This window comes from Cydia splendana, chromosome 25 (genome assembly GCF_910591565.1).
Source record: "Cydia splendana chromosome 25, ilCydSple1.2, whole genome shotgun sequence".
NCBI lineage: Eukaryota > Metazoa > Arthropoda > Insecta > Lepidoptera > Tortricidae > Cydia > Cydia splendana.
The window spans coordinates 4,937,012-5,081,190 of record NC_085984.1 but is presented as its reverse complement, the minus strand read 5'-3'; the positions used below and the strand labels follow the sequence as shown (position 1 = coordinate 5,081,190).

Genomic DNA, 144,179 nt, shown 5'->3' with positions numbered 1-144,179 from the left:
ATATTAAGGCTAGATTTTAGGAAATAAATTCGCATATCAAATAAGTTAAAAAAAAAATTTGGCACCGAAGTCAGGCACCGAAGGTCATCCCTGAGAAACGCCCATAAAACAACTTATACAGTTCTTCGAAACCAACTTTAGATTCATATCATATCAATCGTTATAATAATTATCAAAGCAATAATAAAACGCAATTATAAAACAACACCGTATTAAGTCGAACTGTTTTTCTATCTCATTCTTATTTGGAATTTTCTGTAGAATAAAACGGGTAGGATATAGTTCGCGCTATTTAAAAATGGCTGACTGGCCGCTGTTCCATAGATAAAGTTTTTTTTTAATGAATTAATAAGTGTGATGGCAAAGGCAACTCAGTTAATGTCACAGTGACACTTCAATGACATATTTGGAAGTAATTTATGTACTTATTAGTGCGGTGTCACATTCTTGTGTTAATTTTGCGTTTTTGCGCTATTTATTATTTCTTAGTATTATTCTGTGTAACTGTTAAGTGCAAAATGGACACTTAACGAGAATATCGAGCTAAATACCTATAGGTAGACTGAACTGTCACTCTATACAGGAGAATAACATCGCCCTCTTGACAATGATCATATATCATATATTACTGGTCACATAGTCTAATAAAACATGGTCTTCCATTCCCAGAGTGACACGGGGCTACGTCACAACAACATGGCCGCTATATATAGCGCTATCGCATATTATCATATAGCGCTGTCGCATGATGACGTAAGCCCGTGTCAGTTAGGTGACCTAGAAAAGACGGGAATGGAGTACCAGGCGGAGTATATTATTATACCATGACTGGTCAGGCTTTATGTATAGGTATTTTTATATGTATCAGGAACTCATTAAAATAAATACAGTACGAAATGACCATAGCTTGAAATCGCATGTAGGTACTTATCTTTAGATGTATAGTAGGTGCTATCGAAGGTAGAGGTAAGGAAAACAATCTCCATGTATCAAAAAGTGTCCGTCAAAAAACCTTAAACCTTCGAGCAACACCGGCTTCCGACACATCGGAAGGGAGGGGCCCAAGCGATATCTCACTGTACAAATCTTTCTGCCATTTTTCGCGGGGGGAAAGGTGCACACAGTCGCACTTCTCACACACTCACATACAAAATCCAATCTGTAATGACGACACAAATACATAGAAAATGACACACGTCAAAGACAAATCTTGCAAACCTCGATCTCTTTTTGTGTACGGACGAGTGACAAGTGTCACAACACGCACACTAACACATTTTCGTTGAAGTATGTTATTGTATTCTGAGAGATGAGAAGTCGGATTTATCGCTCGACCGATCCGCAATTTGTACTGAGCGAGCAAAATCGATAAATCCAACAATTACATGAGACTAAAATATAATAATTGTGTTTGAATGTAATTAAACGTATGATATGTAAAAAAAATATTACATGTGAAATGTAACACTTTCTTTTTGTAAATTTGATGTCCCCGACCTCTTTTTATAACAAAAAACCGAGCAAACAGGCATTTTTGTGTAGCAGTGTTCACGCGCGCGTCTGGACTCGGTCTAGTGAAAAATCCAAGTGCAACTAGTTTTATTACCCGCGCTAGATTAGATTGACGCGCTAATCTTGTACCTCGGCAGAGGGGAAATAGTGCGAATGCCGCCTCCCTTCCGTGTTGCTCGAAGCCTTAAACAAACCCTAAATAGGTGGCGCCACAATACCTAGAGTATTTGATAAAAAAAAATCAAATCATTGACAGCGCACTTCACTCCGTCAATAACGCCTACGTCCTTAGATACCCTAGCGCTACTCTGGAGAGATTTGGAACTGTTATTTATAGCTGACAGCTGGACACATGCAAATATTCTCCCATAAAAGAGTTTTCTCCTTACCTCTACCCTCCGTAGTACCTACTATATAAGGTGCTAACAAATTAGTCACGGATATTTTTACAGCTGATAGTACTCGGTTCTCGGAGTACATTTAAGTATGAAACATCATTGCTTTTGTTATCTTGTTTTGGAGAAAACTACGAAACAAATTTGCTACGTTAAAACCTCCTGCCTCCTGAGTGCTGTTATTGAAAAGTGTGAGTGCCCTGTTATGAGGCATTGGAACTATTTGCATACAGGCGACAGACCTCTCATTTTTAATGTAAAATAATTAGGAATTTAATTGTTTAATTTTGATTTTAATTTTAATTTTGATATATTATTATTACATGTTTATTAGTTTTGTGTCGTGGATATTATAATAATTATTAATTATTTTAATGTATGTTTAGTATGTAGGCACTAACTCTTAAATGTAAGTACTTGTAATACTAACAATTTTATGGACCTATGCAGTCTGAAATAAATATATTGAATTGAAAACATCCTGTTAATAAGATAATTAAATGAGACCACTTTAGACGTTCTAAAACCTCTTTAAACTATCATTTCCCACCGAATCATAACGACATTTAAGAAAAACAACTTTTGACGTGACATGACAGACAGTGTTAAACATGACATGTACATAATAGGGGTGATTATTTTAAAAAATAATTATAATTTTTTTTTTGTTCGGTAAATGAAAACAAAAAAATGATATACAAAGGTTCCTTAATTACAGTTAAAAGTTAATTGTTTTAATGTAATGTATCATCTCTTAAAATATCCGTGACTAATTTGTTAGCACCTTATATATCTAAAGATGGCCTCGTCGGCGATGGCGGGATAACTTGGACTCCTTCTTGAGAGGCTGGCCAGATATTGCACTAAATAGAGACGAGTGGAGGAAGAGGGGGGAGGCCTTTGCCCAGCAGTGGGACACAGTGGGCTCTGAATATAATATAATAATATATATCTAAAGATAAGGGTAGAGGGTGCGATTTCAAGCTAATATGGTCATTTCATACTGTATTTATATTTTAATGAGTTCCACCATCACATCACCATTTTGTACTTATTATTTAAGTGCAATAAAGTATAAATAATTAATTACAAAAGAAAAGGACGAGTATAGTTTTTCTATTCTTACTGACCAACAAGTTGTCCTTGCCAGAATATAATATACTATGGCAAGCCAGCTTTGCTAGTAGAAAAAGGCGCAAAATTTAAATTTTCTATGAGAAGTCAACTCTTCGCGACAATTTTTTTTGTAAATTTGCCGCCTTTCTCTGCTGACAACTACAGAGAATAAAAGCTAAACAAAACGCAACATATAGTTATAATTAGGTTCTTTACAAGGCACCGGGCGGTTATCGCCGATCGGGCTGTAAATCGTGCCGCCACAATAAACAACCTGCGCGCGCCATCTAGCGCTGCCGCGGGGAAACAGGAATCTGTGGTTGCGTTTTGTTTTTTACAGTACATTATGGTGCTACTTTACCGCACTAGTGCGATAATAAGCACATTACGTGTAACTATGTCGAAAATTTAAAGGGCCATATGTACTGTAAAACGTTGTACGATACATGTGCGAATAGGTAATTCCATCTAGAAAGAAAAAAGAGAATTTGTATAAAAAGGCGATTTCGCCCGGGTCCTCCAATTTTCGTCTTAACTTTCAGGAACACAAAAGATAAATCATTGTATGGATCAAAAGCAGGTTATTATTAATATACTCGTACAATCAGCAGCAGAAGTTGCTAAGCGGACGAGGTGTTCAAATTACCTTGACACGCTCTTATTCTCTTAATAATAAAGTCGCGTCAAGATAATTTTGAACACCACGCCCGCTTCCAATGTAAGTACCTACATAAGATTGTAAAATTGCGGCATGCGTTGCTACTACATCAAAACTGCCCTCCTAAGCTAAAAAGCGGTATTTGCATTTAGTTTTCAATGAAAATACGTCCTTTTAGCTTAGGAGGGCAGAAAATGAATGATGGTTTCCGTAACAAATACGTATATTATGTATCAATCATGTTACAAGTCATTACCCCATCCTATCATGTTATTACAGTTTAATTTAAACGCAAAATTGAGCGTAGCGAATGCCACAACGGGCATTCTGTACATTGGTCATTTTATTTTAAGTTTAAGTTTGCCACTTTTGTTGGATTTGTTTTTTTTATGTTGATTCTACTCAGAATCACGAGCTCTTTCGATCCTAACTTCGTAAGACCCAGGGCAATTTTGGCGCTTTTGAATTTGGAACTTTTTTTATTTCTATATGAGTAAAACTCGAATTTAATTTGTACATGTACAAGTAGGTACACGGGGACTTACTAGGTTAATAGGAGAAAATATTTCCATACATTTTTCGTTCCTTCCATTCCGTTACCGCCATACAAAATCTACGAACAATGGTAACGGAATGGAAATTAAAACTTTGGCAAACTATTTTTCTAAGGATAGAAAGAGCTCATGATTCTTATTAGAAATACTCGTAACATAAAAAAATCCAAATAAAAAAAAGTGCAGAGTATAGTCTGTCATGCCATTTCCGTCAGTAGAAAAAATAGCAAATTTAAAATTTGTACATATAGTTGGTCAAACCAGTTTGTCAGTCAGTAAGAACCAGGAAAACTATAGGTACTCATCCTTTTCTTTTGGGTGCTAGTACTAGTGTAAGACAAAGATAGTATGATTCTCTCTATGATTGAAATGAGACAGTCCTTTGACAAACTATAGGTGCGAAGGGTTATCGTCCCATAGAAAATTTGAATTTCGCGCCATTTTCTACTGATAAAGTTGTTTGGCTGGCTATACAATTTAAAATAAAATGACACTAAGTATTACAGTTTAATTTAAGCACAAAATTAAGCGTAGCGAATGCCACAACAGGCATTTTATACATTTCCACAGACAATATGTTTTGTTTTACATATTTGTCACTGTCAGTATCGATTGTTAATAATTAAATTATCACAGGTGTGGAATTGCGTGCAAATATTTGTTTAGTGTTAATAAATTCAATGTGTCAATGTGAGAAAACTGACACATTACTACTGTGTATAATGACTTGACGTAAATGCGTACCGTTCGAAAACAATATTCAATACGAAACCAATAATAGCTGTCTATTATAACAATTAATAATTATAATACAATAATGAAATACAAAACTCCGTGTAACTCCCAACAATGAGGTAGCAACTGAGTAAACGGAATTATGAACGTAAGTTAAATATTAATTATTTCTGAGTGAATAACTCATATTCAGTAAATATGCCAATCTTTTGTTTTTGAACGTACGTCACTTATTTCGTTTCAATGTCTGTCATCGCCTATACTCTGTATCTTTAGGAATTTACATTAAACAATTTTTACATTTTCGGGTAGTTATAACATTATTGGTTAACCAACCAAATACCTACAAAACCGCCTGGATCAGTCACTGAACGAGCTGACTTTAACCTACATTATTTGATCATGTAATGTTTTCATCTACCCTCAACTGGCTTAAGGAGCCATTTGAGGGTAGATTATGTTTACTTTTATTTGAATACCTAAAGATACAGAGTATAGTTTGTCACCTGATTTGGAGTTCCCTGGGCAAAAGGAAGTTTTGGCCTTAAGCTAAGGAAATAAGAAGGGGACAGAAGATATAGCGCGCCGCGCGAGACTTGCGTCGTCGGCATAAATGGCCATCGCTCGAGTTTTTAATGTTTTTATCCTTTATCTGAATTTCTCTGAAAATATGTTTGTATTAAAATTGTAATATGTTCAAATGTCACGGGAGTTTTATAGTTAAATATATAAGGTGTGGCCTGCAACATGAGCAAAAAATTAAACTGTAGGCTGTACTCCTCATACTGACCAACATTTGTTCAGCGTCTTTTAAAAATAACTTGTGGTTTGATTTTTATTACACTTTAAACTTTATTCTAAGACGCAATGTATTGCGTATTTTGTTATGTTTAAGGCGTGACAAGCAACGTCAATCACAATGATATGGCGTGGCGATGGCGTCCATTGAAGATAATATTTATTTTGTATGAAAAATAGGGAGTCTAAATACTTTATAATTTTTAAAAGTTGTTGAACAAAAGTGTCACCGTTTGAGGAGTACAATCTATGTTTTAATTCTTTGCTCGTGTTACAGGCCACACCCGGTATGTAACTAACTAACTAACTAATAATATTGCTCAGTGACCTAAAGGGGGTCGTGGCGTCCGAAACAAGAGCACACCACTTTTCCCGATCCTGCAAAGCTTCCTGTCGGCTATAGGTACATATGCCTAAATACATACATGTATGTGCCTAAATATATCTACATCTATTTATTAATATATAATATTGTAGTTTTCCTTCTCAAATATTAAATATTGTACGTTCTGTAAGTTTGTCTATCTAATTCGAATTCTCAACTCATTAACTGTAAGGTTAGCTGGAAGAGATCCCGTATAGGGATAAGTTCACCTTTGTACCTTAATTTATGTGATTTCATGTGAACCTATTTTTGTACAATAAAGTGATTTACTACTATTACTAGTTACTACTAAAAGTATAAAAAATATTTCCATTGTCATTTTAGAATCATAAAAGTATCAAAAATATATTCATTTTGGTTTTTCGTATTAATTGTTCAATCAGAACTTTTTGATACTCATATTTCTCAATAGCCCTAGCGGTGCTAAATGCCTGACGATATCACATAATGTCTGACTACGAATCAAAGCTCAATAGAGTAAGCAATCTAGGCGAGATTCTGTCTAGATTTTATTAGGAAACCTGACTCCGGCTTGAATTCCATATTTTATGACTGTTTAGACTTCAGTTAAGCGCAGATAAAATATAGAATTAATGGCAAAAGCTCACCCGACCTCTATTTGACAAGCAAAGCAATAATTGCCTCTCTGTCGCACTTGTAGATTCGTACGTAAGTGTGACAGGGAGGCATCACGTCGAACGTGATTCGCGGTAGGCCCTTAGATCATTTTATATTTACGTATTTGTTTGTGACCCGTTATGCCTTTTATCGGTTCATGTAGAACTAGAGAATAAATCAAAATATTATCTTTAATATTTTGGTTTGTGTTATTTTAAATAGTATCACTATTATATCAATTAGAAACTGAAATATAATTAAAATATATTTCATAAAAAATATTACATTTTATCTCAAATTCAAGCATATATGTAGGTATGTATGTATACATACTAGTTTCTGTCCGCAACTTCGTCTCCGTAGAATTATGATGATGATTGATAAAAAATATCCTAATAATGTCCTTCTCCGGGACTTAAACTATCTCCAAACCAAATTTCATTTAAACCGGTTCAGTGGTTTAAGCGTGAAGAGGTAACAGACAGATATTAATTATTAATAGATATGATGGTTAGAAAAACCTTTACTTCTATTTCTTTCTATATCCAAATTTTAATCCAGCATACAATGTTTGATAAAATTGATTTTAAAATTGGCGTTTTGATGTTTTTGCTCATCAAGCTTATTCAAAAGTAATTTAAAAAAAATCGATTGAGGTCAAAATGCAAAATACGTACATGTAAACTAATGCATTTTAATTTATCATAATACGACCCGTAGACAACAACTCATTAAATATGGTTATTTTAATTATATTTTCTTGACTTTTGGCACTTTGTGACATTGTTGACAAGAAGAAAATAAATACTTAATAATTAAAAACCTATTATTAAATTTCAAAGAAAATAATTTAGAAACGAGTGGAATATTTTTTGTACCTTTATTGTTTGTGTTGTTTCAATATTATATAATTTGGAAAAGCGTTTTAATTTAATTTAATATAAAAATTTATATTATAGTCAAAATTCTAATAATAAAGTTAAACATTTAAACAGTAAAAAAGGTTGCATTGTATATGGATTATTTATTTCTCCCTTCAAATAGTAAATCAATTAATTAAACTAAAAAGATGAATAAAATATTAATGTATGATGTTTGGAGGAAAGTGGAAATAAAATAAAAAGCCATCGAAATGGTCTCTTCAAACGTCACGTCACCGATAATCGCATGCGATTTGCAATACATTGAGGTATTTTATCGATCTCAATACTAGTTATCTAAGTTACGCTAGCGCCATCTGTTGACCTACTTGGGAGTCTTCCCACTTCCTCCCTGTGGCAAGTCCTAATACTTTAATCCCTGTTAATGCGGAATTATCGTGTTTTTTAATTGATTTTATGTTTCATATTTGAATTTTGGACTCAATCTCAATATAGTCTCAATCTCAGTACTCTACATACATTGTTTCAAGATGACATAGGTCACTAGTTTGAATCCGGTTCGAAGGACCAGTTTATTTAAAGAATTTATTGATATTTTGTCAGCAACATCTGATGTGAGAACTTTTAAATAACAAACTAATACAAAAATAGATGAAATGAGCTATTTAAGTTTTTATCTATTGTAGATCATCGTAATTCTATTCTAATTTATTTCTCATTCTGATTATCAGTACGCAACGTACTTTGCGTTCACGGGCCTATTTTTAGTTTATTTGTGATTTTTTCCGTCAGATTTTGATAAAATTTGGTACGTTTGAAGAGCACCTCTTTCACTAAAATCAAGGGACACGAGATCCCAATTTGGAATTTTAAAATGTATATAATTTTCTGTTGTGTGTTACGAAATTTTCGTATCTCTGAAGAAGACTTTTAGGCCATACGGTAAAATTGCGCTTAGGTACTTTGTACACAATACGAAATTCTACCTATCTACAAAATTTTACCGAAACCTGAAAAAAAGAAGACAGCAAAATAAATATTTGCCCATAATATTTTTTCAATTCCATTTAATTCTTTATTCGTTAAATAAATACAATAGGTGGTAACTTTGCCCAGCAGTGGGACACAACATGCTCTCAATAATAATAATAATTTAGTATTCTAAGGAACATCTATTATGTGCCTTTTGGCGTACGAAATAAAGTCTTATAGCGTTATTCTTAAACGCGTTACATGCCTAAAGTAGCTATGAATCGTTTATCTTTATCTGCCATTTTGACTTATGTATTTGTAAGAAAGGGATAAAACTATTTAACTAAATCAGGCCCGTAAAGTTTTATGAATAAGGGGGTTATTATCCAACTTTACTATTTCAAATAGTTCATTGTTGAGCTTTCATTGTCGACTCCACGTTTCTTTGCTTAGTCACGAATTACTTAAAGGAACGGTTCTAACGAGCTTAAATAGGCTTTAACAACCATTTAACGTAGTTGCTAGTGATCCTGCTTGTGAAGGGTTCTTGGTTCGAATCTTATTAAGGACTATTTTTAATGATACATATGTTTGATGATTATACATACTTAACATTTGTTTTTATTTGCAGAAATATAGTCCGACAAAAAATGTAGAATATTATTGAAGGCGCCACTTCCTACGTAACTGTCTCATTTTTGACGTAAAATGCTTAAACATGATAACAATTTAGTATAGATTTTTATTAGTTCAATTTTATTTAATTTCTACTATTTTATGTCGCACTATATAATAGAGCTAGTTACATTTATTAGCATTAAGTTAAGTGACAGTAACACCTTAATTTCATAGGCAGGTATGCTTCTGTTTATTTAACTAAGTATTTGTGATACATACCTATATGCATTATGTTACGTATGTGTCTCAAGCCTAATTAAGCATACTATGAGCCTAAGTTAAATAAATAAATAATAATAAACAAATTATCTGTAAACTAAATTATTTATTTATTTGACAATTAGGTAAAGAATCTAGTAATTATTTATACTGTTTCCTGGAAAGTGGACAATAAAAACATATTTAGGAATGCAACTTAATTTCTAGTTCCTAAAAGGATAAATGCAGGTACATACATAATTATATTTGCAAGGCAACTCAAGTTCAAAAATTTATTTTAGATGACTACCAAAAAATATAAAAATAAAATAAACTAAAATTGAATGCCTCAGGGGCCTATTTTAGATTTAAGCTAGTTATTAATTTCGTCTAGCAGTTCCACTGTATATAATTATGTATCTTGTATGTAAATAAATGATTTTTACCGAAATTGAATGCCCGTACACGAACATCATAAATTATTATCCAAACATACAATATGATTCTAATATGATATTAACCTTTAGTTGTTTTTTTTTTTATTTTAATAATAATATATATCAGTCTCTAAGAATGTATTTAGAAAAAAATACTACTTTCGAAAATCCAATTCCTATTACCTATAATTTGACATGATTTTGAATTTCAACTAAATTTAATCGTTGATTTTTTTTAAATATATTTTTTAATATTTTTTTATATTTTGTTACATGTTAATTAGTTTTGGTCTCTGGTTATTATTTATTTATTATTTTAATGTATGTTTAGCATGTAGACACTAACTTCTAAATGTAAGTACTTGTAATACTAACAATTTTATGGACCTATGCAGTCTGAAATAAAATAAATTAATATATAATATAATAAAGTCAAAAAAGGTAGAATATGATACATGTCTATGATTTTATAAACAATTATAAATATATGGAGATGATGACCAACGTATACTGATCCTGTTAAAATAAGTTCGATAAAATCATATAATAAGCCTATTAATAAGTAATTTTATGATAATTGATTTTTCTATTTATTACTTTTACAGCGTACGTGGTAACGGTTTAGATACCATTTAAATAATTGTTAATGACGGGCTTAATAAGAAACAAACACTAAATAGCCTTGTTAAAATAATTAGGAGTATCGATTTAATAATTTCGAATTATTAAATTGTATGATCATTATTACACCTTATCATGTAAACGGTGACTAGTTTTGTTTCAAATTGTACAGGCATAATTAATAATTACAGGATGTTTTCAGACGCGTACTTAGAATTAAATTACACACGCCAAATCAACTTACGAGTATTAAAATCTGACAAGCAAATATGGTTAACAAGAAGGGTTAGATTAATACAGATAATCATAAATAATAATGACATGACATAAATTTATTAATTTCCGCTACCTAAAGGTTGTCTGGTAGAGATCGCTTTTTAGCGATAAGACCGCCTGTTGTTTTACCGCCTCTTCTTCCTGTATTATTTGTATTGTTTTCTGTAATGAGGTGTGCAATAAAAAGTATTTGTATAAAGTTTCATAGGAATCACCGTTCTTAAATCCTTAGGTATATTTTTTACAAGGAGCCTACTGATTTAGCTTTTCCCTTTTATCTTACTAATGTGCGCAAAATTTAAGCACCTACCCTGAAAAAACTTCTGAAACTTACCATATGAAATCCTTCCTATACTAGCTTCCAAAATGATCCGCCAAAAAACACACTCACTCACAGCACTACAAACATTAAAAACCTAATCTGTCAGAAAGCGCGCCAATTGGCGCTGGAAATTGACAGGTTTTCTTTTTAATTATTATTTTTTTAAACTCGAACGTACGCGGGTCGCGAATGCGGGTACCGACTGGCAAATACGATCCGACCCCCCACCAGCGAAGGCGTGGCCCGGACGGGCCTGTGCGAGGCGTGGTCTGCCCCAATAGCTTTTTCTCCATAGCCCCATACTTACAGACGTCGAAATTTCACCCGCTTTATTTTTTTACTTTATTACAATGTAATGTATATTTGTTTGTTGTATTTAAATAACAGTGAAGTTGTCATTTCGTCAGTGTCCGTATGATTTCGTATCTCAATTTTATTCTTTAATATTCGATCGCGGGTGAATGTTGTTTGTTATTAATTTTATTCTATTTTGTGTGCGTTTTAATATTAATAAGGGATTGTGTCTGAAGATCTTGTTTACATGTCTGTATTTAGAGATGTAGTTTAAGTAGGTGTCTACTTTTTTTTAATAAGGTTAGCTTTAGTTGTTTTTTGTTACCAGCTAATATTTTTTTTATTGATGACGTTATATATAAATTAAATTAAACTTAGATACCAGTTCAAAATTAATTAATTACCTATTGTTTAGATATATGTAGTTATTATGTAGTTTATTTTAACTACTTGTGCAATAAATTTACTATAAAAACTGCCATGAAAATTATGTTATTATAGCATTAATTGGTGTGTAGATTAGATACATACTGTACTTAATATAATATCGTACCTGTCGAGTGTGAATTTTACGTTCTTAAAAATTAATCGAATGCCGTAGGTGTTAGATATCTCATAATTGTTGTATCTAATGATAATAATATTACGTTTCATTAATATGGGTATTACTATGTCAAAATTAACATTAGGTTTTATAAGGTTAAATTTAAATGTTTATATATGTATAGTACCTAATTATTTTTTAAGTAGTTTAGTTTTTAAATCTTTAATTCATAGTTAGTTTTAATGTTTTTTTTTTATTACTTAAGACTTCATTTAAGCAGTATTATTTTATGGTAGAGTTTTTAACATTTATATAAGAAGGTTAAATAAACATTCAGTTGAAAAATTATATTTTCTAATACAACAAATAAATGATAATGAGTATGAGACATTTAATTGGAGTATTTTTGATAATTCACTGATACTTAACTTGTGAGCGTAATTAAACATTTTTGGCATTATTTTTATAAGTATGTAGTACTTGTTTTTGAGATTTGGCTTACCTATGACTAAGCCTACCTTTTTATAATTGGTTTGGTTTTTTGTAGGTAAGTATATTTTATAGTTTGTATTTTTATTTTATTTCTAGTTTTAACTTTAGTTTTAATATTGTATATTGTATCTTTAGTTTTAGTAGATTTATGTGTACTTATTGTAATAATCTATATGTGTTAAAGCTACATTATTTGATAAAAAAAAAAAAAAAAAATGACTATTTAATCTTATAATATATGTAGCTTTATTTGACGTTCACAAGCGCATTGTAATATGCCTACGTGAATATTTTTTTTTTTTTATAATAACAATATAAACTATCTTTATATAAGCTTTTGCGATTTGGCGTAAAATTAACACATCAAAAAAAATTTCTTTTTGATAAACCAAATATTTATTTACATACAAGGTATATACAGTGGTACTACAAAACTAAATTAATAACTAGCTTAAATCTAAAATCAATTAAGATATTGACAACACCTTTATTTTTTTAAAGCTACTTGGTATTGGTAACAGAATCTCTTCCCCCTTCGACTAGACGTTACTCACCCCAGCGGGGGGAGAGAGGGGTGATGAAATAAAAGAAACACTCCAAAAGAGGGCACTTTTTAATTAGTGCCCGTTTTTTAAGTGTTCTTTAAGACTGCGCGCGTTTAGATGGACAAGTTGGTGGTGCTCTCCTTAAATGCCACCCCACACTAATAGCGTCTTGCGAGCGTCGGTGTCTATAGTTCGTTTTTTTTTAGCATTAGAAATAAGGTAAACAATCTTGATGTGTCTTTTAATTGAAAAACACATTTTAAAAATAAGTTACGGCAAATATGTAACAATTATGAATCTAATACGATCATTCATATTCTTCTGCTTTCATAAGTAATAGTTACTGATTAAAAAAAAGCGTTTTTCAATTAAAAGACATGTCAAGATCGCTTACCTTCTTTCAAGTTCTTTCTAATGCTAAAAAAAAAGAACTATAGTCAGCTCTACGGCTGCTGCTCGACGCAACGTTGGCGCATCTGCGCAGCGACACCATTTTCTATCAGTATAGACAGCCTAGTCAGTACTAGGCGCCGACGCTCAAAAGACGCTAGTGTGGGGTGGTCCTAAAAATTAGCTAATAGCAAAGAGAATAGAGTGTATAGAGAGTTACTGTCATAGTCAATTTTGTAGTCACAGCAAATTTACTACCATCTATCGACACAGACCATGCCATTGACTTTGATCCATGTTCTTTCACTGATATGTGTTAAAGTTGTTAAATATTAAACGGTGTCGCCAACGCCATCTACCCGAGCATAGGCCAAAGTTGCGGCGCCATCTATTCGAGAATAACTTTTTGTTTTGCGACAGCGCCACGCGCGACTTATGGCTAGCCACCAAAATTGGTGTGGAACGGATGTACTTTTAGCTACCTGTTGCAAAGCGACGAAATCGCGGAGTGACCCACGCCTGCTGTTGATTGAACTGCGGACCGATACGATCTTCAAACTTTCAAGAAAAGAGCGTACTTACTCACATCTTAACCTCCTAAGTCCCTGCGTACCATTTTTTGTACGTATACTTATTCCAAAATCTATTTTGAACTTTTATTGTGTAACTAAGAGTTCCAATTTCAAAAACAATACAATTGCTTCTGGGTCTCAGGAGGATAAAGGTCGGCAACACACTTGCAACCCCTCTGGTATTGCAGATGTCCATGGGCACGGTAATTGCTTACGTGGCGATTTCGTCATAAGTTATTATATTATTCATGTTATTATTCGCCAAAGAAGGTTCATTATTATCAAAGAGAATTTGAAAAAGAGAGCTACTGTCATGGTAAATTAATATGTAGCTTCAGTAGGGAGACCAAGGTGAGTTGTGACAGAGGAGAGTTGTGACATCGTTGATTTTTTGGAATCTATTAACTAAAAACAAGGTCGCAATTGCGCGCGTTTGTTAGTTCAAGTTACGAGCTAACAAACGCACACTGTTGCGACCTAGCTAACAGTCATTAGATTCCAAAAAATCGACAATGTCACAACTCTCCTCTGTCAAAACTCACCTCGGTCTCACCTACATTTACTGCCATCTTTCAACAGAAGTTTAAAACTGTTAGAACGCCATTTGACTTTGATCATTATTCTGTCACTGATATGTGTTAACTTGTTAAATATTAATATTAACGCCATCTACTAAAGCGTAGAACAAAGGTGCATTTGTAGAAAATTTATTAGTACCTTGTATGTAAAATATAATACCAAATGTTCCTGTAGAATGTACCTAATATTTAAATCTTTGATTATACCAAATTACAGAATTCTCTTAATATTTTATTATAATGCAAATATTACCTACTTACAACATAAAATCGAAATCGACAAGTAAGATCCTGTGTTTCAACATGCACATGGAAAGTGGCTTAAGGCCCGATTCGAACTTTAAGATAAGTCAATTAATAGATCTACAAACGATATGGATTAGATATGTCAGTGTCAAATGTGACGTTTCTTCAAACAAAATCGTCACCCTTGACACTGACACACCTAATCCATATCGTTTCTAGATCTATTAATTGACGTATCTTAAAGTTCGAATCGGGCAGTTAGCTACTTTACACTGTAAGTACTTGTATAATTAATATGCTAAAACTCTAGAATTTAAGTACAATATTATAGTTTCTAATATCGTAAACGTTAAGTACCAGAAGTTATTACTTAGTGTTATCTGCTAATGGGTCAATTAATGGCAAATGTTGTTAACATTGCAGGAGCATCTTGTTTCTGAAATTGCCTTGTTTATGTGTAGTACACTCAGCATCACTGGTATCAGGTGAACCAACGCGCCAAAAGTATATGCCACCTTGGAATACTTTTCCAAATAGAGATAAATCAGTTTGGGTTCAAAATGCTAGACAATGATGCTCATAGTCATAGTAGTCAAAATCTATTATTCCAATGCAAGATGTTATGATACCATATTCGCGAGCGCGGACTTCAGCCCGAAGGGTGTGGTATTAGGCGGTTCCGTGGATCTCTGCCGAATCCAGCACCGCAACAGAAAACTGTGTTACAACATGAGTTTCAGCTTATAATATTTTCTATTGTATGTATTTTCGTTTGTAAGGTATGTATCTTCGGGTCTTAGTTGCCTGAAAATATATGATAATTATTTCGTTTTTGATTTTAGACATTTACCACCTAAAGTTTATGATGGCAATTCCACACTGTTCTTTGCCAAGCCCTTGCAGAGTTCGCTTGTATGTACTAGATGAAGGGGGTTAGTTACTAGTCCTACTCGACAGCCCCATCTAAACGAGGCACGGCGTAGCTCAACAGAAAAGGGAAAAAAATACGCCCGAAACTTGCGAGATATTCTTAATTAAAGTTTTTTACAAGTCACTTTACACTCCTAGCTCCTCTTTTAAGGATCTTCTTGTTTATGAGACACTCGCCCGCTTTCGCTTTAATTTTTACGTTTTAAACAAGTTGGGAATATTTGAACAAATAATTTTGGATAAATTAATTGATGAAAACTATAGTCTGGGTCTATATTATTATAATTCGCATAACGTAATACTCCTAATTCAAATTGGCATAACGTATATTACGCATAACTTCTAAATCGCATAACATTATTCCGCATAACTGAGTACGCATAGTGTTAATTCGCATAACGTAAATGGTCATAACGATGACTTGGAATAAATATAATAATTAATAAGCATAAAGTTACTGTGCATAATTATTAAATGGTATAAATATAAAAGGCAAATTAATAAAAATGTAGACAGAGCGGCTCGAATTAATATTCAGTAGGTTCAGAGAGTGAAGTTTTAAGTAAAAGTAGCGCTTTTTTAGATCACAAATGTCACAATACGGTTGCCAAAAAATTAATTAGCAATCTTGCGGCCTTTCTCTAGGGACTTCAGTAGGGCTTCCAATACCGGGATCCCGGGATCCCGAAATACCGGGATCCCGTCTGTTTAAACGCATTTTTAAACACCGGTATTTTTTAATGCAATACCGGGATCCCGGTATTTTCAAAAATAAGGAAAATGTGCCGATTATAACGTTTAAAATCCATTAAAATGATCAAATTCGGCTGTATCAAGAAGATTACTTGCCCATTTAATTAAAGAAGATCATTTTTATTGAAACAAGATCTGTGCATATGCGTTAGATAAGTATTTGGTGATAAATTCTGATGTTCAGGATATGATATTAATATAATTAGTTCTTAAAATTATATCAAAAAGTAGAAAGAAATTAATTGTAGTATGACAAACGAATTTTTGGTGGCAAAGTTGAATATATGTTGGCTGGTTTATTATGTTGAACTAAAAATGTGACTGGCGAAGTCAACAAGGCGGATAAAATGATTGTCAACCGGGGGGGTGAAATGATAATTATTACAGATGGCGATTATTGTTTAATATCCTAAGCTAAGGACATACATATCTGGTGTAACAGTGAGCGTTTTTTTAATAAAACTCAAAAATTTTGGGCGATTCATAGTCAATACCGGGATCCCGGGATCCCGGTATTGATGAAGACAGTTTCGGTATTAATACCGGTATTGAAAGAAGTCCGGTATTTGGAAGCCCTAGACTTCAGTGATTCGAAACCTGAGTTTTTGACTTTTGCTCGATAAAAAAAATCACTGAAATAGGTAATGGACTTAAAAAAATTTGCACAAAAAAATCAAAATATGAAAATTATTTCTAAAACCTAAATATATATTTAAAAAAAATAAGAATTCGAACTTATTACGCCTTAACAATGTTTTACAGAAAAATGATTATTATTTGTTACTAGAGCTTCGCTGCCTTCGCTTCGTTTCGCTCGATCCTGCCTTAGCCTTGTGAACCTGACCTAACCTTATATAATATAATAATATAATAATAATTTAGCCTGTATACGTCCCACTGCTGGGCACAGGCCTCCTGTCATACGCAAGAGGGCTTGGGCTATAGTCCCCACGCTGGCCCAATGCGGGTTGGGGACTTTACACCTTTGAATTTCTTCGCAGATGTATGCAGGTAAAGCTAGTGGTAAATATCAAATATAATATTTCGTACATAAGTTCCGAAAAACTCATTGGTACGAGCCAGGATTTGAACCCGCGACCTCGGAGAAAACTACATAAATAATCTTACAAATATTTATTTGACTCAAAATAATTCAATAATTTAAATGCATATCCGTAAGTAGGTATTAAAAGAAGGTAAAATGTTTTGTCAAATTATAATTTTCTTGTTGGTATTTATATTAGTAATAAGTATTCATATTATAAATGATAAAGTAACTGTGTATGTCTGTCTGTTACCTCTTCACGCTTAAACCGCTGAACCAATTTAAATCAAATTTGCTATGAAGATACATAGTTAATATATATAATTATGACGTATAAATAACAATTGCACAGTCTGTGCTGTCAAAATCCGAAAATCGTTGCAGAGTTAGCTTGGTCTAACTCTAGTTATTTACTTTACCGATTCTAATTTAAAATCTCTATTAAAATTGAACATGAACTTATAATAACGTAATACATATATAAATATCTGGGAGACCGAGCTTCGCTTGGAAAACATATATTATAAAAACTCAAAAACGCGCGTTTTCCCAGAGATAAGACTTAGCTAGATCGATTTATCGCCCCCTAAAACCCCCAGATAGCAAATTTCATCGAAATCGTTAGCTGTTTTCGAGATCCCCGGAATATACAAATATATATACAAGAATTGCTCGTTTAGAGGTATAAGATATGCTATGCGCTGTAATAGGTTGAGGTAGATTAACACCTAACACAGGTAGGTATATGTCAAACTAGTTTTTTAAACACCTCCTTCGGTGTTTATGTTAAAATAACGCCATTTTGGATAGTCGGGTGACGCCTATATACCTACATTATGATTATATAGGTACCTATACTTAGTCATAATTAATTATGCAGTAGGCATATTTCCTACTCACGAGCTTAACTACTTGCTTTATATAAGTACCTTACCAGGTACTTATATAAAATTCCCGTGGATTGATCTGCTCTTATGTAACTCTAACGCTAAATAAATAAAAATTGTTTAATGTAATACTATGAAAAATATTAATTAAATAAATAAATCTAAAAATGCCCATTGATTGTGTTTTTCCCGCTTTATTTCAATAATATTTTATATCTAAATTTAATAGTAATTAATACCTAAAGTAAGACTACAAAACATTGTAAATATGCAATTGATTTGCAATGAAAGTTTATTTACCAAAATAAATAAATATTAAAAATCGTTTGTTTTTGATAATTATGGTATGTAATTCGAGAAAGATTTTTCTTGAGACCGCTTATTTGAACATATTAATATGTAAATATCTACATTTCAAATCAGGCATGTTTTGTTTTCTATGGATTTAATATTTTTCATTAATAGGTACATATTATATACTTCTGCCTGGTAGGTTATACCGGTTACCTAAGCAATGGAAACTAGGTACAAGTGTAACAAACCTCATAACCTAATTATAATCATAAATGTGTTTAGATACGGCACGTATTTAACCGGTCAACTAATTAATCGAAATTGGGTACTTCAAAAAAATAGAAATGGGTACTAAATTAATAGTTTGGCAACAAAAACGGAGCCTTAAATATGTCAATATGAGTTGTATTTTAATGCCGTTACAGCTTTTGATTATTTTTAGGCAGGTATCAAGTATTTATTTGGCAACTGAATTATTATATTGCAGACCATTTATGAAGCACATTTTAAAAAGAAAACGGCTATCTATTAATTCAAAAATGAAGTTCTTTTAAAATATTTTGTTTGGTCATTACACGGTCAACCTAACACGCTCCTCCTCGCTTTGCTCGTCGTCGCACCTATCTGTTGACTCTAGCAGAACACAGTGGTAACTATTGAAATTAGTAATTAAAAATTAAAAGATCTAATGGTACCTATAATGGCCATTAGGCTTTTCATGATTAGTAATTTCGACTATAAGTATACTGACCATTACGTATTGGTAAATTAATTTGAGGTGTTGTGTAAAAAGCGACCAATATTCATAAATTTAACTGCTTTTGTGTTAAAATACTACCTAGCTGAAACGACATGCTCAGTTATGACTATAGTTGATTACTTAGGTGTGAACAATTAGATGACAACTAAATTTTATGATCGCTTTACAATATTAGTTGCCAATTTATTATTTTAGTCGCCAACCTATCACTTTAAGTTCCCTATAATTTTTTTGGGTGGCTTGATTTTGCTGCCAGTTTTTTTAATAATATGATGCTTATATTTGAGGCTAATATATTTTTTTTGGCGCTAAAATATTAATGCACAGCCATATTATATTATTATATGCCCAATGAAAGTTCCTGTTTAATATTTTAGTTGCCCGGTTAATAATAATCCTTTAGATACTACCATATACTACGTAAATGCCTATTCGGTTTGTAATGTTTGTTTAATACTTTTTGACCGACTTGACAGACCACACTTGGCTCTTCGACTATAACTTATCATAAATCCTTTTTTTTATTGTACAATTAACGATCAAAGTAATCACAATCGGTAGTAACGAACCTGCATTAAAAACCTCAATTATTTGTTGTATTTTAGTTGCAGAACATACAGCTGTTATTTATATTCCGTGTTGTTTACGCACCCGCTGAAAGCCATTTTGTAACCCACCGAAAACCTAAGTAGGTACAGTCACCTGCAATAATATGTTACCTACTCTTCGAAGGCCGCAAGAATATCTGATCTTACTTGTAGAGTCATAAGAGCGTGTCATATATTTTTGCGGCCTTCGAAGCAGTGGCGTATCTTGAACTAATCTACTGGTAGCCGTGGGCGACGCCGCATCTGCGAGGCCCTTTTCTTTCACTGTGCCCTAAGGGGCCTCGCGCGAGGCCCCCTTTGGGGCGCGGTGCCGTGGGCGAGGGCCCACTTCGCCCACGACTAGCTACGCCACTGCCTCCGAAGAGTAACATATTATTGCAGGTGACTGTACCCGCATAATAACATATCACTAATGAGCCGATACAGTTTATTATAACCATCAATCACAAGATCACGCGATACTAACACGCGTCTAAAACAATTACTACGCTAACTCTATTAAAACTAGATAAAAAGTACTGAAAAACACATAATGCCAACCTAGCGGCTGTAATGAAGACCGTACGTCAAAGTTAATGATACGTATCGATCTTATTTGCAACAGAACATCGTTTTGCTGAACGCTCTGATATGGATCTAGAATACAAATACAATTTTCACGATAAAATCTTTACGTTTCATGTTGATTATGCCATCTAGTGGGTAATAGATACAACCACATACAACAGGATATTTTTAGTTTTATTTGAACGCCATCTAGAGGCAAATAGCGGTACTACAACGATATCTAGCTTGTCTTGGTGTGTTTGAAATGATTGTCGACGTGTAGTGAACGTAGTTTTAAGTATAATGTAGAGATGGCGCTTTAATTAGTCGGTTCAACATTGTGCAATGTTGCCGCTAGATGGCACTGTTCATGTAATTTGTACTTTCATAATTATGTTATTCCATAAATATATTAATATATATATGTTGATAAAGTCAAACCTGGATAAGGGTGGTATTCCACCTATACAATTTCTTTGTCCAAGCGTCTCACATTTTGCTTTAATGAGAGAGAGACACAACAACATTGGACAGGTGGAATACCACCCTCAGCATAGAGAAATATAGTAAGTATAGAGTGCTCACTCCATACATCAGTTTTGATACCAATACGACTATTATTTTCGCAGTCGACGTCTAGCATCGAGTAGCGGAATTATCAGTACCGCTACTTAATATAGAATTCTCTAGTGTCACGACTCACGAAAATCGTATTGAACAACAATTTAGAACTAATATTAAAAGCAGAAGGAGTTTAAAATAGAGTTCCGATTAATCCGGTTATAACATTAGCTCAAAATTGTTGAACATTAGACTTTTCCATCGTCGGAACATCTATTGTAGGGAATGCAAATCGGTTATTTTTTGTATGGGAATAACCGCGGTTTCGGTTAATAACCGATAATTTCCATACAAAAAATAACCGAAAATAACCGATTTGCATTCCCTAATCTATTGTCAAGTAGCAGTACTGATAATTCCGCTACTCGATGCTAGATGTCGACTACGAAAACAATAGTCGTATTGGTACTAAAACTGATGTATGGAGTGAGCATTCTATGTATTTTTTTTCTCTATGCCCTAAGGAAGAACTGGATTTTAAACGAGAAACCTCTATTAGCGAGAGTAATTATTTGGTAATTATAAGGTCCCGTCATTTTTGTCCTAGATTACCTCTATTTGCGAAAGATAGATACAAACCTCTTTAAGAGAGAGTCGTTTGTCCCGTTCGAACCTCTGTATCAGAGAGTGTAGAGTGTCTCTCTCTTGGCCTCTATACAGCCGACCACTGACTAACAGTCCGCCGGACGATATCGGCCGGTCAGTTGTTCGGAACTGTCCAATTTTTGTTCTAACTGACAGGCCGATATCGTCCGGCGGCCTGACAAGTCAGTGGTCGGCTTAAGGGAAAATCCTGAGAGTAATTATAGGTATGTATAGGTAATTACTCTAAGAACAAATTAAATTGCTTTCAATGAAAATATTTTAATTTATGTTATTTCAAGTAGACACACTACCTACTATTATATATAATAAATTATGTAATACGATTGCAATAATTGCTTTGACTTTTGACATTTGACTTTAATCAACTTATCATTTTTCACAAACATCTCCCTTGTTACATAATAACTACCTATACGCATGGTACGATTCACCAACCAAACATTGAATGACGCCCGCATACTTAGAGGATATAACCAAACGGAGTAGCCATTAACAGGCGTTCCCCTCTGTCGAAAATAGGCGGCCAATGGTCAGTGGCATCATATTGACTACATTTTGAGTCATTTCTTGTTATCTTCAGCGATTTTTTGTCACATTTTGCCGCAGCTCAAATTTTGCCGCCCTAGGCCCGGGCCTACTGGTCTTAGGGCAAATCCACCACTGCCAATTAGGGTGGTTCAAAAATTATTATTTTTTATTTTCCGACAGGGCGCCCCCTTATTTTGTTACATTTATTATGCTGATAAAAATAAATACACCAAGTTTCGTAACTTTATCTCAACTACAAGTGGGTGCTCAACCACTTTGAAATTTTGTATGTTGTATGAAACCCAAAAAAAAGTATTTATTAATTTATTATTCAGAATTTAATGTGCCTAAGTATCTGTTTTCACACTATTTGCACATGTGATGTATAAGTTTTAAAGTAGAAAAACATTTTTATTACTATTTTTTATAATTTTTCAAAAGTAAGATTTTTTGAATTTCACCTAAAAAAACCGGCCAAGTGCGAGTCGGACTCGCGTTCCAAGGGTTCCGTACATTACCCAACTTTTAACATTGTTTTTTATTGACGTCCAAATTTTTTTAGATTCACGTCACTCACGTCGTGGGCTATCAGAATATACCCCATGTACGTCAGCCGATTTTTAGTGTCCGACCGAAGGTTCGGTTTCGGTTTCGGTTTCGGCCAGTTTCGGCCAAAAAATCATGTTTCGGCTTTAGTTTCGGTTTCGGCCAAAAAACGGCCGAACCTTTCGGCCGGGCCGAAACTTACGAAATGGTACTTCGGACAAAGACCAAAAGTTCGGGAGTAAGTAGGACAACAATATTAATACATATCTACATATTTATACTGATTCATGTATAGGTACAGAAATTAATTGGTTTATTATAAAACACAATTCCACTAATAAGAGCGCCACTGGACGGTCGAGGCAGTCTTAAGAGGCTGTCAATACCTATAACGCGCGCACTGTCTAATTGTATCGGAGTGAATGAGATAGCACTGTCGCACGTAGCCGTTGGCCGAGTATCAGCTCGGCCCGAGTCGAACGATGTCTTTTTCGCTCTTATTCAGTCATTTTTCTATCTACCTCTAATGGCAAATTTTATGCGAGGCTAAAGGCTACGCTCAACTAGGACCGCAAAGTTGATTTTATCAATAGTTAATATTTTGCGAAGCTGAACAGCTGACTATTGATTAAAACGAAGAAAAAACCCTTAAAAGTGTCCCCAGTACAGTTTTTCATACGAATGCTCGACCTTCGCCTCACTTTTTACCTCAATTTACCATTGGTTTGAGTTCCACATGTCCTCTACTTCAGCTTAGCCTTTGGCCTCGCTGCGCCATGCTTGGCCTGCGGTCTCGCTTTTTAATACAATGGACATTGGTTGGAGTCTGTGCTTAACTACTTATCCTGAAGCCTGAAGCACGGCTTTGACTTCGCATGAAAGTGCGCCTCACTGGGGCACTTCGGACCTTTAAGCCCAGGTGTAGATCGGTACCCGGCCTTGCGATATTGTTAACAAAAAAATTCGCGCTCGCTGCGCTCGCGTTTTTGGTTGACCCTGTATCTACATGTTAGCTTGACTGGTGAATGAATAGAGTTAGACCAAGAAAATTCTGCAATGATTTTGATAGCATACGCAATGCTACTAGTGCAAATATTATTTACACGTCATAATTTCATAGAAGTTTTGACGTTTAAAGTAACACTTGCACTGCATGTGTTATCAAAATCGTTGCAAAATTACCTTGGTCTAACTATAGTAATTTTCTTAAAAAACTGCTAGTAACATCAATTTCAAGGACATTGGGTGTTGACAGCCCCATAATATGTGTGTAAAAGCGGTTTTATGACATTTTTTCAACGATATTAACAAGTCTACAAAAGTTTCGGTTTCGGTTTCGGTTTCGGCCGAAACTAGAGCCAAAGCCGAACATTCGGTTTCGGTTTCGGTTTCGGCAAAAAAACATGTTTCGGTCGGACACTACCGATTTTTCATAGTTTTCGAGTTATGATTTTTTAAAGTTTTAACTTTTGTTAAGAAATTCCGGGATGAAGCAATTAATTTATTAAAAAAAAAACTTGAAGTTTTTTGAATGTTTCTTTTTGTAACATAATCCTTGACAAACGGCGCAGTTGCTAAAAAAATCAGCAACTTCACTTGGCTGTTGTGAGTTGGAAAAAAAAGGAAACGACAAAATTTTACGTTCAAGCATGTCAAGCTTAGACTTTGCGCTTACCTAAATAAATAAAAAATACAAGCAATTTCAAGGACTTATGGTTATTGTAGAAACTGCTAGACCCTAAGTTTTTAAAAAGGTAAAATAGTGATACTTAATAGTCTAATTTGACAGAGTCGCCGGTCAAAGGAACTGAGGTGGAAAGTTTCCAAATTAGTAATTCATTAAATAAAATCCTCTTGTTATTCCTAACGTTAATCAAACAGAAATTACCACGAGAAATTAATATTGTGCCATGTGATTGACCAAGCATCATTTTGCTTAACTTATTCATTATCTTAACTGGACCCGCGTCGCGACGGGTTGTTATCTACAAAGGGTTAATTTTTACCTGCTCCAATACCTACTGTTATTTTATGGGGTCACTTCCCCATCGCTATTTCGTGTTATCAGTGCAAATACCACCAACAATAATTACCTAGTAGGCATAAAAGCAAAGCAAAGCTTCACCCCGGAATTTCTTAACAAAAGTTAAAAAATTCATAACTCGAAAACTGCTAAATATCGGCTAACATACATGGGGTATATTCTGATAGCCCACGACGTGACGAATCTAAAAAAAATTTTGTACGTCAAGGTTTGGACCACCTTGTATGTGAAACGCGATTGAATTGCCTTTAATAAACCCGTAGGGGTCGGATCAAAAACTAAGTAATTAGTCCGACTCACGCTTGACTGCATATTTCTAATAGGTTTTCCTGTCATCTATAGGTAAAGAAGTATTTTGTATATTTTTTTCAAATTTTTAAACCCAGTAGATTCGGAGATAAAGGGGGGGGAATGGTCATTTTTTGGCTATTTCTTAAATAATTTCTAAACTATTAGTTTAAAATTACAAAAAATATATATTTGAGCTTCTCAAAATGAGCTCTTTCATTTGATATGTAACACGATATAGTTTAAAAAACATTATTTTTTAATTTTCTCATTTACCCCCCAAAAGTGGCCTCCGTCTTTAAAATTCATTTGTTTACGTAAGATGTCCGTCTTTGGGTCACGAATTTACATGTGTGTACCAAATTTCAACTTAATTGGTCCAGTACTTTTGGAGAAAATGGGCTGTGACAGACGGACAGACAGACAGACAGACGCACGAGTGATCCTATAAGGGTTCCGTTTTTTCCTTTTGAGGTACGGAACCCTAAAAACCATAAAAAATAGAAAGAAAAATGTTTTTTTACTTAATAACTTTTAAATCACACTTTCAAATAATGTGAAAACTATTACTTAGGTAAGTAGGGTCAGTTGTTCTACATTGAAACAATCGGACACAGTGTAACTTTGCGATATCTCGGAAACTAGGTGTTACCAGCTAGTGCCGTCTGTTAAGCAAGGGCAGGCTCAGGGACCCCCAGCACCTCCCCAAAACGCGAGCGCACCTCGGAGAAGGAGCACGTTGCTACGAGCGTTATTGTGAATTCGTGCAACAAAAGTAAATTTTTTCATTTAAGTTTCGCAATTTTTTACCAAGATATAGACTCAAGTTTCGCGTTTTTTCAGTTTTTGTTATGTTCTATGTGTATTAAAGCTTATTTGGAGGTAAATATTTTTAAATTTCTTTCACTCTTTGGTGCAGTTTTATTTAATTGATTCAAAAAACACCCCCCCGTCTCACAATGAAACATTTTTATGTAGTATACAATGAAACATGATGTTCACTGAACACCAGTACCAGCACACAATGAAACAAACTCATTATTTTTTTTAATAATTAAAGACTATGTGCAAAATTTGTGAAACTAAAATACCATGAAAATTGGTAATAATTTGTCTATCATATGACAATATATAAGATACTTAACTTTAGGAATGGCTGAGATAGGATGGTTTATATGTTGAATGTTTCATTGATGGCAAGGTATCGGTCACATGTCTAACATTGAAACAGTCGTTTATAAACACTATGTTGCAAGAACGTGTATGAAATCAAGCATGGAGATGCTCAAAACCCTCCCGCGTCTATCTAGTTGGCAATCATGCTCCGTGGACATAAAAGGCGCCTTCTTCGCAGTATGCCGTACGTGCCGACCAGATTTTCGATTCACAATGAAACTCAGGTGTGTGTACAATGAAACAAGTATTTCGCTTTTAGATATTTCAGCAATCTTATAATGATTCCATATGTCGGAAACCTTTTAAATAACCAATTTCAGCCTACCACTATTTTCTCCTTTCCTTTCTCATTAATTGAGTGAAAGCATATATGTATTAATGTCACTTATTTAATACACCGGTTCAATGTTTATTAACGGTGTTTCATGGTAGACTATAATTATTAGATTTGTTTCACTGTAAAAATTAGAGTGTTTCATTGAAAACATGCACAAGTACACAATGAAACAAAACTCATTTTTCAAAAAAAGGCTTATAACACAGGAACTGTTACAGATAAGTAGAAACCAAGAATGCCATACGATAGCCAATGAAATTGTTTATCTTCATACGAAATGTCACACTTATAACTTTAAAAACACCAGAGATAGAAATGTGCTGTTCGCGATAACACACTAGTTTTCTCTCCTGTGGGCAATAGTTAACAGCTTGTGGGCATGTAAGCAATGATTTTATCATAGTTTTCTAAATAAAAGGAGGACCTTTTTACATGGATAAGGGTTAAATAAGAAAATTAACCTTTATAGCCCTTAACTCTTGTGTATGTCTACAGGAAAGACATAACACACTGATCTGTTTGACCCTTTTACGTTACGTATACATTTGACGTGCCCCTCCCCCGCAAAAATCAAGAGACTGTTTTGTACCGAAAATTACAGACAAGGCGTCTCCGTTTGGTTATATCCTCTAAGCCCGCATATTTAGAATTCGTATTTGATATCACTGCTAGCTGCTATCGGTAGTTTGAAGCCGGCTGCCGGAGACTGCGGACGCACCATGGGCACCATGGCCAAGGTAACTCACATTTATTTACTTACTTACACCTATAGTTCGTTTTTTTTTTAGCATTAGAATGAACTTGAAAGAAGGTAAGCGATCTTGACATGTCTTTTAATTGAAAAACGCTTTTTAAAAATCAGTAACTATTACTTATGAAAGCAGAAGAATATAAATGATGGTATTAGATTCATAATTGTTAAATATTTGCCGTAACTTATTTTTAAAATGTGTTTTTCAATTAAAAGACACATCAAGATTGTTTACCTTATTTCTAATGCTAAAAAAAACGAACTATAACACAATACTTTGCAAGTATAAAACGATCCTTTACCACATATTTAAGTAATGTGATTAACGTTTCTAACGCGATTAAATAACATTAATTTTATTATAATATTAATCGCATTAATTTGTCCCGTTAATGACATTAATTATGTGTAGGCTACAAATCGCGAAAGTTTAAAGTGTTATCCTTTACCAATTTTAATATCATGCGTGGTGGTTAAAATCGTTAGTTCAAGGCTTTGCCGTCATTGCCGTATAAAGCAGAAGAAATCGTTTTTGATGAAACAGAAAAACTGAGACTTAAAATTACATAAAAAATCTGTCAGGATCCTTATCATAACAGACCGGAGATTAAATTTGTACTAATATTTACAGAATCTACATAAGTAGGTAATATCAAAACTGTTTCTGGCCAATTCGCTCTTGCAGGTAGGTACGAGTACAGTCAGCAGCAGAAGTTCAAAATTGAAGCGAGGTGTTCAAAATTACCTTGACACGCTCTGATTCTCTTAACAATAAAGTCGCGTCAAGATAATTTTGAACACCTCGCCCGCTTAGCAAATAGCAACTATTGCTGCTGACTGTCATGATTATCATTGATTTTTAAACGATATATATGTATTTATTTCCTTGTTTTGATTTACCGTAAAGGCCTAACTATTTGTATAGGCACTTAATTTTGGAAGTAACTAAATATACAACGTAATTTTTCTGTAACTAAGTACTTAGGTATATAATTAACTAACTTTTTAATTGGTCGTATCAATTCGCAAACAAAATCGCCGGATAGGTTAAATACCATCGTCCACACTGTTAACTGTACATCGGTGGACCTTATGCCATTTGTAATAAGGTCCACCGATGTACAGAAAGGAGTGTTGCTGTTTGTAGAATATTCCGCGGCGTGTTTATGTGAATGAGTCGCCGGCGCCGGTTCCGTATTTTATAAATAGACACTCATGTTCTACCGTTTGTATTATTATTTATTTTGTGCTATGGCGTTTGCGAGGCGACGCTAACGCTATTTGTCTCTACAATACAATAGGTACAATAGTATATAGTATGAATTTTCTCAAATGATTTTTAGGCCTTAGACCCTAATCTGTTAAACAAAAGCCATTGTTTCTTTTATGCGGCAAAGCAACAATCTCCTTTAAAAAGCAACGGTATCGTGATAGTGTTAAGATTATTAATAATATGAGCGCTCGCCTAAACTGAGATGGTCGATCGTCCAACATTACCAAAACATTTTACATGTACTTACTTAGATTTGAACCTTAAAAGAACTACGATACAGCAGGTTTTTAAACGACATTGTTGCTTTGCCACGCGCCCAACCAGAAAAAAGTCAGGAGCTGTTAAATCAGGCGATCTTGGGGGCCAATCAATGTCACCGTTCCTTGAAATTAATCGACCGGGAAACGTTCTTTTTGATGTTTCTAAGAACGTTTTAATAATTAAAACACGTTGTTCAGTCGTAAAACGCTTCATAACAAGTTTGCGGTATCTACACAATGTAATTTTGATGCAACTGTCATATTTGCCGCCAAAAGAAAATGGCGGAAAAAGAAGTTGTATACGTACCTCCAAGTTGGCCACCCTGTAGTGGTACTATCACACCTGGGGCCTATTGCATAACAAACTATAACTAATATTACAAGCGGAACTCCTTTTCTAATTTCACTTATTAAATAAGGAGTTCCGCTTGTAATATTAGTTGTAGTTTGTTATGCAATAGGCCCCTGCGGGCTCAGCACGGTTCCAGTTTTATCGACTATCACTATGCGCGTCCCTTTCGCACTTACATACTTGTTAGAACGTGACAGGCATGGTGACAAGGGATAAAAACGCGACCGTGCTAAGCCGCCTGGTCATGGTTAATTCAGTTTCGTATTGGTCAAGCAAATCTTGTCAGTAGAAAAAGGCGCGAAATTCAAATTTTCTATGGGAAGATAACCCTTCGCGCCTACATTTTCTGAAAGTTGCCGCCTTTTTACAAGCTTTTATTTAGTTTCACCTGACCGTTGTCTGTCTGTCTGTCGGTCTGTAATCAAATCTTGCAAGTTAAATTTGATCCACTTCCCGGTTTCCGATTGAGCTGAAATTTTGCATGCATGTATAAATCGGATGACAATGCAATATTATGGTACCATCGAGCTGATCTGATGATGGAGACAGGAGGTGGCCATAGGAACTCTGTGATGAAACAACGCAACCTAATTGTGTTAGGGGTTTTTAGAATTGTCTCGATGAGTATTAGTTGTCTGTCGTAAGAAAAGTACAGTCAGCGATAAAAGCTTGTACCAAAAATGAAACTTTTGACAAAAACTTATTCTGCTGACAAGATTTGCTTGGACAACATGTACCGTATGTACCTATGTGTATATAATTCATATTAGTAGGAAATATAAGTAGGAAAGGTTATCAATGTTATCTATCATGATATCATGTCTCTTGAAAGCTTACATAATAAAATTATCTATAGGTAAGTATGTCTAAATATTGAAATACAAATATTTACAATTATTTACACTACTATAATCTGTAAATGTAAACCAACCAATCGTAAAATATGTAGTATCAAATTCCTTAACGGTATGTGGTACAAGTAGGTATATATATTTATAACATAGAAGTAATTTTGAAATAAATGAGTCTTATAGGCAGATGGTGGTAAATGAAACTTAATATGTAGTTTATTTTGCTCGGAACAAGAGAAACAGTATGAGGATTCCATACAAGTGTTCTTCTTGGCCGATGTTTTTCTAACCCCACCTGACCTTATATCTAAATCTATTAAGGCCACTATGGAAAAATACCATTTATTTACATAATTAAATATACAGATGTACGGTAATGTGTAAAAATATTGGTGCATATAACTTACTCAAAAATATGTCCCATAGTTCTTAATTCGGTGACATAAGAACTGTGGGACATATTTTTGAGTGTGATGTGTGCACCCATATTTTTACACTCGACTGTACTACAATACAAATAGGTACTAAAGCAAATTAGGACGTTAGATGTCGACTACGAAATAACTCGCGTTTTGGTAAGAAAACTGATGTACCTATGGAGTTACCACTCATTCTTTACTTATATTGCTATATGCTATTATATATATATATTATATACTAGCTGTGCCCGCGGCTCCGCCCGCGTGTAATTCGGTCTGTGTCAGTAAGCGGCTAATTTATAATCCTAATTTCTCTCCCTCTCCCCTGGAGGCGGAACTTGAAGTAAAGTTGACATATGGATATGCTAGAGCAGCGGTCGGCAACCTTTTAGCAGCCAAGGGCCACATAGTAGTTAACGATGTTGACGCGGGCCACACTTTGTTAATATTTATAAGGTATACGCGCGCGAGCGAAAGCGAAGCGGCCTGCCTGGCTAGAGCGCCACTTACCGTGGTCTTCTTCAGACTCCTGAGGAAGACCACGTGCCCCCTGTAACCTCAATGCGTTGCGAAACTTTCGCGAATGATTCGATTTTTTTCGGGAAGGCATGGTAATGCGTATATAAAGTGCGAGTCCCAAATCGTTTGACTCCGCAAACGACCAGTCGGCCGGATTAAGATATTTTGATGCCCTAAGTATTTCTAGACCATGGTGCCCCCTCTCCCTAGGGTCATCAAGATTACATTGAATTTTTTTGGTAAATTGAGTGACGTTCATTGCTGCATTTCAGCTGAGAATGGAAATCAGTCACATCATTTTATCACGAAAATTGACAGTGCCGCAGCAGTAATGTTGCAACAGAGTACTTAATGCTGCTGCAGGCGCCACCCAAATGCCACCTTTATCATAAACATGTTAGAATGTTATTGACAACGCGAGCGAAGCGAGCGCGAAAAATTTTCGATATATAAACGCAATTTCATAGACAGTTGTACATTTTTACTTTTAGTATGGAAATCAGTCACATCAATTTATCACGAAAATTGACAGTGCTGCAGCAGTAACGTTGCAACAGAGTAATGTTGCTGCAGTCCCCACCCGAATGTCACCTTTATCATATCATAGAAAGTTATTGAAAACGCGAGCGAAGCGAGCGCGAAAATTTTTCGATATAAAAAAACGCAATTTGATAGACAGTTGTACATTTTTACTTTTAGTACGGAAATCAGTCACATCATTTTATCACGAAAATTGACAGTGCCGCAGCAGTAACGTTGCAACAGAGTACTTAATGCTGCTGCAGTCGCCATCAGAATGTCACCTTTATCATATCTTAGAAAGTTATTGAAAACGCGAGCGAAGCGAGCGCGACAATTTTTCGATATAAAAAAACACAATTTGATAGACAGTTGTACATTTTTACTTTTAGTATGGAAATCAGTCACATCATTATATCACGAAAATTGAATGTCACCTTTATCATATGTTAGAAAGTTATTGAAAACGCGAGCGAAGCGACCGCGAAAATTTTTCGATATAAAAAAACGCATTTTGATAGACAGTTGTACATTTTTACTTTTAGTATGGAAATCAGTCACATCATTTTATCACGAAAATTGACAGTGCCGCAGCAGTAACGTTGCAACAGAGTACCTAATGCTGCTGCAATCGCCACCCGAATGTCACCTTTTTCATATCTTAGAAAGTTATTGAAAACGCGAGCGAAGCGAGCGCGACAATTTTTCGATATAAAAAAACGCAATTTGATAGACAGTTGTACATTTTTACTTTTAGTGTGGAAATCAGTCACATCATTTTATCACGAAAATTGACAGTGCTGCAGCAGTAACGTTGCAACTGAGTACCTAATGCTGCTGCAGGCGCCACCCGAATGTCACCTTTATCATAAACATATTAGAATGTTATTGAAAACGCGAGCGAAGCGAGCGCGAAAATTTTTCGATAATTTTTGGTGCCCCCTAGACATGGTGCCCTAAGCAAGTGCTTATTTTGTTTAAAAGGGTTAATCCGGCACTGCAAATGACAGAGGTCAATGTTTTTTTTTCAAAGTACCCACCTTCGTGGCCATTATTAAGTGCTTACGCTACGTATGAATATGGATTTGATATGGATGCGATATAATTACGATTAGGTATAATGCATGACGGAGAAAATAAATAATTTTATCCAATTATACGCGTGTTGATATGTGTGTTTATCTGTTTATTTTACCACTACGTAGGTAACTATGTAAACCCATTTTTAGTTTTCTTGGTTACTTAATGTTTACTCAGCTCCCCTAAAGATGGCACTGTGCAATGAGGGGCAATTAATTTACTGTCGTTTAATTTTGTTGTATTATTAAATCAACACAATTATTCAATTTTTGTTGATATCCGTACGATTGATTGAAATTTTAGAAGACCCCTCTTCTAAACTTAGAGTTAATTTAGCAAAATCCTTCCTCGGTGCTTATTTATGTCACATCGTATTAAATTCAGCGCCATCTGTTAGTTTACCAGGGTACTCTATAGTGTTAGCACATATTTGAAAAAAGTTTGCCCCTCCTTCCTAAGTAGCGCCATACGATTCAGGGGCAAACTTAAGTCAATCGAGTGTTGTGGCTACCCCCCCTTTTAGGGGTTGAATTTTTATAGCCTATAACCTGGCCGGGGATTTTCTCGACAGATTAGTAAAGTTTTGATCAAAATCCGTTCAGCCGTTTTCACGTGATGCGCGTTCAAATAAACAGATAAACAGACAAACAGACAAAAATTCTAAAAACTGTTGGAACGTGTTCTGTTATCAATTCTAAGTATCTCCAGCCAACTTTTTTTCAAATATCTTCCATGTACAGACTTTCGACCCTCTTCAGCTTTATTATATGTATAGATAGACGGGTCTATCGCGAATTTATTTTATTACTTTCTTTACCGACGACGGGCGATAGACCCGTCTATAAATGTGAGTTAATATGTGTTCTTTTATTTTGTTTTTCAGGTCAACATCCCCTCGTTCACTCTCAATAATGGCATCCAAATGCCAGCTCTGGGTTACGGGACGTGGCTCGGTCTCCGCCCGGTAAGCACATGATGATGATGGTGAGGTGATGATCTCTCAGCCATGGGACTACAGTTCGGTAGGCGGCGCTATGAGGACATCATTATGCCATGGATGATGAATCATTGATGATGATTATGGTGTGATATCCCGTGACAAGTCACCAGAATATTTTAATGTCTAAGGTTGTTAAACTTTTTGAAGAGTCTTCCGGCTTGGCCACGACATTGCGCGACCGGCAGCACTGGCGGCGGCAAGTATAGGTGGGAACGAAAGGTCCGATCGCTGTGTCTCGCTCCAACCTAATCGCACAATGTCGTGACCGAGCCGTTAGGTGAAGATACCGCCACGAACCTGAAAATTAGAGAAACTTTCTTTTTAAATCAACATAATAATACTTAGGAAACTTACTTTGAGGAAAGTAGATATTTATTCTGAGGCCTGAACCATAGGCCTCAGAATAAATATCTACTTTCCTCAAAATACTTATTCAGAATACACTGGCATTGGGTTTGCCCAAGGTTTACCATCGAAAACATGGCATGGTTATATGTTTACCATCCATATGATCCAAACTGATCCACAATCTTTACCTCTCCAGGACGGAGAGTTCGACTACTCCGGTTGGGACAAGATGGTGGACTGTATCTCGTACGCCATCGACGTGGGATACCGACACATCGACACGGCGCATCTGTATAGGATTGAGCCCGAGATCGGACAGATTATAAAGAAGAAGATCCAAGATGGCGTCGTGAAGAGAGAAGACCTTTTTATCACCACTAAGGTACAAAAGATTTTGGCAAAAATTTCATTTTTGGTACAAGTTTTTATCGCTGACTGTACCTACTTTTTTCCACAGGCAACTAATACTCGAGACAATTCTAAAAACCCCAAACATAAATAATTATGTTTCGTTGTTGTTTCGAGTTCCTATGGCCACCTCCTGTCCCCATCATCAGATCAGCTCGGTGTTATCATAATATTGCATTGTCACCCTACTTTCATATTATGTACCTATGCAAATTTTCGGCTTCATTGGAAGTCGGGAAGTGGATCAAATTTAACTTGCAAGATTTGACCCGTACAAACATACATAGATACATAAATTTCAAGTTAATAAAAAGCTTGTATGTAATAATATAACGGAGGTAAGTTTCTCATACACATGATACAGACCAAGCTTAAAGGTCTACCTTTAGTTTCCCTTTTGTTCAGGCTTGGTAGGAAGTCTCGTTGACAAAAACTAGCAACAAACCAGGGTTAAGGTTATTGATAAAGTTGATCCCTTGATCATTTATGATACAAAAGGTCAAGCTTAACATGTTATCGTATAGGACATCATACAAGTCATACAACATGATATAACAGAAGGTAAAGAACGGCGGAACGGAAAACTTGTTAATAGTAATAATTACGCAAAACTCTGAGTAGAGGGCGTCACCATCAGGCCAATCACATGGCCTACCGTGAAACACGACAATCGAAAGTTCGGTTTCTGCTTCTCTATCACTCTTGCCTATTCGCTCGATAGAAATTTCGATTTTCACGTTTCGCGGTAGGCCACCTGCAAACAAACCGCCTTGATGCATCAATGTCATAGTGAAAACTTGTCATAAAACTGTATGTATAAGTTACTCTATGGTTTACTAAACAATAAAGTGCTGCACTCTGGCGGCAGAAAGGCCTGCGCAAGCCGGCGGAGCGCAGCGCAGATCACTTTAAAATTATCAATGTATTTTCTTCCCTATTTCAATTACCTTCAGGTTTAAATTTAAATGCTTTGAGACCGACCTCGGAGCATCTCGGAGGATTGTTACTCCGCGGCATCGAGGAGCACGCTAGAGGATACCGCGGCGGTAGGCGCCGGCATGCCGCGGCATCCCCCGGCATGCGCCGAGGCCTCCCGAGTACGCCGGAGTAGCGCCGTGACAGAACTCGTGCACACTAGTCACTAATCCCTTGTGATAGAGTACGCGCGGCGGCATGCCGCGGCATCCCCCAGCCTGAAGCCGAATGCTGCCAGCGCTCGGGCTGGCGGGGCTCGCGGTATCGCGGGGGATTTTACCTCGCCCGTGTGCGCTGCGCGGCGTAAATCCTCCTCGGTGATCTGCGCTGCGCTCCGCCGGTTTGCGCTGGCCTGAACATTGCAGTAATACTCCCTATTGCCACAATGTCCCCACAAACACACCAACATACCCTCTTTGATTACCAGAACTCCCTGGGTCTCTTTCAAGCTGTTCCATCAAAATTGGGTCAAACTCAAACCATGTTCAGGTCTTTCCTGTAGACATACCCATAAGTTAAGAGCCCCCATCAACGTGCACACTAGCGCCACAGCTATTTAGCGATTATTTAAATTTAACGAAAGATATTGAAAAAAGGGGGCCGCTACGTACTGTATTGTGTATTTAAGTACCTTTTGAATACATCAAACTAGTTTTTATGTTGCTGGATTCGTCAATCTATGCGTCCTAAGTTAAAACGGCCGTTATTGTTTTGACTTCCTAGATCGACGAAACTCTCCTTTTATTTGGATAAGTATGTTAAAATCATTACGTACATGCCCACAAGCTGTTAACTATTGGTCACAGGAGAAAAACATTACAGTTCGGATGAGCACACAAGTTTTTTTCTTCCTACCAGATGGTAGTCCTGTGGACATACCCAAAACTTAGATAAGTTTTGGGTATAAGTATGTCCACAGGAAAGACCTGAACATGGTTTTGAGTTTGACCCCATGATCATATTCTTCCAGGTGTGGCCGACGTACGCCACGGAGGCCGACGTGGAGGTCTCGTTGCGCGGCTCCCTGCGCCGTCTAGGCCTCGACTACGTGGACCAGGTGCTCGTACACTGGCCAATGTCCTACACTGTGAGTATAGTTCCCAGGTGACGCCGACGTACAGCCGTGAGGCCGACGTGGAGGTCTCGTTGCGCGGCTCCCTGCGCCGTCTAGGCCTCGACCACGTGGACCAGGTGTTCGTTCACTGGCCGATGTCCTACACTGTGAGTATATTCCCAGGTGTGGCAGACGTACAGCCGTGAGGCCGACGTGGAGGTCTCGTTGCGCGGCTCCCTGTGCCGTCTAGGCCTCGACTACGTGGACCAGGTTCTCGTACACTGGCCGATGTCCTACACTGTGAGTATAGTTCCCAGGTGTGGCCGACGTACAGCCGTGAGGCCGACGTGGAGGTCTTGTTGCGCGGCTCCCTGCGCCGTCTAGGCCTCGACTACGTGGACCAGGTGCTCGCGCACTGGCCGATGTCCTACACTGTGAGTATAGTTCCCTGGTGTTGCAGATACATCCGTAAATGCAGGTCATCAAGGCCACACTGACTCAGTCAGCTCTTCATGTGATTCCATCCAAAATATTAGAGTGTTTTCACATTGCCCGATCCGATATCGGATGTCAGATGGAAGTAAAATGTAAGACATTGCGCCCCCGCGGCCTAACTACGCGGATGTAGGATCCTACATCCGATATCAGATCGGACAATGTGAAAGGCTCTTGTAATTGGCTGTTACAACCAAGGGGGGTGTTGTGTGTTGTGTATTGGTTGTTGTGTGTTGTATTCGGAAATTGCGGCCGACTAATCAAAAAACCATATCATTAGCCTTTATCACACAAAAGTACCTACTACTAATTTATTATTATTATTCAGAGACCACTGCGTCCCACTGCTGAGCAAAGGCCTCCCCCTCTTACACTTGTCTATGTTTAGTGCTATATCTGGCCAGCCACTCAAAAAGGAGTCCAAGTTATCCCGCCATCGCCAACGAGGTCTTCCGGATCCCCGGTTACACTCGTGGGGCTCCCACTCCGTGGTTAACTTGGCCCACAAGTCGTCCGGCATTCGGCAGACATGACCAGCCCAGTCCCATTTCAACATCATAAATCATAGTGAACTTAATCTTTTGACCGATACCATGTAATGTATTTTATTCCAGGAAGAAGGGGTAGACCGAAAGATCGACTACCTAGACACCTGGCAGGCCTTCGAGACGGTCCTTAAGAAGGGTCTGACGCGCTCCATCGGCGTGTCAAACTTTAACGTTGAACAGCTGAAGCGCCTCGTAGCCAATAGCAACGTCAAGCCAGTCACCAACCAAGTCGAAGTAGGTTTTCTTCTTCTTATGGTGCCGTCTCCTGCCGGAGGTTGGCTATCATTAGGGCTATGTTCACTTTTGACGCTGCAGCTCGAAACAGAGATTTGGTGCTCATCTTGAACCAGCACCTGAGGTTTTTGAGCCACGAGGTACGTCTTCTTCCACATTTTCGTTTTCCCTGGATTTTCCCCTGTATTATCAGCTGGTTGGTAGGTATTACCACAGAATAAATAATAAGTAAGTACCTAGTACTAGGTACAGAAGGTTCACTCTCTAACAAAACGCGTCTATTACGAGAAATATACAAGCGCAAGCCCGAGCTGGCACGTGGTGCTTCCCATAGGAAACGAAACGAAGCGGTGCATTATAATGTATTCCGCTTTCATTTGATCATAAATTTACGGACACATCAAATCAGGTACCATTGGGTTAATAGCTGAGTCATTAAAAACCCAACAATATATTGACCCACTTTACCTACTCTTTTTAGTCAAAATTCTGAGTTTATTCTTTTTCTCCTCAGCTCAACCTCGCTTTCGGTCAAAAGGAGCTCGTCGACTACTGCACCTCTCAGAACATCAGGGTAGTCGCCTGGGCGCCCTTCGGAGCCATGATCCCCAGCCGTGCGGCCCCTGACGCTAAGGGACCTAAGATGGACGACCCCACCCTCGTCGCTATTGCCAAGAAATACAACAAGTCTGTCACACAAATCGTGCTCAGATACTTGGTAAGATCGTCAATAATTTCATGTATTTAGCCTGAGTAGACGTCTAACCAATGTCACTCAAATAGCTTCGTGGAATTGAGTCGCTTAACTTCAAACTCGGGTAAATCCATCCGTCAGATTATTCGATTTTGGTATTATGAAAAGGTAATAGGGTAGATATTTGCTGAGAGGGTCGAATGGATTTACCCGAGTTTGAAGTTAAGCGACACAATTGGTGTATAGCCTTGTTATATAATCTATCTAATATTTTACCTTTAAACGAGCAATTCTTGTTATTTATTTATGTATATATTTCGGGGATCTCGGAAACGGGGCTCTAACGACTTCGATGAAATTTGCTGTATGGGGATCTCCGGGGGCGAAAAATCGATCTAGCTAGGTCTTATCCCTGGGAAAACGCGCATTCTTGAGTTTTTATATATTTTCCGAGTAAGGTCGGTCTCCCAGATATTAGCGGGATAAATTTCGTTTATTTGAATTCATGAGTTAACAAATTATTTCGCTTTCTTTCCAGTACCAACGAGGCATCATCACCCTCCCAAAAACGGTCACACCGAGCCGCGTCATCGAAAACGCCTCCATCTTCGACTTCGAACTGTCGCAGTCGGAGTTCGACATATTAGCGAAGTTCGACATCAAGTACCGCTCGAACAGACCGACATATTGGCAGAACTTATCCAACTACCCCTTTGAAAAGTACGACGTTCCCCCCAGTACCACCCCGAAGTCGATGCTTTCGTGGAAGAACGGGAAAAATCAAGATATCGATTAGAAACGTTACCATCATTTCATTTTCAATAAATAAATAAATATATTTTTCTAATTTATTATTTATTTATATAACAAATATAAAAAGTAATATTATAGAAAACAGACTACCCGGGTAAATGTGCCTAGCACGCTGCTGGCGTTGCCTCTTTGAACAGCCAGCGAAATATGCTGGACTAAATATGCGCCGGACCCGGGGTCTTCGCTTTTTTCTAGGAGGCGTTGACCTAACTTTCTTTATTTATTTATATGAGCCTAGAGCAGTGGTGGGCAAAGTACGGCCCGCGGGCCTGCTCCGGCCCGCGAATGGATTTTATCCGGCCCGCCGCCGGTCCTATGAAATAATTATAGTTCGTTTTTTTAGCATTAGAAAGAACTTGAAAGAAGGTAAGCGATCTTGACATGTCTTTTAATTGAAAAACGCGTTTTAAAAATCAGTAACTATTACTTATGAAAGCAGAAGAATATAAATGATCGTAAGTATTCGATTCATAATTGTTACATATATGCCGTAACTTATTTTTAAAATGTGTTTTTCAATTAAAAGACACATCAAGATTGTTTACCTTATTTCTAATGCTAAAAAAAACGAACTATAGTATATGGCATTGGCCCACGAGTATCACAAATCAAAATAAATTTTGGCCTGCACTAATGGTTCAAATTTCAGCGGCAAATTCTGGATCTTTCAGTTGTATGGCTGGGCCTTAGATTAGATTAGATTAGATTAGATTTCTTTATTTCAAGATGAAAATTACACTATAAATTTGCTACATTCGTCAAAATTATGTTTATCTTTTCATCTTAGGAGGATATGTTTGAGTGTGCACGTAATATTTGATTGTTACGAAATATAGTAGGTACAAAACCATTACAATATCATCATCGAATAGGGAATATTACGCAAAACCACAGATTAATAAATAGTTACTACGTAAGCAAAACTCTGTGTATGGCTCATAGAGGCCGTCACTAGCATACTCACAGGGCCTACCGCGAAACACGTAAATCGAAGATTCGGTTTCTGCCTCTCTATCACTCTTGCTTATTCGATCGATAGAGAGGCAGATAACACCTGTAAACAAACCGCCTTGATGCATCAATGTCATAGTGAAAACTTGTCAGGCCTAGTATGTATAAGTTACTCTATGGTTTACTGGGTGCACTAGTGCTGCACTCAACATTGCAGTCCCTATAGATAGATAGAATAAACGTCGGAATAAACTACATACTTACTTATAATGTGGTTTTGCCCTTAATAGCTTAATCTTAAGAAAAACTTGAGCATAATTTATACCTATAGCCTTCAAAACTGCCTAAACTCAAAACGACAGGTTTCAATACAACACGTCAGGCGCTTACGTCTTTTTATAATTAGGAAGACATATCATATATCTTTATTAAGTAACTAGTGACCAAACCGGTAACTTATCTAACGGAGCAATGATAAATCTGCATTGTACTTGGACTTTAACTAGATGTAATACAGTTCTAATTTGTTTAAATAAGTCAATGTTTTATTTGTTTCTGGAGATCGTACTGAGGAATTTTATTATATACGTTCGGATATATACCACAATACTTTTTTAAATTATTAAAATAACAATACAAAGGCGAACTTATTGCCTTAAGGGATCTCTTCCAGCTAACCTTTAAGTAACTGAGAGAGATACATACGAAACTAAGGTAATAGGTACCTATGTACATGACGGCAAGCTATAAAGAAGTAGCTAACCCTAGGAACTTAACTAAATACGATACGATGCATTACGCAGCGTACTACGTAGGCGAACAACACGCGAACGCGAAGCGAAGCGATGCGGCGCGGGGTGAATCAATCCTTTGATTACCTATACTGTCCTACGTGGGCGATCTCGTTGCGAACGCGAACGCCTTGGACCCGAATTATTCGCGAGTTGTTCGCTTACGTAAGACGCAGCGGTAGGTGCAAAGGCATATACCTATACCTATAGGTAACAAGTTATATACAAAATAACTACATATCCATAAGAATATTAATACATACTTATAAACCTACCTACCTCCTTAGTAATAGTCATATGTATAATTAAATCCAGTAGGTAAGTTTTATTTATTTATTTATTTATGTTATTAGTCTTAATTTATTTAGTTTATAATAAATTTTAATAGTAGGCATCTATTTGATTTAATTATATTACGTATCCGAACCTCACCGCACTACAACAGCAAAAACTAAACTAAACATAATTGCCTAGTGGGACACAGAGACTGAGAATGATGCTGTAAGCATTTGTGCTTCTGTACTCGAGTCACCATGTTGTTATTAACGCTGGCCGGCTTGTTCGCTGTGGCGGTAAGTTTTACAATAACCATAATAGTACCTACTTAAAATAAAGTAAAAAAATATTAAACACAGGTTATACAGTTAAGGTTATCCACCGTACCTACCCCTCACATTTTATTAAATGGTCGAAACGGCCTCTACGGCCTTGGCTCTGAACCCGAACATTATTGTCCCGAGCACGAAAAAGACAGATAATATAGTTATTTGTTTTACAAGGGGGCGGCAAAGTAGTTGTTCAACCGCTCGTGCTAATATTGATACCCGAGCAAGCGAAAGATTCCAAAATTGAACCACGAGCGTAGCGATTGGTTCGAAAAATGGAATCTTGAGCGTTGCGAGGGTTTCAAAGCACGAGGGTTAAACAAAATTTGCCCCGAGTGAAACACAAAATTTTTCACCACACCAACCCGAAGCAAATACATATTTAAATTAAAAATCATATAAAATCAAATCCAAATGAATGTTATCAAATATTTATCATCCAAAGTCATCATTTAAAAATCAATTCTACCAGCAAACATTGTCACTGCGCTCACTAGTATAAGTCTATACTTAAGTTTATATTTATAAGTGCATGTTTCTCATTTAAGTGAATGACTGTTATTCTTTTTGAGAAATAAAATATCTTTAAACCGAACATAAGAAAACAACTCAAAAAGTTTTTGAAGTGCAAAGTAAGCCTTCCGAGCTGGTGTGGTGAAAATATAATTTTGGCGAAACTGTGTATTTTTCCAAAACATATTTAGTTTAAATTGCTATATATAAATAGGTAATAATGTAGGTACACATTCATATAATCGCATTAATAATCACATATTTAACATTTTTTTTGTTTAGGTACTTAAAAATGTACGGAATAGTCGTGAAGGGAATCGTTGGTTACTTCGTCTTCATTTTCATTTATTTAAGAGCGCTATTACATTTCGGCGTTGAGCGAGTTTAGGTATTTTACGCGCTGCGGCAGGCCGTGCGAGCTCAGTACGCCGATCCCTTCTACCACACTCGCACTACAATGATGGATTAAACATTCTTGATCCTTCGCGAAGCATATTGAAATCAACCATAACAACACTAACTGTACTTAACTTTTAAAGTTCTAAAACTGTTATTTGGTAAGTACGAAAATACTAAATGCAGTGCAAATGTACATAGGGGCTGTTCATAAATTACGTCATCTATTTTTGACGATTTTTGACCCCCCCCCCCCCTCAAATCATCCAAAAATCAAGCTTCGGATGAATCTGTTTCCTCCTATATCATGTTACCATCATCCATGTCCAGACCCCCCCCCCCCCCACTCCTCCCATTTGAAACGACGTAATTTATGAATAGCCCCATACTTGTACTTATGAAGGTATATTACTCGAAAGAAATTATAGGTACCTACTCGCTTATTTACATGTTTCGTCATTGCATTTGGTACCTATAGGTAATAAAGTTTGTATCAACGAGGGTTTAAAAACGAACTGGTACTGAGGATCTGATGATGATTAAGGTGGTCACGGATACCAATCAACCATGTAGTAACATGATTAGGCTCGTTTGATTCGTCTCAACAAGATCTTTGACACTGAAGATACACAGGGTCTGATGATGGAGCTGGAAGGTGGCCACGGGTACCAGTCTATCATGTAACTAAACAACTTCGTGTTTGGGCTCGTTTGATTCGTCTCAACAAGATCTTTGACACAAGACAGTACTCAGGGTCTGATGATGGAGCTGGAAGGTACCATTACCAATCAACCATGCAACTAAACCACATCGTGTTTAGGATCGTTTGATTCGTCTCAACAAGATCTTTGACACTAGGTGATACTCAGAGTCTGATGATGGAGCTGGAAGGTGGTCACCGGTACCAATCAACCATGCAACTAAACCACTTCGTGTTTAGGCTCGTTTTATTCGTTTCAACAAGATCTTTGACACAAGATAGTACTCAAGGTCTGATGTTGGAGTCGGAAGGTGGTCACCGGTACCAATCAACCATGCAACTACACCATTTCGTGTTTAGGCACGTTTTATTCATCTCAACAAGATCTTTGACACAAGGTAGTACTCAGGGTCTGATGATGGAGCGCGAAGGTGGCGACGGGTACCTGTCTATCATCATCAGCTCCATCATCAGACCCTGAGTAGTATCTTGTGTCAAACATCTTATTGCGACGAATCAAACGAGCCCAAACACGAAGTGGTTCAGTTACATGGTAGACTGGTACCCGTGGCCACAGTCCAGCTCCATCATCAGACCCTGAGTACTAACTTGTGTCAAAGATCTTGTTGAGACGAATCAAACGAGCCTAAACACGAAGTAGTTTAGTTGCATGGTTGATTGGTACCGGTGACCACCTTCCGGCTCCAACATCAGACCCTGCCCTAGTAGCATTTTCGTTGGGGCCCACGGTGCCAACGGTAGGGAAAACGTTGGGATGAGGTTCGTTCCGTAGCCAACATTAATTTTGTATTGGCCCACCATCGCATTTACCAACATTCGCTGTGGCACAGATGCCCAACAATGGGCCTTTGTGTATTTTGGTACCGTTGGCTAAACAACGATAATATTCGTTGGCCCAATGATGACATATATCGCATTTACCAACATTGGCAGTGGTAGTGATGCCCAACAATGGGCCTTTGTGTATTTTGCTACCGTTCGCTAAACAACGATAACATTCGTTGGCCCAATGGTGACGAATACCGCATTTACCAACATTGGCTGTGGCACGGATGCCCAACAATGGGCCTTTGTGTATTTTGGTAACGTTGGCTAGTCAAGGATATCATCCGATGGCCCAATGATGACAAATATCGCATTTACCAACATTGGCTGTGGCACTGATACCCAACAATGGGCCTTTGTGTATTTTGGTAACGTTGGCTAATCAACGATATCATCCGATGGCCCAATGATGACAAAAATCGCATTTACCAACATTGGCTGTGGCACTGATGCCCAACAATGGGCCTTTGTTTATTTTGGTAACGTTGGCCAATCAACGATATCATCCGATGGCCCAATGACGACAAATATCGCATTTACCAACATTGGCTGTAGCATTGATGCCCAACAACGGGCCTTTGTTTATTTTGGTAACGTTGGCTAGTCAACGATATCATCCGATGGCCCAATGACGACAAATATCGCATTTACCAACATTGATTGTAGCATTGATGCCCAACAATGGGCCTTTGTGTATTTTGGTAACGTTGGCTAATCAACGATATCATCCGATGGCCCAATGATGACAAATATCGCATTTACCAACATTGACTGTGGCACTGATGCCCAACAATGGGCCTTTGTTTATTTTGGTAACGTTGGCTAATCAACGATATCATCCGATGGCCCAATGATGACAAAAATCGCATTTACCAACATTGGCTGTGGCACTGATGCCCAACAATGGGCCTTTGTTTATTTTGGTAACGTTGGCCAATCAACGATATCATCCGATGGCCCAATGACGACAAATATCACATTTACCAACATTGGCTGTAGCATTGATGCCCAACAACGGGCCTTTGTTTATTTTGGTAACGTTGGCTAGTCAACGATATCATCCGATGGCCCAATGACGACAAATATCGCATTTACCAACATTGATTGTAGCATTGATGCCCAACAATGGGCCTTTGTGTATTTTGGTAACGTTGGCTAGTCAAGGATATCATCCGATGGCCCAATGATGACAAATATCGCATTTACCAACATTGGCTGTGGCACTGATACCCAACAATGGGCCTTTGTGTATTTTGGTAACGTTGGCTAATCAACGATATCATCCGATGGCCCAATGATGACAAAAATCGCATTTACCAACATTGGCTGTGGCACTGATGCCCAACAATGGGCCTTTGTTTATTTTGGTAACGTTGGCCAATCAACGATATCATCCGATGGCCCAATGACGACAAATATCACATTTACCAACATTGGCTGTAGCATTGATGCCCAACAACGGGCCTTTGTTTATTTTGGTAACGTTGGCCAATCAACGATATCATCCGATGGCCCAATGACGACAAATATCACATTTACCAACATTGGCTGTAGCATTGATGCCCAACAACGGGCCTTTGTTTATTTTGGTAACGTTGGCTAGTCAACGATATCATCCGATGGCCCAATGACGACAAATATCGCATTTACCAACATTGATTGTAGCATTGATGCCCAACAATGGGCCTTTGTGTATTTTGGTAACGTTGGCTAATCAACGATATCATCCGATGGCCCAATGATGACAAATATCGCATTTACCAACATTGACTGTGGCACTGATGCCCAACAATGGGCCTTTGTTTATTTTGGTAACGTTGGCTAATCAACGATATCATCCGATGGCCCAATGATGACAAAAATCGCATTTACCAACATTGGCTGTGGCACTGATGCCCAACAATGGGCCTTTGTTTATTTTGGTAACGTTGGCCAATCAACGATATCATCCGATGGCCCAATGACGACAAATATCACATTTACCAACATTGGCTGTAGCATTGATGCCCAACAACGGGCCTTTGTTTATTTTGGTAACGTTGGCTAGTCAACGATATCATCCGATGGCCCAATGACGACAAATATCGCATTTACCAACATTGATTGTAGCATTGATGCCCAACAATGGGCCTTTGTGTATTTTGGTAACGTTGGCTAGTCAAGGATATCATCCGATGGCCCAATGATGACAAATATCGCATTTACCAACATTGGCTGTGGCACTGATACCCAACAATGGGCCTTTGTGTATTTTGGTAACGTTGGCTAATCAACGATATCATCCGATGGCCCAATGATGACAAAAATCGCATTTACCAACATTGGCTGTGGCACTGATGCCCAACAATGGGCCTTTGTTTATTTTGGTAACGTTGGCCAATCAACGATATCATCCGATGGCCCAATGACGACAAATATCACATTTACCAACATTGGCTGTAGCATTGATGCCCAACAACGGGCCTTTGTTTATTTTGGTAACGTTGGCTAGTCAACGATATCATCCGATGGCCCAATGACGACAAATATCGCATTTACCAACATTGATTGTAGCATTGATGCCCAACAATGGGCCTTTGTGTATTTTGGTAACGTTGGCTAATCAACGATATCATCCGATGGCCCAATGATGACAAATATCGCATTTACCAACATTGACTGTGGCACTGATGCCCAACAATGGGCCTTTGTTTATTTTGGTAACGTTGGCTAATCAACGATATCATACGATGGCCCAATGACGACAAATATCGCATTTACCAACATTGGCTGTAGCATTGAGGCCCAACAATGGGCCTTTGTGTATTTTGCTACCGTTCGCTAAACAACGATAACATTCGTTGGCCCAATTGTGACGAATACCGCATTTACCAACATTGGCTGTGGCACGGATGCCCAACAATGGGCCTTTGTGTATTTTGGTAACGTTGGCTAGTCAAAGATATCATCCGATGGCCCAATGATGACAAATATCGTATTTACCAACATTGGCTGTGGCACTGACGCCTAACAATGGGCCTTTGTGTATTTTGGTACCGGTGGCTAAACAACGATAACATTCGTTGGCCCAGTGAGCACAAATATCGCATTTACCAACATTGGCTGTGGTACTGATACCCAACAATACCAGTTGAGTTTGCTTGTGGCGTCACTAGATGGCGTTACTGTCTCCAAACATCGAAGTTATAGTTATTTTCTCGATTATTCCGGATATAGTCATAATATTTTTTAAAAGTAACTTATAAATCTAATAGCTATAACTATAAAATTTATACATAAATTTAAAAAATTGTATTTTACCAACATTTTCTCAATTAAAATCTCAAAAAACATAAATCTCGCTTACGAAGTTTCGAAGTGCGGTTAGTATATATACAAATTAGAGTGTATAGTAAGTGTACTTGCTTCGGCAGTACATATACTAAAATTGGAACGATACAGAGAAGATTAACAACAACTGCTGCCTAGGACCTTCATGTGGGTATACAACCATTGCCTACCGTAGTGTAATTGTAATATTTATCAGCAAAGGCCCAACGTCGTATTACACAACCACTTACTTAACGTAGGGTAACTGTAGGACTCGTAAACAAAAGCCCATTACATAATTAGACTGTAGGCACACTATAAATTACACAACTATTTACCTACGGTAGTATTGTAAGAATCCTACACAAGGCCCAACGTTAAAGTTACAATGTTGGCCCTTTGTGGGACAAGCTGTGTTGGGCCTTCAACCTGGTGCACGACTACCTACCGACCTACCTGACTTGCCGTTGGGTAATTGTTGAATTTGCCAACAGAAGCACAACGAAAAAATTGCCCTTTTTTATTTTTTTGCAGTTGGCCCTACAGCAAGCCATACGGCCAAATGTAACAATTAACCAACCATCAAACAAATGTGTATAGGCCCAACCACGGCCCAACCAAAACCACCACCGTTGAATAATTGTATGATTTATTTAAATAGGCCCAACGAAAAAATTACTCTAATGGCCCTCTGTTGGGAATCTTCGGGAGGGCCTTTGTCGAGGGCCCTCCAGCAAATCGTACGGCCAAATGTAACAATTAACCAACCATCAAACAAATGTGTATAGGCCCAACCACGGCCCAACCAAAACCACCACCGTTGAATAATTGTATGATTTATTTAAATAGGCCCAACGAAAAAATTACTCTTATGGCCCTCTGTTGGGAATCTTCGGGAGGGCCTTTGTCGAGGGCCCTCCAGCAAATCGTACGGCCAAATATAACGGTTGCCCAACTAATACGTAAACAAAGGCCCAACGAAATCCCTACAAGAAAATGCTATTAGGGTGAGTACTATCTTGTGTCAAAGATCCTATAGAAACGAATAAAACGAGCCTAAACACGAAGTGGTTTAGTGGCATGGTTGACTGGTACCGGTGACCACCTGCCGGCTCCATCATCAGACCCTGAGTACTATCTTGTGTCAAAGATCTTGTTGAGACGAATCAAACGAGCCTAAACACGAAGTGGCTTAGTTGCATGGTTGATTGGTACCGGTGACCACCTTCTGGCTCCATCATCAGACCCTGAGTATTATCTTGTGCCAAAGATCTTGTTGAGACGAATCAAACGAGCCCAAACACGAAGTGGTTTAGTTGCATGGTTGATTGGTACCGGTGACCACCTTCCGGCTCCATCATCAGACCCTGAGTACTATCTTAAGTCAAAGATCTTGTTGAGACGAATAAAACGAGCCTAAACACGAAGTGGTTTAGTTGCATTGTTGATTGGTACTGGTGACCACCTTCCGGCTCCATCATCAGACCCTGAGTACTATCTTAAGTCAAAGATCTTGTTGAGCCGAATCAAACGAGCCCAAACACGAAGTGGTTTAGTTGCATGGTTGATTGGTACCGGTGACCACCTTCCGGCTCCATCATCAGACCCTGAGTACTATCTTGTGTCAAAGATCTTGTTGAGATGAATAAAACGAGCCTAAACACGAAGTGGTTTAGTTGCATGGTTGATTGATACCGGTGACCACCTTCCGGCTCCATCATCAGACCCTGAGTCAAACTATCTTGAGTCAAATAAATACATATAGAATGTCAGGTCGTTTCAAATATTTTTAATCCTGTCCGGTAGTTTATTAAACTGTACCATTATAAATTATTAGGGCGAGCGAAGCGAGCCCTATCACTATTCGACAATCTATGCATTCTTGTGGTACACTTTACGGAAAAACTATCGCACTGTTAGGTTTGAGATTTAACATAGTAATTTATATTCATGTCTAGATGTGTTATCAAGCATAAAAATATCATTATATAAACATAAAAAATAAATAAAAGGGTAAATAATGTGTATTACTACTAACGCCATCTGTTGGACTAATGTTAGTTATTTCTTTTTCTAACAGATGGCGTTAGTAGTGACAAGGTTAAAGGTTGTTCCGTTAAAATGCGCTGGGTTTTTGTGGCTCAATATAATTGGGTATTTGACTACCTATACTAGTCAAATGAGTTTCTTTTTTCGAACTGTCAAAACGAATTGCTACTATGGAATTTATATGAAACACTAGCATGTGACGTCACAAGCAAATTACCTACTCTTTAATCTTTATAGTTATGTTATCGGGGTTTAAAATAGAAATTGTGACTAAAAATAACTGCTATCTACCTTTATCTATTAATCTTCTGGTGCTTTATTTCTTGCATGGTGTAAAATAATTTATCTTAAGTACAGTCAAATACCCTATTCGTAGGTAATCATAATTAATTATGGGTGAAATTTAATACGTGACTATATATTTTTTGATTGAATCGATAATCGTTTTTACTGCTATGGCGGTTAAAATCACACGTGATTGATTTCGAAATTGCGGCAGTAATGCAGTTGGCAGTAATATCAGCGCGATATTACTGTCTTACTGTTTCAAATGCCAAAATCGATTTCGCTGCCAGGGTTTTTGACATTCGAGGCAATAATGTAGTCGGCAATAATATTGCAGTCAGCAGCAGCAGTATTGTAGCGCGCAAATGTCGAAATCGATATCGCTGCCAGGATTTTTGATATTTGCGGTAGCAAAGACATATGTAACTTCGTATAAGACGAATAAAGTCTAAGGAAAAAACGTGCCTCGGAATTCAAGTAAAAGTCATTCTCGAATAGATGCCGCACACACCTTTAGCCTATCCTCGGCTAGATGGCGCGACGACACCGTTTCATATTTAACAATTTTAACACATAGATATCAGTGAATGAACATGGATCAAAATGATATAAAAAGAATAAAATCATTTATCCATATATATACATTTTTTGATAACTTTATACGTTTTCATATTGAGTTTTAGTCGTGTGTCGATAGATGGCAGTAAATTTACAGTGACTACAAAATTTACAATGACAGGACCCCTCTATACTATCTATTCTTTTTGGCGGTAGTAATGCAGTCGGCAGTAATATTGCTGTTAGCAGCAGTATTGCAGCGCGATAGTACTGCCTTATATAATGTTTCAAATGCCAAAATTGATGTCGCTGCCAGGGTTTTTGACATTTGCGGTAGTAATGCAGTCGACAGTAATATCGCAGTCGGCAGCAGTATTGCAGCGCGATATTACTGCCTTACTGTTTCAAAAGACAAAATCGATGTCACTGCCAGGGTTTATGACATTTGCGACAGTAATGTAGTCTGCAGTAATATTGCAATCCGCAGCAGTATTGCAGCGCGACATTACTACCTTACTGTTGCAAATGTCAAAATTGATGTCGCTGCCAGTATTATTGACATTTGTAGTAATATAGTCGGCATTAATATCGCAGTCGGCAGCAGTATTGCAGCGCGATATTACTGCCTTATCGTTTCAAATGTCAAAATCGATGTCGCTTTCCACTCTGGACGACCGGCTAAAGCAAGACAGAGGCAGAGGGCCCTTTTTATCCACCCTTCTATCGGGTGGCAGAACTTCACACTTCCCAGGAGCCGTGGGAATGTTTCTTCCCAACAGCTCTCCACAAGCTGCCCTGCGTTGACTGATTCTACTGGTCCATCAGCACGCGATGGGGTTGTCACATCGCTACGCCCATATTCATGTCTACCGGTCAAGAAGCTATAGGTGCTCCGGACATTTGTAAGGCTTGCTCGGAGTTAAACTATTAAATATAAGTACCTATTGATATAATATAATACAAACACTCTTGATATAATATTTATTTATAGAAGCCCTTATATCATATCATATCATTTTTAGAGTTCCGTACCTCAAAAGGAAAAATACGGAACCCTTATAGGATCACTTTTGTTGTCCGTCCGTCTGTCTACTAAGACCTTTTATCTCGGGAAGGCGTGGATGTATCGAGTTGAAATTAAAAGCATAACTTAGGTCCTAAAAGCTGTGAAAAATTTAAACTTCTAAGAGTTGTAAGTCATCGGAAAAAAAGATACGGCCGTTTACGCCGCAAAAAAATTATATTTCGAAACTCTCAAAGGAATCAAAATGTACTTATAAAGGGGCCCACTGACGGACTTCGCCGGACGATATCAGCCGGTCAGTTAAACGCAAAATTTGACAGCTCCGAACAACTGACAGGTTGATATCGTCCGGCGAACTGGTAATCTGTGGGCCCTCTTAAGTATGGTAATTCCCGTTGATCTAGAATTTCTAGAACTATGAAATTTGGCAAGTAGGTAATATCGTCACTACAAGTACTGGGAAAATATTTGAAAACTATTTTTTTTGTAAATAAATTAATAAATACGTTAAATTTGTACGGGACCCTCGGCGGGCGAGTCCGACTCGCACTTGTCCGGTTTTTTAAGATGAATTATTCTCTTATTAAAAACTACCTTAGTAATTATAACTATATAGGTAGAAAAATTCCGCGAGCCCTTACAAAGCTCTGCTTTTTGCTAGTAATACTATAAAAACGGTGCTAGGATCAAAGTCTCTCGTTGCGGTTTACACGCACACAGTATAGCGTTTTACACGGCGCCCGCCGCACACAATGATAAAAAACCTCGTCGTCGCCGTTGAAAATGTGCGGAGCCGACCGACACACGTCCTGCCTCTACAAGCTCTGCCGCGGCACTGAGCTGGCGCAGCGCGCGTCATCGGTAATATAGAGTAGTTTTCAAAAAATTGCCAAAAAATTATAGTAGAATTTCATAAACACTAATGTATACCAACAGTATAAGCAAACGTTGCAGATTGCTTGAGTATGAAAATGACTTCGATATTAAGTAGATTTTCGTAGGAATTGACACTTGTTTCGGAGAGAAAATCGAGTTCGTTTTACTTTGATTTTCTCTTTCTCAAAGGTATGTAGGAAAAATATAGTTTGATATGCCTAAAGTACAGGGTATTAGTAATACAAAATAGCCAGGTTTAGCAGAGTAAAATTCTCAACATTTCCAAATAAGAGCTCGCCATTCAGTGCTTCACGGGGTTTTTCGGAAACGACCATCAGAAAAAAAATCATTACTAATTTAATAAGTCCATTTTCTAATATTTACAACGATATTTATAAAGATAAGAAGACGCTTTTACTGGAACACGTACTCATTGTTTCTAATAATGAGCGCAAAGTCCTGAATTTCGTCGACTAGTATCATCAATTTTGCATTATTTCGACTTTTCTTGTAAGAGCGCTTTTTAGTGATTCACGGCTTGCTTCACCATGTTCATGTACATATTTGACTTATATCGACGCAGTTACATGCATCTTACCCCGTGAACAAGATGCTTGTAACTACGTCGAAATATCGGGAGCTCGAAAACAATACAAAATCACGGTCCATATCCCGGTCGATATAAAGTCATTACGAAATATCCAAAAACTACCATAGTGATTAATCCTTCTTTACTTACACACAAAATCACTAGTAGATTTATCAATATCCATGTATAGTAACTTGGGAACAATTTCATCTAACAAACTGTCCCTTAAGGGGCCCACTGATTACCAGTTCGCCGGACGATATCAGCCTCTCAGGTAAACGCAAAATTTGACAGCTCCGAACAACTGACAGCCTGATATCGTCCGGCGAACTGGTAATCTGTGGGTCCCTTAACACCTCCACCTGCCGCTACTTAAAAATGATTAAGCATAAATATATGTAAATGTAATTAATGCATGATATCTACTTCGACTCAACTCAATTAAAATGTAAATAATAATAGATAAAGAGTTTTGTATGTAAACTTTCTGATAATGTGTACACATAAACAGTTTTAATTTTTTTTTATCAGACAAGAGTTTATTTCAGGTACAAACGGGAGTAGCACCCATCCCGAAATCAGTGAACAAGCCCAGGATCGAACAAAACATTGATATCTTCGACTTTACCCTGACTCCGGAAGAAATGCAGATCCTGAGTAAGTTTACCACTTTCTTAGGCTTCCACCCTTTTACTGGATTGTGGATGTTTTTTCCTTAATACCACGACTGTGGCACACAGGTGCCTATTTTGTAGTAATAGAATTTTTAGAAACAGTCAGAGTGATAGAGTTAGACCAAGAAAAGTCTGCAACGATTTTGATAGCACACGCAGTGCAAGTGTCATTTATAAGTCATAATTTGATAAAAAGTTTGACGTTAAAAATAACACTTGCACTGCGTGTGCTATCAAAATCGTTGCAGACTTCTCTTGGTGCAACTCTACCTATCTAAAAATTTCATCTACCTACCATTAAAATTTCAGGTGGCTTCAACAAAAACTACCGGACAGTGTGGCCGAGTTTCTGGCAGGACCACCCCTACTACCCCTTCGAGCAGAAAGCGATCCCCGACCCGGACTTGTTCAAACCCAAGACAGAGTAAGAAATACCCCAAGATAGAACAAGAAGAGTGTATCTCTGGATGAGAAAACATGGCTTGAATATTTCAATTCAAAAATGAACACGGTAGAGTTTCAGATCTTGTTAGAGGATTCAAAAGTTTGTACTTTAATAGATAAAAAAAATAACTACCCTTTTCTCCTCTATTTTTAAGAAAGTATAAATAGTAAATGAAAACAGTGTATTGTTTTTTGTATTTTTTTATTTTTGAGACATAAAATTATTCGTAATAACGCCTATTTTTATTGACACCCGGCTGATGATGGCCAATCACAAAACTGAAAAAAAGAAAAATGGGTTATTTAAGTAAGTAAAAGCCTCTTAAAATAGAGCATGGAGATGAGAGCAGTCTTTGTAAGTGGACAAATTTATAATATGGCAAAGGTATACTAAACATATAAATGCTATAGGTACATATAATATTTGTACGTTACCTACATACGTGACAACAGAAATCAGCCATATAGAAATGAGTTCAGACTTCAATTAAAACTACCAAAAATATGCTTACCGAGAGTTCAGAGTTCCATTGCAAACCCGCCGGGCAGTCCATGGCTACTTGAACCCCACCATTACAAACGTTATATTTGCTGCAATCTTCATGCTTTGACAGATCTCCTTGTTGACAGCCTCCTACTTGTGATCCGCCATCTTGTTGGTCGCCATTTTCTTCGGCGCTATCCTGAGACGACTCCGTTTGAGGTTTTTCTGTTGAAGCTTGTGAAACATTGCAGTTAGATTCAGCGGGCCACACGCATTCCTGACAAGAATATTATTAATTAGCACCTAGCCATGCCGTTAATTGTCGTGCTTAATATTTCGCAGTATAATTTCAAAGATGATATCGAGGGCCTGGCGGCGTCTGTACGATCCTGGTCTAACAAATTTACTCAAATGGAAAATACAGTTAAAGACATGCAATCGGACCTGGATGCAGTGAAACGTGAAAATGCGGCGCTCCGTATTCAAATAAATACACAGCATGCAACTCCATCGGACCTTGAAGCAGTGAAAGAGGAGAATGCTGCTCTTCGTACTGAACTAAGTGCATTACGTGACGTGCAGAATGACCTTGACCAGAAATCGCGCCAGTGTAACTTGGAAATTCAAAATTTGCCGGAACGAAAATCGGAAAACCTGCTACACATTGTTACTGCAATTGGACAAGTACTCGCTGTGCCCATACCAAGCGAGACCATAAGGACGGTACATAGAGTGGCCCACAACGCCTCGAGCGAACGTCCCAAGAACATTGTAGTGGAACTGTGCTCTCGCCGCTTGAGAGACGACGTGATAGCGGCGATGCGTGCGCGCCGCAGCCTCACCGCGGGCCAGCTGATGGACGCGGCGGCAGGCGCGGGCGGCGCGGGCCTTGACGACGCTATTGCCAGTAGACGTATTTATATAAATGAACATCTCACCTTAAAAAATAAGATTTTATATGCTCGGACTAGACTGGAAGCAAAGAATAAAAACTATAAATATGTTTGGATTAAGAATGCTACGATTCTCGTCCGTAAAGATGATAATTCACGGGTGCTCGTTATTCGTAGTGAGACCGACTTATCAAAGCTATGACGGTTCGGTCAAAGTTCTCTAGTACCATTTGAATTTTTAACTGCCTATACTTTGCCAAATACTACAATAGTAACACATAATGCTTATTTTATTTATATTGTCTGTTGTTTAAATCGAAGCCAATGTCCTATTATCTACACACCACTTATTATCTCACTAATGTTGTTTCGACTTCCTGTGTTAACTTCTATAATATTACAAATAATACCTTATGTAACAAGCGCACATACCTGTATTTTACTAAGACTAGCTAAACAAGTCCTCGGCCGCATATATGTACCGTCCATTATAGTTGTATATCTGAGTTATTGTTACTTCATATTAATTAAAAATTACGAGAAATAAAATAACGTTCTATTATCAAAATTGCGGCGGACTTAGATCGAAACTTATAGAAGTGCGCTTAAACATACTACAGTGTAACTATGATATAATTGTGTTGACTGAAACATGGCTGAGGCCCGGAATCAATGACTCTGAATTGTTTGATAATTCATACAATGTTTTTCGGCGCGATAGAGATTTGGCGGGTACGGCAAAAAAGGACGGGGGAGGGGTGCTCATAGCTACCAAGAAATATCTAAAAGTAAACCGTAGACTAGATTGGGAATCAGTGTATATTTTTATAGAAATTTTGACACCTAGACGAAAACTTGTAGTAAATGGAGTTTACATTCCTCCTAAATCTAATAACTCTATATATAATTCGTATGTTAGTAAAATAGAGGAGTCTAATTTTATGAACTATGATTGTGATATTTGCATAGTAGGTGACTTTAATCTGCCAGACATTTGTTGGACTCATTCTACGGGTGGGTCTGAATTTTTGGTAGCCAGCGACAACTTGGGCCAAAGCGAGAAAACGTTATTAGATACCACTAAATTTCTAGGATTAAGTCAATACAACATGCTCAGAAACGCGAATAATAAAATACTGGATCTGTTATTCTGTAATACTCATTGCAAGATTACTCAACCTGAGATCGAGCTTTCTAATGTAGACAGGCACCACCCTCCTATTCAATTTTCGTTAGACTTTTCGACATCAAACACATTCCCAAAGGTGCAAGTACCAAAATTTAATTACCATAGGGCTAATTATACAAACATATCCGATGAACTTAATAAAATCAATTGGGAATCTGAACTTTCTCATCTAAGCCCGGATGACGCTGTTGACCGTTTTTACATTCTCCTATTCGACATAATTGATAACAACGTACCGTTAGTAAATAATAAGTCATCTAAATACCCTACATGGTTTTCTCCGGCATTAAAAAACACCCTTAAAAGAAAACGAAAAATATGGCACCGTTGGAAAGTTTATGGCTCCTTAGCTGATTATTCTGAGTACTGCCTTCTCAGAGCTCGTTGTAAAAAATTGTTATCGCACTGTTTTAATGTTTATATTTCTAATACCGAGAAGTCTTTACGTAATAACATAAAACCGTTCTGGTCATACATAAAATCATTAAAAAGTCAGTCATCTGAGTACCCACCCCAGATGCTCCATAATGACAAGATATCGGATTCTCCGGAAGAAATGGTGGAAATGTTCTCGGACTTCTTTAAATCGGTGTTCGAACCATGTCTCTCAATTGATTACGATGACCTTGAAAAAATACCCTTTTCTGAATCGGCCGTACAAGTAGCCGACGTAATATTAACTAAATCTAATATCCTTAAAAAGATCAAAACTATTGACGCCAATAAGGGCGCTGGGCCAGACAGAATCCATCCCTATTTTATAAAAAATACGGCTCATTCCTTACTTAGCCCGTTACACATAATTTTTAACAAATGTCTTTTGGCGGGCACGTTTCCACAGCGTTGGAAAGTTTCTTATGTAACTCCCATACATAAATCGGGCTCTAAAACACAGGTTTCAAATTATAGACCCATCTCGGTTCAATCTTGTATCCCTAAACTCTTCGAGGGTCTCGTACATGACATTGTCTACCCTTCCGTTGAAAGTACTCTTCTACCTGAGCAACATGGATTCATGAAAAATAAGTCCACTGTCACAAACTTGCTGCTTTACAGTAATTACTTGTTCAAGTCTATGGATGCGAGGCAGCAAGTGGATGTCATATATACCGATTTTCGCAAAGCTTTTGACAAAGTTGACCATCTGCTCTTACTGAAAAAGCTAGCCTTCAATGGTATTCGTGGTAACCTCCTTCGTTGGTTTATATCCTACCTATCCAATAGAACTCAAATCATTGTTGTTAATGGCTTTAAGTCGAGGGAAACTGACGTCACATCCGGTGTAATACAGGGATCAATATTAGGACCACTGTTGTATGTTATTTTTATTAATGACATCTTGCATTGCTTTCAGAATAGTAGCTTTGTTTTGTTTGCTGATGACCTCAAAATTTACAAAGCCATCAAAAATGAAAATGATTCCACCATGCTCCAAAGTGATTTAAATTCATTTCTCAACTATTGTCAGCGTAACAAACTGCAACTTGCTGTAGACAAATGTATGCAAATAACCTTTACTAAGAACCACAAAAACATTGTCAAGTCCGAGTATAGTATTGGAAATACCAAAATAAAGAAGGTAAATCAATGTCGTGACCTGGGCGTATTATATGACGATAAACTGCATTTTAATGTTCATGTTGATAATATTGTCTCCAAAGCTATGCGTATGTTAGGATTTGTATTACGTTCAACAAAACCTTTTAAGACTGCCTCGTCCTACCTAAAGCTCTATAAGGCACTTGTAAGGCCATATCTCGAGTACGCCTCCGTAATATGGAACCCCAAATATAACAAATATTCCAATGCTATTGAAATGGTGCAAAAGCGGTTCCTGAGGTCAATGCACCGTAGACTAACAGGTAAAAAAATGTCCTACATTGCTCTTCTTAAAAAATATAACCTTCCAACTCTTGAAGCTCGGCGTAAAATGGCTGACGCGACAACGCTATTTAATATTTGCTCGGGCTGTTATAAAAGTTCTGAACTTCTTGAGGAACTTCACTTTAGAGTCCCTACACGTAGCGCGCGCTCATTGCGATCCCTCGCCTCTTTTGCCGTCCCGTTGTCCTCGAGCCACGCTGGCGCTCGCGCACCTTTGCACCGTATTTGTGATGAGTACAATAAATTGTGGGTTTCAGTCGACATCTTTAATAATAGTAAACTGCAATTTAAGAAAAAAATACTGAAATTGGCAATGGATAGTTAATAAGAGATCTACCTTCTTACTTTAATGCATGAGTGAACATACGCATACTACATACTTATAGTACCTAGTTATTGTACAATAGTCGTGTTAGTCGTTACTGTTTTATTTTTATTTTTTACTGTGTCTCTTCCTCTCTTAGTAACCATCATTCTGTTTGATAAGCTTAGCGTCTATGTAGTGTTAGTAAATTAAGAGCGCTCTTACAAGAAAAGTCGAAATAATGCAAAATTGATGATACTAGTCGACGAAATTCAGGACTTTGCGCTCATTATTAGAAACAATGAGTACGTGTTCCAGTAAAAGCGTCTTCTTATCTTTATAAATATCGTTGTAAATATTAGAAAATGGACTTATTAAGAGCGCTATTACATTTCGGCGTTGAGCGAGTTTAGGTATTTTACGCGCTGCGGCAGGCCGTGCGAGCTCAGTACGCCGATCCCTTCTACCACACTCGCACTACAATGATGGATTAAACATTCTTGATCCTTCGCGAAGCATATTGAAATCAACCATAACAACACTAACTGTACTTAACTTTTAAAGTTCTAAAACTGTTATTTGGTAAGTACGAAAATACTAAATGCAGTGCAAATGTACATAGGGGCTGTTCATAAATTACGTCATCTATTTTTGACGATTTTTGACCCCCCCCCCCCCTCAAATCATCCAAAAATCAAGCTTCGGATGAATCTGTTTCCTCCTATATCATGTTACCATCATCCATGTCCAGACCCCCCCCCCCCCACTCCTCCCATTTGAAACGACGTAATTTATGAATAGCCCCATACTTGTACTTATGAAGGTATATTACTCGAAAGAAATTATAGGTACCTACTCGCTTATTTACATGTTTCGTCATTGCATTTGGTACCTATAGGTAATAAAGTTTGTATCAACGAGGGTTTAAAAACGAACTGGTACTGAGGATCTGATGATGATTAAGGTGGTCACGGATACCAATCAACCATGTAGTAACATGATTAGGCTCGTTTGATTCGTCTCAACAAGATCTTTGACACTGAAGATACACAGGGTCTGATGATGGAGCTGGAAGGTGGCCACGGGTACCAGTCTATCATGTAACTAAACAACTTCGTGTTTGGGCTCGTTTGATTCGTCTCAACAAGATCTTTGACACAAGACAGTACTCAGGGTCTGATGATGGAGCTGGAAGGTACCATTACCAATCAACCATGCAACTAAACCACATCGTGTTTAGGATCGTTTGATTCGTCTCAACAAGATCTTTGACACTAGGTGATACTCAGAGTCTGATGATGGAGCTGGAAGGTGGTCACCGGTACCAATCAACCATGCAACTAAACCACTTCGTGTTTAGGCTCGTTTTATTCGTTTCAACAAGATCTTTGACACAAGATAGTACTCAAGGTCTGATGTTGGAGTCGGAAGGTGGTCACCGGTACCAATCAACCATGCAACTAAACCATTTCGTGTTTAGGCACGTTTTATTCATCTCAACAAGATCTTTGACACAAGGTAGTACTCAGGGTCTGATGATGGAGCGCGAAGGTGGCGACGGGTACCTGTCTATCATCATCAGCTCCATCATCAGACCCTGAGTAGTATCTTGTGTCAAACATCTTATTGCGACGAATCAAACGAGCCCAAACACGAAGTGGTTCAGTTACATGGTAGACTGGTACCCGTGGCCACAGTCCAGCTCCATCATCAGACCCTGAGTACTAACTTGTGTCAAAGATCTTGTTGAGACGAATAAAACGAGCCTAAACACGAAGTGGTTTAGTTGCATGGTTGATTGGTACCGGTGACCACCTTCCGGCTCCAACATCAGACCCTGAGTACTATCTTGTGTCAAAGATCCTATAGAAACGAATAAAACGAGCCTAAACACGAAGTGGTTTAGTGGCATGGTTGACTGGTACCGGTGACCACCTGCCGGCTCCATCATCAGACCCTGAGTACTATCTTGTGTCAAAGATCTTGTTGAGACGAATCAAACGAGCCTAAACACGAAGTGGCTTAGTTGCATGGTTGATTGGTACCGGTGACCACCTTCTGGCTCCATCATCAGACCCTGAGTATTATCTTGTGCCAAAGATCTTGTTGAGACGAATCAAACGAGCCCAAACACGAAGTGGTTTAGTTGCATGGTTGATTGGTACCGGTGACCACCTTCCGGCTCCATCATCAGACCCTGAGTACTATCTTAAGTCAAAGATCTTGTTGAGACGAATAAAACGAGCCTAAACACGAAGTGGTTTAGTTGCATTGTTGATTGGTACTGGTGACCACCTTCCGGCTCCATCATCAGACCCTGAGTACTATCTTAAGTCAAAGATCTTGTTGAGCCGAATCAAACGAGCCCAAACACGAAGTGGTTTAGTTGCATGGTTGATTGGTACCGGTGACCACCTTCCGGCTCCATCATCAGACCCTGAGTACTATCTTGTGTCAAAGATCTTGTTGAGATGAATAAAACGAGCCTAAACACGAAGTGGTTTAGTTGCATGGTTGATTGATACCGGTGACCACCTTCCGGCTCCATCATCAGACCCTGAGTCAAACTATCTTGAGTCAAATAAATACATATAGAATGTCAGGTCGTTTCAAATATTTTTAATCCTGTCCGGTAGTTTATTAAACTGTACCATTATAAATTATAATACTATAAAAACGGTGCTAGGATCAAAGTCTCTCGTTGCGGTTTACACGCACACAGTATAGCGTTTTACACGGCGCCCGCCGCACACAATGATAAAAAACCTCGTCGTCGCCGTTGAAAATGTGCGGAGCCGACCGACACACGTCCTGCCTCTACAAGCTCTGCCGCGGCACTGAGCTGGCGCAGCGCGCGTCATCGGTAATATAGAGTAGTTTTCAAAAAATTGCCAAAAAATTATAGTAGAATTTCATAAACACTAATGTATACCAACAGTATAAGCAAACGTTGCAGATTGCTTGAGTATGAAAATGACTTCGATATTAAGTAGATTTTCGTAGGAATTGACACTTGTTTCGGAGAGAAAATCGAGTTCGTTTTACTTTGATTTTCTCTTTCTCAAAGGTATGTAGGAAAAATATAGTTTGATATGCCTAAAGTACAGGGTATTAGTAATACAAAATAGCCAGGTTTAGCAGAGTAAAATTCTCAACATTTCCAAATAAGAGCTCGCCATTCAGTGCTTCACGGGGTTTTTCGGAAACGACCATCAGAAAAAAAATCATTACTAATTTAATAAGTCCATTTTCTAATATTTACAACGATATTTATAAAGATAAGAAGACGCTTTTACTGGAAAACGTACTCATTGTTTCTAATAATGAGCGCAAAGTCCTGAATTTCGTCGACTAGTATCATCAATTTTGCATTATTTCGACTTTTCTTGTAAGAGCGCTCTTAAATTAGTAATGATTTTTTTTCTGATGGTCGTTTCCGAAAAACCCCGTGAAGCACTGAATGGCGAGCTCTTATTTGGAAATGTTGAGAATTTTACTCTGCTAAACCTGGCTATTTTGTATTACTAATACCCTGTACTTTAGGCATATCAAACTATATTTTTCCTACATACCTTTGAGAAAGAGAAAATCAAAGTAAAACGAACTCGATTTTCTCTCCGAAACAAGTGTCAATTCCTACGAAAATCTACTTAATATCGAAGTCATTTTCATACTCAAGCAATCTGCAACGTTTGCTTATACTGTTGGTATACATTAGTGTTTATGAAATTCTACTATAATTTTTTGGCAATTTTTTGAAAACTACTCTATATTACCGATGACGCGCGCTGCGCCAGCTCAGTGCCGCGGCAGAGCTTGTAGAGGCAGGACGTGTGTCGGTCGGCTCCGCACATTTTCAACGGCGACGACGAGGTTTTTTATCATTGTGTGCGGCGGGCGCCGTGTAAAACGCTATACTGTGTGCGTGTAAACCGCAACGAGAGACTTTGATCCTAGCACCGTTTTTATAGTATTATAATTTATAATGGTACAGTTTAATAAACTACCGGACAGGATTAAAAATATTTGAAACGACCTGACATTCTATATGTATTTATTTGACTCAAGATAGTTTGACTCAGGGTCTGATGATGGAGCCGGAAGGTGGTCACCGGTATCAATCAACCATGCAACTAAACCACTTCGTGTTTAGGCTCGTTTTATTCATCTCAACAAGATCTTTGACACAAGATAGTACTCAGGGTCTGATGATGGAGCCGGAAGGTGGTCACCGGTACCAATCAACCATGCAACTAAACCACTTCGTGTTTGGGCTCGTTTGATTCGGCTCAACAAGATCTTTGACTTAAGATAGTACTCAGGGTCTGATGATGGAGCCGGAAGGTGGTCACCAGTACCAATCAACAATGCAACTAAACCACTTCGTGTTTAGGCTCGTTTTATTCGTCTCAACAAGATCTTTGACTTAAGATAGTACTCAGGGTCTGATGATGGAGCCGGAAGGTGGTCACCGGTACCAATCAACCATGCAACTAAACCACTTCGTGTTTGGGCTCGTTTGATTCGTCTCAACAAGATCTTTGGCACAAGATAATACTCAGGGTCTGATGATGGAGCCGGAAGGTGGTCACCGGTACCAATCAACCATGCAACTAAGCCACTTCGTGTTTAGGCTCGTTTGATTCGTCTCAACAAGATCTTTGACACAAGATAGTACTCAGGGTCTGATGATGGAGCCGGCAGGTGGTCACCGGTACCAGTCAACCATGCCACTAAACCACTTCGTGTTTAGGCTCGTTTTATTCGTTTCTATAGGATCTTTGACACAAGATAGTACTCAGGGTCTGATGTTGGAGCCGGAAGGTGGTCACCGGTACCAATCAACCATGCAACTAAACTACTTCGTGTTTAGGCTCGTTTGATTCGTCTCAACAAGATCTTTGACACAAGTTAGTACTCAGGGTCTGATGATGGAGCTGGACTGTGGCCACGGGTACCAGTCTACCATGTAACTGAACCACTTCGTGTTTGGGCTCGTTTGATTCGTCGCAATAAGATGTTTGACACAAGATACTACTCAGGGTCTGATGATGGAGCTGATGATGATAGACAGGTACCCGTCGCCACCTTCGCGCTCCATCATCAGACCCTGAGTACTACCTTGTGTCAAAGATCTTGTTGAGATGAATAAAACGTGCCTAAACACGAAATGGTTTAGTTGCATGGTTGATTGGTACCGGTGACCACCTTCCGACTCCAACATCAGACCTTGAGTACTATCTTGTGTCAAAGATCTTGTTGAAACGAATAAAACGAGCCTAAACACGAAGTGGTTTAGTTGCATGGTTGATTGGTACCGGTGACCACCTTCCAGCTCCATCATCAGACTCTGAGTATCACCTAGTGTCAAAGATCTTGTTGAGACGAATCAAACGATCCTAAACACGATGTGGTTTAGTTGCATGGTTGATTGGTAATGGTACCTTCCAGCTCCATCATCAGACCCTGAGTACTGTCTTGTGTCAAAGATCTTGTTGAGACGAATCAAACGAGCCCAAACACGAAGTTGTTTAGTTACATGATAGACTGGTACCCGTGGCCACCTTCCAGCTCCATCATCAGACCCTGTGTATCTTCAGTGTCAAAGATCTTGTTGAGACGAATCAAACGAGCCTAATCATGTTACTACATGGTTGATTGGTATCCGTGACCACCTTAATCATCATCAGATCCTCAGTACCAGTTCGTTTTTAAACCCTCGTTGATACAAACTTTATTACCTATAGGTACCAAATGCAATGACGAAACATGTAAATAAGCGAGTAGGTACCTATAATTTCTTTCGAGTAATATACCTTCATAAGTACAAGTATGGGGCTATTCATAAATTACGTCGTTTCAAATGGGAGGAGTGGGGGGGGGGGGGGTCTGGACATGGATGATGGTAACATGATATAGGAGGAAACAGATTCATCCGAAGCTTGATTTTTGGATGATTTGAGGGGGGGGGGGGGGTCAAAAATAGATGACGTAATTTATGAACAGCCCCTATGTACATTTGCACTGCATTTAGTATTTTCGTACTTACCAAATAACAGTTTTAGAACTTTAAAAGTTAAGTACAGTTAGTGTTGTTATGGTTGATTTCAATATGCTTCGCGAAGGATCAAGAATGTTTAATCCATCATTGTAGTGCGAGTGTGGTAGAAGGGATCGGCGTACTGAGCTCGCACGGCCTGCCGCAGCGCGTAAAATACCTAAACTCGCTCAACGCCGAAATGTAATAGCGCTCTTAACAATTGTATTTAGTACCTTAAGAGTAGTTAAGTGTAGTATATTCCTGTTATATATGTTTTAGTGAGAGCTGTTAAGGAAATAAGTGAATGTCCTTAGTGTGTCTCTGTAAACTTATCTCCTGCTCACTTATTTCTGTTTGCTTTCCAAATAAATAAATAAAATAAATAAAATACTTAAAAAGCTGAAAAATAAGACGGTTTACTGTTAATTTGATGAGTTATACACGATAGTCGCGAATAGTTTAGCGTTAAAATCTAACTCGCAAACATAGTGTCTCGCTATTTCATTTCATCTCAACACTTTTCATAGGTACCTTTATTGCATTTATATGTCCCTAACCAGAAGTACAACATGAGTAGAACCCTGTCTATTTGTCAACTCTGTACTGTAACCGTGAGCATGCTCTAGACACAAAATACTTGCATGAACATCAGCATTGAAGCTCAGGGTTGAATTCTAACCCATCATTACAGTCGAACACGTGAACGGTGCCAGCCTGGCAAACGATGAAGTTGCTGCGGAAGTCAGTGTGCGGCCGTGTGATCATGCTCTAGTCCGGACACAGCTCGGGCTTGGTGTCGTCAAGAGACCCCTGCTCTAAGCACAACACTCGAGAAGTAGAAATATAAACATTCTCTTACCATGAGCTGAGCGTTGAATTTTAACCCCTCGTGATAATCAAACACATGAACAGTGCCAAACTCATAAACAGAGATGAAGAGAGTTGCATCATTCCACTAACCCGGGGTCAACCGGTTAAACCTGGAGTTTTCTTGGTTACCAGTACAATTTGACACTGGGTTAACGGTTTAACCGCTTAACATCGGGTTAGTGGGATGGTGCAAGTGGCCCTTAGAGATGTAAATATTATCTTACCAGAAGCTCAGCGTTGAATTAATTCCCACTCATCATTACAGTCAGATACATAAACGGTGCCGTACTGGGAAAGGATACATTTGCTGCAGGAGTCAGCATGCGGCTTGGGGACTCCTCTCCAGTCCGGATCGGATAGCTCGGGTCGTTGTCGACACCCCTGCTCTAAGCACAACACTTGAGAGGTATAAATATAAATATTCTCTTACCAGTAGTTCAGCGTTGAATTCTAACCCCGCCGGGCAGTCGAACACGTGAACGGTGCCGTATTGGCAAACGATGAACTTGCTGCAATCGTCAGGGTGCGGTCTGGGGAGGAGGCTCCAGTCCGGACACAGCTCGAGCCGGGTATAGTCGGGAGACCCCTGCTCTAAGCACAACACTTGAGAGGTAAAAATATAAACATTCTCTCACCAGTAGTTCAGCGTTGAATTCTAACCCCGCCGAGCAGTCGAAGACGTGAACGGTGCCGTATTGGCAAACGATGAACTTGCTACAGTCATCAGGGTGCGGTCTGGGGATGAGGCTCCAGTCCGGACACAGCGCTGGGAGGGTGTCGTTGCAGCCGGCGAACACGGGGTCTTGACATACCTGCATTACGATAAAAACAGTTGATAGGTATAGTGCAAGCTTAAATTATTTTCCATCGTATTTTCACGGAAACGTACGAACTACCTATACAAAAAGTACAAAAAGTACTGACGTTGACTGAAGTAGCATGACAAATACGAACGTTTCCGAGAACGTACGATGGAAAACAAGTATGCACTACATCTTTATTTGATAAAGAAATAAATACTCCCTAATCTTAAATATAAATAAGTGTTTTCTATTTCCAAAACTGATCAACCGATCAGGCAGCGGTTTTCTGTTAAGAGTTTGTTATTTTAAGTACAAGTTCATAATAACGTTATCCAGGGTTCTGTATGTCAGTGGTCTTATCTGTCACGTTTTAATACTGCACGGCAGGGAAGACGTGCTTTAAATTAAGTACCTACTTATGGTCGAATCATAGCTAAGTAATTACTTGGAAGTGGTAATGGCTTATCAAAGTGGCAGGTAAGTGCTTGGAAGTGGTAAGCTTATCAAAGTAACTGCGCACTCGACTAGACAAACATGTTCCTTCTTTTAAGTTTTACGATACGAAATAAAATCGATTCATGAGATGTGATGTGAGTGAGCCAACCTTACACATTCAGTGGATGTTAATGGATCCGTTCACCATCGTGTTTAATTACAAGTTAGGGATTAAGTGTGTGCCATCAGGACAGGAACGCTATAGGCACAGATGTAGAACTTAAAACAGCCAGTTCCATCGGACATAAGGAACCATGGGGTACGAACATGGAGTGTGTACCGTTAGAACAGTTCTGCAGTACCGGATTCCCATGGAACTGATGTAGAACCAGGCGTGGCTCACTCCGCGATTTCGTCGCTTTGCTACAGATAGCTAAAAGTACATCCGTTCCACACCAATTTTGGGGAAAGCCATAAGCCGCGCGTGTCGCTGTCGCCACCTAGCGGCCATATCTGTGCTGATCGTAAGAGACGCGTTTTGTTAGAGAGTGAGTCTTCTGTACCTAGTATTATTATTTATTCTGTGGTAGAACTTAGAGCACTCTTACCTATGTGGATTCAATGGGGAGTCCTGTAAACTTTCCAAGTGCATAGGGCTGAAGTGAGTGCCATCAGGGCAGGTTTGTAGCACAAGATTCCCATGCGCACAGATGAAGAACTTGCAACAGCAGATGAGGAAGCATTATGAGCCCTAATAACGGACTTACCAAGTGCATGGGGCTGAAGTGAGTGCCATCAGGGCAGGTTTACAGTACAGGCACGCCATGGGCACACGTGTAGAACTTGGAACAGTCGGTTTCATACGGGATGTTGAAGAATGAAGGAGCGCTAAGGACTTACCAAGTACATGGGGCTGAAGTGAGTGCCATCGGGACAGGTTTGCAGCATAGGCACGCCATAGGCACACCTGTAGAACTTGGAACAGTCGGTTTCATGCGGGTTGTTGAAGAATGAGGAGCCCTAAGGACTTACCAAGTGCATGGGGCTGAAGTGAGTGCCATCGGGACAGGTTTGCAGCACAGGCACGCCATAGGCACACGTGTAGAACTTGGAACAGTCGGTTTCATGCGGGTTGTTGAAGAATGAGGAGCCCTAAGGACTTACCAAGTGCATGGGGCTGAAGTGAGTGCCATCGGGGCAGATTTGCAGCACAGAGATACCGGTGGGCACACGTGTAGTACTTAGAACAGTCGGTTTCATGCGGGATGTTGAAGAAGGGAGAGCCCTAAGGACTTACCAAGTGCATGGGGCTGAAGTGAGTGCCATCGGGACAGGTTTGCAGTACGGGGATGCCATGGGCACACGTGTAGAACTTGGAGCAGTCGGTTTCATGCGGGATGTTGAAGAAGGGAGAGCCGTCTGGTGGGCACTCTGCTCCTAGCGCTGACGCGGCGAGGAGGGATACTGAGAAATAAAAATTGCTGTAATATGTGGTTTTATGTAATTGCCACAGGGGCCAAGCTTGTACATGAATACTTAACTAGTTTATATAAACTAGACTCGAGCCCCTAGCCCCACCTGATCCCATTTCTACAAACTTTTATTAGGTACCTATAGTTTATTAGTGTGGGTCAAATCTTGGAAGCTAAATTTGACCCATTTCCCAATTTCCGATTGAGCTAATGCATAGATATGTTTGAACTTCGGATTTCTCCCAACTTACCCCATTTAAGAGCGCTCTTACAAGAAAAGTCGAAATAATGCAAAATTGATGATACTAGTCGACGAAATTCAGGACTTTGCGCTCATTATTAGAAACAATGAGTACGTGTTCCAGTAAAAGCGTCTTCTTATCTTTATAAATATCGTTGTAAATATTAGAAAATGGACTTATTAAATTAGTAATAATTTTTTTTCTGATGGTCGTTTCCGAAAAACCCCGTGAAGCACTGAATGGCGAGCTCTTATTTGGAAATGTTGAGAATTTTACTCTGCTAAACCTGGCTATTTTGTATTACTAATACCCTGTACTTTAGGCATATCAAACTATATTTTTCCTACATACCTTTGAGAAAGAGAAAATCAAAGTAAAACGAACTCGATTTTCTCTCCGAAACAAGTGTCAATTCCTACGAAAATCTACTTAATATCGAAGTCATTTTCATACTCAAGCAATCTGCAACGTTTGCTTATACTGTTGGTATACATTAGTGTTTATGAAATTCTACTATAATTTTTTGGCAATTTTTTGAAAACTACTCTATATTACCGATGACGCGCGCTGCGCCAGCTCAGTGCCGCGGCAGAGCTTGTAGAGGCAGGACGTGTGTCGGTCGGCTCCGCACATTTTCAACGGCGACGACGAGGTTTTTTATCATTGTGTGCGGCGGGCGCCGTGTAAAACGCTATACTGTGTGCGTGTAAACCGCAACGAGAGACTTTGATCCTAGCACCGTTTTTATAGTATTATAATTTATAATGGTACAGTTTAATAAACTACCGGACAGGATTAAAAATATTTGAAACGACCTGACATTCTATATGTATTTATTTGACTCAAGATAGTTTGACTCAGGGTCTGATGATGGAGCCGGAAGGTGGTCACCGGTATCAATCAACCATGCAACTAAACCACTTCGTGTTTAGGCTCGTTTTATTCATCTCAACAAGATCTTTGACACAAGATAGTACTCAGGGTCTGATGATGGAGCCGGAAGGTGGTCACCGGTACCAATCAACCATGCAACTAAACCACTTCGTGTTTGGGCTCGTTTGATTCGGCTCAACAAGATCTTTGACTTAAGATAGTACTCAGGGTCTGATGATGGAGCCGGAAGGTGGTCACCAGTACCAATCAACAATGCAACTAAACCACTTCGTGTTTAGGCTCGTTTTATTCGTCTCAACAAGATCTTTGACTTAAGATAGTACTCAGGGTCTGATGATGGAGCCGGAAGGTGGTCACCGGTACCAATCAACCATGCAACTAAACCACTTCGTGTTTGGGCTCGTTTGATTCGTCTCAACAAGATCTTTGGCACAAGATAATACTCAGGGTCTGATGATGGAGCCAGAAGGTGGTCACCGGTACCAATCAACCATGCAACTAAGCCACTTCGTGTTTAGGCTCGTTTGATTCGTCTCAACAAGATCTTTGACACAAGATAGTACTCAGGGTCTGATGATGGAGCCGGCAGGTGGTCACCGGTACCAGTCAACCATGCCACTAAACCACTTCGTGTTTAGGCTCGTTTTATTCGTTTCTATAGGATCTTTGACACAAGATAGTACTCAGGGTCTGATGTTGGAGCCGGAAGGTGGTCACCGGTACCAATCAACCATGCAACTAAACTACTTCGTGTTTAGGCTCGTTTGATTCGTCTCAACAAGATCTTTGACACAAGTTAGTACTCAGGGTCTGATGATGGAGCTGGACTGTGGCCACGGGTACCAGTCTACCATGTAACTGAACCACTTCGTGTTTGGGCTCGTTTGATTCGTCGCAATAAGATGTTTGACACAAGATACTACTCAGGGTCTGATGATGGAGCTGATGATGATAGACAGGTACCCGTCGCCACCTTCGCGCTCCATCATCAGACCCTGAGTACTACCTTGTGTCAAAGATCTTGTTGAGATGAATAAAACGTGCCTAAACACGAAATGGTTTAGTTGCATGGTTGATTGGTACCGGTGACCACCTTCCGGCTCCAACATCAGACCTTGAGTACTATCTTGTGTCAAAGATCTTGTTGAAACGAATAAAACGAGCCTAAACACGAAGTGGTTTAGTTGCATGGTTGATTGGTACCGGTGACCACCTTCCAGCTCCATCATCAGACTCTGAGTATCACCTAGTGTCAAAGATCTTGTTGAGACGAATCAAACGATCCTAAACACGATGTGGTTTAGTTGCATGGTTGATTGGTAATGGTACCTTCCAGCTCCATCATCAGACCCTGAGTACTGTCTTGTGTCAAAGATCTTGTTGAGACGAATCAAACGAGCCCAAACACGAAGTTGTTTAGTTACATGATAGACTGGTACCCGTGGCCACCTTCCAGCTCCATCATCAGACCCTGTGTATCTTCAGTGTCAAAGATCTTGTTGAGACGAATCAAACGAGCCTAATCATGTTACTACATGGTTGATTGGTATCCGTGACCACCTTAATCATCATCAGATCCTCAGTACCAGTTCGTTTTTAAACCCTCGTTGATACAAACTTTACAACCTATAGGTACCAAATGCAATGACGAAACATGTAAATAAGCGAGTAGGTACCTATAATTTCTTTCGAGTAATATACCTTCATAAGTACAAGTATGGGGCTATTCATAAATTACGTCGTTTCAAATGGGAGGAGTGGGGGGGGGGGTCTGGACATGGATGATGGTAACATGATATAGGAGGAAACAGATTCATCCGAAGCTTGATTTTTGGATGATTTGAGGGGGGGGGGGGTCAAAAATCGTCAAAAATAGATGACGTAATTTATGAACAGCCCCTATGTACATTTGCACTGCATTTAGTATTTTCGTACTTACCAAATAACAGTTTTAGAACTTTAAAAGTTAAGTACAGTTAGTGTTGTTATGGTTGATTTCAATATGCTTCGCGAAGGATCAAGAATGTTTAATCCATCATTGTAGTGCGAGTGTGGTAGAAGGGATCGGCGTACTGAGCTCGCACGGCCTGCCGCAGCGCGTAAAATACCTAAACTCGCTCAACGCCGAAATGTAATAGCGCTCTTAACGGTATACAAAAATATGGAGGTACTTACCAAGTAGCATTGAGTACATTTTCAATTATTATAAGTACGCAGTTATACTAATTCTTCTTGTATTTAGCTGTAGCTATTTTCACGACAAACTGACACTAGATTGCAATCAGTTCCCTATTTAAACAATGCCCTATCTGCTTATCATTGACAATAACAATTATTCAGAAATATAGTCACATTATATATTACGCAATGTTTTGTGAATATTTTCATCATAAACGGGGAAGAAAGAACTAATCAAGTTAAAAGATTTAATAAAAATCGATTTAAATAGTTACTAAGAGATTTGATTCTAGGGTAGACCTGGTCACCCAAATTATATTATAGAGTCAGACCGAGAAGTCTGCAAAGATTTTGATATCACACGTAGTGCAAGTAGGTATTATTTTAAACGGCAAACTTCTATGAAAGTATGACGTATAAATTGCACTGCGTGTGCTATCAAAATCGTTGCAGCAGACTTACCTCAGTCTAACTATAATTTATAATAGATCTAAATAGCAATTCAAACTCTGCCACGTTGTCAAAATCAGAACATAATAGCGATTGGTTTCTTTTAGGACAGTTACCTATTTTTCTTTTATTGGCAATTAATATGGTTTTATAATTTAGGTTACCCAGTCACCCCTTCAGCCACCTTAAATGTAGGTAAGTGTTGTGAGCATCAGTTTACCTTTTTTGTACTGTATTAGTTGTGTATGCTGTTTTTTTTATAAAATTAAATTGATTTTATTTATTTTTAAACAAAACAAACAAATCCGGGAGTACACAGTAGTTATCTTTCTTTTCCTCAATAATGATTCATAGTGTTTAATTGAAATTGAACAATAAACTTCATTATCAAAAGATATGATAAAGCGAAGGGGATTCCTCAATTTGCTCCAGTACCTTAGAAGGAAAACGACTTAAGTAACTCTTAGTAAACAAGCGATTTTGTCTTTAATTGCAAGGAACTTAAGTACTAGAATTAAATGCTTACTGCATTTAACTGGATTTAAGTCTTTCTATATAGTCGTCAAGCAGATTAAGAAGGTACTTACCCTATATCATTATGTTATTAAGTAGGTAGGTAGGAGTAGGTGGGGTCGCTAGATTAGTTAGGTAGGTAAAGAAAAAAAGTAGGGATGTAACGATACCGATACCGATATGTCGGCCGATACATCGGCATCGCCGATTTTAATTTATCCGATATCACAGTTTGAAAAGCGCGAGAAAACGAACGACGCTGCTAAATATTTGAATAAACTTTGTTTCCTTAACAAAAATCTACCTACCTGAAAGTGAACTATAATTACTGATTTGATTTACTTTTGCATTGATTGCTTGATGGTTACCTAAATAAATGTTTTCTTTGATTTTGATATGGCAAGTTTTTATTTTTTTTACAGTTTTTCACACTTCACAAAATCATCGTGTCTATTATAGGTTTATACCCGTATGTTTTATGCATATTAAGTAGTTCCCTATTTATTTGATTTATTAACTAACTACTATGTCATTGATATCGGTATCTGTATTATTTTACTTCAAAAATCGGTATCGGTATCGTATCGGCAAAATCATGTATCGTTACATCCCTAAAAAAAAGTAAAGTCCTCGGGGGTATGATTCACCTTATCCGAGAGATAAAAATTAGTATTTTCACGACACCAACCAAAAAAAAAATCTGCCCGAAAAGGTCTATTTTAATCCTTTGGCGGCATTGACGTCAACTGACACGTGCTTTCTCAATATCAACCTTCGTGCATCCCGACAAAGTCCACAACGCGTCGCACACGATAGCCGTAGCGTTTAAAGGGTTAACCGTGATTAAAAAAACAATACGACTTTTCGAAAACCTTTATTTATTAAAACATTGCAACAATATCTTAACTTCGCTACGAATCCGTGGTTTAGGCGTTTTCACTAATAGTAACTCCACACTCACAATAAATAATATTAGAGCATAGACACTAGAAAAGTATAGACATATCATATCACGTCCCTGGTTATTTGAAAGTTAAGAGCCCATCAACGTGCACACTAGCGCCACTGCTAAATAATCGTAATTATTTAAATTTAACGAAAGATATTGAAAAATGGGGGCCGCTACGTACTGTATTGTGTATTTAAGTACCTTTTGAATACATCAATCTATGCGTCCAAAGTTAAAACGGCCGTTTTTGTTTTGAGTTCATAGATCGACGAATTCAGCAACATAAAAACTAATTTGATGTATTCAGAAGGTACTTAGCAGTGGCGCTAGTGTGCACGTTGATGGGCTCTTAAGTGTGACCGCATCTTCAAGACAAAGTTCGGTTTTGCGAGCCACATTAGGGCATTTCACAATCCGGATAAGTATTGTTGATGGAGTCGCCATTGCCGGATACGGCAAGGAAGATTGATGATGTAAGTATCTTATTTGACATTCCTACTGGTCATATTAAAAACTTGGAATTTTGCAATAAAGAGTATTTATTACTCAATATTCTGCCGCCAGAGTGCAACACTAGCACAAACCGTAAACCATACAGTAACTTATTTAAACTATGCCGTAACCAATTTTTTTGACAAGTTTTCACACATTATTTCTTACGAATAAATATGTCATTGATGCATCAAGGCGGTTTGTTTACTTTTTGTGCTAGTGGCGACATTAAATTATTAGGTCCAGTTCTAAAGCATTTAGTACAACATTAAGATCCATTATCCTAGGGATGTCTCTACCCTTTTTCTAATATCATTTATTGTTTTTTTTACATCCCGATTTATATACAAGGCCAAATTAAGAACCATGCATTTACATATTTAGATATAATGTTTTTGAAAACACCACACACTCAGTCTTTTTAGGGTTCCGTACCCAAAGGGTTTACCCGGGACCCTATTACTAAGACTCCGCTGTCCGTCCGTCCGTCCGTCTGTCACCAGGCCCCAATTTCACCACGGTGACAGGTGCGACAATTGTAAAATCACTGTTGCTGACGTCACAGGCATCCATGGGCTACGGTTACCACTTACTATCGGGCGGGCCGTATTCCTGTTTGCCACCATCATTGTATTATTTAAAAAAACTTTATTATATCGGAAAAAAACAGATATTTCTTTTGCGAAGTTTCTGACAATTGTCAAGATTTAGAAGAATTGAGTTATATGTCGGAATTTCGTGACAATTGTAGTGTTTCTTGTGACAATTGTCATAAACTTAGCAAGATAAATATCTGTTTTTTTCCGATATAATAAAGTTTTTTTTAATAAAACAATGATGGTGGCAAACAGGAATACGGCCCGCCCGATGGTAAGCGGTAGCCGTAGCCCATGGATGCCTGTGACGTCAGCAACAGTGATGTTTTACAATTGTCGCACCTGTCACCGTGGTGAAATTGGAGCCAGGCTGTATCTCACGAACCGTGATAGCTAGACAGTTGAAATTTTCACGGATGATGTATTTCTGTTGCCGCTATAAAAACAAATACTAAAACCAGAATAAAATAAAGATTTAAGTGGGGCTCCCTACAACAAACGTGATTTTTGACCGAAGTTAAGCAACGTCGGGCGGGTCAGTACTTGGATGGGTGGCCGTTTTTTTTTGTCGTTTTTTTGCGGTTTTTTGCATTATGGTACGGAACCCTTCGTGCGCGAGTCCGACTCGCACTTGCCCGGTTTTTTATGTAAGTTGTGTCGTGTTTTTTTCATTTATTAGATATTAGTATTACCTATTAATTTTTCGACCGAAGGCGAAGGCGTTCGTTTTATCTTAGGCAAAAATACTTTCGTATGTATGACCGTCTGTTCGGCTGTTCTCTTGTACACATCGCATTTCTCAAATCGAATTACAGACAGTGCATAATTATTTTCCATCGTATTTTCACGGAAACGTACGAACGTGTCTTGCTATTTCAGTCAGTCTCGGTACAAAAAGTACTGACGTCGGAAGTAGCATGACAAATACGAACGTTTCCGAGAAAATACGATGGAAAACAATTATGCACTACATCTATACACTAAATTGGTAAGGATGTTTTCAAAGTGCTAGTATGATATGGTTCTTTAGGTCTGTAAGAAAATCGGAATTTTAATTAATCTTCATTTACTCGTCACACACACAACTCACTTTTTTTCTACACATGGTTTGATTTCCAATTGTACAGTTTACTTAAATAATGAGAGTTTCGGTACAGTCGACTTTTTATCTTTATTAAGGTTTCATTTTTAAATGATTATTAAAAATATGCCAAGATAATAAAGAATACATTTTGATATCGGATTATTATTTTTATTTATTATTTATTTCAAAAAATTACTTATGTCTAGGTAATTATACAAAAGTTTCGCCAAACTGTAGACAGTTTGTTGGCGAATAGTTTGTTGGTGTAGTAGTTTAAAATTAGTTTTTGTTTAAACATGTTTTTTAACTACAATGTTTATTAATTTATTTATTTCTACCAAAGATTTAGATCGGTTTATTTATTTTTGCCTTTATAACCTTTTCCCACAAAATTTTTTTTTCATATAACGCATCAAAATCTCTCATTATTTAACAATTCGGAATGTAATTTAAAAAAAATCATCTTTTTACACAAAACTATAGAAAAACAACATAAAAAATTAATCGCATACGAACCAAGTAACAAACGTATATTATATCTTCACCGATACAATTTACATAATCAAAATACAATAAAAAAATAAAAGGTAACTATTTCACCGATATCACGATTATGTTACATTAACATGACTGAAAAAAAATTAAGCCACTATGAGGCACTAAAAACAAACAAAATCTGATCAAATTAAGTTCTGGTCTTGATTTTAATTAAAATTTATTCATAAAGGCATAATTAACACATTGAGTGCCGGGAAACCGCTCAGTGGGTTCTCTGTTCGTCGTCGCTTTCCTCTGCAAAGCGGGAAAACGCTGGGATCGGCTACGAGCGTAGCGCTACAAAAACGTTGGCAGTGAATGTGTTAAACGACCTAGAATTACCCCCGGAAACCTCGAAAATGACTACTTTGTAAGTGTTTTTGTTTTTTTTTTAATTTTACATTTTACATGGTACAGATATATATGTACGTGAATGTCAATGTCCAATTGTACTTAGGTATAACATATCTAGGTTTGGTTTCCGAGAGAGCATACTTGTACAGATGTAATGAACTCTTGCCATCGTATTTTCTCGGAAACGTTCGTATTTATCATGCTAGTTCAATCAGCCTCAGTACTTTTTGTACCGAGACTGTTCACATACCACGTTCGTGCGTTTCCGTGAAAATACGATGGATAAGGATTAGATTACATCTGAAGCATGATTAATAAATACTAATATTATACATAGGTTTCTTAAATCTCACAAGGCTTTAAAGGGTAACATATTAAAACTCAATTACATAAATAAATAAATACACATTTGTAACGTTTTTACACCCTACTGCATTTCCTATATTTGTAATACCGATTCATTTGTACATTCACTAACTAGTCTACATACGCTAATTGTTTTTAGTTACAAAATTGCAAATAAATATACATTACAATTGTACAATATCGTTCGGTCAACTATAGAAGAACAACTACAATTTTTGGCAAGTATTCAAATAAAAGTTATAATTGTTTTGTTACCTATATAAATCGACCTACAAGTATTTCATCCGCTTCTAATGAATATAGACAGATAGTTTCATATTAAATATATTAAGAACGGGTCACTCACGTATTTTAAGTCGAAAAACGCTCGACATGTTTCACTCCGTACCGAAGAGTGTCATCAGGAGCTTGCGTTTACGGTGACGGACCGGCGCAGACTGACCCGACCCGTTCTTTATATATATTTAATGTCTGTGTCACATAGAAGTTTTGTTATTAAAACAGATAGTCTCCATACCAAGCCTCAAATATTGTCGATCATGGCATGATATTAATATCGATTTCATATATTAAATATATTAAACTAGTCACTAACGTTTATGTCCATGATTAACGTGAGTGACCCGGTTTAATATATTCAATTTCATATACATAAACATTTGCAATAATTACGACGCGTCTTTATATGTAAAAGCTGTAAGATTTATAAAATAAATAAAAATCTACTTGTGTTATGTATAAGCTTTGTTAGCTACATTAAAACTTATTCGCAGGATAAACTCTATATTAAAAGCTAGTAGATTAACGCATTCACTGCCAGGGGGCGTGGCCTAGGAACAAACTTGTATGACGGTCGACGCACATGTGCGTCGGGGGCAGTGAATGTGTTAAAAAATGTGTTAAAATAGTATACACACCTCGGCCAGTAAATCAGAAACCCTCACATCACCACATTTCTTACTTTACTGCCCTAAAGTGTCATTCTATGGAACTTGCTAACTATGTAAACAAAAGTCACTAGTAAATTCGTCATTCATTGACAATTACAATATGGCCGTTTGTTTACATAATTACAATATGGCGGTTTGTTTACATAATTACAATATGGCGGTTTGTTTACATAATTAGCAAGTTCCATAGAATGACACTTTAGGTATGTAATATACTATTTGTGACGCTATTTTAAAACTGCGATATGCCGTTGTAAAGTTGGACCAAAAGTCAATATATTAACCTTCAATTACAATTTTTTTATGAATACAAAGGTCTTGTAAAGTAATAATGTAATGCTAACTTTTAATTTTTGCCAAAAAACAAAGTGGGTGCATTTACTTTCAAACCAAAAACTACCTTAGATCATTGGTCGCAACGAATCGCAACTAAATAACACTACTTGTGATTTTATACATTTTTATCACTTTAATTGTCAAAAATTTCGCTTGACAAATATTTGACAATCCAGGTATAATATACTCTGGCAAGCTCATTTGTCACTCGAAAAAGCCGCGAAATTAAAATTTTCAATGGAAGGACAACCCTTGTTTATTTTTTAAAATTTGTCGTCTTTTTCTACTGACGGAAATGGCTTGCTAAACTATAGTTAGATTTTTTTAAGATGTCCTAATTGTAGGTAAAATTGTGTAAAATAAAAATAAAAGGGCATCTTAAAAAACCAACTATACCACAAACCACAAATGTTATGTGGCCTCATAACGCCATCTACTTCAGCTGCAAATTTGCAGCTACAATATTATATTTTGCTTTATGCGTCTCAATATTATTTTGTCTATGGTTTATCTATATAACAGTGGTATATAAGTACTGAGAAATAAATCATAAAGGAAAAATTTATAAAATACTACTACAGTTCGTCCAAATGCCGATACTAGAAATGCCGACGAGTTGATATTAACGGCCGTCTTAGCGAGGTCTTATGAAATGCGAGTTAGGCATGTAAATACGTGCTTTTCTCAAAAAGTGCGAAGAATTCGAAAATTTCAGTGCCGAGAAGTAACAATAGTCGCGTGGCCACAAACCTTATCATAGGTATTTCTACATTTATTTGTTTTATTTTATGGTTATTCCGGCAGGTACAAGGAATTAGGTAAAATATATGGAGGAATTACTCGCCGCAGCGCCGGCAGTTAAGCTTTGGTAGCTTAGTTGATAGAGCGGTTGACCGGTGTCCCAGACTCTTGAGTTCGTTGAGTTCGAATTTGGGCATAGGCGGTGTATTTTCTATTTTACGTTTATTTCGGGTGGTATATATGTCGGCGGCCGATCGTAAGATCAGGCATATCGTGAAATTCCTAGGCATATCGTGAAACGTGAAAATCTTTGACCCGTTCCCTGAGTCGACGGAGCCCCGCTACGCGGAGCTCCTATTTCTGGGCAGTTTGCCCTTCGGGCATCAGAAGCAACCTAACGAACCTATCCTACCTATGTATTGGTTTAATGTGACTATCGTCAAAACGTTACACAGGAACATTACGATCTGCCTGATCTTACGATCGGCCTACGACATATACATTAATTTTAATACGAGTGACTAAGACTTTATTAGTTTTATTACATTTTAAATCCTAATGGCAAATGATAGTAGCCCATGGTGTGATAACCACAAGATAAAGAATTCGTCTCTTCGATATTAAACTTTCGTGAGACATATTTTAAACTGTTTAGACGACAACGGTTTCACTCATTTGAATCACTTGAGTTGCAGTCGCCGCGAGCACTCGAGCCTGAGGAAGGGCCCCCGAAGGGCCCGAAACATGTCGCCAATAGCGAATATAAATTCAAGTGAGTGTAACCGTTGTCGTCTAAACAATTGGTCTCTTCCTGACACCACCAGTTTACTGATAAAATCGCTTCATCTTGTATTTTACTTGTCTTTTAAGGTACAGTCAGCAGCAGAAATTGCTAATCGGGCGAGGTGTTTAAATTTAACTTTACACGCAAGAGAATAAGAATTCTCTTAACAATAAAGTCGCGTCAAGATCATTTTGAACACCTCGCCCGCTTAGCAACTATTGTTGCTGACTGTACCTCGCTTAGGTTGCTATAATCTGTATCTTTAGGTACATATTTAAAAGAAATTAAACAAACAATTTGTACATTTTCGGGTAGTTATAACATTTATTGGTTAACCAACCAAATACAAAACCGCCTGGTTCAGTCACTGAACGACCTGACTTTAACCTACATTATCTGATCATGTAATGTTTTCATCTACCCTCAACTGGCTTAAGGAGCCATTTGAGGGTAGATTTTGTTTACTTTTATTTAAATACCTAAAGATACAGAGTATAGGTCGCTGTTTAGCGATAAGACCGCCTGTTTACCTCTGCTTAAGTTGCCGTATTCTTAAGTAATATTTTCGTCTATTAAGATGTGTCATAAAGAGTATGTGTATTGTATTGTACTTTTGTCTAACAAAACCTTAATTAAAACTCTATTGCAACATGATAAGGTCTATTATCGAGTGGCCATATTACGGAGGAGCGATCTTCCCTCTATGCTAGTACCTATAATAGTTAGGTTTGAAAGGGCCGACCTTGTTGAGGCCTAGGTATTTGGCCTGTTCGTCCGTGAGCTCTGTGAGATGAGCGTCGAAGGTGGGTAGGTGGAGGCTGGCTACATATTCGTCCATTTTCTTTGGCAGTAAGTATACGTCCGCCTGAAATTAACATTAAATGTTAAATAATACAATTTGTGAGTGGTTTCAATAAATAGAAAACGTTGGAAATAGGAATAAAACGGTGCTGCTGTTATATTATATTGAATTACCATGCATATGCACAGTAAGTGTTACGCTAAGGGCTTATAGTGTGGGGCTAAAGTAGTAACTTAAGTGGTCCTTAGGGGCTATTCATAAATTACGTCATTTCAAATTAGGGGGGGGGGGGTCTGGACATCGGATGACGGTAGCATGAAGTAGGAGGAAATGGGGTCATTTGAAGCATGATTTTTGGATGATTATAGGGGGGGGGGGTCAAAAATCGTCAAAAATCGATGACGTAATTTATGGACAGCCCCTTATCGCAAAGAACGGCTTGCATCACAGCAATACGATATGCTGAATACGATCGAATTGTTCATATTAAAGCAGTTGAAATTAAATATATTCATGCAGGCGAAACTTTATAAAACTATTTATATTGTTAATTTTAGCCAAATTGATTTGCCTTATCAGGTGACTCATACATATAAGGCAAAGCGTGCAGACAGGCACGTAAGGGGCTATTCATAAATTACGTCATTTCAAATTAGGGGGGGGGGGGGGGGGTCTGGACATCGGATGACGGTAGCATGAAGTAGGAGGAAATGGGGTCATTTGATGCATGATTTTTGGATGATTATAGGGGGGGGGGGGGGTCCAAAATCGTCAAAAATCGATGACGTAATTTATGGACAGCCCCTAAGCGGTATATAACACAACACTATCAAAAATAGATCCTGCATTTCGTGACAGATACAACAAATGAGGGAAGAGAGGAACAGAACAGCAAGAGTTACACGAAGATCTACTTTACCTTGCATATGTAGAACTCATTTTACGCTACGGCTTTATAATTTGGGGAAAAGGTACTGACATTAATAGCGTTTTTTCACACAGTAACTATACAAAACTTACCTTGTATCGATTTTGGGGTGCGTTATACAGCTCTATTAAAGCCAGGGCCTGCGTAGCGGCCGTGACAGAGACAACGAATGAGGGAAGAGAAGAACAGCACAGGTTCGCGAGACGACCTTCCGCGAGTAGCACTATGCGCTTGCCGTTTGGCCAAATTATGTGGTCCACCTGTAAAAAAAGGTCAACATTACTTACTTTCATACTTACTCCCAAAAGCTACATACTGCGACCCAAAGTGTGTAATTTTGGCAATTTTTGCACGATTACTTATTATTGGAGATTCCGTTTCTCCGAAATACGTCGTAGTGACTGAAAATAATTATTGACAGAGCGAAGCGTCATCGTTTTAGCTTGGGGAAAATGTTTTTGTATCTATCCGGCTGTTCTCTACGGATCACAATTCTCAATCGATTCTCGTCAAATTTCGTAAACATTTTCGATAATTACAAAATATTTTTATCCATCCAGTTCTGGTTTTCCCAAAACTGGATGGGTGACTGATGAATTGAAAATGGCGGAGTCATGGGGGTTCGCAAGGCCTACAGCTCACAGAACCACTAGTTATAATGTTAATATAAGTCAAAAGAGCGATTTGATTTGAATAATATCTCCAGTCTTGCCCCCCCTCCTCTCTTTCTCTTACCTGGCTTCTCACTCGCTCCCACAACAAGTCGGGTGTCCGCAGAGCGTGCACATCCACTTCAGTGTTAGAGTGCCCCATATTGCATACAACGCAACCGTTTTTCATCCTCTCCATGTGTTCGCGTGTGACGACCCCTTTATTGCCTGTCGCTGTTATTACAATGTCCACTTGTCTTATCACCTGTGGTACAAAGAAGATCGTAGAGTCAGACCAAGACAAGTCTGCAACGATTTTGACAGCACACACTGCGTATGCTGTCAAAATCGTTGCACTGCGAAAGTGTTATTTTAAACGTCAAACTCCAATGAAATTATGACGAATATATTTTAATATAGGTATATTTTAATTTTTGATCTCAATATTATTTTGACATGTAAATCGGCTTTGTTTTTAATATTAATTGTAATTTTACTTTTGATCATATTTAATTTAAATTTTGAATTTTTATTCTCGGTGTCAATTTTAATGTTAAACGTATTTCTAATTTTAATTCGACATCCGAATAAGCTTTTGATTTAATTTTCTATTATAATTGTATATTTAATTTTAAGTTTAATTTTATTTTGATCTCAACTTTAACTGTATCCTAATTCTATTTTGACATGTAAATTGGCTTTATGAATAAATGGGGCATTATCTATGAAAAGGGACCTTATTGTCGATGGCGCTTACGCCGCTCAGCGTCGCGCGGCATTGTATTTAAAGTTGGTCAAGCAGATCTTGTCAGTAGAAAAAGGCGCCAAATTTGAAAAATGTAGGCGCGAAGGGATATCGTCTCATAGAAAATTTGAATTTCGCGCCTTTTTCTACTGTCAAGATTTGCTTGACCATCTGTATCGTTAATAATGGCGTAAGCGCCATAGAAAATAAGGTCCCTTTTCATAGATAACGTCACAAACGAGTATGAATATAAATGACGCTTGCACTGCGTGTGCTATCAAAATCGTTGCAGACTTATCTTGGTCTAACTCTATTAGTTTTCTTTTAATCATTGAAACACTTCGTAGATGAAACTAATATAAGCCCATACTTTTTGACGCTTTGACCGTCAAGACGTCAAATGACGCCCGCAGCTACAGTTCAATATCAACCTTCGTGCATTCTCACAAGGTTCACATTGACGCGCGGCGTTCAAAGGATTAACATTGTATAATTAATGATACAATGAAAAAAATCCCTGGAAGAAATCCCTAAAAAAGGAATAACTTCGCCTTTGTACTGCCTATCCTGTGCCATTAATTTGTGTTTTGTACAATAAAGAGTTTATACATACATATACATACATGATCAGACTCTAAAAAATCCAAATATATTATAATATATTATTTTACCTCATAATCTTCAAATAATATATTACCTCATTTAATTTGACCACTCTGAAGCCATCCATGGCGGCTTGTAACGCGCAAATTGGGTCGATTTCTGTCACGTATACCTGTAAAAAAGGGTATTTATTATTATTAATTAAAATATTTATCGATTTTTATCTGGGCTGAGGCCATTTATAAATCGAGGATAAAATGGGTATACATTTCAGTAGTTTATACACTTTGATTAAGATATATGTCTATATATCTTATAAGTCAACATTTTATAAAACAAAGTCCTCCGCCGCGTCTGTCTGTATATTCGCGACAAACTCAGAAACTACTGAACAGATTTTCATGCGGTTTACAATCAATAGAATGATTCTTGAGGAATGTTTAAGTGTATAATTTGCTAAGGGTAACCCGTGCGAAGGCGGGGCGGGTCGCTAGTTTTTATCTTATTGACGACCGGTCTGGTCTAGTGGATAGTGACCCTGTCTGCTAAGCCGATGGTCCTGGGTTCGAATCCCAGTAAGGGCATTTATTTGTGTGATGAACACTAATATTTGTTCCTGAGTCATGGTTGTTTTCTATGTATATAAGTATGTATTTATCTATACAAGTATGTATATCGTCGCCTAGTACCCATAGTACAAGCTTTGCTTAGTTTGGGGCTAGGTTTGATCTGTGTAAGATGTCCCCTAATATTTATTTTATTTATTTATTTATTTATTTTAATTGTAGACTGTAGTGGTGCGGGATTTCCGGCATAAGACCCTATTGGTAAAGTGTAGGTTTTGATGGGATTTCTTACAGTAGAATAGGGAATATGATTATATTACGCAAAACTCTCGGGGCGCCACTACCACTATCCATCACAATCTGAGGGTCTACCGCGAAACAAGAGAATCGAAATTTCGTTAACTTACCTCTCTATCACTCTTGTCTTGCGTATTCGAGCGATAGAGAGGCAGATAGCTAAATTTTGATTTTCGCGTTTTCCGGTAGGCCCTTGTTAACAAACCGCCTTGTAGCATCAATTTCATATTTTATTGAAAACTTGTCTAAAAGCAATTTAAGGCACAGTAATTATAAGTTACTCTACGGTTTACTAGCTAGCTTAGTGCTGCGCTCTGGCGGCAGAACATTGCAGTAATACTCCCTATTGGAAGAATATATTAACTTACCACACACCCCAACGCTTTCAGCGCTTGACAGCACCCTTTCCCGACCTCCCCATACCCGCACACTACCGACTGTTTCCCACCGAACATGAGGTCCGTAATCCTTTTTAGAGCGTCTATTATGCTTTCACTGAAAATATAGACTTACCACACATCCCAACGCTTTCAGCGCTTGACAGCACCCTTTGCCGACCTCCCCATATCCGCACACTACCGACTGTTTCCCACCGAACATGAGGTCCGTACTCCTTTTTAGGCGAACACGTTTCATGAGATACAGCCTGGTGACAGACAGACGGACAGACGGGCAGCGGAGTCTTAGTAGTATCCCGTTTTAGGGTACCCTTTGAGTACGGAACCCCTAAAAAGAAAATATAGACTTACCACACACCCCAGCGCCTTGAGCGCTTGACAGCACCCTTTGCCGACCTCCCCATACCCGCACACTACCGACTGCTTGCCACCGAACATGAGGTCCGTACTCCGTTTTAGCGCGTCTATTATGCTTTCACTGAAAATAAGACAATCGTAATTAATTAACATCACTTATAGAGTTAGACCAAGCTAAGATGGCAGCGATTTTGATAGCCCACACTGTGCAAGTGTTAAACGTCAAACTTCTATGATACGTTTAAATAACACTTGCACAGCCTGGACTAACAATATCGCCGCCAACTTAGCGTTACAAACCTGAATTAGCTATGAATCGTTTGTCTTTATCTGTCATTTTGACTAATGTATTCGCAAGAAAGGGATAAAACATAATTTAACTATACTCTGTATCTTTAGGTATTTAAATAAAAGTAAACAAAATCTACCCTCAAATGGCTCCTTAAGCCAGTTGAGGGTAGATGAAAACATTACATGATCAAATAATGTAGGTTAAAGTCACGTCGTTCAGTGACTGATTCAGGCGGTTTTGTATTTGGTTGGTTAATCAATAAATGTTATAACTATCCGAAAATGTAAGAATTGTTTGTTTACTTTTATTTAAATACCTAAAGATACAGAGTATAAATCAGGCCCGTAAAGTTTTAGGAATAAGGGAGTTCGACTTTAGGTGTCTAAAGTATAAGTAAAGTTGTGTGTATACACAAGAGCAATAAAAATTGGTTTCCGTATGAACATTTCTTAACAAAGTGGCTCCTTTCCATTACTATGAATTGTATATTAGTTTCTCTCTCTCTCTCTCTCTCTCTCTCTTCAGCTGCATTAAAAAGAGACAGAACTCAAAACTCACCGGCAAGAGTAGAGGTTATCAAATTTCGTCTTGGTGACAGAATCGTTGACATTCATGGCCGGAACGCAGAGCTTGCCTGCTTTACTTAGCTGGTACAGTCTGTGGACGCCTGTCACGCTCTCTTCTACTATGCCTGAAAGAGACGAAGACAATAGTAAAAAAAAATTGAGCTATAGTCCGACAAGAAATTGTAGAAAATTTTTGAGGGCGCCACTTCCTACGTAACTGTCACATTTTTGATGTAAACTGCTTGAACATGGCAAAAATTTAGTATGGATTTTTTTTAGTTCCATATTGTTTAATTTCTACTAAGGCCAAAGGTTATGGCGCCATCGCTCGAAAATATTGCACCATACCTTTGGCGTACTGTCGAGTAGATGGCGTTGATTTCAATATTAAACAAATTAACACATATCTGTGAATGAATAAGGATCAAAGTCAAGTGGCGTTCTAACAGTTTTAATCTTATGTCGAAAGATGGCAGTAAATTTACAGTGGCTACATAATTTACTTTCACAATCCGCCTCTATTTCAAATTCTCTTTGCTGTTACCTTTAATTTGTTTAAAGGTAGCAGCATGTTTCTTCAGCATCAGATGTGTGGCGTCTCCGTCGTCATCAAGTATCATATACGGTTGCCAGGTGCCGCTGGGCGCGCAGCATATACGCAATCGGGCCATTAGCGACGAAATTCAAAATGGCGGCCACATTTAACTATTCATTACCTTTAATCTGTTTAAAAGCGGCAGCATGTTTCTTCAGCATCAGATGTGTGGCGTCTCCGTCGTCGTCAAGTATCATATTTGGCTGCCAGGTGGCGCTGGGCGCGCAGCATATACGCAATCGGGCCATTAGCGACTAAATTCAAAATGGCGGCCACATTTAACTATTCATTACCTTTAATCTGTTTAAAAGCGGCAGTATGTTTCTTCAGCATCAGATGTGTGGCGTCTCCGCCGTCGTCAAGTATCATAGTTGGTTGTCAGGTGGCGCTGGGCGCGCAGCATATACGCAATCGGGCCATTAACGACGAAATTCAAAATGGCGTCCACATTTAACTATTAATTACCTTTAATCTGTTTGAAGGCAGCGGCATGTTTCTTCAGCATGAGATGTGTGGCGTCTCCGCCGTCGTCAAGTATCATATTTGGCTGCCAGGTGGCGCTGGGCGCGCAGCATATACGCAATCGGGCCATTAGCGACGAAATTCAAAATGGCGGCCACATTTAACTATTCATTACCTTTAATCTGTTTAAAAGCGGCAGCATGTTTCTTCAGCATCAGATGTGTGGCGTCTCCGCCGTCGTCAAGTATCATAGTTGGTTGCCAGGTGGCGCTGGGCGCGCAGCATATACGCAATCGGGCCATTAGCGACGAAATTCAAAATGGCGGCCACATTTAACTATTCATTACCTTTAATCTGTTTAAAAGCGGCAGCATGTTTCTTCAGCATCAGATGTGTGGCGTCTCCGCCGTCGTCAAGTATCATAGTTGGTTGTCAGGTGGCGCTGGGCGCGCAGCATATACGCAATCGGGCCATTAACGACGAAATTCAAAATGGCGTCCACATTTAACTATTAATTACCTTTAATCTGTTTGAAGGCAGCGGCATGTTTCTTCAGCATGAGATGTGTGGCGTCTCCGCCGTCGTCAAGTATCATAGTTGGTTGTCAGGTGGCGCTGGGCGCGCAGCATATACGCAATCGGGCCATTAACGACGAAATTCAAAATGGCGTCCACATTTAACTATTAATTACCTTTAATCTGTTTGAAGGCAGCGGCATGTTTCTTCAGCATGAGATGTGTGGCGTCTCCGCCGTCGTCAAGTATCATATTTGGTTGCCAGGTGGCGCTGGGCGCGCAGCATTGGTCGATGCACCACCAGAAGGCTTCTTCGCTCTCGCCTCGCCAGGCGAATACTGAGAACCCTGAATAAGGAAAAGCTCGTTACAATGCTTAGTTGGAAAGTCTAAATTGAAGTCTTACAAATTCTTATTAAAATAAATTTATTTACAAGAAGGCCTTCTTGTAAATTAATCTCCTAGATACAGACTATAGTGTAATAAAAATTATTACACTATAGTCTGTATCTTTAGGTATTTAAATAAAAGTAAACAAAATCTACCCTCAAATGGCTCCTTAAGTCAGTTGAGGGAAGATGAAAACATTACATGATCAAATAATGAAGGTTGAAGTCAGGTCGTTCAGTGACAGATCCAGGCGGTTTTGTATTTAAACCAAACCAATAAATGTTATAACTACCCGAAAATGTACAAATTGTTTGTTTACTTTTATTTAAATACCTAAAGATACAGAGTATAGAACCGGCTTAAAGGACCAATTAGGTGATTCTCATAGCTTATATTTCCCGCAGCTAGATTACGGTGACAGATATCATTTCAATACAATTAATACAGTAATTTTATACATTTAGCGTTTGCGTCAAATCCGGTAATTCTGTTCTAGTTATTAAGAGCAGGAAGAAATATAGCATACATTGGACATATGGAGCCGACCATTTCCGCCCCCTCCCCTTGGGGGGGGCACGGTACAATCTCGTGGCTACCGGGCCAAATCAGCTTTGTTTGACCTTAGAAACAATTAAAACAAAATAATAAGTAGTCACTAGTGTCATCGTCACTTCTTGATGAGATTAGCTCAGGACCGGGACAAGTGGCGTACTAGAAGAGAGGCCTATGCTCAGCAGTGGGCGATAAAGGGCTGATATGATGATGATGATGATGAGTGTCGTGGCACTACCTAACCTCAATGTACCTATTAATCGATGCCGTGAGAAGTAAACACAATGAGACAGTAAGTCAACACGCAAGCGTATCGTAAACAATAGTTCTAATAAAAACCACTTACCATTCCTAGATCTTATTACGTTGCATTAAGGGTCAGGAATAGTCAACTGTACCGATTATGGTACTTGTAGTAAAATAATGAAGGAGCTAATCAATCATGGAAAATGTTGCTAACAGGTTCGCTGGTTCTCGAACGTGAACATTACATATAAACAAAAGCTTATTCGGTCCATTGTTATATCATGTAAATAATTCATAAATTTTATTGTATACTAAACACATACATGCTTACATATAATCACGCCTTTTTCCCGGAGGGGTAGGCACGGATTTCTACTTGCTACGATCCTGACATACCTCTTTCGCTTCCTTCACTTTCATAACATTCCTCATACACCCTCGCCGGTTTAGGGTGCTAAATAACAAAAACAATAACTAGACTACCTATTCTCAGGTTCGTTTGTATTAATCCCCTTCCACAGACGTAAAAAGAAAGGCGTGAATGTCACTCATAAAACATACAAGTTATAGTCTGTCGATTTGTAGCAGGCCCCGACGGCTAATCCTTTGTCTAATGTTAAGTTTAACCGCACGTGCTACTTACCTGCAAAAAAGGGTCTTAATTATTCTAATTGGCACCTGAGCGCAGGCTAGTCCAACGCTCAAAAAACCAGTGTAGGTGCGCTCTCCGATAACGCGCCTTTGTTACGCATCTCGATACTGAGTGCCGACGAGCCTACCGGGCGGTGCCACAGCCTAGCAAAATATTTTTTTTTTCAATTCCTTTTGAATCTTATAGCAAATTTCCATAGGAGTAGTAATTCAATAATCGGTTAAAGTGAACGAACGATTTTTTGTGCAGGTGGTATCAGGAGCGGGTTTACTTAACAATAGACAAAGGATTAGCCGTCCGGGCCTGCTACAAATCGACAGACTATACCTGCGTGTGCTAGGGCTGCTGCGAGATCATTCTGCGTGCTATAGATGTTGCAGGCCGCCCAACGAACTGTTGCACCTAATGCGGCTACTGTTCCGATGTGTGCGGTTTGGGCGTGGATGTATGTAGGTACAGCATATGTTGAAGTACCTGCGTGTGCTAGCGCTGCTGCGACTTCATTCTGCGTGCTATAGATGTTGCAGGCCGCCCAACGAATTGTTGCACCTAATGCAGCTAGTGTTCCGATGTGTGAGGTTTGGGTGTGGATGTGTGTAGGTACAGCATATGTTGAAGTACCTGCGTGTGCTAGCGCTGCTGCGACTTCATTCTGCGTGCTATAGATGTTGCAGGCCGCCCAACGAACGGTGGCTTGTAATGCGGCTAGTGTTCCGATGTGTGCGGTTTGAGGATCCATGTGTGTGTAGGTACAGCATATGAGGATTAGCCGTCCGGGCCTGCTACAAATCGACAGACTATACCTGCGTGTGCTAGTGCTGCTGCGACTTCATTCTGCGTGCTATAGATGTTGCAGGCCGCCCAACGAACGGTGGCTCCTAATGCGGCTAATGTTTCGATGAGAACTGCGGTTTGGGCGTTGATGTGCGTGCAGCCGACGATCTGTTGAAAATAAGGAGTGCTCGTTAAAATCTGCAATGAAAAACGTGATTCTTGATTCCCAATTTGAAAAGCTAACTGATATTGTAACTTTGACGATTGTGGACGCATCTAAGATAAGAAATACGCGATTTGCATATGTTAAATGACGCTTGCGTGAGTAGGTACCTTAAAGTTTACGAGGTGGATATGATAATCTGATAAAGATCTTGGAAGACCGCTGGAAGTGTATATGTAAAAGCTTATATTATGGGTAGACTTCTAGAAGAAGTTGAGAAACTTGCTTATGTTACTTAGCCTCGATCGAGCCTTATTAGAATTCGACATCTCAGCTGTATCTGCCCCTCAACGGTAGGGTGTCATTCTGAATCCCTAACAACGTTTGTCCTAAAGTCACTTGCCCTAACTGGTTTGTCCTAATGGGCACATGCTCTAACGATCAATTGTCATAACGATTATTTTCCATAATGTAATGGTTAACCTAAGACTCATTTGTCCTAAGCATTTGTACCATAACTATCAAGATCCCTAATGTTTTTTACCATATTCTTCGAAATCCCTAACAATGTTTGGCATAAAATAACATGCTCTAACTGTTTTGACCTAATGGCTATTGCCCTAATGATCAATTGTCATAACAGTTACTTTTCCTATTGATCAATTATCATAAAAATTACTTTCCATAATGAATGGTAACGAACTGTTGCCACAAAAATGAATGAATGAATGAATATTTATTTATTACGTGTAACACATGGACACAATTTTTATTAGTAATGCTTACAAAGTAAGGGGTTAGTAGGTACAGGGTATTTTTAAAACAAAACAACACTGATGGGCGAATGCAATCCCTCACAGTGTAACAAGTAGGGACAGTCAACCCTATCCGCTATCATGCGAAGGATGCTGTTGGGACTGCCACGCACACGGCGCACCAGGGATGCTGCGCGTGCACGCATGGTAGTATAGAAACAATCCACGCGCGCCGCCGCGAACATCCCTGATGCGCTACAGAAACGAGGCAGTCCCATCAACACCCGGAACGCATTATTGTACTGGACCCTAAGGGCCCCATATGCCCGTTGCGTATACGCCGCCCACAGATTGCAGGTGTAGAGGGAAGTGCAAAACGCCTGAAACAAAGTGACCTTCACCTCTTTAGAGCACCTTGCAAATCTGCGGGCAATCATATTCGCCCTGACCGACAGGGCCCTTCGTTCCCTTTCCATGTCCAGGTCGTCTTTGAGGTCGGTCGCGATCACATGGCCTAAGTACTTAAAATGGTCCACTCTATCTATAGGGGTACCATTGAGGCAAATGGCAGGAACTTCCATTGTCTTCTTGCGACCGCACTCAAACACCATGAACTGGCTCTTGGTTGCGTTATATTTAAGTCCATGATCTGAGACATACGTTTCGCAGATTTTTAACAACTTGCGCAGCCCACACACCGACGCGCTCAGCAGCACCATGTCGTCTGCATAACTTATGTTGTTGACACAAACTCCATCCACATGACAGCCGACATGGGTTCTACTGAGCGCCTCGATTAGTCCGTTAACATACAGGTTAAAGAGCGTAGGTGAGGTCAACCCCCCCTGTCTCACCCCGCACTCCAACCTGTACTCAATGTAAATGGGTTAGGTTAGGTTAGAACTGTGACCCTCGCAAAAACGAACTGCTGCCACAAAAGTGGGTTAGGTTAGGTTAGAACTGCGATCCTTGCAAAAACGAACTGTTGCCACAAAAGTGGGTTAGGTTAGGTTAGAACTGTGATCCTCGCAAAAACGAACTGCTGCCACAAAAGTGGGTTAGGTTAGGTTAGAACTGCGATCCTTGCAAAAACGAACTGTTGCCACAAAAGTGGGTTAGGTTAAGTTAGAACTTGTGATCTTCGCAAAAACGAACTGCTGCCACAAAAGTGGGTTAGGTTAGGTTAGAACTGCGACCATTGTAAAAACGAAACGAAATAGGGAAATCAAAATTAGGGCATACGAGTGTTAGGTCAAGCAACGATAGGCTAAGTAAAATTAGGTAACATGATGGTTAGGATATATAATTGTTAGGCCTAACAATAATTAGGCAAAAAAAGAATTATGCTACATAACATTAGGATAAATACTCAATATGGAAAGTGCCATTAGGGAAAAACATATTAGGACAAAAAGAAATCGGCCATTCGATAATAGGGAAACCAAAATTAGAGTATACGAGTGTTAGGACAATTGATCATTATGACAAACAATATTAGGGAATGCAAAGATAGGAGAAAAGACTTTAGGGATTCAGATATAGATCCAACGGTATACCGTCTCAAGGCCAAGACTGGAACTTGGACCACGGAGACAGCGTAACAATGTACTGTGAACTCACCTTAGCATCTTAATAGGCTTATTCTAATTAGCCCTGGCCTTTAAAGCCATGATACCAGGCATCTCCTACTCAGCTATCTTTATCTCTCAAAACATGCTGTCTCACATCGCCATGACTGAGAAAAGAAGGGAAAAACTTAACAATGATGCTGTGAACTTACCTTAGCATCCTTAAGTGGTTTGTCCTCTTTAGCCCTGGCCCTCAAAGCCATGATCCCAGGCATCTCTTGCTCGGCTATCTCTATCTCTCTCCGTCCGAACGCATGCTGTTCCACGTTCCTCACACAGTAGTTAGGGTTAGGGGTGCCAGCTGCGATCGCCTTCTCGTGGGGTTGGATGCCTTCGTCTTCCTCTGACGATGACCCTGCGGAAGTGGGGTCATTAGTTTTGGACATACACAATGGAATACTAAGGGGAAGTACTGTAAATGTCCTAAACATTGCCAATTGTGCCTTTTACGTGGCTTGAAAACACTGTATCTGTCTAAATCTATTTCTCAATAAAGGGGCCCACAGATTACCAGTTCGTCGGACGATATCAGCCTGTCAGTTAATAGCAAAAGGTGACAGTTCCGACTGACAGGCTGATATCGTCCGGCGAACTGGTAATCTGTGGGGCCCTTAATGGGAGAAAGGTGACAGCAAAATTGATCATGTTTAAGGGGGCCCACAGGTTACCAGTTCGCCGGACGATATCAGCCTGTCAGTTAATAGCAAAAGGTGACAGTTTCGAACTACTGACACACAGGCTGATATCGTCCGGCAAACTGGTAATCTGTGGGCCCCTTAATGGGAGAAAGGTGACGGTAAAATTGATCATGTTTACGGCAGTGCAAAAAAATGTAGAAAATGGTGGATATTCATTAGAATATTCACTTCTGCTTCAGAGATCTTTAACGTTGTCATTTTAAAACAATATTGGTACAAAGCCAGACGGGATAGGGTACCTATCGGGCGCATAGCGACATCTACCGTAAAAGTATTACACTTCCAAGATTAAGATCTGCTGAAGATACAGCTAACCCATTACTATGATGGTTCATAGCAAAATGGTCCACTTACAAACATCACTCCTCCCGGATATAACCGAGTGCCGTTTCTTCACTGAAGGCTTCACTGGTTCTTTAGGCTCTTCGGCCACCGTGGCCATGCTCGTCACTTTGAGGATACCTTTCTCGGGCATTTAGTCGGTTTTCTACAAAGTTTTTAACCTAAGCAAAGACTGGCAAAGAAGAAACTAGAGAGCAGTTAAGTCCTAACATCAAACAGGAACAGTCGGCGCAGGAGTGGAACTGTACTGAAACACCCAACTTATCAATAGAAAAAGGCGCGAAATTCAAATTTTCTATGTCAAGTCAACTCTTCGTGCCTACATTTTTTAGGTCGCTGTGCCAAATAAATCAACACAACCTCATCGAGTTGGACTCATGCGCAGAAAAGTTCACTCGGAGATAGAATTAAATTCGTGACCTTAACAGCGAAATGCTATACATGGAAGTATTCTGTCCGCTCAATTATGACCCAACGCAAACTACCCCGCGATAGGCGGTACTTACAAACTGCTCGATTGGCAATCTCAGTACCACCGAGATGACAGTCAGTGACAAATGGCTAAATTGATTTATAAAAACAACGTATTTTGTAATTAAAAATATATTCATGTGTCGTGAAGTGGTGCAGAAGTTATTTTAGTTCATACCAAGGACAGTGGAATCACTTTTCACTTGTAGTAAACAGATAACTTCAGTAGAATTTGGAAAAAACATGACGATTTGTTTTCAATACTACCGTGCTAAGCTAAAACGTAACAACTGCATACGACTTTCATAACAACATACGACTTTTTAAAGTGCGAGGATAATAAGGATGGTGTTATGCTAAATGAAGTAGACTATTTTATTAACTTGTGTTTGGTTTAGGTATTTTCTATATACTTAATTATATATTGACGACCGGTCTGGCCTAGTGGATAGTGACCCTGTCTGCTAAGCCGATGGACCTGGGTTCGAATCCCAGTAAGGGCATTTATTTGTGTGATGAACACTAATATTTGTTCCTGAGTCATGGTTGTTTTCTATGTATATAAGTATGTATTTATCTATACAAGCTATGATCTTTTATACAAAGATGTGTTATACACGTTCCAAAATTGAAGCACTCACCTCGTGTCATGTGTACGAGTTTGTCTCAGTCTGCCTGACGCAAGCGCGAAGGTGTACACCGGTTAATACTTTTCCACAAATAACGTGTATTAAGCAACAAAATGCCGACCTGCGTTATGTTGATATGCTCAAATTATCCGCGGAAGCGCAAAAAAATTGACGGCGTCACATATCATTGGTAAGTAAAAGCTGAAATAATCCGTTTTTCTTCGGTTTAATCTTGAATTAAATAAACCCAGCCGCCATTTTCGCCGGCTGACAGAAAGAAATAAGTTTATGTTCTTATCAGCGAGAATGACAAGGACGCACCAACTGCGTACATAGATTATCATAGCAGACGCGTCATGGTAAGTTGCATTCATTGTTTGGTGCTTGTCGTACAAATAAGAGAAATATAAATTTCAACTTTAATATTACAGTGTTTTACTTGAACGCATTTTTTCTTGTAATTAAGTACAACAATTGGCAAATTAAACATTATTATTCGCCATATTATTGTCCGGGTCGCGTCAATTAAATAAATAGGTATATTGCTGTTTATACAAAGATTGCTACAAAATTAGTATTTATTGTCAGGCATTTCATTTTCTCACACAATAACAATTATTATAACATAAAATTGTTAGTAAAATAAAGGGTTTTGTTGTTATTGAGTTTGCTTTTTGTCATAATGTTTCTTACTTTACTATTGAAGAAATTGATTTGACTAGTAGTAAACTTTAATTTAAAAATTCATTCTATATAATTTTATGTAAATTTGGGAAAAAAAGGTGTTTGAGAACGTTTCATTACCATTAACCAATTAAACTTAATTGGGTATTTCATACCCCGCCTAAGTAACCCACAGTGTCTCGGGTAAAGAAAATAGTCTCAATGTGTACAATTATTATTCTATTAAAAAAACATACCTAACAAAAGTAACAATGATAAGTATAATATAATATCTTTTATTTACATAACTAAATGTGAAAACTTTTTACTTCGGTAGCGAGTACATTACCACATAGAACTCACTGAAATGATTTGCACCTTCTGTGAAACATCTTATTCTTTAATATTTCTTTTTCTTAAAAGTTTTACGCTTCGCGCCATATTCACTGTTTGCCGTCGTGTTATGGTGGTATCACTGATTTACCAAATTCACGCGCAAGTGACAAACACTAGCCGTCTCTTTTTTACTTAGGTGTCTTAGGTATTCTTTTAATTGTGCCGTCTCTTTTACGCATTTGCGTATGAAGTTGTAAACAAATTGTAACTAATGCTGCCGTGACGTTGGCAGCATTGGTTGGCATCATTTTTTTCGCTTAATATGTTAGTGTATGGCATATCTAGTATAAAAGATCATAGTATACAAGTATGTATATCGTCGCCTAGTACCCATAGTACAAGCTTTGACCGGTGTAAGATGTCCCCTAATATTTATTATTATTATTATTTATAATTATAAATGTAGTAATAAATTCCTTCTTACAGATTTGTATTTTCCTTTTTTATTTCATGAGATGGAGCTATAAAAAAACTACCTAGTTATTTCAAATTAATAATCAAATTTGGTATTGTCATTTTACATTACTTTCCATTCAGATTCCCACAAGATGCTATTCGCAGAGAACTATGGAAAAAAGCTGTCCAATTAGAGAGACATGAAATTGAGTGGATGCCTGGCAAGATATCTAGAATATGTTCTATTCATGAGATATAACCCGTGAGATAATCATACCCGGTCTCCTATATGTAGATACATTTTTCCTATCATGCTTTCACTGAATTAATTTAACAAATACACACATTATCTGAAAATGTTGATCATTTGAATCCACTCTCTACTGTCACATATATGTAGGTTCTCTCTCAAGCCATTTCCGTCAGTAGAAAAGAGCGGCAAACATATTAACTCACATTATAGACGCTAACGCGAATTATATTCAATTACCTTGATTTACCGACGTAAATCAGTTTCGTTTCGTATAATGTGAGTTAATATGTGTTCAAAACGCGAAAGTTTAAAATATAATAAGAGCGGCAAATTTAGAAAATGTAAGCGCGCGAACGGCTGTGGTCCTATACAAAATTTTAACCCCTAACCGCATACGAAGCCATATATGGCCGATATGATATTTAACTCTATTGACAGCTATTAAAGTTAAAATTTCAACAAATATTTTTTATTATATGCAGCAAGGGGTTAATTTTGCACCTTTTTCTACTGACAAACTTGCTTGACCGGCTATATACATATAAAATATTCTGAAATGAAAGTGGGGATTTATTGTGACTCCGCCTGTTCAAATATTTTTGACCCGATTCGTGTACCCATGTAAATTTTGCAGACTGTATAGCCAATCCGATTTCTAAGATCAAGTTCGCCATACATTTACTATGGCGTACTTGATCTTAGAAAAACGGACAGACTATACCTGAACGTGACTTCGCACTGCCATGCAGATTAATAATAAAATATACAAAATACTTATTATAGCGGAATACATTTATACAACAATGATATATTTACTTATGTTGAGTTAGTCTGTCATGTCATAACAACATTTTAACTAGTTATCTTTTAATCTGCATTAAATTATTATACATGAATTATTTGACTGGTTCTTCACTGTATGGCATAAACCTATCCCTGTCCAAGTCATATTCTAATCAAATATGAACCGCGAACTCTCAGCGGCCAGTACGTACAGCAAGAAGGTTATTAGCGGATTAATGTCGCTGATTGGTAGTTATTGACATTATATGCATTTCATCTACACTTAGCTATGTACCATTAGTGTAATAAAGATGACTCTTATTTTGTTTACCAGCTTTGATTACAGGCTCTGTAAACGCGTCGTCTTATTTGAATGTAGGCGTAATTGTGTATGTGTGCTAATTTGGCCCGAGAATTTGAACGGTAATGTTCCTAAAGGCGGTATCCATGGTTATATATGATCGCAGGACCTTAAGAGGATAATGATCTGCACATCGGATTATAGTAGGCAAAATTTAACGACAGGTATATAGGGAGTTCCTATATCGATAAACTCAGTTATCGATGCTTTTGTAATGTACTAGTGACGTTTATAAAACGAATTGATAGTAGTCGGGTCTCTATTGCTTCCCATAACGTTTTAAGTCATAATGTATTGTTTGTCCGAATTTTCGTTAGTCATAATTTGTTTTTTCTCAGAAACGCATAACTTTTCAGGGTTGCCATAAAACAAACCTAACCTAACCTATCTATAGGATAACCTTGCGATAATCCTGAAAAGTTAACGGTTTCAGAATTATGACTAATGATAATCTGACAATCATTACATTATGACTTTCAATAATTATGTCAATCAAAGGTATCCGGATAGTACTGCTGTACGCGTTAGTTATTAGCTAGTATTTATGTTAATTAAACAAAACTTATTGGTGATACCTCTATGTTCTGTCCACATATTTATCCAGTCCAGTAACCCGACCAATCAGCGAGCATTCCTGTTGCAACTAACCTGCCACAACTGCAGTTGGCATTGCCACTAAATCGGTATGCCGTTAAAACGTTAATGCTTAAAGTGCGAATGGCATTATGCAATCGTTAGAACTAGGATTTTAATGCATGTACAAGTAAACTTGTATTTTTCATCAATATCATATTTTATTGTGTCCTTTTTCGCAAGTTTTATGTTATTTCTAATAAAAATAGTACATAGTAGTACATACGTCGGTTCCTCACTCTGCGGCCCTGACCACCGGCAGCTTGGGCCCTGCCCCGCTGCTGGCGGCACCCTAGGTTAGGTTTTTTATAATGTGTTTATATGTATTTTTTATTGTTTTTTATGGATTGGATATGGATTTTTATGTGTTTTTGTATTTTAATTTTATATTCATGTTATAAACAACCTAACTTCTATTATAAACAAACTAATTCATGTTATAAACAAACTTAAGAAAAATAAATAAAGAAAATAAATAACAGAAACTGCCTTCACTGACAAGACGATTAGGAACTCTTTCATTGTACCCCTATTTCCCGGTTTCAGGCGGATAGGGCACACTTGGGAAAAATGTCTCTAACCTTACTCCCTTCATACATTCGTAAAGTAGTCTAAGCATTTGTTACATGGGAGTCATTTGTCCCAATATTTAAACCTGTGTAAAACAAACAAAAGCTAGATAATCGCGCACAAACGTGGTATGCCATTAAAGCGCTTATGCTCTTGTGTGCAGATAATACGGACGGAATTATGCAACGCTTATCCTAAACAGCGTATGAGAAGCCAGATATTATACATTATTTATAACTTAAGCTAATGCGCCTCATTTTAGCGCTTGGAGTCTGGGTTTGATTACCTTATTCCTCGAATTTGTGCAAGCCCTGCTTTTACGAAGACAACTGCTATCTGATCTTACATCCCAAAGGGGAAATTATTGCTTGTTTTCCTTCACTAAATATACATCGGTAAGAATAATTCATACATACTTACATACCAAATAAACTCATTGGTATGAGGTAAGAATTGAACTCAGGACCAGTTCACCAGCATATTTAGTTTTAGAATCTTTAAGTTATCTAACGCTTATTTGAAAACTGCCAATTGTTTTGTCCGATGGTTTCGAACCAGCAAATGCAAAACTTGCAAAAATGTAAATGCAATAAATTATTCCTTTTCTGCGCTGCGGCTCCTGGCTCTCAAAACTAACCTTTGTAAAAGTGATCATAAAATAGTGTTTTAGTAAGCTATCCCATAACTTATCAACGCACTACTTGTTGTACCATCACCCATACTGTTAACTGTACATCGGTGGAACTTATGCCTTTTATAATAAGGTCCACATTTGTACAACGGCGTACAAGGCGACAACATGTACAAGGTTAAAACAGCGTTAATCATTTATCACTACCAAGTGAACTTGTCTACTTCTAGACAGATAAATCAATGGAATAAATAATGCGGCTATTGCATAACGCCGTCCACGTTACCGGGTCAACGCGAACTGCATTCGCGACCGGACTAAATACCTACAACTCCAACAAACTTGTGGTTTTGCTCGCAACTATAAAATACTATTGGCACTTGGCACTGTGAGTTACTACTATATGCCATCTGGGAATACTCGATGCTTAACAAGTAGTATATTTAAAAAATAACCGAACTAGTGCGAGTCGGACTCGCCCACCGAGGGTTCCGTACTTTTTTAGTATTTGTTGTTATAACAGAAATACGAGTACATCATCTGTGAAAATGTCAACTGTCTAGCTATCAAGGTTCATGAGGTACAGCCTGGTATCAGATAGACAGCGGACAGTGGAGTCTTAATAATAGGGTCCGTTTTTACCCTTTGGGTGCCGAACCCTAAAAACTAGCGTAGAATGCGTCTGTTTGTATACGTATGCGCGTGCTTTGAAAAGTCAACGCCTTTTACAAGCTTTTTATTTAACTTGCAATGTTTGTATGTGTTTGTAGTATGTTCTGGTCAAATCATGCAAGTTAAATTACACCCACTGACAATAAAACTTCACATCCTTATGTAAGTTGGGTGACAATGACAATGCAATATTATGGTGCCATCGAACTGATCTGATGGACGATACAAGAGATGGCCATAGAAACATTAGGAACTCTGTGATAAAACAACGCTACGTAATTGTGGTTGGGCAACCAACTTGGGTTTTTTAGAATTATGTGAAGAAGGTACTAACCTACTCGTAGTAGTTTTGAAGCTTTGTCATTATTAATGACAATCGTCAATTGTTAAAAGAATTAAATATTATTTTTTGTTTAAAAACAGAAATAACAAGTAAATAACTTTACTGCAAAAGGATCCATCTTCAGAGTATTCAAAACAATAGACTAAAAAATAATTGGTCAACTTTGCATAACCTCCACCCAAGTTCGCTCTGGCTTTTTTATAGGTCAGCCTGCAAACATAAATAAATGCACACACATGTATTATTCATGAATGTGAAAAACTACGTTTATTATTTTACAATACAAAGGTAATTCATTCAGTTCACGGCTCAGTTAAGTCAGTTATTGCAGTATCAATAAAAAATACTTTCTGACAAACATTTCATTACGGATGTACTCTGGCAAGCCTACTTTGTCAGTGGAAAAAGGCGGCAAATTTGAAGGAATATTCGTGCGAAGGATTGTTCTTTCATACAAATTTTGAAATTCGCGCCTTTTGCTACTAACAAAGTTGGCTTGCCAGGGTATACAAGATATACTGTCGACTGTACTCTTCTTTAGGCCATCTCTTTCTTTCTCTTATTTTACTCTAAATTCAGTGAGCTTGCAAGATTTGACATATAGTTGGTCAAGCAGATCTTGACAGTAGAAAAAGGCGGCAAATTTGAAAAATGTAGGCGCGAAGGGATATCGTCTCATAGAAAATTTGAATTTCGCGCCTTTTTCTACTGACAAGATTTGCTTGACCATCTATAAACAAGATAACAAATAATGCAAGTTAAATATAAACAGATGCACTATTATTTAAAAAAAATAATTATAAAAAAATTGTGCAAGTAAATTAAAATGAAATAAACCATAAATGGAAAAATAATAAATTACATAAATCTAACCTAAGCCAGCCTCAAACAAACTTGAGCACCTTAGTGAAGCACCTGCACCGACTCCAAAAATAACAGATTGTAAATATATAAATACGCAGATTTGTGTGATTGATTTCAGAAGTATGTATATACATAGTTCATAGGTATTTACTTGCGTTATTGAAGCCAAATAATTATTTTTTTCTTTTCAGTGCGCTATTGTTTTTGTTGGTCGACTCGTTTCGTGTTAGTGCCGGTTTTTTTATTTCCTTTTAGTTTTTTTTCGGCGGTTATTTTTTTTGTTAAAAAGTTTTTATTTTATAATTTTCTGTGGCTATAATTTATACAAATTATTACATGCTTAATTTTTATTACTTTTAAAATAGCTACCTACTTTGCTTTAGCTATTAACTGTTATATTAATAATCCTACTTTAACTATTATTTTGTTTTGTAATATAAATAAATTACCCCTATTTTCCCACCCTTAGGGTAGGATTTTTTTCCAAATTTTTATTATTATTACGACTACTCTGTAAAAAGTTATGCGTGGTCATACGTTACAATCGGTGAGTGAAAAAATCAATCATCCCCTATTTTCCTTCCCTTAAGGTTGGATTTTTTTTTCCAAATTTATATGGGACCAACTTCGGGGTATACCCTTTCTAATAAAAAAATAATTATCAAAATCGAACATCTCTGTAAAAAGTTATGCGTGGTCATACATAAAAAAAAAAAAAAAAAAACATACGCGTCGACTTGAGAACCTCCTCCGTTTTTTTCGTCGGTTGATAAAATAAAGATTTAAGTGGGGCTCCCATACAACAAACGTGATTTTTGACCGAAGTTAAGCAACGTCGGGCGGGGTCAGTACTTGGATGGGGGACCGTTTTTATTTTTGCCGCTTTTTGCATTATGGTACGGAACCCTTCGTGCGCGAGTCCGACTCGCACTTGCCCGGTTTTTTTTACTACACTTAACAAGGCCCTGACAAGGAGGCGAATATTAGAACTACTCAGTTTAAGTTTCCTATTGAAATGAAAGAAATGGAAGCAGTCGTATATTATAAAGTTAGACCAAGAAAAGTCTACAGCGATTTTGATAGCCCACGCAGTGCAAGTGTTATTTACGTGTCAAAATTTCATAGAAGTTTGACGTTTAAAACGACACTTGCACTGCGTGGGCAATCAATATCGCTGCAGACTTTTCTCGGTCTGACTCTAACAATTGGACAATCTAGTCTAGTCTATCTGACTATATGACTGCGACCTATCGATAAATATAAAATCCTATAATAATTCATACGCGTTGTTGCATAACACCATCCGCCGTGTTTGTAGGTCAACCTACATCTGCACAAACGTAACCAATACCACACGATATACATTAGCTCCGTATTTATCCATTTGCTATGCCATACTATGTCGCGTATAAATAAATAAAATAAATAGGGACATTCTTACATAAATTGACTAAGTCACAGAATAAATAATAGTACTAGGTACAGAAGACTCACTCTCTAACAAAACGCGTCTGTTACGATCAGCACAGATATGGCCGCTAGGTGGCGACAGCGCCACGCGCGGCTTATGGCAAACCCCAAAATTGGTGTGGAACGGATGTACTTTTAGCTACCTGTAGCAAAGCGACAAAATCGCGGAGTGAGCCACGCCTGACTAAGTCCCACGGTAAGATCAAGAAGGCTTGTAATATATATATATAATATACAAATACTTAAATACTTACATAGAAAACATCCATGAATCAGGAACAAATATCTGTGCTCATCACAAATAAATGCCCTTACCGGGATTCGAACCCGGGACCATCGGCTTCGCAGACAGGGTCACTACCCGCTAGGCCAGACCGGTCGTCATAAATCGGACCGGTCGGTCGGTATAAATAAAAAGGGGCCCACTGATTAACAGTCCGCCGGACGGTATCGGCCTGTCAGTTGTTCGGAACTGTCAAAATTTTGTTCTAACTGACAGGCCGATACCGTCCGGCGGACTGTTAATCAGTGGGCCCCTTAAAGTTATTATCGCGGACGTCGGCCATGGTAAGTTTTACGGTCATACTTACCATGACTCGATAAAGAGACCTAAATGAATGAGATTGTATACTGAAAAATATGTCATATAAATAAAAAATATAAATAAATAATTTTGCCTATATACGTCCAACTGCTGGGCACAGGCCTCCTCTCAAGCACGAGAGGGTTTAGTCTATAGTCCCCACGATGGCCCAATACGAGTTGGGGACTTCACATACACCTTTGAATTTCTTCGCGGATGTATGCAGGTTTCCTCACGATGCTTTCCTTCACCGAAAAGCTAGTGGTAAATATCAAATGATATTCCGTACATAAGTTCCGAAAAACTCATTGGTACGAGCCAGGATTTGAACCCGCGTCCTCCGGATTGAAAGTCGGACGTCAGATCCACTCGGCCACCACCTCAGTAGGCATATACCTACCAAAGAAAAAGTGACCAAGCCCTCCAGTGACGGATGCCGGGTATAAGATTGTATGTAACCACTTTTATATCATGCTTAAATTTATTTATTTAATATTGGACACAATACATAATACATCTTAAATAATTACGAAAGTAACTATCCGTCAAAACCCGTTCCTTATCGCTTCCGGTGCAAAAGTGCCCATAACACTCACGGCATTACCCCGCTGGATGGCTATGGACAGCCTCTGCACCAGAAACGATTCGGAGCGGGGATCCTCTCCCTTTTGCCTGAGTCGACGGCCTATGTCACGCACAAATTGTTTCGCGTCAGCACCCCAGCAGCCCGCCGTTTCCACCGCAAAAGGGACGAAAATATAACCCGAGCCCAAGGGAACATACTTTTGGCGCTTCACCGCCGCCTGAGACTCGGCCGCCGCTCCGGCCGCGCGTGCCGTGCGACTGATATGAGAGGCGGCGAAGGTGCTGACGCACGTAGCGTCCCAGACCAGGCACCGCCCTCTCTCCCACGGCACTAAGGTTAGGCCATCAGGCCGCTTGCCGTCCGTGCGACTTAGACCCGGAGGCTCAAGCACGGATGGAACACCCGCTGATCTGAGCGCCCTCTGGACAATATCGTTCAAGGCATGGTGACGCGGATGCCTCCCGACGCATCGACGGCAACTCAATGCATGATGGCCGTTTATATTTTGGCCGGACTTTTATATTACTAATTAAGTGACCTTGACAAGTACGATATATTGTTGCTCACGGTTTAGAAGTCAATTTTGAGGTCTTTCAAGTCAGTTGTAAAATCGTTTTGTGTCAATGTCAATTACTTACATGTGTATAACAAATGTATTGAACTGACAGGTGTGTAACAAATAACTAATGTAAGTGAGTCTTCTATTACAAAATATGCATTTTTATTTTAACAATTTTAACAATTAGCCTGGGTGCGAGTCCTTTAAGCCAAGTCTTTTTGCTATGTTCAAAATCAAAATATGCAAATATGAAACGAAACCTCACAGGAGTCACCAGGAAAACATTAATACTCATAGTTTAACGGTTTTCAACGGCTTTTACCGATTCGAACCGATTTTCGAATTTCGAACGTACCGCAATTGCAACATACACGGACCATGGCCGCGGTCAGACTGGACTCAAACAGCCAATCCCAATTATATTAACGGGCACAATTTAATCATGCAATTATACCTAATATGCTAAGACCTAATCAACAACGCGAGGGAAACACGATTCAGTTAACAGGAAATAGAGTTTAAAATCGAATGGCATTCAGTTTTAAAAGTAAAGGGGCTAATACGTTGTCCGTGTAACAAGTGTCTAACTGTCAGATGCAAACCGAATTGCCGGCCCGAAATGTATTGTACAATTGTACCTATATTAATTGGATCATTATTATCGTAATGTTGACTTAGGTGAACTGAGGTAGTAGCTGTGGAAATCGTTAATCGTAAATAATATATGAAAGTGGACACCTGAATATTTATTCGCGTCTGTCATTTCAATGCATTTTTTCCTTTAGCGTTAAATATTTGTTGATATGTGTTGGTCCTTCGTCCTGGATGATACCCAATTTTAAAATTGTGTTTAATAAGTAATAAGTGTAGGTATTCAAATGTAAATTTGTATGAATTTAAACATTAAGCTTGTACCTATTTATTATACTTGCAAAAGTTACATTTATCGGAAGTGTCGGAACTGTACGGCTACCACGGCTTTGACTTGACACTGCCATATTCGCTAACGTCTGCGTAACTTACTTTCTATTTATCTCGCTCGCACTAAATGTACATCTTAATGCACTTCTAATGTAAAGGCGTTAGAGTTCATGTTCAAATATTTTTGGGCATCTTGGCAGCTCCGATATGTCTGATCTGATGGTCACTCCAAGGTCGATAAACTTAACAAAAGATATACGGTACTTACAATATTCACTTACATAAGTAACATATTGATAATTAGACACATCTGTATTTGTTTAACAATACTAACAAGAAATTAGTTATGGTAGGTTACGGTCTAACAGTCGTTCACGGATTTTGACAACGGCAAAGCCAAAAAGATATATCTACACATTAAAGCAATGGAAAGGGGAACTTCCTAAAAGTGACCCGATTTGAATGTCATGACATGAGGCAAAAGTATGTGTCGTGTGTTCCATTCCATTATCACTACACCTTAAAAAACAAAGTCCTCGCCGCGTCCGTCTGTTTATGTGTGTGTGTGTTCGCGATAAACTCAAAAACTACTTAACGGATTTTCTTGCGGTTGTCACCAATCAATAGAGTGATTCTTGAGGTATTTGCGAAGGTTTTGTGTAACCCTTGCGAAGCCGGGGCGGGTCGCTAGTAGTCTCAAAGTAAACAAGTCGATTTTTATCAATGAGGTGTCAATGGATTAGTTTTTAGCCCGCATGATATAGGCTACATGTTTAAAGAACTAACATAAACAACAGGCTAAATCTCTCTAATCTAAATAATAAACTTTCAATTCATTTGAATGTAACACTCATTCAATACATTATTTTTTATTTGAATCTAACACTCTCCACGCTCCTTATTATTAATAGGTATTATAGAAAATTACCCTCTCTTCTTAGTCGACTAAAAACACAAAAAATAAGACTCCTATCGATCCTCATAACATTAACCATAATACAACAAACCTACATAATAAAATCCAAAGAATAATGCAACCACTAAACCTCAAAGAAAATAACAAACTAGAACAGCTCAATAAAAAAACCGCAAACCGCGACACAAATAGATTACCGAGAAAAAAAATCGATAACACAACACCACAAAGTCACATCACTCGCGCTCACTTTTTAAAAAGTTAGTTTCTTAAATCTTTATTCTTAATTTGAAATTGAATACGTTCGCCTCGCATAACGAGCGCCCAAAGTGTGACCAACACTTGATTTGCACCGCTGTTAACTATTTGGCGAGGTTAGTGTGGCGTAGGCTTCTGATTTCCCGAAAGATTTTCTTCGACTTTTTTTCCATTTTACCTCATACAGATAGGAGTAGAAACATGAAACGTTAACACTGGCCGCTGCTTCTTTTTTTTTAATTATTAACACGTAATTTTGTCGTTCTGACTAGGTACTACGTATTTTGTAGGTTACTTTGTCAAATACTATACTATAGATTCTATAGAACCATATTTATATAACTTAATTACGTTTTATACAGAGCCGTAATCGCACACGCATTACCTATGTATATGTCTTTCATCGTCCAACTTAATGTAACTGAAATACAATTTCACATAACTATCGAATTATGCCTAATAAAACATACCTATATGTCAGTGTTGTGTCATGGCGAATATGTCAGTGTCATGTCAGTGACAGTGAGCTCGTGATAAGGCTACATCATGTGTCGTGTAAAGAGCGAATCCATCTAAATTGAATAATAAAAAAAAGTTATAAGTAAAGTTCTATCATAAAGTTATGTACAGGTACTCACCTAAATCTACGGAGTTTCTTTCTTCGTTTTTTCCCATTTTACAAGCCAACAAATCGACGTTCAATGAACTACTGCAATCAATTGAACTATCATAGAAAAAACAACTCACTCGTATCTTATCTACTATCTTTTCACTAAAAACTAGATAGCCCTATAGATTATCTAAAAATTCGATGTGTTTATAAATTTTAAACCAGATTATTAGAACAAACGGAAAAACCAATGACGTTGTCCCCCGTAGGGACTCGAGTCATATACGTATTGCGTAAATATAGTTTGCGTTAAATATATCTCGCCCCAGAAAGGTATTAGTATAGGTATTTACTAAATAAAATTGGATTTTTAAATAAGTTTTATTCGTTTCCATACCCGACTTTCACATCATAGACGAAAATTAATCTCATGGAGTAAGCATTAGAGACGTTTTTTCATTAAAATAAGTTCTACCATTTTCCATTTATATATCAGCTTTATCTCGTTGCAGCATTAACTTGGTGATAAAAAGACCCCGTAGTAAAAATGCCATAAATCGGGACACATTTCGTAAAGGGGATTAAATGTCGTGGGCCTCTACTGGAGTTCAGTGTGTGTTAAACTGTCGATATGTCGAGAAACCCCAGTTAAACTGTCGATTTCAATGTTTTCTTGATTATCTACGACGTGATCTAACTCTGTTATATAAATCACACCAACCAAAATACTTTGAATTATTCTCTGACTAGCGACCCGTTTCGCAACGGGGTAACAAATGATACACTTAAACCTTCCTCAAGCACTCTATTGATAGGTGAAACCGCATGAAAATCCGTTCAGTAGTTCTTGAGTTTTCGCGAACATACAAACACACAAACAGACAGACGCGGCGGGGGACTTTGTCGGACGATATCGGCCTGTCAGTTAAAAGCAAAATTTGACAGCTTCGAACAACTAACAGGCTGATATCGTCCGGCGAACTGGTAATCTGTCCTTTAGTGAAAACTATGCGAAGTTTTAAGAAAATAAACTTTTAAGAAGACAGTTAAACTTTTACACCAAGTTATCAGGTGCGTCCATAAATTTTAGATCTCTAGCTTTAGTGAAAATTTTATTTTGATGATCGGTGCGTTACTCTTCTTCTTCAGCGTGCCATATCCTAACGGATGTCGGCGATCACCATGCGAAAGTCCGCTCTGTGTTTCGCCGCTCTGCCCAGAGTGGCAGCGTCCGTAATACCGGTCCAAACTCCTTATATTACCGCACCATGATGTTCTGGGTCTTCCCCTACCTCTTTTTCCATCAGTGCGTTACTCGGCACAAAAATAATGGTACCCACGGCTGTGCAGTTATGGTCTAAGAGCTTGCTACGGAAATAGGTTTGCAATTTATAGAGCAACGAAATCTCTCTAGTTAGTATGTCATACTATCATTATTAATTAATCCGGGCGCATGGCAGCTGTTCAGCGGTGGATGTGACAGTGGTTGGACAACAAAGGGGTTGTAAAAACAACTGAAGGTGTGCAATTTATAGAGGAGACCGAAAACGGGACCTTATGATTAATAAGGTCCCGTTTTCACCCTTTGGGTAACGAAACACGATAAAATTTGACCCAGTAAATGAGATGACTTGGCACTTTTTCGCGCATCTTGGACGTCACCTGGCACTACTTTTCCCAATTAAAACGCCTGGCAATGTTATATTCGAATTAAATACATAATTAGCTATTATATCACACCAAACTCAGAGCTCTATAAATTGTAAACCTTTAATTTATTTGACACCTCTCACACCCACCGCTGAACAGCTGCCAGGTGCCCAAATTAATTAATAATGATAGTATGGGACACTAACTAGAGGGATTTCGTTGCTCTATAAATTGCAAACCTGTTTCCGTAGCTAGCTCTCCGTCTATTATGTTTGATTCCTCTAGCATAATTCTACCTTTAATTATAATTCCCGAGTTAATAAAGCGGGGGAGGCGGCGTCGCGATGTCGACGATAATGTCTGATTGCTCGTATTACCCTGTTTACACGGGACTAGAGCTCCTTTGACCTAGTCTAGGAATCTAGAATATCTAGATGTGTAGGAATATTGTCTGATATAGTCTTTTATCTACACACATTCCTGACATGTAAAATAATATTGCTTTTATCAATAAATGTTCTGATTCTGATTCTGACATATCATAAACCCTCTATGATGCGTTCAAAAACCGGAAAATACAGCCAGCACAAAGATAAATTGTTTTGTTAGAACATTTTTTTTAACTGTGACAATTATTATTGTGTAATAATAATGCCGCTATAGATTTTTTATATTTTATTCATTTGGAGATCCAACAGCTATGACATTAACGTAGAAATTATAGTAGATACAAGAAGCCAATTATAGGAACTCACTGGTAGTGACATAATACTAAACTAACAGGTAAGTAAGTACGTACTATGGGGCTGTCCATAAATTACGTCATCGATTTTTGACGATTTTTGACACCCCCCCTATAATCATCCAAAAATCATGCTTCAAATGACCCCATTTCCTCCTACTTCATGCTACCGTCATCCGATGTCCAGACCCCCCCCCCCCTAATTTGAAATGACGTAATTTATGAATAGCCCCTATGATGTTCACGGCAGGACCTCTGTTATTTCGATAGCGATAGGAAATCGAATGTGTCGCGATATATTTTACCGATCTAGCTGTCTGTATTTTGTATTCGCACTGTACAAATTTGCAAATGTAAGCATAGGTATTTCGACGCCAACTCATATCGACCAAGTAGCCAAGAACCACTTCAGGTCGCTGAGCCAGTGGAGTTAGTAAGTACAGCAGGCGTATTTTGGATGGCTTTATCTACTTGATAAAATAACTGTCACTTTTTATCACCGTGGGATAGAAAGCGACGGACACCGTTTTATCACGCTGTCATGTAGACAAGAACGACCATCATATCCGTACAGACATGCATTTTGGGATAAACGCAATTAACATATATTATATTACATAATACCTATACTCTGTATCTTTAGGTAGGTATTTAAATAAAAGTAAACAAACAATTTGTACATTTTCAGGTAGTTATAACATTTATTGGTTAACCAACCATTTACAAAACCGCCTGGATCAGTCACTGAACGACCTGACTTTAACCAACATTATTTGATCATGTAATGTTTTCATCTACCCTCAACTGGCTTAAGGAGCCACTTGAGGGTAGATCTTGTTTAATATTTTTTAAATACCTAAAGATACAGACTATACGAGGGGCGTTCAAAATATTCTCGGTATTGATATCTTACAACCTCTTCTAAAATTTCTTTTGTTACTGGCCGCTAAGGTTTATTCATTGACATAAAAAAAAAGTATAATTCGAACCGAGATGTTCTTTTGTTTTTCTGCAATTGCTGAACAAACATGAACATCATGTGCGAATTGACAATGTTAACTAAATCAGAACATCAATGCGTCATAAGATTCTCGACAAAACAGGGTAAAAATAAAAAAACCATAAAAGAGGAAATGGATTGTGTTTACCGTGAGTCTGCTCCTTCTTTATCTACCATTTAAAAGTGGTCAAGCGAATTTAAGGGTGGAAGAGCTAGTATTGAAGATGACCCTAGACCTGGTCGGCCTGTAGTAGCTACTTCACAAGAAAATATTGATAAAGTGGAAAAACTTATATTGGAAGATGGTCGAGTGAAGGTAAAATCTATAGCTCAAGTAACCAATCTTTCTATTGGTATCGTACATGATATTATCCATGACCATCTTAATATGTCAAAAGTAAGTGCAAGATGGGTTCCGCGAATGCTGACTCGGCTTCAAAAAGACATGCGTGTAGCGTGTAGTTCCGATGTTATTGACCTGTGCGGTGAAAATCCTGATGAGGTGCTGCAAAGAATAGTTACTGGAGATTAAACCTGGGTTCATCATTATGACCCAGAGAGTAAACAAGAGTTCATGCAGTGGCACATTAAGGGTTCAGCTCATCCCAAGATGTTCAAGGTCGTCCCTTCAGCTGGCAAGGTCATGGCCACGATATTTTGGGATTCTGAAGGAATATTACTAATCGATTATAAAGAAAAAGGTGTAAATATCACAGGACAGTACTACGCTAACATTCAACGTCAATTAAAGGATGCTATCAAAGAAAAGAGGCGAGCAAAGATAACCAAAGGTGTTCTGCTTCTGCGTGACAACGCCCCCGTCCATACTGCTCATATTGCCAAGGCAGCTATTGTTGAATGTGGGTTTGAAACTGTTACTCACCCACCGTATAGTCCGGTCTTAGCCCCCAGCGTCTTCTTTTTGTTCCCCAATCTTAAAAAGGATCTGCGTGGAATATTTTTTTTCTGATGATGAAGCATTGAAGGCGGCAGTGGAGGAGCATTTTTACACCAAAGACAAAAAAATTTTTTTATCGGGGATTTAAAAAAAATTGATCGATCTTTTAAGTGGATGAACATAGGGAGGGAGTATATTGAAAAATAAAAATATCAAACTTTTCGTACTTGTTTGTTTTCATTTTCATACCGAGAATATTTTGAACACCCCTCGTAGTATATTGTTTCAGAACTTGCAGTAACATTTTGCTTGGCTTAGCATTCAATAATATCTTATTTGAAGCGCAGATTGTGTTATCATATCATCAAAGACATATGTAACTTCGTATAAGACGAATAAAGTTTAAGGAAAAAACGTGCCTCAGATTTCAAGTAAAAGTCATTCTCGAATAGATGGCGCACACACCTTTAGCCTATCCTCGGCTAGATGGCGTGACGACACCGTTTCATATTTAACAATTTTAACACATAGATATCAGTGAATGAACATGGATCAAAATGATATAAAAATAACAAAATCATTTTATCCATATATATACATTTTTTGATAACTTTATACGTTTTCATTTTGAGTTTTAGTCGTGTGTCGATAGATGGCAGTAAATTTACAGTGACTACAAAATTTACAATGACAGGACCCCTCTATACTATCTATTCTTTTTGATATCATGAATCACACAGTAGCAAGCACATGCACGTGAAATTACATTCCTTTTTCTTGCACCTATCAGAGGGGCTACCGCGAATCACGTTCGACGTGTTGCCTCCCTGTTACACTTACGTTCAAATTTACAAGTGCGACAGAGAGGCAACACGTCGAACGTGGTTCGCGATAGGCCGTCAGGTATGCCATATCACAAGACAGATGAACCAATCAATCACCAACCAAATCAATGGTCAAAATCTTCAGAGATTTTAGAATCATTGGTTCGCCATAGGACAAAGCCGTTTGAGAAATCTGAATATTAAATTAAATAAAGAAAAACTCGCACAATCCGGCCATGAAATTCAAGAATAACAAATATTTAAAGAATCATAATATTTGCGTTTTCTTTTATCACTGACGTTAGCAGGTCATTGGCTTGACGGTGTCAAAATATAAGAATCTCTAAAAGGTTGTAACTATTTGATAAGGTAAGTAGGTATAGGGTCATTGCGCTAGTTTTCGTCCGGTGTCAGTTTCCGTCCACTTGACGAAATTTGAATATAAACCTTCGTTGCTGCACAAATTCCGACTTATTGCAATCTTTAATATCTAAACAATTTATTTATTTATTTTATTTTTTACATAAAAGTTATATTTCGCAAGAAGCAAATGATTTGCTAATCCGTCAAGTGGACTGAAACTGACACCGGACTGTAAACTGACGCAATTACCCTATAATTGCTAAAACCAGGACCGGATTTCCACCTAGCCCCATGGTTTTGGGGTGGAGAAGAAACAGAAGGTGGAAACCCATGTTATCGGCTACGTCGTAGCGCTACGACCGTAGCTTAGCGGTGAATGTGTTAATTCAATGATTAGTTATCTAAGCCCTGTTTTTTCTTTTGTACAGAAAAAGAAATAAGTATTAATGAAATATAACGAAGCCGACTCTATATCACGTAAGCCTACCTGCAGTGAACTGCAGAAAATTGATTGGTCAAGGCGCGGACAGACGCCATACCTATTACCTACTCGGATTATGTACTGAACCTTAGCACTTAATCAATTTAATTGTATCTATTCCCTAATTTCAATTACTAACTAGTCACTTTGTGACCTGTATACGCACTACGCTGTGGTAGTTAAGACTAAAATAAGTTTTTGGCAAAAATTTCATTTTTGGTACAGTCACCTGCAATAATATGTTACACACCGAAGGCCGCAAAAATATCTGACACCATCTTATTTGTAGATCCATAAGAGTGTGTCACATATTTTTGCGGCCTTCGAACAGTAACATGTTATCGCAGGTGACTGTACAAGCTTTTATCGCTGACTGTAGGTACTTTTCTTACGACAGACAACTAATACTCATCGAGACAATTCTAAAAACCCCTAACACAATTAGGTTGCGTTGTTTCATCACAGAGTTCCTATGGCCACCTCTTGTCTCCATCATCAGATCAGTTCGACAGTACCATATTATTTGTCATCAGAACTACATGCAGCTGCCAATTTTCATGCCGCTACGATCCTTGGAAGATGGTTAAATTAGTTACCTTAGATTCCATTACAGGTCGACCTAATAAAAGCTTGTTAAACACAGAAATGCATCATCTGTGAAAATTTCAACTGTCTAGCTATCACGGTTCATGAGATACAGCCTGGTGACAGACAGACAGACGGGACAGCGGAGTCTTAGTAATATTAGGGTCCCGTTTTTACCCTTTGGGTACGAAACCCTAATTTCTTCTTCCTCGCGTTGTCCCGGCATTTAGCCACAGCTCATGGGAGCCTGGGGTCCGCTTGACAACTAATCCCAAGATTTGGCATAGGTACTAGTTTTTACGAAAGCGACTGCCATCTGACCTTCCAACCCAGAGGGTAAACTAGGCCTTATTGGGATTAGTCCGGTTTCCTCACGATGTTTTCCTTCACCGAAAAGCGACTGGTATTAATATCAAAATGACATTTCGTACATAAGTTCCGAAAAACTCATTGTAGCAGGAGATCTAAGGTCCCGTTTTCTAAGGGGACCTTGCATTTTGGAGACAAAGCAAACCGCTTGGAACAGGTGTTCCTGGGGGTGACCTGAGCTGATTAAGCCCGGTTGCCAAGAGGTTCCCCCCAGTAGGTGGGCAGGGGAGGGGGGGTAAAAGTGCCTCCGGCGCGCCTCACTCTAAGCTTTATATCTGCATACATCTCGCAACTATATCAAGTTTGGTGTCATTTTCGTATAATTCGAGGATGAAGAATTCATTTCTGTGACTAAATTTTCACTCACCCATACAAAAAATTCGAAAAATTCAAAATTCAAACAAAATCTTTAGATTTTTTTTTTCGAAATTCCTCTATAAAATGTATACTATGAGGATTTGCTCTAGAAAAAAAATACCTGTGAATAGCCCAGTTCTCCTACTATACAGAATAGTAAACTTGTCAAACATTTTTTTCATAACTCTGTTAAAAAAAATGTTATGCAACGTTTAGGATTTTTAAGTATGTTTAGATGATTTCTGATATGTTGTTATTCTTCTGGTGGTAGATTACATTAATAAATTACTTCTGGACGTGATATATATACAAATATAAATTAAATATATAAATAAAGATGTTGGGAAAACTTTCGCTAATAGAGTTAAGTATTATAAATGTGATAAAATTAACATAGGAGATGTTTGACAAAAAATGCGGGTTAAAATAAGATATATATTGTTCGTAATTACCATTACATGCCCATGGGACTGTGCATTTTAGGTTTTTTTTAACGCAGTTGCACCTCCCTGCGCATTTTGTTTTGCAGCGGCAACGAATAAGCTCTAAACAAGCAGCAGCCGCCGCAGGTAGGCTTGTCCATATGGGCTCCCAATAACCTTGTTGTTTGGACCAGCCCCAGTCAGCAGGGCATGGTGGCTGTTGCTGAGGGGCTATAATCTGTCCCTAAACATAGACAAAATCGCGCCGTGCGCCAAAAACCGCCGTGTCGCCGAAATAATTTTCAACCAGGTTGACAAAGTGCAGAAAACCCTAGAGGAAAAGCAAACCGCTCTATGTGCATTCCTTGATGTTGAAGGTGCTTTCGACAATACGCCCACAGACACCATACTCAATGGTATGAAATCAAAGGGAGTAGACGAAACCACCAGATGGGTACATAGCATGCTCTCAAACAGAGTAGCCACTCTGACCATCAATAATATATATAGAGCATGAATTTTATACCACTAAAGGGTGCCTACAAGGAGACGTTTTATCCCCACTATTATGGACCCTAGCAGTGGACCAACTTCTTGCAATCATGTCAGGCCAAGACTTTGATACACAAGGATATGCCGACGACCTTGTAGTCATCGTCAAAGGCCCTTGCCTCAACACAATATCCAACCTAATGCAAGGAGCTCTAAACACAATATTCAAATGGTGTAGAGAAAATGACTTGTCCATTAATCCGAGGAAGACTGTAATAGCCATTTAACCATTCACAAGGAAACGGAAGCTCGATAAACTCACAAAACCAAGACTTAATGGACAAATAATACCGTTCTCGGCATAGGTCAAGTATCTAGGGGTCATCTTTGACCAAAAGTTAACTTGGAACCCTCACCTGAGAAACATTATACAAAAAGTGAAAATGGCCATGTGGTCATGCTGTCGAATGGCAGGAGCAAGATTGGGCTTAAGATCCAAATTGCTATGTGGTTATACACAGCGGTAGTGAGGCCAATTGTCACCTAAGCCTCCGCAGTCTGGTGTAACAAAACCAGCCAAAAGACCGCAATAGACACTCTAAACAGCCTGCAACGCACGGCTTGTTTAACAGTAACAGGCGCCTATTCCTCGACACCGGGAGCGGCCCTGGATGCACTGCTGGACATCATACCACTCCACTTGCAGGTGCAAAAGGAGGCCAAGCAGTGCGTCTACAGAATATGCACGCTAAACAGGCCGAAATGGCGCTCTCAGGCATTAACCAATCTAAAGGCCTGGGTTTTTGCGAATAGAGCCCTTAGCATGCCCACTGATGACGCTCACACCGAATGTCATCTCACCAAACTGTACACAGTAGAAATACCTCCTAGAGACAAATGGATCAACAACCAAATGTACGTCGAAGAGGGAAGCCACATCTGGTATACAGATGCTTCCAAGAAAGGCAATGATGTAGGATGTGGGATCTATGGTGAGAGATCTAAGCTCAGAGCTAGCGTCAGCATGGGCACATTGGCCTCAATCTTCCAGGCAGAAGTCTTCGCCGTCAACAAATGTGCGGAGATCAACCTGGATAGAAACCTAAGACACCAGCTTATCTACATCAACTCAAACAGCCAGGCTGCTCCGCTGGCACTAGAATCCCTTGAGTCAAACTCAAAACTAGTCCAGAACTGTAAAACAAACCTAAATGCACTGGTTTACTCCAACAAAGTTACACTTAGATGGGTACCAGGGCACTCCGACATTAACGGAAACGAAGAAGCGGACGAACTTGCTAGAAAGGGCGCAGACACACCCCTGGTCGGCCCAGAAACCTTCTGTGGAAGCACAAAACGAGATGCATATTCTCTGCTCAGCAACTTAGAAAAAACGAGAGCAATCGATTGGTGGAAGTTCGTTAAAGGACAAGAACACTCGAAAGCTCTGATCAAAGGGTTCAACAGCAAAACTGCTAAGGAGCTTTTAAGACTCAAAAGGCACAAAACCTGAGCGGTGACCAGAATACTGACTGGACACTGCAAGTTGAACAAACATATATAATTCAAATTGGCAAGAAACAAGATGCGGCATGCAGGTTCTGTCAGGAGTCAGAGGAGACTGCAATGCACATTCTCTGTTCTTGTGGACTACTAATGTCAAAAAGAAGTACCTACCTAGGGCGACACGTAGTGCAACCCTATGAGGTACAAAACATTACGGCCCAAAGAATCTGGAACTTTCTGGATGCAACGGGCATTAGTAATGAACTTAAAGGGCCGTCACAATAGATCAATGCTGGTCAATGCGACACTCAAAGGCCCACAACACCACAATAATAATAATAATGTCCCGCGGGGGCAGCTTGTGGCGAGCTGACGGTGAGTGACGACACCGCGGACCCCTATTCCAGAGGGCCCTGTCATCATGCCCTCGCCTCTGTGCTTGCCTTGATTGGCCGGCCAGAATGGAGTCGCAAGAGCGGGACCTATGCTCCAGGTTGGAAGTGTAAAATGTCATAACGCCGGCGGCCTGCTGAACGGATTACCGGGATCTGGCTACCGCAGACTCACCTCTCGACAACCTCACAGCCACTCCAAAGTGTTGCCCTGTTGTCGCACTGTGCGTGCGGCCATTGCGGGGTCCACTCAATGAGTTGGCGAGTCACCACCTGTCATTTACAATTTTGAGACTGATTGTCACGGCAGGTGTCCGCTAGTCTCTCCCATAGCCCATTATCCAGTCCATCCAACTTTCAAATCTATAGCCCATGACCTTAGTTCCCATCGCAGCACAAAAGTGCTGCACTGTAATAGTCTTTGCACCTGGCGGGGACCATCTCCGGATGTATCACATTGTGCGTTCGGGGATAGTATCCACCACATGTATCCCTTGCTTTTAGATTAACGTGCCTTAAAGGGCCTCTGCGCTGTTGGCTTCGTCCCCACGTACGCCTCCCAAAGGTCCGGGACCCCATGGTCCCGAGATATGGAAAAGACATGCAAATAATAATGTTAATTTTATCACATTTATAATACTTAACTCTGTTGGCGAAAGTTTTCCCAACATCTTTATTTATATATTTAATTTATATTTGTATATATGTATATCACTTCCAGAAGTAATTTATTAATGTAATCTACAACCAGAAGAATAACAACTTATCAGAAATCATCTAAACATACTTAAAAATCCTAAACGCTGCATACCGCTCTTACAAAGCAGGAACGCCGCACGACAATAAACATTTTTTTTAACAGAGTTATGAAAAAAAAATGTTTGACAAGTTTACTATTCTGTATAGTAGGATAACTGGGCTATTCACAGGTATTTTTTTTCTAGAGCAAATCCTCATAGTTTAAATTTTTTAGAGGATTTACGAAAAAAAAAATTAAAAGATTTTTTTTGAATTTTGAATTTCTCGATTTTTTTGTATGGGTGAGTGAAAATTTAGTCACATAACTGAATTCTTCATCCTCGAATTACACGAAAAAGACACCAAACTTGATATAGTTGCGAGATGTATGCAGATATAAAGCTTAGAGTGAGGCGCTCCGGAGGCACTTTTACCCCCCCTCCCCTGCCCACCTGCTGGGGGGAACCTCTTGGCAACCGGGCTTAATCAGCTCAGATCACCCCCAGGAACACCTGTTCCAAGCGGTTTGCTTTGTCTCCAAAATGCAAGGTGGTGGACCTTAGATCTCCTGCTATTGGTACGAGCCGGGGTTTGAACCCGCGACCTCCAGATTGCAAGTCGCACGCTCTTACCGCCAGGCCACCAGCGCTTTTAGTACGGAACCCTAACAATCGTTTTAAAGCAGAACCTACGTCTAATGTAATTTTGCGGCATCAAAAATACACACCGTACCGCCCTACAATAGAGCAACAGCGGGAATAACCAAACCAATATCCATTGATAGAGTATATAGGTCAGCGGTCAGACCGATGGATAAACAGAACAGTTCTAAAAACGTTTTACGAGCTTACAGTAAACACTGGCCTTTAACAACGGTTTCGTAATGTTACGGTAGATGTCGCTCTGCGCGTTCAAGGCGTATAAACAATAACGATTAAAACTAAAAAAAAAAACCCTACGCTACATGGCAACAAAATCCATTTTATGCCAAAAATGCCTTACATCATTTTGGAAGAGCTGATACTCTTTACTGGATCGATTTCTAAGAAACATTGCTATCTAAGAATCACAAAATTATGGGACACATTTTTTCATGTATGTCGTATGAGGCGTGAATGTACAAATGATTCTGAGTAAAATATTTGAGCCCAAGAAGTCAATATTTTGAAGACATAAATGAAATGTAATTTTTTTTGGGAAAACGCTCAATTACGAATGGATTTATATTGCTAAATAAATACAAATACAAATGTATTTATTTCAGTACTTTTTTACATCTGTATCATATGTATTTTTTAAATCGTCCATTTCCCATCTAACTTTAAGTTAAATTAATCGTACAGAATCAGTCATTTAGAACTTGTACTTACACAATTTTAATTAAAAACGTTTCAATCTACGCTTTTCGCAATTGAATTCTAGGTTTCAACCCGAGTCTTAATCACGAGACCTAACCATTATGTTACAGAAGGTCCTAAAAGCCAATACAGTCCAACAGTCCAATGAACTTTTTGAGGGCTCTACACTCCATTCTAGATAGGATTATACAGAAGTAAAACTAGTTCTAGTTCTTTATACTTAGAGCAATTTTTTTTGAGAAAGTTGCTCTTCATTTAAGAAAAACCGTAATAACAATAGGTACATCAACAACTTTATAAAATACAACTAACTGCAACTACCAAAGGTATCGTCTTGGGTCGTCCCATTCGTATTTCGTCAAGTTCTTAAATTAGTCCTATTCTGCTTTCGTCACTCATTCTACATTCGTCACAATCGTCGGTGGCTTTCAATGTAGAATGAGTGACGAAAGCAGAATAGGACTAATTTAAGAACTTGACGAAAAACGAATGGGACGACCCAAGACGATACCTTCAAACTAACGTATTACAATTACTTAGAGATGTATATATGGTATCTTAATGTCGAATTACATAAAAAAAACTATAATAATAATATAAAAAATACAGATACAAAAACACCAAAAAATATATATTTAGAGAAAATAAGGGGTTGTGCACAAATCACGCGAGGTGTTTTCGGCTACTTTTTGAACCCCCCTCACCCCTGGTGATATTTGGTGAGGTTTTTGGCTACCCCCCTCCCCCCACACAACCTCACGTGTATTTTTTTGAAATATTTCATTCGACCTAATTTTAAGAGAAATTTTATTTTTTATAGAAAATCTTGTTTATTTTTCTATTTTCGTTAAATAGACTCGCTAATATTTTGAAGTGCAGAGTGAAGATTTATGTTTAACGAAGCCGAGAAAAAGTATCTACTCATGTGGTAGGTGTTTTTTTCATAGTTTCGATCACTGTAGAAAAATACACGTGAGGTTTCCTTATACCCCCCCTCCCCCAACGTGATCTATCGTGATTTTTTCGTGACCCCCCCACCCCCTATCGAACCTCGCGTGATTTGTGCACAAGCCCTAAGACCGAAAACAATTATGCACTACATCCGTAGTACCAGTTTGACACTGACATCACTCACGTCTCAAGCGGCGGCGGTCAAGGCGGTCGCACTAATATAGCGAATACGAGCGAGATGCTTATATGCATGCATAAGTTACGCAGACGTTAGCGAATACGACAGTTTCACACTGCAAAGGCAGTCGTGGTCGTGGTAAGGCTACTAATCCAAATAAAGCCTGGCTTTCCGTTTGGGATTGAAACCCTCTCTTCTATAACCAGAACCCCTAGTGCAGTGGTGGGCAAACTTTCTTCATGGAGGGGCAGAAAGTTCAGGAAATTTAAGTGGAGGGCCAGAATTGTACTCGTATTGTGAAATAATTAGTGTATGCCATATACTAATTATTTCATAGGACCGGCGGCGGGCCGGATAAAATCCATTCGCGGGCCGGAGATGGCCCGCGGGCCGTACTTTGCCCACCACTGCCCTAGTGTAAATTTCATTCGAGAGCGTGACGAGCGTTCGCGTTTGCGTTCGTTATATTTATATGTATTTTTTTGTATGGGATTGTGAACAGCGCGCCAAGCGAGACGTTCTGAAAACTCAAAATCCCATACAAAATGACACTTAACGCAAACGCGTACGTCACGTCACGCTTCCGAATGAAATTTACACTATATAGGGATACAGCACTGTCTGTCCCAATTCGTAAGATTAGGTTGACAAAAAGCTAATAGTATAGAGCTAAGGCCTAAGGGTGGTATTCCACGGATCCACCTGTCCAATGTATATTGCGACTCACATTTTGCTTAATGAGATAGTGATACGCAATGACATTGGACAAAGAAATTAGACAGGTACAATACCACCCTAAGATCAAAGACATATGTAGTAACTTCGTATAAGATGAATAAAGTCTAAGGAAAAAACGTGCCTCGGAAATCAAGAAAAAGTCATTCTCGGATAGATGGCGCACACACCTTTAGCCTATGCTCGGCTAGATGGCGTGACGACACCGTTTCATATTTAACAATTTTAAGACATAGATATCAGTGAATGAACATGGGTCAAAATAAAATCATTTATCCATATATATATATTTTATTTGATAATTTTATACGTTTTAATTTTGAGTTTTAGTCGTGTGTCGATAGATGGCAATAAATTTACTGTGACTACAAAATTTACTATGACGGGACCCCTCTATACTATCTATTCTCTTTGCTAAGATGAAGAGAATATAGGAAGTCTTAACTAGCAAACTTGTTAACTAAGCCTTTGCGAAAACAGACAGGACGTAGTAACAAGTAGGAAAAGTATCGAATACAGTTACTTTTGAACAAACTTATGGCATTCGAAGTTTCTAGAACCCTCAACAATCACAAAAGGCACGAGAAGCCCCGACTTCTGAACGAAGTTACGCATATATTTAATTACACAAACGGGTCTACCGCGATATAATTTCATTGTTTTTACCTTTAATTCCGACGTTTCAGCTGAGTTGCACCAGCTGTGGTCACGGAAAGACTGACGTCCCAACAAATGTCAACGGAGATATTAATAAAACACCACTAAACTACCCGAAATTAGTTTATAAAAATGTTCGAGGTAGACAAAGAAATTGCAGCTACCCGTTAAAGTATAATGTTTATTGTCCACGGCACGACACGCAGCACTCACAGTATCCGTACACTGGTCCGAAGATATATCCGCTGATTTCATCATTTGAATCACTGGTCCCCAAGTAGACAATAATTTAATAATATGTATACAAAACGCGAGAGTTTAAAGTGTTATATTGCGAAGTTACGCCGTTTTATGTATAATCAGGGTGGGAAAGGTCAGCATAAATATAGTTTGTAGATTTCTAATAGGCCCCGACGGCTAATCCTTAAGTAAAACCGCATGTGCTACTTACCTGCATAAAAGGGTCTTAATTATTCTATTTGGCACCTGAGCGCGGGCTAGTCCAACACTCAAAAAACCAGTGTAGGTGCGCTCTCCGATAACGCGCCTTTGTTACGCATCTCGATGACACATTTTAGACTGTTTCTGTAGCGTTCGACTCGCCGGCACTCAGTAACCGTAGTACTGAGTGCCGGCGAGTTGAACGGACCACACACATCCTAACAAAATATTTATTCATTAGTTCATTTTGAATCTTGTTGCAATTTCCATAGGAGTTGTAATTCAATTACCTGGGTAAAGTGAACGAACGTTTTTTTATGCAGGTGGTAGCACGAGCGGTTTTACTTAACAATACACAAAGGATTAGCCGTCGAGCTTATTAGAAATCTACAAACTATACAGAGATGTAGTGCATAATTGTTGTGCATCTTATTTTCTCGGGAACGTTCGTATTTGTCATGCTACTTCAGTCAACTGCCCGCCGCCCCTAGAGAACAACATTCTAACTAAGTACATAAATGTATGCCCCTTCCCCCTCCCATATGAACTGCCCCCCTTCCCCCTCCCATATGAACTGCCCCCCTCCCCCCTGTCCATTAGGTAAACTAGGTAGAGGTAGAGCTAGAGAATAAAGTTTCATCCCGTTTAATGAAGTAACTTCACCTTAAAGTAGTCAATTTCTTTCCCCCGAGTCCTTTTATATCACGACGGTATAAAACATGAGTAAGGCCAGGCGTGGCTTACTCCGCGATTTCGTCGCTTTGCAACAGGTAGCTACAAGTACATCCGTCCCACACACAGACTTAAATATACCATAGATGACGCAAATGCATCTACTTCGCGTGTCCGAACCCCGACCAAGCGTCGAGGTTGGCCGTCGCAATTGACATTCCACGCGCGCCAGTTGTTGCAGCCGGTAGTCCGTAAAAAATTAAAAAATGCCTCGTTGCGTGGTAATTAACTGCAACAGCCCAAAAATTGCAAGCACCCAAGGGCAAGGGCATATTTCCTATCACAGGTATTTATCATTTTAATATAATTTTAAAATGATATTATGCGTAAATTCATTTTAAAACAATTTTTTAAGTATTCCAAGTTGTGATTCCAATAATATACCTAAGTAACTATAGATTAACGTTACAAAACTATATTTACATTACATTGCGCGTTTGCTTTGAGCGTTTGATCTGACGTTGTGAGTTAAGAGACGATGAATATCGAAACTAGCGATACTGTCGCGCATCGCTTCGACTTCGTGGTACAGCCCGTTTATCATTCGTCTGTCAAATTCAGCGACTAGTGTTGTTCGTTCTACCGATCGGTTCTAATAAACGATTTTAATCGATATCGGACAGATGAATGATATATATATTTTTTTAATAGTGATTGATAAAAAAAATCATGTCCTAATTTTACACGACACCTTTAAAACGAGGGTAATTTAAACATATATGATTGCATGTTTATACGTTTATAAATTTCTATTGTGTTAAAAAAACTTTCATTATTTTTGTTTTCCACATGATCCAGTCATAGATTTTGAAAATACCAGTTTCATTGAAGGGAAAAGTTGGGAAGATCATTCGTCTGTTTTTATCATTCTTCTGTCTTTATCATTCGTCTGTCAGAAAATCAATGTCATTGATGACAATCGATTTGTGATTTTTGGCGTGGTTCGCGGGGTAGCGGGGAGTGAGCGAGCGAGACCGCCAACATAAAATCTATGAGTATGAGCAAGACAGTTGAATCGTAGCGGGGCAGAGGGGCATCGGTGTCTTTGAATCGGTTAGGATTTCCCATCACTAAATTGCGGCTGTGACGTCACAGTAGGTGGTAAAAAGTCGGCACGCTTGGTTTCAATACAAATCGTGATATTGGCTTCATCTATGGTATATTTAAGTCTGTGGTCCCACACCAATTTTGGTGGGTAGCCATAAGCCGCGCGTGGCGCTGTCGCCACCTAGCGGTCATATCTGTCCTAATCGTAACAGACGCGTTTTGTTAGAGAGTGAATATTCTGTACCTAGTACTATAATTTATTCTGTGTTACGGCGCCCACATATTTCCCCTGACTTGGACACTGTATTAGAACTGGACAGATGGACACACTCACGTCATCACATCTACATGGCGCCATCTTGCCCATACCTCCCCACTTCAAAAACAGCCAAACGGCCTAGCCACGAGATTGCGCGACTGGCTTCGGCTAAGGCGACAACCATAGGTTGGAGTAAGACACAGTGATCGGACCTTTCGTTCCCACCTATAGATTTCGCCTTAGCCGAAGCTAGTCGCGCAATGTCGTGGCCAGACCGTTACCTGTACCGTCTTTACCATAAGGGCACACGGGACCCGTGCCCAGGGCTCACATCCTCAGGGAGCCCCGAAGGACAGACAGTAATAATATATTTGATTACCCATAATAAATAGAAGATCATAGTAGTAAAATGTTAGTTTAATTAGCTGTCTTTACATTCCTAAAGATCCCCAAATTCTTATGTGTCCAAGGGCCCCAGCATAGTTTAAGACGGCCCTGGCCGTAACCACGAACAGAACCAACGGCGCATAAGACCTTTCACAACAAACGTGTCGTATGAAAATATGAATATCACTTGAGACGTGAGAGACGTTGAATAATTCCAGAATAATGTATTATGAACGGTCATAAATAAAACATAGCGCTCATCAAATTAAGTATGTTGAGGGCGTTTGGGGGTGAAAACATTTATTAACTATATTCTGTATCTTTAGGTATTTACCAAAGAGTAAACAAAATCTACCCTCAAATGGCTCCTTAAGCCAGTTGAGGGTAGATGAAAACATTACATGATCAAATAATGTAGGTTAAAGTCAGGTCGCTCAGTGACAGATCCAGGCGGTTTTGTATTTGGTTGGTTAACCATTAAATGTTATTACTACCCGAAAAATTTAAAATTGTTTGTTTACTTTTATTTAAATACCTAAAGATACAGACTATAAATAACCCTCAAGTTGTCGTATAAAAGTACAGTCAGCAGCGGTTGTGTCTATTAACAGACGTAAATGCGCCTATTCCACCTATCCCTACCGCGATATCCCCGTCAGTGGGGATATATGGAATATTTTTCCATCTATTTCTACTGGTAGTGATACATGGAATCTAGTCGTCCATCTATCCCCCCTATTTTTGAATGGTAGGGCCAGATGGAATTTATTTCGCTTTTCCCAACTACTTTCCCCCTGGTAGAAATCGGTGGATTTTTTTCCACGTGTACCTATTGATTTCCCCCCTGGTGGGGATAGATAACTTTTTTTCCACATTAACCTCTTTTTTCCTCTCCAGGTGGGGACAGGTGGATTTTTTGTTACCAATCCCTACTGCTTTGTTGTTTGGTAGGGATATATGGAATTTCTTCCACTCGTCCCTGCTACCTTGTCGTTTGGTAGGGTTATATGGAATTTCTTCCCCTCGTCCCTGCTACCTTGCTGTTTGGTAGGGATATATGGAATTTCTTCCACTCGTCCCTGCTACGTAGCTGTTTGGTAGGTATATTATGGAATTTCTTACAGTCGTCCCGTCCCTGCTACCTAGTCGTCTAGTAGGGATATATATGGAATTTCATCCACTCGCCCTGCTACCTATTAGCTGTTTAAGGCCTGCGCAAACCGGCGGACCGCAGCGCAGATCACCCAGGAGGATTAACGTGCTCCTCGATACCGCGGAGTAACAATCCTCCGTGATGCTCCGAGATTGGTCTCAGAGCATTCAAATTTATGCCTGAATGAAATTGAAATAGGGAAGAATACACATTGATAAATTTAAAGTGATCTGAGCTAAAACTTCCATGTATCCCTACCAAAATACAATCAGGTAAAGATGATTGGAAAGTTTCCATGTATTTCAACCAAAATAAGAATCAGGTAAAGATAATTGGAAAAGTTTCCATGTATCCCTACCAAAATACAATCAGGTTAAGATGATTGGAAAAGTTTCCATGTATCCCTACCAAAATACAATCAGGTTAAGATGATTGGAAAAGTTTCCATGGACCAAATAGCGAGGTTGTAGGGATAAGTGAAAAAAAATCCACCTATCCCCACCGGCGGGGAAACCAATGAGTATACATAGAAATAATTCCACCTGTCCCCCCCAGGGGGAAAAACAGTAGGTACGGGTGGATAAAAATCCATTTATCCCTACCAGGGGGAAAATGGTAGGGATATGCGGAAAAAAATCCATTTGGCATCAATTAGTAGGGATAGATGGAAAAGTATCCCTACTAGTAGAAATAGATGGACAAATATTCCACGTATCCCCACTGGGGGGGATATCGCGGTAGGGATAAGTGGAATAGGCGCGGCCAACGCACACGTGGGGTCCATGCGACTTGTAGCTTCAGAGGCCGCTAGGCAGACTGTATACGGTTGTTTGCCGTTCGTTTAATTATTTAATAGAAGAAGTATGGCATGAGTGAGATTCATACCCTGGATCTTGGGTCTCAAAATCAGTCACACCTAGAGGTGCTATTAGATTTGGGTGGGTGAAGAGTTTTAAAATAAAAATATGTATTCTGCCTGTATTTAGGGCTTGTGCACAAATCACGCGAGGTCCGATAGGGGGGGGGGGGTCACGAAAAAATCACGACATATCACGTTGGGGGAGGGGGGATATAAGGAGACCTCATGTGCATTTTTCTACAGTGAACGAAACTGAGAAAAAATACCTACCACATGAGCAGATACTTTTTCTCGGTTTCGTTAAACATAAATCTTCACTCCGTACTTCAAAGTAGCCAGTCTATTTTACGAAATTTTGGAGCGCGTGGCCTTGACCGGTCGGAGAGATTTTTTTTTAAATACACGTGAGGTTATGTGGGTGTAGGGGTTGGGGGTAGCCAAAAACCTCACGAAATATCACCAAGGGGGAGGGGGGGTCAAAAAGTAGCCGAAAACACCTCGCGTGATTTGTGCACCACCCCTTAGGTAGAAATCAAATCCATATCAAATCTATTTAAGTATCTATAACAAACATCTGTGTATCACAATTACAAACTAGTACTTAGTCCTATTTCTCCTGTATAAGTTATGTCTTGTAGGAAAGAGGTTGGCGTGTGACTGATTATATTTTCCAGTCAAAATGGTAAAATCTGTTCAATGTATTCCGCAACAGGCTGTGATAGAACATTTTGAACAACACAACTATCTCAGTTTAGATGGATACCATAATGTTGATTACATACCTAAAACAGTGTATGTATTATCAATATCATCCACATTGTTAACTAACAAATATAAACCTTATTCCATAGATATAAGGTCCATATTTGGGTAAGAATGTTGCTGATATTATTCTTTACAATAGCGAACTCTAATTCAACTAAATAAAGTATATATTTCAATGTTCTGTAGATAGTGACATGAATAAAGCCAATTAAAGAGTGAATGTTAACAAAGTTGTGTGAAGTTTAGAGTATTCATTTTAATTGAAACCTTAATAGTGTATTGTTAGAGTTTTTTCTTAGTTATACTGATTATTTTCATACAAATTTATAATAGGTACTTTTTATAATTATGAAATTAATAAAGGTTTAAGAAAAATTTACTTGATTGGCCCTGACATCTCATATACTTAATATAACTTTTTTTTTCAATGAGTATGATTAGTTGATTTAAAAACAACAAAAAAACTTATTATGTATCAATAACTTTACATTAATGATATTTTTTGATATTAATGAGATTAATGAGCGACAGTTTACTTCTAGTTACATGTCTAAGATATTGTTCAGTATCTAACATTACTAGAGCCTTATGAGATATTATTGGACCTATTTATGTGCAAATTATTAAATAGATCATACAGAGGAAACCCTACCAAATTAGAGGGAGTTATAGTGATAATAATGATGGCCTGCAGACCTTGGGTAAAGGTCCCATTATGATTATAGCACCATAAACTTGCTCAAACATGTCTACCATGCCTAATTTTACCCAGCTTAAAAAACAATAACACTCCACCAATTCTGTCTATATTCTAATTCCTAATAATGATTACCTTACTAAACCAAGCCAAGCCAAGCGCCAAGTGGACCCCGTCAGGCTCCCATGAGCCGTGGCAAAATGCCGGGACAATGTGAGGAAGATGATGAATAATTGCCTTACTCCAATGGGGTTGGCGACTATCAAAGATTTGCATAGATGACACCAGCATTTTAGGTTTTTCCGGTCTCTAGTTTTGATCTATGAGATTTAAATAAAGCTAGCATCCAGGACAGGAAAGTTAAAAAAAAAAACAAGAATTTGACACAATTCTAGGGATTGACAGGAAAACCTATGCTGGCCCCATTTGTAAAATACTTCGACCAGCCAACCCTACTAAAGATAAAATACTTAATGATTCAATGAATATGATTCAGAAGAAAACTATACAAATTTACAAGACTCCTGAATTTATTTGTTTTAAGAAATATATCTCTGTAAAATGCACCAGCTTTAACAAAACTTACGTTAACATTAATCTTCATTTATAAATAGACTAGAGCTTCAAAATAAAAAGTTCAACAACACAGCAAGCAATTAAAATAATTTGAATTCCTGCCAACACTACAAAAACAACAAACTTTTTTAAACTCACCAGTATAGGACGTAGAACTGTACGAATCCGCCGACGATGCCGACAGCGATCTACTTCTATATCTTGCAGATTTTTTTAGGGCTCCAGACTTGACCCTGGGGCCTTCAAACTTCCCAGCAGCCCCTTCTACTGTGGAGCCCCCTCGCACTTGCCCGGGGTCTGTTACAGGACTATCGCTGGCCACATTCGCCGCAGAAACACTTTCTTTCCGATGCTGATTGGGTTCTCCGTGACCATCAGACATTTTTTATAAAAAAAATGTATACTTTTTTTTTACGGTTTTCGTGACTTCTTACTAGTAGAACGGTGGGTTAAACTATTTAATCAATAAATTATAAATGTACTAAAAATGATACCGTTTTATGTAAGCGCGTAAAATAAAAATATCAATAATAACACCACAATTTAGCCGCAACGGCTATACTTCTTTGATCCTAACGAATAAACACAAACTACGTTAATAAATAAATTCTTTGGTTTAATTAATACAGTTCTTTTAAAGCTTTTTGCATTTTGGTTAAGATAAGTAATACATGAGTAATACTATATCGGAAAATCGTTTTTCCAGCTACACTTCCGCCCGTAGTTTTACACCCCTCCACTTCACCCCCTGAAATGACTGAAATGTCATTTTTCGATCGGCCCAAGATCCGGCGACATAAGTTGTCCAAACCGGTATTTATCGACGTTTTCATGTAAGGTCAATTACCTTTTTATTTATACTAAAATGATTCGAGTTAGTGATAACACATTTTTAACAAGCCTAAATTACGTTTTGATACTTTTGATATTAAACTTTTGTTTCATTGCTTTGTAAATAAATTCAAACAGAAATATTCGTTGTCAATTTATAAAACCGGCTTTATCGTTAAATCGTAAATCCACGTAAACCGTTTCGGTACGTCGCTAGTCTTACCAATATGGCAGTGATACGTATGACAACTGCAACTCCACTACACAGCTAGGAAATAATAACTTATTATTTGTTCATAATACTTTATTTGGTGAGTAAAACTACGAGAAATTACCTTAAAAACAATATAAGTAAGCGATGGCTGGTAAAAATATAGTTCGAGTTTGATTTATAAAACGTGTCAGAGCTGCAAGAAAAGGTCAATTTTGAAATCTGTCGTGGTTTTTACCGGCATATATTTGCATTTACGTGAGAAATAAGCAGCACACATGTGTAACATGTGTGTTAGGAGCGTATTAAAATAAACATAGTAAGAATGGGATACTATTTTAATTGATTCTTGTGCGTATTACATGATTTTGTGGTAAGCGATTTGATGCTTCACTCAAATCTATATAGACGTATTTCCCCAAGTCGTGTCTAAACTGCAGCTTTCTTTGTTCCATCTTGCTGCCTGTTACCGATTACAGAGTTGTATGTTTACGTCCGTATATGTGATACTGATATGTTGAGATTTCATAGGCATTGTTTACATATGACATTAGCCATACCTATTTATTCACAAGTTGTTATTTATGAAAGAACATTCGTCAAAACAATCATGTTTGTGACTCATATTTTATGGTTTTAAGTAAAATTTTGTTGCTCTGCTGTTGTTCGTGTTTATGTTGTATGTTAACCTACGTGTGTGTACAACATATCTAATAGCAATCTAATTTGAAGGAAATAAAATTAACACAAGTTAGTATGGTGCTATAATTTATGATCCCTAGTACTTAAATGTCCAGGAGTGAGCTTGCTAGGGCTAGGCCAACTTAGGGTGTCCAGGTAAAATCTGACATGTCCAGCATTTTATGCCTCTGTACAGCTAAATGTTCACATATTCAGCGATCCTCTCAGGGGTCATCCTCTAAGAATATGTCTGCAGTTGTGTCTAATTGCCACGACTCTTTTCATAAATTTTGTATGGGTTGTGGCAATTAGGCTGCACTTACAGACACATTTTTTTAGAACAACCTAATGGTCTTTAACAAATTGACTATGGCTAATAATTGTATTTCTGGATTTATGCATATTTCAACCCTAATTCATAATTTTTTGGTGTATTTTATTATGATCATACTCTTGTGTTTTTTTAAACTCCAAGCTAAATACATTTAAGTAAACTGAATGACATACCTATTTAATTTTCTAGTCTTTTTATTTAGGTACTTCATAATTATTGTCGCAAAAAGTAATTAAGTCATTGCGCTAACTTTCTTCCAGCTCTAGTTTTCGTCCACTTATTACAATCCTTAATGTCTAAACAATTTATCTATCTACATAAAAATTATAGGTACATCGCAAGTAGCAAATTAAAAATGAAATATATTATTTGCTAATCCGTCAAGTGGACGAAAACTAGAGCATGGACGGACACTAGCGCAATGACATATATCTTAAATAGTATATATGATATAGCACATAATGTCGACCCCGGGGCGCGGGCGCGGTTACTCCGGCCGCCACCATCTGCGCTCCCCCAGGCCCGGCGACGACGATGCGCGCGCCTTGGCTGAATTGAGCCCAAGAGCTACAGGTACATAATTTATATTATCATCATCATATTGGCCACTGTTGAGCATAGGTCTTTTTTCGAGTATGCCACTTGTCCTGGTCTAGATGTGGCCCGCAATCAGTATTGTAAGTACATAATATCTGGGAGACCGAGCTTTGCTCAGTAAACTTATAAAAACTCACGAATTTGCGTTTTCCCAGAGATAAGACCTAGCTAGATCGATTTTTCAGCTCCGAAAACCCCTTCGAATCGTTAGAACCGTTTCCGAGATCCCTGAAATATATATATAAATAAAAAAGAATTGCTCGTTTAAAGGTATTAGATAGATAGAGGTGCAGCAAAAGAGCAAAGTTGGTTATTGCTGTGAGTTCTAATTATAAATCTAGAGCAAGCGCAAAATTCTACGATTTAGACTATTGAGCATAGGGAAGGGCTCGAAGAGTGTTGGCTTCCAAATAGTGTTTACAACCCACTTCATTATTTTTTCTTTTTGCCCGAAATTAATATATGTATCACTTAATTTTTTACTACCATTACAAAGATACACTATTTGTGATATACCTATGATAAAGTTTTTAAATATAAAATAATTACAAACCCCGAAAACACCGTTCAATATCACATAATAAACATTATCAACTTCTGGATTTTTCCAAGCTTTCCGACTTTTCGTCTTAAAACGAATGTAATTTTTATAAATCGAAAATATTGCGAAAAATTTAACCCTTAAATCATCACCCTACTACTTGACGTTTGGTATAAAGGTGTTTGCAAGAACGTAAGCCTTTTTTTTTTAAATCTTTGTAGACATTTGGCAACACTATGCATTTAAGGGTTAAGGTCAGAAAGACAATGTAAGTTTAGTAATAGGGATTAAGGACCCTTTGGGAATACTTAGATTATTTTCCTGTCCCCGTGACAAAACTATCCTCTCAAATATCGACTCTATTGCCAAAGCTTGAAGATTCAAATTACAACAGCAGCTCATACAGGTAGACGGCTAACTTTAACAATGATGTTACCACCGCCACACTGTTATACTTACCGCAAACCGGGGTCGTAATATTTCTCACTCACACTTGCACAGTCGTAGAAGGAGTGAAAGAGAAGATAATACGATCTCAATCGTAATCTTATAACAATTCGTAAACGTTATTGCAAAGATATGGGGCATTATCTATGAAAAGGGACCTTATTGTCGATGGCGCTTACGCCGCACAGCGTCGCGCGGCATTGTATTTATATCGGAGCATCGTTAATAATGGCGTAAACGCAATCGATAATAAGGTCCCTTTTCATAGATAACGTCACATAGTCCATCGATACTCAAATAAGGATGTAGGTACCTGTTAATTTTTACTACCTGTAAAGCTACCTGTCACTTTAAAGTACAATGCCCACCCTCACTATTGTATTGTGTACCGCGATCAGTCGTAGTCATAATTTGGTCGTTCATTGTGGTGTATCTGTTAGCTCCCTGTATTCGCGTGGAAATAGTGATCTATTTAATAATTTAAATACAAAAATGGGTGTCGAAATAGTTACGGATTCTGATATTCCTGATACGACAGGTAACATAAAGTTAAGTTAGTCAATAAAATACAAGTTTCTTGATTGAAACTACTAATCTTATTACCTTTAAACGAGCAATTCTTGTATACATACATATATATATATTTATTTATTTATATATTTCGGGCTTTTCGGAAACTGCTCTAAAGATTTCGATGAAATTTGCTATATGGGGATTTTTAGGGGCGACAAATCGATCTAGCTAGGTCTTATCTCTGGGAAAACGCGCATTTTTGAGTGTTTATATGTTTTCCGAGCAAAGCTCGGTCTGCCAGATATTATGGACTGATGATGCTAAATTCCGAAGATGATATTTCAATAGGTAAAGTAGGTATGGTTTTCATGTAACTGATCCTATTAAGGTTTCGTGCCCAAAGGGTAAGGGTGTCCGTCTGTCTGTCGCCAGGCTGTATCTCATGAACCGTGATAGCCTAGCTAGACAGTTGAAATTTTCACAGATGATGTATTTCTGTTGCCGCTATAACAACAAATATTAAAAAGTACGGAACCCTCGGTGGGCGAGTCCGGCACGCACTAGTCCGGTTTTTTTTAAGTAGAGGAGAGGTGGCATGTAGGAGCCAAGTCTTGAAAGAGCCGCTTGCTTTAATATGTTAGTTTCAGAGCGAATTTTGTATGTCCGTGCGTTGGCAAAGAGCCACCTTCATGCCACTTACCCCTACCTACTGAATGTTTTTTTTACTAAACTAACAATCGTATCTATATCATTTCACCAAATAACATATTATGGGTGATTTTTATTTGTCCTTTAAAATTTAACACATAGTCATCGAGAAATACAATTGTTTTCTGTTAAAATCATTTATTTACAAACAAGATATAATGTATACAGTGGTATTACTAAAATAAATCAATAACTAGCTTAAATCTAAAATACGCCCTTGAGGCATTGTACCAAGGATGCTGGCGGCATTTCCTCGCTGTATCGCAATGCTGATACGTTGTGCGAGGTGGCCCCCAGCTCTTCGGTCACCAGTTACGTCAACCAGACGCTTCGCGATTTCTGCGAACAACTTATGCGCGCTGGGACCCCATGGACCTAGAGTTTCAACTCCAAATGGTACAAAATGGTACTCTCTTCTCTACCGAGCCTTTTTTTCTAGATACATTTTACTGTATAATGAGAATCACCCAAAATCATTCACTCATCATCCCATTAATAATCGAAACAATTTAAAGCTCCCATGTTCACAGACAAAGAGCCCAAACAGGAGAAAGAGAAGGAAGATGTGGGAGACAAGGAGAGGAAGAGAGAGGAAGTGAAGTATCATGTGACCGGGGAAGATGAAACGGCTATGAAAGAGCTGCTCCAGATTGAGGAGCAGTACACTCCGCTTCTGACATTGGTGAGTTTTGGTCTTTAATTATTATAATTATAACCAAACAGAGAAAGATGTGGGAGACGGGGAGAGTAAGAGAGGGAGAGAAGTATCATGTGAGCGGGGAAGATGAAACAGCTTTGAAAGAACTGCTGCAGATTGAGGAACAGTACACTCCGCTTCTAACATTGGTGAGTTTTGATCTTTAATAAAAAAAAATAAAGATTTCTTTTATTATAAAGAGAAAGATGTGGGAGACAGGGAGAGTAAGAGAGAGAGAAGTATCATGTGAGCGGGGAAGATGAAGCGGCTTTGAAAGAGCTGCTGCAGATTGAGGAGCAGTACACTTCGCTTCTGACATTGCTGGTGAGTTTAAAATTTTGATCTTTACCAATATTATAGGCGGAAAGAGAAAAAAGTGGGAGACAGGGAGAGAAAGAGAGAGGGAATCATCATGTGAGCGGAGAAGATGAAACGGCTTTGAAAAAGCTGCTGCAGATTGAGGAGCAGTACACTCCGCTTCTGACATTGGTGAGTTTTGGTCTTTAATTATTATAAAGAGAAAGATGTGAGAGACAGGGAGAGTAAGAGAGAGAGAAGTATCATGTGTGTATCCGGTATCCGGCCTATCCGGCCCTTATTTATAAATCCGGCCGGATACCGGATAGTGACTTAGTCTGCGGCTGGAGACCGGATAGTAATATTGCTTGATTTTCGAGTAAACAAATTGGATTTAAGAAACAGTCACTGTCAAATTAAACATTCCACTCACTTGCTCGCGCACTCATTTCGAACCTAAAAATTAGTCATCGCGAACGTTCACTACGAAACCTGCACAATACGCACCCGAAAAACCGAAATTAAGTATACTTACGCCGGCCGAATATTCGGCGGCCGGATACCGAATATTCGGCTGATGGTCAGGCCGAACATCCGGTATCCGGCCAAACAACTATCCGTTGCATCTCTAGTACTATTACTATTTATTTTCAGTTGGAACAGTTCTCGCCGGGCGAGGACGGCATCGCGTTTAACAGAAAGTTGAAAAATTTCGAGACTACGGTGTCCAGCATATGTCCTGATGAGACGCGTCTGCAGTAAGTTTATTTTAGGTTTACTTCTAAAGTCTGTATCTTTAGGTATTTAAATAAAAGTAAACAAAATCTGCACCTTCTCCAAAAGTAGAAAAATGAAATTTACTGTCTGAAATAAAGGATTATTACATATTACGAACAAAATCTACCCTCAAATGGCTCCTCAAGCCAGTTGAGGGTAGATGAAAACATTACATGATCAAATAATGTAGGTTAAAGTCAGGTCGTTCAGTGACAGATCCAGGCGGTTTTGTATTTGGTTGGTTAACCAATAGATGTTACAACTACCCGAAAATTTACAAATTAATTGTTTACCTTTATTTAAATACCTAAAGATACTGAGTATAAAATGTATTCATCCTTACTGTCCTATCATGTAAACAAACACTTCTCAAAGACATTATCACTCTTTTCTTTGGAATTAAAGTGTCATTCTATAGAACTTGCTAACTATGTAAACAAACCGCCATATTGAAACTGTCACTGAATGATGATTTCAGTATGGCGGGTGTGTTTACATAGTTAGCAAGTTCCATAGGATGACACTTTACACCATAATCGTCACTTAAATGTTGTATACTTAAAGAATCTCACAAAGTATTGAACTCAACCAAATAACCACTGAAAAATATAATATCTAATGAGTTTTTCATCAATAATCGCAGTAACGAACGGATCACCTCAAAAACATGTGTCATTACGATGTCTAGATTGTCTATGAATCGTATTGTTGAAATGACACTTTGACGTCACGTTTGTTTACATGATAACTTCAAAAAAACTTCAAACATTTATCCAGCAAATAGGCCACAAGGGCACTTTTACACGTCAACATTGAATTTACATACAAGCAAAAATAATAACAATACATCAACAATTTTATAAAATACAACTAACTGCAACTTCCAATTCAACGTATTACAATTACTTAGAGATGTATATGGTGTCTTAACCCGTGGAGCGCCCTAAACAGACACGTGTGCTGGTAACTAGTATAGGAGTTCCATACTACGGTAATTCTGGGGCGCTCCAGGGGTTAATGTCGAATTACAAAAAAATACAGATCGATAAACACAAAAAAAAAAATCTATATTTATTTAGAGGTGTAAATGTCTCTAGGTGTCAGAACTAATAAGATTATATAGTTTATGAAATTATCCTTAGAGATGTGTAGGGTTTCCAAAAGATAAGACACATAAGGTTGCTTCAGATGCCCGAGGGCAAACTGTCCAGAAATAGAAGCCTCGCAGTCAACTCAAGGAATGAAACAAAGATTTTCACGTTCTACGATATGCCTGGGAATTTCACGATCTGCCTGATCTTACCGACATATATATACTACCATCTTTTGTTACTAGTTCGGCCAAACTTTAATTTATATATAATCTTTACAGACAAGCTTTCGGGTCGTTCCGCGCGGCGGCGCTGCTGTCGGCCGTGACGTCACGCAAGCTGGCGGCCGTGGGCGCCTCCTTCACGCGCCAGTCACGACAGCAGTTACTGCGCGGCGCTCTACTAAACGTCGTTATGCAGGGGACATTCTCTAGTGAGTATCTATAAACTGGTACTAGCCAAGTTTTGAGTGGCGCTGCTGTCGACCGTGACGTCACGCAAGCTGGCGGCCGTGGGCGCCTCCTTCACGCGCCAGTCACGACAGCAGTTACTGCGCGGCGCTCTACTAAACGTCGTTATGCAGGGGACATTCTCTAGTGAGTATCTATAAACTGGTACTAGCCAAGTTTTGAGTGGCGCTGCTGTCGACCGTGACGTCACGTAAACTGGCGGCCGTGGGCGCCTCCTTCACGCGCCAGTCACGACAGCAGTTACTGCGCGGCGCTCTACTAAACGTCGTTATGCAGGGGACATTCTCTAGTGAGTATCTATAAACTGGTACTAGCCAAGTTTTGAGTGGCGCTGCTGTCGACCGTGACGTCACGTAAACTGGCGGCCGTGGGCGCCTCCTTCACGCGCCAGTTACGACAGCAGTTACTGCGCGGCGCTCTACTAAACGTCGTTATGCAGGGGACATTCTCTAGTGAGTATCTATAAACTGGTACTAGCCAAGTTTTGAGTGGCGCTGCTGTCGACCGTGACGTCACGTAAACTGGCGGCCGTGGGCGCCTCCTTCACGCGCCAGTCACGACAGCAGTTACTGCGCGGCGCTCTACTAAACGTCGTTATGCAGGGGACATTCTCTAGTGAGTATCTATAAACTGGTACTAGCCAAGTTTTGAGTGGCGCTGCTGTCGACCGTGACGTCACGTAAACTGGCGGCCGTGGGCGCCTCCTTCACGCGCCAGTCACGACAGCAGTTACTGCGCGGCGCTCTACTAAACGTCGTTATGCAGGGGACATTCTCTAGTGAGTATCTATAAACTGGTACTAGCCAAGTTTTGAGTGGCGCTGCTGTCGACCGTGACGTCACGTAAACTGGCGGCCGTGGGCGCCTCCTTCACGCGCCAGTCACGACAGCAGTTACTGCGCGGCGCTCTACTAAACGTCGTTATGCAGGGGACATTCTCCAGTGAGTATCTATAAACTGGTACTAGCCAAGTTTTGAGTGGCGCTGCTGTCGGCCGTGACGTCACGTAAACTGGCGGCCGTGGGCGCCTCCTTCACGCGCCAGTCACGACAGCAGTTACTATGCGACGCTATATTTACTAAACGTCGTTATGCAGGGGACATTCTCTAGTGAGTATCTATATTTATAAACTGGTACAGATGTAGTGCATAGTCTAATAAAACATGGTCTTCCATTCCCAGAGTGACACGGGCCTACGTCACAACAACATGGCCGCTATATATAGCGCTAATATCGCATATTATCATATAGCGCTGTCGCATGATGACGTAGGCCCGTGTCAGTTAGGTGACCTAGAAAAGACGGGAATGGAGTACCAGGCGGAGTATATTATTATACCATGATGTAGTGCATGTGCGACTGTGCGTACAAGGATGGAAGGAAGATAAGTACACTACCTAAATTAATAAGGAGTATTACTGCAATGTTCTGCCGCCAGAGTGCAGCACTAGCTCCTCACATACTGTGCCTTTACCTGTCGATTCCCACGATGTGACGTCACCATAAGCGTTGCGACTCATATATGAGTCGTGGGAGAGGAGGGGTAAACTGTTTTTTGTCAAATTTTCACAGACAATAAAATATGGCATTGATGCATCAAGGCGGTTTGTTAACAAGGGCCTACCGGGAAACGCGAAAATCTGCATTTAGTTATCTTCCTCTTTATCGCTCGAATCTGCAAGAGTGATAGAGAGGTTAGATAACGAAATTTCGATTTTCTTGTTTCGCGGTAGACCCCCAGATCGTAACGGATAGTAGTAGTGGCGCCCCCTACGCAGAGTTTCGCGTAATATTCCCTATTGGGGATTACTTACTCACTCCATATATTAATTAATGTACAACCTTGTTTTGTTTACAGAATTGGACGTGCTAGAAAGAGCCAATCCGCTATTCCTCATTAATGCTGCTAACCTCATGGGGGATTATTTCGCTGGTAACTATCGTAGAATACTATGGAATAAATAATAAATAAATATCAGGGGGCATCTTACACAGATCAACCTAGCCCCAAACTAAGCAAAGCTTGTACTATGGCTGCTAGGCGACGATATACATACGTATATAGATAAATACATACTTATATACATAGAAATACACCCATGACTCAGGAACAAATATCTGTGTTCCTGAGTCATGGGTGTTTTTTATGTATATAAGTATGTTTACAAAGTAAAGATTGCTGTGTGCTAGCAAAAAAAATTAACCCATTGAAATTATGCCATTGCAGAAGCGCGTCTATGCAACGGTAATAAGGTGCACATCCTGGCCGGTCCACTGCTGCAGTACATGAAGGCGCTGCTCGCGAGTGATGACATTCGCGCACATCGCAGTCTCGCTACGCAGGTAATTTTGCCACAGAATAAGTAATAGTACTATCATACCGAACGGCCACGCCCCGCCCCGCCCCGACTCGCATGACCTCGCCCCGCGACTGGCCGCGACATGCATCTGGCGCACTACTGGCGTCCTCTCAGTAAAGCGACTTACCCACACATACACAATGACGCGTGTACAGACGTGCCGCGCTCACATATAAACGCAAATGATTTTTGATGTATGGCGTGTCCGCCCTGTGATTTGGCTCTACTTTCCTCTTAGCGGCACTAATTGCAACATTCCATTAACCCGGGTTAACCGGTTAAACCTGGAGTTACCATGGTTACCAGTCCAATTTGACACTGGGTTAACGGTTTAACCACTTAAAACAAACTAAGTATTTTTGAGCATCCGTGCCTCCCCTGTGGAAACTTCGAACATTATAGTAGCGACCCACAGATTTAAAAGCTGCTTCATAATTCTTAGAGGAGGCAATTTTTTTTCGCGATTACTACAACTAATAATTTACCCCATTAGTCATGTTTTAGTTTAGACAAAGTTTGGATAAAATTTTGTATTTTTTTTATTTCCAGTTAATGCAGAATGGCAGAGAACTCCTCTCAGTTTTATCACAAGAGTTGGATGAGCTCTCCATATCCATCCGTCTCCGTCTCCTCTCCCCGCCTCCCTCCAGCATCATCTGGCTCCTGCTATCCGCAGACCTCTGCCTCAACAAGTTCCTCCCGCTGCCCAACACGCTACAACAGTTCTACGCTGCACACCTAGACCTAGCCTCCGAAGATAACTACAGCGAAGTCAGCTACGGATCGTGGAAGAAAAGCCCGGAGAAAGAAGAGTATAACAGAACTGATGTCAGCTCAGACTTAAGCGACAAAGTCTCTCAGAACATCTCTCAAATAAGCCTCGACGGGGACGGAGAAATGAAACCCAAACTAAGACCTATATTAGGTGCTGGTGCCGGACTTCTAAGACAGGAACAAGCTTTATCCGTCAGCCAAGATAACTTTGAGACTTGGACTAGCAAAAACAGTCTTAGCAAGCGATATGATTTGAACTCTTGGCGGCAGGAAGAGGAAAAGAAAGAGGAGGAACCTGTGTTCAACCCTACTGTTCTACCCCCAAATCTACAGAACTATCCAGTTACTGTCCCAGATTACCCACCACCTAACGTACCAAATGTTAACAGATTCAACAACTACTTGCAAGAGAATTATCCTAACTATTTACAGCAAGGCGACGGAGCGTACATACAAAACTCGTATACCTCTAACACTAATTTCAACTCTCAAGGAGATGGTTTCGTTCAACAGTTCCCAAACGACCGACCAGCTCCGGAGAGAGTCAACAACGAAGTACAAAAAACAAGCGCCAGGCGGCCTGTAGAAAACTGGAGGAAAGATAAAGAGGTCGAAGATCCAAACAAAAATAGACAGAGGAATTGGACTCGACAGCGCTCTAAAGATAGCGTAACTGATGAAAAAGAGCCAGAAAAAGAGGAGAGATACCGATCGAACTCTAGAAGTTCCCGAGAGAAAGTCCCCGGTAGATTCCGGCGTAACAGCACAGAGAATCCAGACGGAGCTGTGAGCGGTACCGGCAAGACTCCACCCAGAAGACATGTCTCCGATGTCCCGAGGAGTCAGAAATATTGGGACCACGACGATAGATGTGACAAAGATTATAGCAGTTAGTGATTTAAATATAAAATAATTCTAGTAAAATTTTAAGTGACTGTGTGAAATTCATGTGGGTTTTGCGGTAGCCAAGATTTCTGATTCCTACGAAAGCAATGTGACTACAAATATTATAATCAAATTTTTTTTCATAAACCAGGGATAAATTAATGAAGAGTGATAAATCAAACACAAAAAGCAAGAACAAGAAAACAAGGGGTTTTTGTATATTATAAAAATAAATAAATAAATTATTATTTTCTTCTCACTGATCATTGATAACAAAAAATAAGAGATTTCATTTCTGTGTCGTCACTCTTTTGAACACAAAATAAGTTGTTTACATGTAGTACAGATGTAGTTCGTAATTGTTTTCCATCGTACTTTCTCGGAAACGTTCGTATTTGTCATGCTACTTCAGCCAACCTCAGTACTTTTTGTGCCGAGACTGACTGAAATAGCAAGACATGTTCGTACGTTTCCCTGAAATAATTATGCACTATAACTGTGGTGCTACTATTTTTTCAAGGGGTGTACTTTTACACCAGCATCAATGTAATATATAAAAAGATGAAAAATGCATGCCTCAGAAATTGAAAAAGTGACAACTTTGCCCATGTATCAGAAACAGGAAAGTTTTAACTTTGCCTGACGACGAAATAAAAGTGACTCCAAGTCTCCTAAATTCTGTTATCAGTTTCAATTTGCTGCCATCCCACATATCGTGGCGATCCTTATACGAATGTCATAGAGTTCATATTGGCAGGGCAATAGTAATAACCTATGTAATTTTCAGATATTTATAAAAAAGCGAAAGATAATTTTGATTGGTCTTAAATAGATCACGTTGGTGAAGTAGATAAATGAAGTTTATTAATAAAATGGTTGCTGAAATATTATCAATTTTGACTAATGTTACAAATAACGGATTTAAAGTTAAGTCCAAAAGTAGCATCGTAGTCTTAAATATTAGGTTTATTAAAACAAGGTAACCAAATAAGTCAGTTGGGTTGTTGTTAACTTTGAACTATGATCCTATCAAAACATGAAACCTGAATTATTCCCCTAACCTATACAGCATAAAAATAAACTCATTATTTTTCATATTTTACAAAAAAAAAACTATCAACTAGCAAAATTTTGTTTAAAAAATCAATTATTTTCGTATATACATCCCGGGACCTTTATCCCTTTATATTATTTGCTCAATTCTCTACAATCAGTACCTTAATTCATGACAAAAATAGAAATATTCCAATAGATACAGGATTTAGATATTAATGATGTGATTCGCATTTTTGTACCATCAAATCTGTCAACTTTGCCCTTTAATTTTTTGTGCAAAAATTATGCTAATCAATAAACATGGCCGAAGTTGAAAATTTGATGGTAACAAATTTGCGGATTATGTCTGTAAAGAATATAGTTATACTTATAAAATAAACGAAGGTTAATTTAATACACTTTAGTATAATAGAAATAAATAGGTACACTACTAGACACTCCAATAGATTTACTCAATTATGAATACACATATTCTAAATTTGTGTTGTATTTCATAAAGACAGTGCTCATATTATTTCCATTGTAACATTAATGAAATGCATAATATTAAATTAATTTGTGTAATTAGTCCATAATCTAGATGTTTATTTAAATTATAGTCATAGTTTTTCTATGTAAGTTAGTTCGGTGCATTTATATGAAACTAAAAACATCAAAGAAATGGGTTGTCTATCGCAGAATAATGACAATCAAAATACTATTAATAATATGCACAGTCTGCATAATATACTAGTTAATCAAAACTAGACGTTGGGCAAATCATGTTACTGTATATTACATGCCGATTTCTAAACTAGGCGCATATTTGCCTTAAAAATCAAGGAATAAAATGAATTAAAATAGGTATGAAATCCTAAAGTACTTAGTGTTAGTTAGGAATTTAGGAAGTATGGACAACCCAATATAGGCTCCAAGATTTCATAGGATAACGACTCAAGAGCCTACCTACAGGTTTCAAATTGGCAAAAACTCGTAATACTAGGAATTAAATTCTATTGGGTCAAATACCAATTCAATATAACCCAAGTAATACTTTTAAGGGTTTATAATTTTGCCCAACTTTATGTAACTTTGCCCACACAGTTAAATGGTCTCAGAACAGGGGCCTATACCACCAAACTTACAATTACAATTTACAAGTGACAAGTTACAAATATGTATTTAGTACAAATGGGCATATATCAAAATTTACAAATGACAAAATTGTAAAGGAAAATTTATACAAATATGTAAATTGTCGCGACAAATCTACAATTACGCGTATCACAAAATATTACAATTTACAAGCAATTTTCCGGAAAATTTGACAATTTTGTAATTGACAATTGTACGTAAAAGATTTGTGATACAACAAATTGTAGAAGAAGGTATACATATTTGTGGAAATGTAAATACAAGTTGACAATTCTCTCGGCGTGTGTCTAGAGCATAATACAATTACTTACCACTGTGCGTGTTTTCGAGTTTTGGTGTCTCTTAAATACTTCCAATCCTTATCCAATATATCTAAACTTTTCAATTGACTTGCTATTTCTTTCCATTTCTTAATTTTATCATCGTGAGTCGATTTACTACTAAACTATATTTCCTTGTGTTCCAAAATTAAATTTAAAATTGTAAGTTTGTCTTGCATAAACATTTTCAACCAATTTTAATGACAACGTAAAAAGATAATTTAAATGAAATACCCTCAACATAAACTAAGTGAGGAATATGAATACTTACATATTTGTCAAATTGTAATAAATACAATTCTACGTATGTCACTATATTATTACATATCTGTCAAAAAACTAAATTGTAATAAATACAATTTTACATTGGTCACAATTATGTATGTTATCTTGACATACCCTCTATGTTTTGAGTTACGGGTCCTCAAATGCAAAATATTTGTAAATTGTAGACTTGTACATGTGACATG

General features: G+C 38.5%; 4 protein-coding genes across 4 annotated transcripts; 2 read left to right on the top strand and 2 right to left on the bottom strand.

The window, feature by feature from the left end:
- The first annotated feature begins 27,515 nt into the window (after positions 1-27,515).
- LOC134802784 (aldo-keto reductase AKR2E4-like) lies at positions 27,516-39,413 on the top strand. Its single transcript, XM_063775492.1, has 7 exons — positions 27,516-27,523; positions 33,694-33,774; positions 34,355-34,540; positions 36,512-36,628; positions 37,705-37,872; positions 38,387-38,590; positions 39,105-39,413. Exons 2-7 carry the CDS (start codon positions 33,733-33,735, stop codon positions 39,360-39,362), a joined length of 975 nt encoding a protein of 324 aa, XP_063631562.1. The 5' UTR covers positions 27,516-27,523; positions 33,694-33,732; the 3' UTR covers positions 39,363-39,413.
- Positions 39,414-54,080: 14,667 nt separating this feature from the next.
- Positions 54,081-71,757, bottom strand: LOC134802806 (peritrophin-1-like). Its single transcript, XM_063775525.1, has 5 exons — positions 71,675-71,757; positions 68,189-68,355; positions 66,289-66,465; positions 54,502-54,750; positions 54,081-54,268 (listed from the first exon to the last, which is right to left on the bottom strand). Exons 1-5 carry the CDS (start codon positions 71,691-71,693, stop codon positions 54,233-54,235), a joined length of 648 nt encoding a protein of 215 aa, XP_063631595.1. The 5' UTR covers positions 71,694-71,757; the 3' UTR covers positions 54,081-54,232.
- Positions 71,758-80,430: 8,673 nt separating this feature from the next.
- LOC134802865 (adenosylhomocysteinase-like 1) lies at positions 80,431-129,687 on the bottom strand. The gene is made up of 10 exons (XM_063775600.1): positions 129,125-129,687; positions 92,917-93,119; positions 90,248-90,386; positions 87,782-87,952; positions 86,026-86,158; positions 85,170-85,296; positions 83,652-83,729; positions 82,295-82,474; positions 81,652-81,819; positions 80,431-80,694 (listed from the first exon to the last, which is right to left on the bottom strand). The coding sequence occupies exons 1-10, from the start codon at positions 129,366-129,368 to the stop codon at positions 80,536-80,538; spliced, it is 1,602 nt and encodes a 533-aa protein (XP_063631670.1). The 5' UTR covers positions 129,369-129,687; the 3' UTR covers positions 80,431-80,535.
- Positions 129,688-130,038: 351 nt separating this feature from the next.
- LOC134802915 (uncharacterized) lies at positions 130,039-143,184 on the top strand. The gene is made up of 8 exons (XM_063775635.1): positions 130,039-130,128; positions 131,499-131,616; positions 134,365-134,531; positions 135,498-135,601; positions 136,993-137,144; positions 139,039-139,113; positions 139,408-139,523; positions 140,090-143,184. Exons 2-8 carry the CDS (start codon positions 131,505-131,507, stop codon positions 141,206-141,208), a joined length of 1,845 nt encoding a protein of 614 aa, XP_063631705.1. The 5' UTR covers positions 130,039-130,128; positions 131,499-131,504; the 3' UTR covers positions 141,209-143,184.
- The last annotated feature ends 995 nt before the right edge of the window (positions 143,185-144,179 follow it).

Bases quoted from the DNA above. Each gene is read 5' to 3' on its own strand.
- LOC134802806 (XM_063775525.1), bottom strand. The intron at 66,466-68,188 runs GTAAGTCCTTAG...ATCGTAATGCAG, and splicing joins ACTTCAGCCCCATGCACTTG to GTATGTCAAGACCCCGTGTT. The intron at 54,751-66,288 runs GTGAGAGAATGT...TATTCTTGTCAG, and splicing joins AATTCAACGCTGAACTACTG to GAATGCGTGTGGCCCGCTGA.
- LOC134802784 (XM_063775492.1), top strand. From the start codon at position 33,733: ATGCCAGCTCTGGGTTACGGGACGTGGCTCGGTCTCCGCCCG. The intron at 36,629-37,704 runs GTGAGTATAGTT...ATTTTATTCCAG, and splicing joins ACTGGCCAATGTCCTACACT to GAAGAAGGGGTAGACCGAAA. The intron at 37,873-38,386 runs GTAGGTTTTCTT...TTTTCTCCTCAG, and splicing joins CAGTCACCAACCAAGTCGAA to CTCAACCTCGCTTTCGGTCA.
- LOC134802865 (XM_063775600.1), bottom strand. From the start codon at position 129,368: ATGTCTGATGGTCACGGAGAACCCAATCAGCATCGGAAAGAAAGTGTT. The intron at 86,159-87,781 runs GTAATTAATAGT...CGTCTCTTTCAG, and splicing joins TGCCTTCAAACAGATTAAAG to GCATAGTAGAAGAGAGCGTG. The intron at 85,297-86,025 runs GTGAGTTTTGAG...TCTTATTTTCAG, and splicing joins GATAACCTCTACTCTTGCCG to TGAAAGCATAATAGACGCGC.
- LOC134802915 (XM_063775635.1), top strand. From the start codon at position 131,505: ATGTCGACCCCGGGGCGCGGGCGCGGTTACTCCGGCCGCCACCATCTG. The intron at 137,145-139,038 runs GTGAGTATCTAT...TTTTGTTTACAG, and splicing joins TATGCAGGGGACATTCTCTA to AATTGGACGTGCTAGAAAGA. The intron at 139,114-139,407 runs GTAACTATCGTA...ATGCCATTGCAG, and splicing joins CATGGGGGATTATTTCGCTG to AAGCGCGTCTATGCAACGGT.